The sequence below is a fragment of the Anabas testudineus genome, chromosome 23 (genome assembly GCF_900324465.2).
Source record: "Anabas testudineus chromosome 23, fAnaTes1.2, whole genome shotgun sequence".
Classification (NCBI taxonomy): domain Eukaryota; kingdom Metazoa; phylum Chordata; class Actinopteri; order Anabantiformes; family Anabantidae; genus Anabas; species Anabas testudineus.
Genome location: NC_046631.1, coordinates 270,973 through 382,375, shown reverse-complemented (window position 1 = coordinate 382,375; position 111,403 = coordinate 270,973). Strand labels below are relative to the sequence as shown.

At 38.7% G+C, this 111,403-nt stretch overlaps 1 protein-coding gene across 1 annotated transcript; it reads right to left on the bottom strand.

Annotated features, from left to right (window-relative positions):
* Positions 1-18,651: 18,651 nt before the first annotated feature.
* On the bottom strand, positions 18,652-106,516 carry tmem178b (transmembrane protein 178B). Its single transcript, XM_026363529.1, has 4 exons — positions 105,968-106,516; positions 60,982-61,095; positions 24,870-25,007; positions 18,652-19,830 (listed from the first exon to the last, which is right to left on the bottom strand). Exons 1-4 carry the CDS (start codon positions 106,347-106,349, stop codon positions 19,580-19,582), a joined length of 885 nt encoding a protein of 294 aa, XP_026219314.1. The 5' UTR covers positions 106,350-106,516; the 3' UTR covers positions 18,652-19,579.
* Between the last annotated feature and the right edge of the window lie 4,887 nt (positions 106,517-111,403).

The following is a 111,403-nucleotide window of genomic DNA, read 5'->3' as shown; positions in this document are numbered from 1 at the left end:
AGCATTACATATAAGATCAACAACCCCCCTGTCCTATCCTCATTTTTTACCACTTTGTTTATGTTAGAAACATACTAGATCGTACCGGATCATTGCGGCTTATCTGTCTTTGCTAGATAACATGCCTTGTGATGTGCCTTGCTTTCTTCCCTTCCAACATTTTCAGCTACCCCCTGCTAGTTGGATCTGTGTTTTGTGACTTCACTCACTTACAGACACCCCCTGTGGATGTGCAAATTTTTCCCCTGTGCAATTACACAGACAGAGAGAAAAAGAGAGAGAGGTTAAATATATTTATATAGTTAAATTAAACTTTGCAAAGCTATTATATCTGCCGATCAGAGTAGAAAACGTTTCACATGACTTATTGAAATGAGTAAACAAATAGTTACAGGTGCATTTCTGCGACTTTGTACTTGATTAATAGCTTTGAATTAGAAGACTCAGACGTTACACACAGCATTAGCAGAATGTAGTGCTGACTTTGAATTTCTTGGTTTGGAAAGGGACTTTTAATAGTCCAAGTAAAGAAACAACTTGTACACAATATCAACACACAGACATAACTTAAAGTAATATAAATTACAATGTTTAACCTACTGAAGTCTGAACGTACAGTCCTGTTTTCTAGGATGTTCAAATGCTGAGTGGAGAAGTAAAGCTTAATGTGTGTGATTGTTTTTTTTACAATGGCAGAAATAATTACAATTCCAATATATTTGAGGTCATTCACCTTTTCCTTCAAATTTTCATTTTGACGATCAAGAAAGTCAAGCAGTTGGAGATCTCTTAGTACCAAATCTTTAAAGTTGGTCAAACCTGTTAAAAGGAAAACATACATAACACAAACACACTTAGCATTTCAGATGTACAGTCCATCATAATCTTGGATGCCACACTTGGGATACTTTAATCATATACATGTATTCTGATTATAGATAATGTGCTGGATGCATTATCATTCTCTGCTATAACTGATTAAAAGCTTCAAGATGTCCTGGCAGTGTTTAGATGTTTGACAGTGCACTGTCTGTCTCTAACCCACATTTATAAAAATAGGCCAGGACGGGATGTGATGTTTTTTGAAAAATGGCGCCAAACTGCTGATGGAAATGACGTGACCTTAGGGACGTGGATTAGTGATGCCAATAGGGGGGAAATTAGCTAATTGAGGTCAAAGGTCAAAGTCATCAATCACTTTCTGACAGAAGCAGTTTCCTTATTCTCTCTCTCAGCTCCAACACCATTCATGTTTTCAAGATCTCACTGTTAGCTCAGCTCAGTCTCCATATAGATCAGAACGTTATCACATCCATATCCATGGAGGTCTTGGCAGGATTTCCTAGTTCAGACTGTGTTGATATTGTTGTTGAGTGACTAAAGGATAAATGGAAAGAACAAGTTTTCTAGGCCAGTCTTAAATCCACACGCCATATGGCAAACCAGTCTGTGATTCTAATTCTAAAGAAAGTGGCTTTGGCCATTTCAGATACAGTACCTCTGCTTACAGACCAAGTTTGACATCACAAAGGATACAGTTGGTTCTTATTTAAAGACAATATCCACTTGATTATATGTATGTTGAATGTTTTTGTCACTGTACCCACTTGTTCCTCCTTCCTTCACAGATGATTTCTACTGTTTGTCCACTTAATCTGAATTAGAAACACAGGATGCTGTGCATTCTGTTCTGTTTTATTGTTATTCTGTTTCCAAAGTGACTTCTGCAGAACTTGTACTCCTCAAGAACTTGTAGCCTCAAGAAAGAGCAAGAAGATGACATCATTTTAAAACATTGCATTGTGGGTAAACATGTTCATTCCTCAACCACTTGGTGGCAGCACATCATTTACTCTCAAACAACGGTGACACAGCAGACAGGTTTTGCTCCATTACTTTAAACTGCTACTACTATTACTACTACTACTAATAATAATAGTAATAATAACTTAATCGATTTCTCAGCATCACACCACCAAACACAGGCCTACTCTCTTGTCTACTAGTTTGTAGAAAAAAACAACACATATTACATGTTTGTGTGATTTCAAACTCATTGACAGGTCTTGAAGTATTTTAGCTAAGTACATATCAAAGGAGGAGAGGCAGAGCTTCACCGCTACAGGGAGTAGACTGACAGATCAGGCAATGAGACTCATTTGGGCTTTCAACGAAATGTGAAATTCTGCTTTAGGCAAGCTCAACAATGAGCTCAATTTAGAGATACATATACAGATGTTTGATGTATATGTAATATAATGATCACAGTTAACTTAGCTGCCCTGATATTTATTTGTGGTCTAAAAAAAGTCAAGTCAAGTCACTTTTACAGTGTTTCTCATTCACTCATTCGCACACAAGCACACACTCACACACCAGTGGCACAGCTAGATTCATTCAAGCTATTTATGCTTTTAGACTACATCAGCATATTCCATCTACCAGTGGAGACTGTGATTTGCAATTTAGAGACTGGAAACAATGAAGAATAATAAAAAGATTCCAAGCAGCTATTTATAAGCGTTGTAATGTGGAAAACATAACTTCAGTTTATAAAAACCAGCCATAAAACTTTAAAAAAACTGGATAAAACTTTAACTTGTGGTCATAATCACTGTAATCGCTTGTGTGAGTGCCTTACTCATGTGAGTCGAGAATCTTCTTTACCTGCACATTTTAATCCATGGCATCCTAAACTTTCCCATATCTCTGAAATAAATCTGATTATATCTACAAATGAAAAACAAAGTAACATTCATTTTCTTATGTGTTGGGCCCCCATGGGCCACTGGCCACCAGGATTGCTTCAATCCGACTTGCTTCTAGTGCATATAACTTCACTGGAGGGACGGGAAATCATTCCTCCATTATGCTTTGTTTTGATGATCGTTGTGAAGAGGACTGTCTAACACACTAGTTCAAATTCTGCCAAGCAAAATGCAAATTCCTACTTTAGGCTCAACCTCAGAGATACTGTACAGAGTTCTGACATCTGGAGGGAACTCAGAGTTAAAGCCGTTGCTTCCTCTTGTTGAAATGAACCAGTTAAGATGGTTAGGCCATATTATTAAGATATCTCTTGTGCACCTCCTAAGAGGTACCTGAATGTCAAGGAGATGCTGCATCATACTGTTATGACATCATCTTTAACGTGATACCCCCCAGTAAATAATGGAGGATACCAATGGATTATTCTTGATAACATACAGTATGTGGACAGAGGGAATATAATGTGTAGATCTGACAATTCATAGACCCGATGAACGTAATCCCATGTTAGGTGGGGAAAAAATCACTTTGGTTAGGATTACAATAAGATCATGTTTTTGTTAAAAATTTAAGACAGATATTATGTGTGAAGTGACAGTTGTTTTGTTCTCCGATAAGCTAGTCCACAATCACCCTGACCTTAACCCAATGTCTAAACCCAACAACAAAAAATGGTACCTAATATTCTAACCAATAAGAGAGGGTTATGATTATTGCTGTTTTATTGGCGTGTTTTTCTTGTTTGGTATGTTTTTACAACTTAGCTTCCAGAACAGAACTTCCAGAATTTATTCTGCACAGTGAATGTGATGCACTAGTCCTGTTGAGGGTATTTTATATAATGTGTAACCTCACATACAGTGTAAAACTAATGGTAAGGTTTGCTACTGTAGCTACTAAGCTGGCTAGCCAGATGTCTGCAGTATGTGCACAGGGGTGACAAACCATGTAGCATCTTCTTAGGTTGTAACTATCTGTCATTTCTAAGCTTATGTTGTCGCAACCATGTGATAATCAATGATGAATGTGGCAGACAATTTCTTTTAATAGCAGTAAAAACCTGAGACAGTTGACCAGGGACTCATCACGTACAAGACTGGAACACGATAACTTGGCTAAAACTGATTTTGAAAGCAAATCTCATGAATTACACATGCCGACACTTGTTTATCTGGAGATGCCAATAGAAACGAAGGTGATGATTTTAATGCCAGCCATGCCTCGCTGCCTGACAGACTGAATAAAAGTGGAAGATGGAAGATGCTAGGATCACAGGGTGATACTGTGGGAGGACTATTTTTTAATCACTCGCATCAAGGTTAGTGTTGACTGTTTGTTGGTATTTAATCAAAAAGCTTAATATATTTAATAGAATCTCCCTTAATCCTCAGATGGTAAGATGATAAAAAAAAAAGACACATGATTAAAAGGCAACAACTAATACTTTGTTTCATTTCTAGTCTCTTCTGTCTGGCATCTTATAGGAGACACATAGCTGTGGGGGTTATTCAGTAAGTCAGCTAACAATCATCCTGTCAATTAGTATTTATTATTTATTGAGTCATAGAAGCTGAAAAGGCTGTCCTACTTGCCTAGGCACATCTGCAGTGTCCAATTAGATGGCGTTCTAAATGATTTCAGCTTCCAAGCACAGCACAGCCATACTGCTTTTGAGCTGCAGGAGATAAATAATTAGGCCACTGCTACAGCCGCTCCAGTCTCAGAGCTTAAATCCAAACTGAGGTCAAACTGATGTGGATCCATTTTTGATAGCAAGCATAAAAAACAAAACAAAACAAAAATATTAAATGGTGAAAATCACATTATATTGTCTTACAACAATTTATGATGTTAAATAATTAAATTAATGTGATTTTTGATTTAGAGTTTATTAGTGCTTTTGTCACATCGCTTCTCATCAAAATAATCTTTACAACTACAAACAATGTCTTTTAGAAAGCCTATCCTAGTCTGCATTTAGACAATTACAGAACTTCCTCTTAATAGACATGGTTATTTCACCATAACTTAACATTTCCATTTAGTATGTTTTAAAAATGCTTGTTTACAGTGCCTATAAAAAGTATTCACCCCCTTGCATGTTTTATCCTTTTATTGACCTTATAAATCATTCATGGTCAAATTTTATAATAAACGGACATTCTTCTGTGCAAACTGCTCAAGCTCTGTCAGGTCGCGTGGGGATCGGGTGTGAACAGCCCTTTTCAAGTCCAACCACAAATTCTCTATTGGATTGAGGTCTGGGATTTGACTTGGCCACCTTGTTGTTGGTAAACCATTTCTATGTAGCTTTCGCTGTATGTTTAGGGTTATTGTCTTGCTGGAAATCAAATCTTCTCCCAAGCCGCAGTTGTCTTGCAGACTGAATGAGATTGTCCTCCAGGATTGTCCTATATTTTTCCGCATTCATCATACCCTCTACCTTAACAAGCCTTCTAGGGCCGGCTGCCGAGAAGCATCCCCACAGCATGATGCTGCCACCACTGTGTTTCACAGTGGGCATGGTGTGTTTGTGTGCAGTGTTTAGTGTGCGTCAAACATGGCATCTTGTCTGATGGACAAAAAGCACCATTTAGGTCTCATTAGACCAAAGAACCCTTTTCCACAGGACCATAGAGTATGTCACATGCCTATTTGCGAACTAAATTCGCGATTTAACATTAGTTTTCTTCAACAGTGGCTTTCTCCTTGCCACTCCTCCATAAAGCTCTGACTGGTGAACAACCTGGACAACAGTTGTTGTATATAAAGTCTCTCCTATCTCAGTTGCTGAAGCCTGTAACTCCCTCAGAGTAGTCATCAGTGTGTTAATGGCCTTTCTCACTAGTCTTCTTCTTGCATGGTCACTGAGTTTGTGTCCTGGGCCTGTTCTAGGCAGATTCAGACATGTGACAAGAAATAATGCAAACACTGATTTGACCTTACATTTTTTATTTAATTGACATTACTTATAGAAACCTGTTTTCACTTTGACATTAATAAGATATGTCGGTAGGTTTTGTCATATCTAAAAACTTTTATTGACCATGACTGATTTTTGATGTCAATAAAAAGATATAACATCCAAGGGGGTGAATACTTTTTATAGGTACTGTACATGTCTTTAGCCTTGTGCAAAAGGGCTTTTTACTGATTGTAAGTGCCTCTGTATTGTGTTTATGGTGTTATAAGTTTATGGTATGGTGCAGATTGTTTGCTTTCATTTCAAATGGTTACATGATAATGGAATTATTTTTAAATATACATATCACAATACGTAATTTGTAATTTTAATACTAATGTACACTAAACTCATGCTCTGATGTGGTTAAGACACATTTGGATATAAAGTGATGTGTCTCGCGAGACTCTAGAGATTTAGCAGGAGCAAGCTAAAGAAGATCACACTCCTTCGAGATTCTTCTTTATACCTACCTATAACCTACTAATGCTATAAACATAGCTTTAAATTCTTTTACACAACGTCTCTAGGACATCGTCTGTCTATTTAGCCCAAAATTTGTAGGAGAGAAGCTAACATTAGCTGTTTAGCATTTCTGTGCCTACAGTTAAATGGTAAATTGTCTTCACTTATATAGCGCTTTTCTACCTAACTGGTACTCAAAGTGCTTTTGCACTGCATCTCATTCACCCATTCGCCACAGCCACCCCGGCTGGCTGTGGCCAGACAAAACAAAATACTTTAAAATGTTGTTTAAATGTTGTTTAAAAAGTATTACAGACCCAGGGTTAGGTAGCAGTCACAATGAGTCCATCTGTTCAGCCACAGTTGGAACTTTACATACATGTACAGATACCGGACCGCACCATCAAATACAAATCCACAGTTTGTTCAGATCCTGAGATGATGGAGGAAGAGGAGATATTTCTGTTTGTCTATATCCAAAAGGTGAGCCGTATCCTGCTGCAATTTTGGTATGTGTCTACATGCACCCTACAGTCATATGAATGAGATGGCAATAGAAAGAAACCTTGAGACTCAACAGGGAACCCATCCTCATTTGGGTGATAGGAATTGAGCATTCACACTGTGTGTAAGACAGCGGGCAGTCCAGTATAACAGTTGATGTCTTTAAGTTAAAATGGAGTCCAGCTAGTTATTGGAGGCGCTTGTTGGAAATTCCAGTCCTGAGCTATGGAGCGACTACTGTAAGTCAAGACCTCAGAGAAACAGCTGTCAACAACAGCCGAGGCCAGAATATACAAATAAAATTGAATTGAATTGAATTGAATAGACATATTACAGATAATGACTGTGTTTTGGGTCTGATCAACCATAATATTCAGGGTTGCAAAAGTCTGCTGTCACAAGTGTTCTGACCTCTCTTTGTGGTTTGTGTTTGCATTAGGTATGACAGACACACTCTTATTTCTATCCAGGATTAATTCCAGAACTATGAAATTGGGGAAGTCAAGGCAGTGTGTGTTTACTGGTGAACAACAGTGGGTGCAACAGTGTAAGCTCTTTACTTCTCACACACTCCATCCTCCCCTACCTGAAGTTACTGACCATTAATGTCAACTTTTTTATTTTCCTCCAGAGTTAACATTGGTCATAGTCAGCACTGTTTAAATTCCACCTCAGGCGGACACAGACACAGCCTTATGCAAACTTCATGAGGCTCTCAAAGAGCACCAAACACAATACTGAGAAGCTGTGCAAGTTTGGTGCCAACCTCAAACTTGAACTTTTATCAACACATTATATACCCCACCAGGGGCGTAAGGACCATGGACATTGGAAGATGGATACAAGGCCACCTATTTGGAAAGTCTAACCATGCCGCCATCAGAACCTTTTTTAATCAGACGTTGTGCATGGATAAAACCATCTGCAATGCTCTCATTGCAGAACTTACCTTGGGTGATATGGACTTGTACAAGGCTGAGTCATACAATGTCTGCACAAGGGCTGAAGGAGTTGAAGCAGCGCTGTGGGAGGAAATAAAGTTACAGCTCGATGTTCACATCACGCAAGACCTGTCATGGTCCTATCACATCAGCACTGTTGTGAAAAAGTCCCGGCAGCGTTTCCACCACCTCAGATACTTGAGAGACTTAAGACTGGCCTCCAAGGTGCTTGGAGTTTTTACTCCTGCACCATAGAAAGCATCCTGATGGGAAACATCACAGCCTGGTTTGGTAACAGCATCATGCAGGGAAGATAAACTCTACTGAGGGTGGTGCGATCTGCTGAGCAACTCATTCGTACCAAGCTCCCTGGCATGCACTTCAGCCAGCATTGCTGGACTAAGGCCAGTGAATGAGTCAGCCACACCAACAATGGAAAGTTCTCTCTGTTGCGGTCAGGAAAGTGCTTCCCCTCCCTGAAGGCAACACAGAGAAAGTGAGGAGATGTTTATTCTGACAGGCTATTCAGGCCCTCAACCAGTTCACCACAATGACCTAAACAATCCAAACTGTCTCTCCCTACAGTCCTGCTAACACATCAAAGCCAGGATATGGCACATTAGTTATCAAGGTGCACTTGTGCTGCTTGTTGTACACTTCCTGGTTTCCTGTTTGCACATTGCTCATTTTCCACACAGATGAAGACTAACTGGACTCAGCTGTCATTTAACTTATACTGTTTAATTTATATATACCCACCACCTCATGCACTTCTATTTTTAACTATATTCTATGGCAACTATGTACATATTGTAAAGTTTTTAGCTTAGACTTCTTATATTGTAATTTTTCTTCTTATTCTTATTTTTAATGTATACTTCACTTTTTGAATAATCTTTTTTTTTTCTTAATTCTTTTTTTTTATGTAGCCTACTTGTCCACTATAACTTTTTTTTTCTCACCGAGCCCCCTCATCTTCAGGATACACATTTGTAAAGCATTTCACTGCATATCATAATGTGTATGGCTTTGTATATGATAAATAAAATAAGAATTTGATATAAATACATACATTTACTTTGTATTACTTTTCACTTTAAATAGGAGAGCTTGTCCCACAGTCCCACATTTAATCTATCATAAACTGCTCAGTGTTTTAATTGTGTTTTATGCTCTTAATACAACATTCAAACCAAAGTTTAGGTTAATTTTCATTGTTGCTGACAACATGTCATCATAAAAACTTGATAAATATCAATGATATTTAATATTTAATGGTAAATAAAAAAATAAGCATTTAACAACATACACAGCCTATGGGTCAACTACTGAGGGGGCTGACCGTGTGAAGGTTATAGATGGAGTCCATCATGTAGATATGGAAGGTCTGTTTAAGACAATAGCGACGGCTGCAGGTTTAGAGGTGTGGAATAGTCCACAGTGCTAAGTTTGGGGAATGTTGGAGAATATTTTTCCCATCAACTAGCCTTTCAAAACCCTTTAGTGGCAACTAGCTGTCACTAAAGGGTTTTGAAAGTTGTCAGAGCCATTTCGTTAGTCATTGAACGTACTATGTTCATCACCATATACAGTGCATAGAAAAATCAGCTACCTTTTTTCAGATGTATCTATAAAACACTTTTAATGATCTCTGTGGAAATGTGAAAAACATGATTTCATCCCAACAACAAAACCAAATAACGCTGTCGAAAACTGTTTTCATTTTCATTTCCACAGTTGTTATTAAAGTGGTTACATGAGTTTGTCTTTGTCACTGACATTTTTGACACTCACTGTTCTGTAGCCATGTGATATCTGCTTGGTCAGATGAGAAATACAGTATCTTATGCTACATTCAGTGCACGTCGGAGGTTGGAGATTATTGTCATCATATTTGAATCAGTAGAATGGAATGGTTGGAACTTCAACAGGGAACCGTGGGACAGCTTTGTCCAGCATGACTTCACAAAGAAGGAGATCCTCTGATGTCACTCAGTAGAGAAGAATACACAGGACTAGTTTTAGTGAGAAAAAGTCTCGAAACAGTTTACTTGACAAATGACATATAAGATTTTTATAGCATGTATACTAAGTTGACTAAGTTGATGTAAATATTATTACCAATATGAGTGGCTGTCCTGTTCCTTCACTGTGTTTTTGTGTACTTAAGTAACCAGGTTACTCAGAGAAAACAGGTTTAGAAGACAAAGGGGGCACTTCAAAGTGTTAGATTTTGTGCATACTCTTGTGAAAAGCTGACAGGGAAAGCCAGTTATACATATACATTGCAGAATAATCAGAGGTCCCAAGGAGAAATCTATGGGGAAAACAGGTTTCTCTAATCCCCTACCTTGATTATGGAGGGTTTCCTGTTTACATGACAGCTGAAAAAGTTGATTGAAGCTGATTACTTATCCTTCTGCATTAATGATGTATATATGAGCTCTGCTGATGTTACAAAAACTCAGATGCTGTCTGCCTTACATCCTACATGTACCACACTGTATACATTAGTTGCATGAGTCATGCTGGACTTTGTGCCTAAATTAGAATAAAACTTAAAGTAAAACTAGTGACATTTTTCACATTGTACTTTCATACTGTGTTTTCAGAAGATCAGTTCATCATTGAGGAAGTGTGTAGGATGTAGTAGAGCTTCAGCAACGCAAACCTTCAGTAACATGAGGTTTACATTACATTATATTATAACCCTAAAGCTATGACTTTGGCTCTATATTGTATCTTTCAATCAAGAGCAAGATGGTAGACGGGTAAGTGTTTACAGTGTGCAAATGATCACATTTTTTAAGTTGAATTTGTAGAAGAACACTGGACAGTAAGGAGGCCCTGCTGGCTGCAGTGACCACTCTTTAATTCATGTTGCATTGTATAAGTGGTGAAGTGGAAAAGAACACCAACAAGATGCTTCTCTCTGACAAAAATGCTGTGCCCTCCCTCCCCTACAGAGGAACCATTGCAAAAGCTACTGCTTGCTGCACCTGTAACTGGAGAAGACACCAAGGGGGACTTTTTTGCATTTGACACAGAGGACAGCCACAGAGTCGCTAGAAACTGAAATCACATCATTAGTTGTTGTCCAGATGGATGTATTGAACAAATTACTTTCTTAAAACTTAATACTCTAATACCATCCAGTGTGTCTGTGGAGAGGCTTTTAGTCTGGAAAGTCTCATGCTTACCCCCAAGAGGACCAACTGTGAGTTTAAAAAGCATCTATGCAGCAAGTGAACATTTTGTCCTCTAAGTTGATGTATTAGAAGATAAGATAAGTAAACCTTTATTTGTCCCACAATGAGGAAAATGCAATGTTGCAACAGCAAAATACAAGTACACAGCAGAGTGCCAAAAAGTAGCAAAGACGTAGGATAAATAAGGAATTAAAGTGGTATAAAGCTACAAGAACTAACGTACAATATGTTCCAGTGGGTATGTACAGTATATGGAAATTGATGGATAAATAAATAAATGCAGTAGCGACTACGGTATATTGCACTGGTGGTGATTCACAATTTCCAATACAATATACAGCAGATGGATGCCAAATGTACAGTGTTAGTACTGTTCGTTGTAGAGCCTGACTGCAGTCGGAAGAAAAGACCAGCAGAATCTTTCCCTTACACAGCGAGGGTGGATCAGTCTGTCACTGAAGTTGCTCCCCAGGGCAGACATGGTGTCCTGCAGGGGGTGTGACTCATGGTCCAGCAGCTACTAGCTACTAGTTTAGCCAGGACCCTTATATCCCCCAGCTCCCTCACTGAGTCCAGAGGACAGCCCAGGACAGAGCTGGACTCCTTGATGACCCTGTCCAGCTTCTTCCTCTCCCTCTGTGTGATGCTGCTCCTCCTGCAGACCACCCCATACAGGATGGCTAATGCCACCACCACTGAAAAAATGGGTAACATAAGCATTTGAGTGAGTTTGACAAGGGCGAATTTGTGACGACTACTGATCCAGAGCATCTCCAAAACTGCAGCTCTGCAGGTCTGCAGTGGTCAGTATCTATCAAAGAAGGCTGGCCTGTCAGGTCCAATACAACAGACTAGCTATTGTAGCTCAAATTGCTTAAGAAATTAATGTTGGTTCTAAAAGAAAAGCATTGTCAAAGAGCCCAGAAAAATGGACATCAGCACCATGGAATAAGCGCTAAGCGGAGATGGAGGATAGTTCGAAAATGAATTATGAAATGATAATCAAGATATGTAAAAGTAAGGTTAATCAGCAAGAAACATAATTATGGTTTTGTGATTTTCATTGTATTTGATTACATGACATAATGTGATTACAGTATATATAAATCTGTTTTATAAAAGGAAATCAATGTGAAATGTATGTAAGAAGTCAATCTGGGATAAAGTTAAAATAAGTATTGTGTGCACAAGTCATGACAGGGGCAGGATGATCTAAAGTATCATGTGTACTGTAGCGATAAGCCGCGCACGGATCATGCCATCTTGTTCTGCCAAGTCTGCATGGTAACTGACAAACTCACATCATGGGAGTCCATTTTTGGTTAATAAAAACTATTAGGCATTACCTAATGCAGGGAAAAGAGTATATAAACCCTAGGTTTTTGCTAGATATGCTAGTAGAGGCGAAACTGCCCTGGGCAGTTAGTCCATGGGGACTGCAAGCCCCCTGGCAAGCCCTAGCTGCATTCAGCAGCTAGGTCATTAGGCCTTGAGATGAGACTTCATCAAGGAGAAGAGAACTAGTTGGTTGAATCCAGCTCCAACCAGAGACTTTCAACAATCTATTTGTTTATGCTCTTCTAACAGCTTTATTAAATCACTGCCAAGGAGTTGTGAGTGAATGATCGTTATGACAAGGAAAGAATAGACCTTATGATTGTTTCGCACAGTGTCCATAGCATCTCCTCATTGATGTAAAAGAAACAGATTGTGTTTGACAGGTCAATTGATGACGGCTCTAGTGACTTAGTCAATTGACCCTGAAATTATTATCTCCTAAGCAGAAGTATATTTGCAACTTAAGATTTTTCAAGCAACCACAACAACTGTTACTATTAGAAGAGAGCTGTCATTAACAAGTATGGCTCCATCAGTATCTGTAGTTTCAGGCTTATGCAGGTGCTAGTGGAGATATAGTGGGGGAAACAAGGATGAAGGTAGTGAATAGCTGAATGAATCTCTTCGCCTCAGCCTAACATAGAAACCTGTACTGTTCAACCTCAGTCAGACTATTATAGACCATTTTAATGTTAGTCATAATTCACTCCTGTACTGGAGTGCCAGGGTAACAGCATCAGAATACACAGTGCATCACAGTTTGTTGGTCATGGGGTTGTATAGCTGCAAACCAGTTAGATTGCCCATGCTGACCTCTGACAGTCTGTTGAATCACGTTTTCTTTTACATCACGTGGATGGTACCAGGATGCACTATGGGAATAACATATGCCTGCTTTGGACAATGTCTTGCTGGGAAGCCTTGGGACCAGCCATCCATGTGAATGTTACTTTGACATGTACCACATATCTAAGTATTGTTGCAGACCATGTCCAGAAACCAAAGAGTGAGAATCACACTCATGATAACGTAGGCACCAGAGCCAAACACAGCAGGCCCAGGTTGGAAGTGGGGTTCAGGTCATGAGTTCAGAATATCAGGTAAGTAGAGACAAAGGCTGGAGAATTGATTTAGAGCTCAGACAATGTTGGGCTGTGAGAGAGGTACTGCTTAAAAAGGGAGAGAGTGACAGGTAAAACCAATTGACACTGATTACTGTAAAGCAACATAGAGTGCAAAAAGAGCAGGGCAGGATATGGAATGACAAAATATAAGTCAGGAATCCGAAGTCAAGCTGGGGATTGCGACAATTAGTCATAAAATAGCAAAAAAAAAAAGTATTTTGTTCAGCACACTACGACTAGGATAGACATATCATTTAAGTCAGTGGTCCCCAACCATGCTCCTCAAGGCACACTGTTCTGGTAGTTTTCCAGTCAGCTTCTGATTGGTTGAAAACACCTGATCCAGGTAATCTGCAGTTGGTGAGACAGGGGAAGTACGAAAACAAGCAGGACAGTGGGCCTTGAGGACCAGGGTTGGGGATCACTGATCTTAGTTTTGCAAACCTGCAATAAAAAATCACAAAGCTTGGTATCTGAACCACTTTACTTGAACACATATCCTAATCAGCCACAGTCTAGTACAGCCTAGTACTGGTGCCCACTCAATTCTTACCCATTACAAATGATTAAAACCTGGAAAGTTCATATAAAAGCATCATTAAAGGTAACCTAAGACTATAACACTTATTAAAACATGTCTAAAATTAAATCTTTTTAAAACTTTTATTGACCATGACTGATTTAGAATGTGAATAAAAGGATAAAACATCCACAGGAGTGAATACTTTTTTTTAGACACTGTAGCATTACAAAGCATCACCCCAACAGTGAAGTGTGGTGGATGGAGCTTTTTGATTTGGGGCTTGCTTGTCTCTGGACCTAGACCTATTGCCATTATTGAGGCAAAAAAAAAATTCCCGTTTGTCAAGGCATCCTACATTATTATAGCAGGGTGGCTGTCCACAAGCTGAAGCTTAGTAGAAGCTGGGTAATGCAGCAGGACAATGACCCTAAACATCGAACAACCAAATAATGGCTTCATAGACACAACATCTGTGTTCGAAATGGTACAGTCAAAGCCTGGATCTAAAAGATATGCTGTGGAATGACATGAAGAGAGCCGTCCACACCAGATGTCCTAGGAATATGTCTAAGCTGAAGCAGTTCTGTGAGGAAGAATGGTCCACAATTCCTTCTGGATGTTGTATAATCCAAATCTGTAGGAAGGTCATACTTGAGATTATTGTTGAGGGTCAGACAGCTATTAAAATATTTGTTTTGTTTTTACAATGCAAAAGTGTTTTCTAATGATGACTTATCCTTATAAATTAATAAACCTGCATATAACATAACATATGTTATGTTACCAATGTTTGCTGAGGAATGTTAGTTATAATAGCTGTAATAAATTGAGTTTAGACATTGCTGATATTGTTATCAGCAATGTCTAAACTCAGTTTGAAGTTAGAACATTAATTATAATGTTATTATTAACATTATTATGCTTTGACACAAACAATACCACAGAGAGTACTGGGACAAAGGAGCAACAAGTCTGAGTAGCTGATAGCACTTTCTTCAGCTCTGTTATGAACATTTCTGAATAAAAAGTATAATGCTATATGTTAGTAGCTCATTGACTCACTGAAAAGGAATACTAGCTAGCTTTGTTAATAATTTAGCTACAGATGAATGTGTTGTGAATTTTGGAATCACAGTGTTTTTTATTTAAATCAGCTGATGAAATCGCAGCTGTTTTGGTTCCATTCCATTCACCAACTTACACAACAACCAACAGCAGTAGTAAATACACCAATGAGATTTATTTAGTTGGGATTTTACATTCCACAATTTAACATTTGCTTTTTTTCTCCTATTTTATGGTTACTCAACAGACACATTACTGATGTTAATGGTTGGTAGATCAGTTCCAGTCTTTGTTTCTTCATCTGTTAGCTCAAAATCAGCTGTCTTGAAGCTGTTGTTATATACAGGAGCTGGAAGATAATCCTGCTGTTTGGGTGAGTCATGGTTCTGTTAGCCAGCGCTATTTCTGGAATGCCCATAGTCCGACATACTGTTATCACATGCCTGTCTCTATCAGACTTTTTTAAAGTTAGTAAAGCTTACTACTAACTTCCCATCTAGCTTTGGTTAGTTCTGATTTTAGATTTGGTTAAATGTGTGACAGGAAACTGTAATATGTCTATGCAGAAAATTCATCCAGTGATTGCAAAATTGTTTAAAAATGTAAAAAAAAAAAAGTTTTGCTGCCTACCTGACTTCACCTTACAGAATTTACAGACAGTTCTGGGGCTTGTGTCAGCGTTATGTGGTTCATATCAAACATGATTTCTCAAGCACATTTTTCTGTTTCTCTCTTTAACAGTGCTATTCATCTGCCTCTTATTGTGTCATGGATGCAGATATAAAGTAGACAGTGTTAAATGTGGGCGGGTAAAGGGAGTGTAGTCTATCCATTCCATTAGCCCAGAAAGCTAACCTATATACCCCCTCATTGTTATTTATTTAATAGTTATCACCATGAAAAGCAACTTCATATGTCATTTCACACTAAAAGAGTTTTGTAGGGCTTCAACTTTAATTTAACTTTTTTTTAACAATAATAATAAATTCTTTTCAGTGGTAATGTCACTGTCTTCTCACCTTTCAGCCATGACTTCTGCCTACCTAACTACAACCATTTGCCTGAAAACACCCTGTTCTCATCTCTTTACCCTGAATCAATAATGTTTTTAGAGCCCACAAAGATGAGACTGTATGGTACTCTAACCTCAGTTTGGATACAAAACTACTTTATTTTTTTAATTCTATAACATAACTGAGTCAATCTACAGCCACACAATAACTACATTTGCCTCTGAAATATTTATGCATTATTTGCATGCAGCCAAATTCTTTAGTGAAACACCACTTTAGAATGAGATGTTGATTGATATGTATATGATATAACTGAAACTCATCAAGGGCACCACAATATGTTGTATGATAGCTTAAAAGATCTGTGAGTGTCTGGTGTTAAATTGGGTACAATTAAAAAAATATAATTTAGTTCTTATTTTTGTAGTTTCAGCCAATGTGATGAAAACATGAAATTGAGAGTTAATATATGGAATCTGGCAACTATGTGATATCAATACAACAAAGTTCAACAAGTCATGGAACAAGTCAGATGCAGCATCAGATGATCTGACGCAGCACTTGCTAGAAAGATGTGATTTGATTCAAACAGAATGTTGGGGGGTTAGATTAGAGTGTAAATTCGACAGGTGGATTGGTGCATGGGCAGCAGCAATGTGGTCAATGTATAATTCTGTTGTAGTAAAGAAGGAGCTTAGCCAAAAGGCTATCAATCTACATTCCTACTCTCACCTATGGTCACGAGCTCTGGGTCAAAACCAAAAGAACCAGTTCCTAGATAGATACGGCCAAAATGAGTTTCCTTGGCATCATGGGCATCTCTACTTAGATTGCTGCCCCTGCGACCTGACCCTGAATAATTGAAAGACGAGGGAGGGATAGATGAGTGGATGGGCTGGTAATAAATAATGACATTTTATTAATTTGATTGAACTGACTTATTTTGAACTTCATGAAAATGTAATTCTTGTTTTCCAGCCTCTATAATGTGTGATGCACTTTTAATTCATTAGTAAAGCTCAGGTAATGATTGCAAAGCTGATTTTAACAAACCAGTATGAAAATAATGCCAAAAAACAAAACATGATGAAGAAATGTGGGATAACACTAAACATTCTCATGGAAAGTAATCAAAATGTTACAAATGTGCTTAGTTTACATGAAAACTGAAATGGTACATGTTGGTACATGGTACGAATTCAAACCTGTCTTACTCTACTTCACTTCTGGGTAACAACTGCATGAAGTAGATGTGAATGATGGATTGTTCATTTTGCAAAGTTACATGGTAACATGGAAATGGTTAATCACAGACTGTCTTACTTCAACTCTAGAAGGGTGAAGGAGACATGAGTTTTGGTGTGAGCTATGTTTAACCATCTGACATGGTTCTGATGAGCACACTGGCAAATTAAATCTTCACTGGACCTAGTCTTGGCGGGAAATCATTTGATTTGTATCAATTCCAAAAACAAGCAGTGTCTGACAGTACATACTAAACACATCAAACAAAGGTTCATAACATCTTCCACTGCCACATCTCACTGCTGCTGACTTGTGGATCTAAACCATAATTACAGTATTCCATTATCAGAGTATTCCAGGTAAAACATCTAGATATGTATAAACTGGGATAAACTATTTCCTAAACCAGGGTATGATTTTTACATCCACAATACCTAGAAACCATATTTCAGAAACCAAATCTGGAAAGTTAACATAAATGTAACTATACTCAGAGTGTCAGTGCTACTGAGCTAAAACAAAGTAATATCCCAGCTATCCCAGGTATTAAGTGAAATTAATGATATGCCAGTTCAGGTTTTGCTTTTGGATTGGCTCTACAGTGGTTGTCAATTAATGGCTTTAATAAAGGATCACACTGACTGTAGTCTCACTTCTCTAGCTCTTTCAGTATCTGTGTTTTTGTTGTTGGTGTTCAAGGCTCATCTCTTGATGTGTGCATCTGTCAAGGTTTGCACAGGTAGCTGCTGTATTTGGTCCTAGTTCAAAATTAAATGGTTAGTTGAAATATGATCATCCTGCCTAATGTGTTTAGAAAAAAGATTTGTTTTAGACAAATGTTTGTTTTGGCTTTAAATATAATTCTGTTTACAGTTGTATTTTGTAAGGTTTTAAATCTTCAACACTGTAAAGTGACTTGAGATTACTTTTGTAAATCTCAAGGCACTTTTACTTTCATCCTCTAAAGGGAGTTATTCCCCTCCACTGTCGTCTAGTGCTTGCTCAAGTGGGGTTGTTGGGTTTTCTATAAAATTATTTATACAGTTAATAGAGTAGAAAGATAATTTGTAAGGTCTTAAGCTTTACACTGTAAAGTGCCTTGAAATTACTTCTATTGTTATTTGGCGGTAAATAAAATTGAATTGATTTGAATTTAATCTTTTGACAATGTTGAACTGTTTAATCTCCTCAGATTGAACAAGAACCAAGAACAGAGGGAAGGAAACCCATGCTTTCTCAGGAATAGTGGAGATTCAGATATCCTGAGAATAAACATTAGAGTGTGTTGTCATCAGATGCAAAAACTTAAGCCTTCCATAGCCTCTCAGGGCATCAGAGTCTCTCTCTAAAATTAATATCTGTCATTGTTCTTTGGAAATCTCCAGAAAAATAAGACAAGGCAGAAGTCAGTTGGATTTAACAGGATACTGCGTCTGGCTATTGTGTCTTTTTGTTTATCAACAGCTCTGTCTTTCCCCATTGCTAAGGCAGCACTATGCTTTGTCATTACGATCAGATTCTTTACAATTTTTTTTAACTAAAGACTCGCTCCCCATACACACGCATGTTTAGCTCTATGGCTAGAATGGAAAAAAATCAAACAAATACCACATTTGCTCTGAACTTATGCTCAGTCAAGAGTTCATTCACAACATAAAAGGTTCAGTAAAAAGGAAAATACACTGTGAATATAGGAGGAATGCATGTATAAAATGCTAAATGGCTAATGGGATCATCACACGGAATGGAATGCATCTACACATTAAGGAAAATAGTCTGACATGACAATTCCTGGTTGTCACCTTTCTGCAATATTCTGTACAATAATGTATACAGGAGGTCCTGGATGTTCCCTTACCAAGTGAATGGGGGGAACCTCAGAAGTTGGAATTCTGAATGTTAACAACATGGTCACTAAACATGATCCCATGGTTTCATGTCTGGTTCATTCCTTCACAAATCACCCCACAGGAAACTTCCAGAGGACTTGATCTGACCAATTCCTCCAGGACTGCTGATTCACTCACTTTTTCACAATCACAGTAGACCAGGTACTGTAAGCTGTAAGCAGCTCCCAGGTTGAATGCCATTGTCCGTCAACTTTAGAAGTTTAGAGCCAGTCTTTTGCTACAGTTACTCACTATCCAAAATGTAGTCTTTCAGTGTCTCGTTTGCAATCATTCTTCCATTTCGGTGTCTGCTTCACAAAACAAACAAGCACAACTTCAACGTTTTGATAAGATTTCTTTAGTTCTTCCATTTTTTTTCTGTTATTTTCGAGATAGCAGATCATCAAGACACCCATAAAACACACATACATAAAAAATTCTTGAACCAGGAGACTGGAGATGAGTGGACTCATGAATACATGGAATAGTTTTTCTGTTGTTGATCAGTTGGTCTTCTTACAGCTGCCAGCTTTTAGCAGACGGTGCCATTCTCCTGTCGAGACTTGGGGCAGGTAGATCGGGGTATTGGCTGGATGGAGGGAGCCAGGGTGCAGAAGAAGCCGGCAATGAGGGTGAGGCCGAGGCCTCCCCAGGCACAGAACATGGACCAACCATAGCCATGGCCGATGTCATCAGGCAGTCCATAGAGATACCTTGGGTAGCGGGATAGCTCAAAATTGATGCCAGCAACACAGGTACAGAGGGAGATAATGCAGAAGGTTCCTGCAATGACAGAATAAGGTGTTGAAGGAATAGGAAGTGCAACCATAGTTTTTCAGCAAACTATGTTCATATAATTTAATTTACAAATTATGTTTGCTGTATGCATTGTTTCCTGGATTATGTTCAATTGCAATTTTTATAAATCTCCTCAGCCACAATGACTGATAATTGTTGGGTTTAGACCACTAAAAACATAGGTATGGTTAGAGAAATAACAAGCTTAAAACTAGTTAAGGGCATGAGGCATTATTTCTTTTTTGAATTCACATGAAGAAGGCTGGTTTTATATGATATGAACTGGCCAGAATGCCAGAATAAGAGCAAAGACACCAAGAGCAATGGTGTAATGAGTGTCCAAGCTCACTTGGGTTTCAGCAAAGGGATCTGTATCTATGATGATCAAACTCTGCTTACTGTACTTTTTTTTACCTCCACCCAAACCACGTGTAGTGTGTTATTGTAACATTGTCAAAATTTTACAGTTTGCACTTTTTGTTGGTAAAAATGTAACACTGGTGTATATTTGTCACCTAAAAGATCTCTGCAGAATATTCTCAACTTGTTGTCTTCCAGCTTATTTGATTGTCAACTGATGAACATGTTCCAGTAGACCATCACCCACTGGCTGCCTGATGTCCAGTAATCCAACCTACTTCATAATCACACCGTATGCAGTGCACGCATACACTGTATGCACTGTACGCTGTTGTTGGAACTCTGCTTATTTTATTTTTGGTCTTTCTGTAAAGCTATTTGTAAGAAATTATTTCAAAGACCAAGAGTATATCCCACAAAAAAACAATCTTGCTTTAATTAATTTTCTTCACTTTATTCATCTCAACAAATAACACTTTGGACAGTTTGAGATGGAGACATTTTTGGTCCTCTGTGACCCTCTGTACTGCTTTGCTGTGATTTGCCTGCTGCAGACTGACCCAACCTATTTCTTGTGCCTCTATTACCAAGCAACATAACTGACTTTTTAATTGCCTGTTCATTATACAGCTTTAGGGCACAGCACTAATCCAAAGCCTATCATAATTGAGTGTGCAGTCGCCTCCTGCCAAGCCCGTGCTGTGGAACACACATAGTGCATGTGCTGTGGGTTGTCTGTGTGTGTTGCTAATGACTGTCCACTGCCAGAAAGTTGGGCACACAGGGTTGTGTGTGCCTGTGTGTTGGCTGATGCATATGCTGGATAGGCACTCTCATAAACTATACTCAAAAACCATTTTTATACATTAAAATCACCAGCATCAATGATATAAAAAACAATATAATAAACAATACATTTACATCTACTTTTAGTCATTTGACAGACGCTTTTATCCAAAGCAACTTACAAGTGGGAAACAAGGTAAGCAAAACAAAATCGAAGTCAAGGAGAAAAACATCAAAGCAAAGTGCTATCAAAAAAGTGTTTCTGTTTCATGAGATGTAAGTACAAGAGAGAAGAAAAGTATTTTTTTTTTAAGTGCAAAGGAAGATGTGGCCGAGTTTTTTTTTCAGCATTTTTTTTAATATTGAAAGTGAGGTGGCTGAGCTTGCAGAGTTTGGCAGCTCATTCCACCATCAGGGGATCACTGAGCTGAAGAGTTTTCCTTAGTGTTTACTGTGTGGTGCTGGTACCGCCAGACGTCATTCACTGGCCGAGCGCAGTGGACGGGAGAGGATGTAGACCTGAATGATTGAACTGAGATAAGATGGAGCTGTAGATTTGACTACCACTCTGTAGGCAAGAGACAGAGCTTTGAACTTGATCCTTGCAGCCACAGGAAGCCAATTTAAAGATCTGAAGTTCTTTACCATTCCTGTTAACACAGTTTTCTATCTAACTGGTGGAAAACATGTCTGTGTGTTAAGTGTAGATTTTAAGTCAGAATGTGTTGCATAATGACTCTTTACACAGCATTTAAAGAAGTAGAAAATGCTTAGGGCTTATTTATGGATACTATTATCACTACAGACATTGCTTTGTAATTATGCAGATTACTGTATGAATGAAAATATGAAGTTCTACAAAATATCTATAAGATTAAATGTTTCTTGAATATTCTTAAGTAATTTCCTCCTGTAACTATGATGTTTGATAAGATACCAAAGGCCCTGTTTACTGTAACCAAATTAAGTCCAAATCGTTTGGGTTATAGGTGTGTCCAGTGATCTTTTTGTAATTTTTGTGACAACTGGTATTTGGTGTAAGAGAGTGAAAACAGAAAATGAGGAAGTAGTAGCAGAGCCAGAAATCATAGTGTAGGTGGGCTACAGAAAATAAGCTGGGCCTCTTACATATATTCTGTTATGAGCCATAATTACAATATTATAGCCATATGTCCTTGAAGACGTCGTCCAGGTCATGGTTATCCCAAAATTGATGTTCAGTATAAACTGGGATATTATTATATTATTATATTACAACAGTGGAAAGGAAAAGGCCCTTTAACGGTAGAAACCTCCAGCAGAACCAGGTACAGGGTGGGCGGCCATCTGCCTTGACCGGTTGAGGTGATTGGAAAGAGGAGAGATAAAAGAACAGCAGGCAACAAACAACAACAACAACAACAACAAGCAGCAAAAACACTGGGCAGGATAGGACCAGTAAGTGCACTCTGGAGATATAAGCAGTAAGGCAGATGATACCTGTAGAGAAGTACAGAGAGAGGGAGACAGAGAGAAAGCACAACTTCGGGAGAGAATATAGAGAGAAGTCTGTTGTTTGACGCTAAGAGAAGATCATTAGTGACCTTTACCAGTGCAGTTTCTGTACTATGATGTACTCGAAATCCTGACTTCTCTTCATATCTTAATAATCTTCATACAGGTTATTCCTGCGCAGGTGGTCACATAAATGCTTTGAATCTTTTGGAAGATTTTAGAGATAAAGGGCACATTTGATATTGGTCTACAGTATAATTGGCTAAGACTCCTGAGTCCGGAGTAGGCTTTTGTAGTAGAGGTTTGACTACATCAACCTTAAAGGCCTGTTGTGCGTAGCCTGTTGGTACAAGCTGCATCTGACAGCATCTGAATCTGCATATTTGGTACAACAACCAGTGCCAGAAGCAGCAAAGCAACCCCAAACATCTCTGAACTTATGCCACGTTTAACTCTAGGAACTGTTTTTTTTTTTGTTGAAGACCTCATTTCTTTTTATGTAAACAGTTCCATGATGTCCTTTATCAAAACGCTTCACTTTTGTCTCATCTGTCCACGTTAGGTTTTCCCAGGATTGTGGTTTTGTCACATAAGTTGTGGTCAATACCAGTCTTGCTTTTTTATGCCTTTGTTTCAGCAGTGGTGTCCTCCTGAGTCTCCTACCATAGCATCCCTTTTCATTCAGATGGCGATGGATAGTGTGAGCTGACACTGTTGTACCCTGCGTATGCAGATCAGCTTGAATTTGTTTGGAAGTTAACTGGGGTTCTGTATACACCATTTGAACAATCCTTTGTTGTAATTTTTTATTGATTTTGCTCTTCCGCCCCCGTCCAGGGAGGTTAGCTACAGTGCCATGGGCTGTAAACCTCTTGATGATATATATAGGAACATCAAAATATCTGGAGATAGACTTGTAGCCTTGAGATTGTCCACGTTTTTCCACATTTCTTTCTCTCAAATTCACAGAAAACACTTTACACCTCTTTCTTTTCTCTATGCTGAGTGTGAGTGTGTCACACAATACAAAGGTTGAGTCAACTCTTCTCAATTTTAACTTGTTAACTCGCAACTGTGATTATTAGATTGGCCACACCAGTTTCTTGTCACAGGTGTGTCTAAATACAAATTACAAGAGCATCACATGCCTAAAAAGCAATTATTTCTTAAAATTCTGACAAGGTGCCAATAATTTTGTCCAGTCCATTTTTTAGTTCTGTGTGAAGTTTGAATTTTCTTGTCTGTTCTTTTGTGTTATTCCAGTGCAAACAAAAACAATTAGCATGTGAATACTAAAACACTTGCAATTGGAATAATTTTCTCACAGAATTACAAGAGTGCCAATATTTTTGGCCATGACTATTATTATTCAGAGGAATGTTTTATGAGCACGTGGAGTTGGGGTGGGAGTCACTTCTTCTCATCCCTTATAAAATAAATATAAATAAAAAAGGAGGGAAACTGAGATCTTGGAGATAGAAAGTTAATCTCTATAAAGGACCGAGACACATTTAAAATATGCACTACTCATAAATATGCGGTTCCAGACAAATTAATTTACATCCATTTTCTGCTCTCTGTATGTTCTAATGTCTTTCTCGTATATTTAAAATTCATATTATGCAAAATTAACCTTTTAGTCATTCTTGTACATATATATGATTCTCTTGTGCACGTAGTTGATGAAGTATTAGATTTGCCCTCCCTGAAGACTGAAGCCCTAGGCTAATTACACAGCAGGACAGTCAGGATGTCCTAGAGACATTGTGTGAAACTTTTAACTATTTTTATGGCAGTAGTGGTTTGGATGGTGGTAAAGTAGCATGTTTATCTTACACCAGTTTAACTTGATGCAGCTCAGCTGTGTCTGGTGATACCACAGATTCTCCATGATCCTCCTGCTGTGTCTCTGTTACTTGTAGCATGTTTATTTATTTTTTTATTTTAACTTCATTTATGGTTCACAAATTTCCCAGACATGTATGTGAAGAGGGGGGTAGGCCGAAGCGCCAACTCTTCACCAGCCAGAGGGTCTGTTCAAACACATTTTCAAACTGCCAATAACTATAATATAGTGACTATAATATATATATATATATATATATATATATATATTAGCATGAAAATGTACAGGTGAATTTTGGGGACATCACCGACCTCTTTTAAGCCTTAAAAGGAATATAATATGACTTCTAACTAACAGATGTGCTAAATAAAGATGTGTAAAGTAAGCAGAATTTTGGAGAGGAATCATAAGTTGATTTGACAGGAAGAAAAAGAAAAATAAGAAAATTGCATTTGGATAAATGCTAGCATTGTACTTGGAAAATAGAGCCCTAAATCTGCATTCAGTGTGTGGGTGGATGTGGACTGGTGTGGCTCACCTCCCATGAGGAAGAGGAGACCAGCCACATACTGCATGAGGCCTCGATCCCAGCAGCAACCGAGCACGCCAATGATCCAACCAAACAGGATGATGGCCACAGCCATGCCCATGAAACCTGCTGTCATTCTCCGCAAGTCTGAGGAAACAAAAGAAAGGGTTAAACCTTACTAGATTAACACTGACCTGAGCATGCATTTCCAACAGACCAGGTGTGTCAGTACTAGATTGGGTATCTGGTCAAGTTATTGTTGTTGTTGCCAGTAATTAAATTAATTATAAACTTTTATTAAATAAATGTATCCACACTTTTCCAGTCATCCTCACTTACTAAATATTGACATAATCGCCAATTACAAAAATACAAATGGCTACACAGATTAGTGTTTTAAGATTTTAATGAGTTAAAGGGGTCTCTCTAAAGGGACATAGCTCAGTCTAACTGGAAATAGTTGTGAGCAAAGGTCTGTGGTTAACATTAGATAGTATTATCATTGAGCCATTCATACAGTATGTTTGGAGGTATATTAGCATTGTTGTGAGCAGCGTGTTCCTGAAAATGGGAACTCTGCTCATTGGCAAAAGTGTTGTGCTAAGGGGTGCGCTAAAGATTGAAGATTTTATACCAGGACTATTATTGTACTGCACTTGATCAATGACCTAATACCCCGTTCCCTTACTTCTCTCATGACCTCTCTATCTCGCCTACCACCTCTCACGATTTTCACACTTGAGTATAGTGTTCAGCAGTCAGCAGTGCGATATTCTCAGAATAAGTACAACTGAATGACAAGGGACGCTCCTTTAAAGACAGCCATGCCCACATTCTGGCCAGATAATACTAATGATTTAAAAGAGGACTAAAGGAGGCCATCTACATCCAAATGGATCTACACAACATATCATCATATTGGTGGTTCGGGTCCCTTGTGGGTCTTATGTGTCTCATGTGGGTAAAGACCGGAGAGCTCAGTGACTCAAGTTACAAAGTATAAATGCCTGGGACTAACAGGATGTCGACTTTAAGCAAGCACGGTTGCCACCAAATTTAATTTCTTCTATTTCCATGACCTTGGTGGCTCAGACCTCAATGACTGAGAATCTCCACAGATATGTAATGTTTAACTTTGCTTTCTGTGGTAGTACTATGTAACTTTACCAAATAAATTTAAGGATGAATACGTTTAACATGAGAAAGCCTATACTGATGAACAATTAGGCCAATATGTATATACAATACAACACAGAGATAGCAGCTATTGGAATCAGCAGCTCCTGGAATCGCCCTTCTTCCTCAGGCAACATTATGACCACTGACAGGTAAAGTGAATAACACTGCTTATCTCTTCATCATGGCACCTTGTCCTCAAGGGTGATGTGTTAGAAGCAGGAAAAATGGGCAAGCATAAGGATTTGAGCAAGTTTGACAAGGGACAAACTAGCTTTCTTAGGATGTTCCCGGACTGCAGTGGTCAGTATCTATCAGAAGTGGTCCAAGTCATGATGATGCACAAGGGGAGCGATGGCTAGTCTGTGTCCAATCCAACACACAGTTGGAAACACAGTGCACTGAAGTTTGTTGCATATGGGATGCAGACCAGTCAAGGTTTCCATGATGACCCCTGTCCACTGCCAAAAGAGCCAACAATGGGCATTTGAGCAACAGAACAGGACCTTGAAGCAATGGAAGACAGTGGCCTGGTGTGATGAATCACATTTTCTTTCACATCACGTGGATGGCCATGTGCGCATACATAACTTACTCACTTACTTCTTACTAGTTACAAAGCAAAAAACCTTTAAATTTAGAATTATATTATCATATACCAGGTGCACATCAACATACAAATAATCTGATCACAGCAACATATAGAATGGTGTTTTTAAGATGATCTAGATAATCATAAATCTGGATGAAAGCCTTGTCCCTTAGAAAACCAGCCACTGGTTTAAAAAGTCAGTTGTCAGGCCTCAGGTTGAAACAGACAACTGCACACTGATGTAGGGCCATAAATGTCAGAGACTACCTAAATGTGTCTTTACCATCTTGTTAAATATTAAATCTAAGTGCAGCTTTTTAAATGTGGTCTGTTTTGCAAAACTGGTGAGGGCAAAGCGGAAAGAACACACAGACAGCGTGGATAAGGTCAGTCTCCACAACCTGGACAGAAGTGAGCCCTGCAGGAGGGTAATGACAGTGACTTTAAGTGACTGCAATAGCAGCTCAAATATACTGAGGAAGAGCCTTAAGCAAAATCCTGACTCCTATTTCACACAGAGATTAGAATTCTACAGGTGAGAAGCTCTGTGAGGAGAGGGTGGGAGGGATGGTGGGGGCTGGCACAGGGCTCGGGTAGAGGACGCAATGTGTTGGGATGCAAAAGGTCAAAACACTTGGCCTGAGAACATAGATGAGAGCTATGACTACTACTACTACTACTACAGGGCAGAGCTTGGCAGACAGGCAAGCTTGGCACATAAACTAATATACAGTACCTATATGTAAAAATATTCACCCCCTTGGATGTCCAAAAGATACTATGTGGCAGTTACTAATGGTGCTTGCTTAATGAAAAGGTAAGATCTATTAATCCCGTCATTCTGAAGGTATGATCGCTGCCCTCTCTATGCTTATCTGCATTTTAACCTGTCTTCTATGTTACATATAGTGATAGGGTACTGTATGTTCAGACATGGAACCAAACTCAGACTGAATATTAACTGTTGACATGACACAATGAGAAAGAACTCATGTTGAAATCCCCATCAGGAGGCTTGTCAGTCAGATACTATAGCCATAGTGACTCTTGATCTTTGAGTCATAAGTATGAATGGATGGAAGCTGTGTGACAGTTCTCTCTCTTTTTCATATACAATGCAGTTCACTATTCAATTTTCTTCCAATTCACGTGCTTCTTATTATATAGTATATTTATTCTACAGGCTACCCCTGCACTTTTCCTCAATACACAATCATGTTCCAGACTTCAGGCTTTATATTGTACATGCATGACCCCTATCATATAGGCTAGAATAATAGAAAGCTTACTGTGGATATTTATGTTCCCCAAGATAAAGCCTAATAATCATTTTGAATTTTTCTTTTCAGGCCAAATTTTTAGCATCATAATCTAACTTGCTAAATTTGCTAAAGCTTCTATTTTTTCATTCATTTAACCTTTACAGGGAGGAGTAGGAGTTGAGGATAAATTAAACATCTTTTTGATTCTATATGTTTTTACAAGATCTTAAAGACTAAAGCTGGTGGAGATGGAGGTCAGGTTAAGCTGTTACTCTACTTTAAGTGATATTTTCTCCTCACTCTGCCCTTTGACGTTCCTCCTGTCAGTTCAGATCAGCACTCAGCATGCACATGATGCTGTACATCAGTGTGGAACTCATGTTTATGCATTAAAGAGGGCAAATTTGAAGCAAAATTCCTTGTGGAACCCTATAAAATCAGTGTCCTAAGGATTACTGCCTCTTCGCTGCATGAATTCAAACCAGCCCACATGATTTCCTATCCTGTCTACAGCTAAGTAGACACATGTAAACAAATACAAGTGAGCAGGAAAACAGGAAAATAGGTGTTAATACAGTGCATCCAATATTCACAGAGCTTTACTAATTCCTTATTTTCCTTATTATTTAAAAAGTTAACTGCTGTAACTACTTTCTGGATGCACTGTAAATATATATAGCAACCTGGTACAACCTCTCACAATGATAAACTTCAGTCAATAAAAAGTTCTTATTTATTAAAAAAAAAAAAAAAAAATTATATATATATACACATATATATATAGTACTGGCCAAATTTCCACCTCTTCATGGTGCCCGAAGAAAGTCGGATGATCACTAAAATGATTACAAATCATGATGATGTGGGTAGTTCATCGTTAGTTATTGAGGCAGTGTTAGAGGAAAAATAATGGGAGGACAAGTTGGATTCACAAAATGCAAGTGATTGGCCCTAATGAAGTGGTTTACATTAATCAATACAAAAAACAATTGAAAACAAAAACTATCAACTAAAAATAATAAAACACAAGGGTAAAAGTGGGTAACTACCGGATGTAATCAAGATTTTGTGTATATATAGTGTATCTTCTAAAATACTTAACATGCTTGTACATTCCAGCAAAATACTACAAACAAGACTTTAAATGTGCTGCTCCAGGTGTTAAGGATGCTTACAGCTGGAAGTCTAAAGCCTGGCAAAGGAAGTCTTCACATCATGGTATTCTGGCAGGATGATACAAAGCTAAGAGGATATGGTTGGAAGGAGGGAGTTTTTTGATGCTGTACTGTAGTTCAGAACATGATTGACATACTGCAGTGACTGACTGCAGGTACAGACAGAATTAAAAGGAGGGCTGTTTGGGCTGAAGCTTTCTGTGGACTGACGTCAACACTGCTCTGACATGCTGTAAAACTCAAGCAGGATAGACAGAATGACAGGTGCACCAACTGAGCTCTCAGTCAGTGGCTGGGACAAATGCCAACAGAGGAATATAATTGAATGCACCTTTTCTGGGAAGATTGTGTTCTGACATCCAATTATTCTAATCATATAATCACAGTATTGACATGGGCTGTAATATAATTTTTATACAAGTACATTTGATACATTGGACAACTAGGCTTACAAAACATTTCACATAATAAGAAAATACTTGGTGAAAGTATTAAGTAGTAAGAATAATATTATTTATGCACAAATCAATATATATCAGTCAGGATCAAAACAAACAGGTCTTCTACTTCCATTTAGAGATTCTGTATTCAAGCTCGATATTTTTGGTGTCATGACGAACATGGTATTTTGTTCCTCTTTTGATTTAAGTCTGCAACAGTGATCATCATGTCTCTTCAGACACATGAAATCCAGCAACTGCAGTACATGGCACAGTCCAATTTGCATGCCACCCCAACAGATCCACAGAGGATGCAATCTCCAGCTCAGATTATATTATGTACTGTAGCAGCAACTCTCTGGAGTCTGTGATGCAGATATAATGTGAACTTACACCCATGCTGCTGCTTTTGAGATTCACACATGCTGCTGCAATTATAATTAAATATTTTATCCTTTAAACTACTTACTAATGATTTTATTTATACAACATGCACACCATCCATTCCCATTACTATTGTATACTATTATTACTACAGTATATCTATACTCTGTCACTCTACACTACATCACTACTACATACGTCTCAAATTGTTTCTTGTTTGTTTATGTCTTTTGTAAGTATTAAAATGTAATGTAAAGTTTAAAGTTAAATATTAATGCCACTGAAGGGAGATGACAGTGAAGGTCCTTGTACTGTTGTATGTGAGAGTTTGTTGCTTCTTTTATTTAAATATGCTTGACTGAATGTGCTAGCTAATCGAAGAAACTAGTAATTTTAAGAAATCACCTTGGACCCTGGGAAGCTGTCATGGACATTTGGGACTATAATCTTTATATTTATTTATAGTTTGTACCAGACTGTGAAGTGACACATATCCTAAAGCTGTGGTAGGAGCATTTGGAGTTTAAGTATGTCTTCAATTAGAGAACCAGCCAAGCACTGAATTCACAGTGTGGTAAAACAATTCAATTCAATTTTATTTATACAAATCATACAAAAGTCTTTTCATTTGTATCAGGCACAGGGCCAGGCAATCTAGGCAAAGCTCAGTACCTTCAGCATCAGTGAATATTATTTGGTATATGTTGCTATGAGTTATTGGATTGGACTCATGTTATCTGGTCTGTGAGATCATTCTTTGTCACAGTGATGGTAAATGCTTACATCAACAGTTCTGACATATTGTTATTTAGCAAGTATAAGGTTCTAGGTTCCCCATCTGAATTTACAAATAATAGCATGCTAACACTGTGGTAAAGGTGAAACTGATGTTTATTTTTTAATCTTTATTAGGCACAGTATGTGAAATAGGACATCCTTGATATTATCCTAACTCATCAATACATTCAGAAATGTTTACTGCAGAAATGTTTGAGGATGAAGCAACATCCTCTATCTATTGACAAAGCCAAGAGCAATTTGGAAACTACTTTGTAAAAAAAAACATTCCATTAGTCTCATCCATGCAACGGCTCCCTCTACAACATCAGAAAGTTAAGAGCCTACCTTACTGAATATTCTATCCAGCTCCTTGTGCAGGCACCCATCAAAACTTCTCCTGCAAGTCTGATTTTTTTAACCAGGCATAAATGACTGAGATAATGAACAATAAACATCCTAACTGTACAAATGGAAAAAGAATGATTTGAGAATTAGAGGCAAAGATAATCGTAACAACCACTGTCTTTAAAGATATGCACAAAAGCTTGTGTCAAGTCCTTCTAATTGCTGATCCTGTGAATAAGCGTGGGTAATAACTATGCTCATTTGTTTACTGTATCATCATATGTCAGGCTGCTGTGTCTTTGCTTTTCTTTACTACATAATAGGTTCCATTGTTCAGCTCTGTGCAGCAATTTCCTTTTTAATTACCTTTTGCTCCAGAACCAATGGCGCAATAAAACATTGTAAAAGTATATATATGGTGCCTATAAGAAGTATTTACCACCTTAACTGTTTTATCCTTTTATTGACATTATAAATCTGTCATGGTCAATATAAGTTGGCAACTTTTACAAAAAAATTTCAGAAAAATACCTCATCAATCTCATAGTGAAAACAGGTTTCTACAAAGTAATATCAATAAATAAAAATATGTAAGGTGAAATCAGTGTTTGCATTAATATTCACCCCCTTTAAAATGACTGACCTAATCCAAGAGAGGTCAAGATATTTGGTGCTAGTAGTTCCACAATTACTAAACTGGGGATCACCTGAGTGTAGTGAATGCATCTCAAGTGATTGCAAGATAAAGAGACTCTCTGAAAGGTCCAGTCACTGGTTATTCAATATACTGACTAACATGTACTGTCTGCAATCTTTCCAAGGGGATCAATAAAGTATTATTATTATTATTATTATTATTCCTGGCTACCATTACGAGACTCTTATGTTGGGCGCACACCAAACACTGCACATCACCACAAACACACTATCCCTACCGTGAAACACGGTGGTGGCAGCATCATGCTGTGGGGATGCTTCTTGGCAGTGGACCCAGGAAGGCTTGTTAAAGTTGAAGGTAAGATGAATGTGGTAAAATATAGGACAATCCTGGAGAACAATCTTATTCAGTTGGTACGACAACTACAGCTTGGGAGAAGATTTGTTTTCCAGCAAGAAAATGAGCTGAAGCATACAGTGAAAACTACAAAGAAATGGTTTACCAACAACAAGGTGAATGTTCTGGAGTGGCGTCAAAGCCCAGACCTTAATCCAATAGAGAATTTTTTGGATGAACTTGAAAAGGGAACCTGAGAGAGCTTGAGCAGTTCTGCAAAGAGAAATGGCATAAAATTCCAGTGTCCAGATGTCTAATTGAGACCTATACACACAGACTCCATGCTGTGATTGTAGCCAAAGGTGCATCTACTAAATACTAACCTGAAGCGGGTGAATATTAATGCAAACACTGATTTCACCTTACATATTTTTATTTAATTGACATTACTTTGTAGAAACCTGTTTTCACTTTGACATTAATGAGGTATTTTTCAAAAATTTTTGTCAAACTTGCCAACTTTTATTGACAATGATTGATTTATAATATAAAATTATAATATAAATGTATATTAGTATAAAAGGATAAAACATCCAAGGGGGTGAATACTTCTTATAGGCACTGTATATAAATTTTTCTTAACTAGCACAATGTTATCACATCTAGTTATGCATTATTCCATACCTGAGAATGTAACTGACTGGCGCAACATTGGTTATTTTTGTGCTAAATTGTACATGTTTATTTGCAACTGGTGTTTCGCACATGGGCTGACTCGGACAGTATCATCAGACACATAATTTAGCAAAGTCCTATTTAAACGGCTACAGAAAACAAAAACAACAAAAACAATCTGAAAACCTACTTGATTTGAAGATTTGGATTCAAAAATCAATGCCAAACATTTACTAACTGACACATACGCCGTGTGGGAGAACTCTGCAATGTCAGACTGCTTTACTACAGACACACATACAGACAAAAGTTGGGACAGTGTTATTTAGAGGTAACTGGACTTATATACAGTATATACAGTGAGGGAAAAAATTATTTGAACCCCAGCTGATTTTGTAAGTTTGCCCACTAACAAAGAAATGATCAGTCTATAATTTCAATGGTAGGTGTATTTGAACAGTGAGACACAACAATGACAAAAAAAAATCCAGAAAAATGCGTTTCAAAAAGAGTTATAAATTAATTTGCATTTCCACGAAGGAAAGAAGTATTTGATCCCTTCGAAAAACGTGCTTTAGTACTTGGTGGCAAAACCTTTGTTGGCAATCACAGAGGTCAGCCGTTTCTTGTAGTTGGCCACAAGGTTTGCACACATCTCAGGGGGGATTTTGGCCCACTCCTCTTTGCAGATCCTCTCCAATGTTTGGCAACTCGAACCTTCAGCTCCCTCCACAGATTTTCTATGGGATTAAGGTCTGGAGACTGACTAGGCCACTCCATGACCTTAATATGCTTCTTCTTGAGCCAGTGATTTGTTGCCTTAACCGTGTCTTTTGGATCATTGTCATGCTGGAGTACCCAACCACGACCCTTTTCAATGCCCTGACTGAGGGAAGGAGGTTCTCACCCAACATTTGACGGTACATGGCCCCATCCATCCTCCCTTTGATGCGGTGCAATTGTCCTGTCCCCTTGGCAGAAAAACACCCCCAAAGCATAATGTTTCCACCTCCATATTTGACAGTGGGGATGGTGTTTTTGGAGTCATAGGCAGCCTTCCTCCTCCTCCAAACACAGCGAGTTGAGTTGATGCCAAAGAGCTCGATTTTGGTCTTATCTGACCACAACACTTTCACCCAGTCTTCCTCTGAATCAGTCAGATGTTCAGTGGCAAACTTCAAACGGGCCTGTAGATGGGCTTTCTTGAGCAGGTGGACCTTGCGGGCACAGCAGGATTTCAGTCCTTCACGGCGTAGTGTGTTACCAACTGTTTTTTTGGTGACTATGGTCCCAGCTGCCTTGAGATCATTGACAAGTTCCTCCCGAGTGGTTCTTGGCTGATTCCTCACCGTTCTCATTATCATTGAAACTCCACGAGGTGAGATCTTGCATGGAGCTCCAGACCAAGGGAGATTGGCAGTTAATTTATGTTTCTTCCATTTGCGAATAATTGCACCAACTGTTGTCACCTTCTCACCCAGCTGCTTGGCGATGGTCTTGTAGCCCATTCCAGCCTTGTGTAGGTCCACAATCTTGTCCCTGACATCCTTGGAAAGCTCTTTGGTCTTGGCCATGGTGAAGAGTTTGGAATCTGGATTGATTGATTGCTTCTGTGGACAGGTCTCTTTTATACAGGTAACGAGCTGAGAGGGCTGCCAATGTCAGCTCGTTACCTGTATAAGATCCACCTGGGAGCTAGAGATCTTGCTGACGGATAGGGGATCAAATACTTATTTCCTTCATGGAAATGCAAATTAATTTATTATATATATATATATATATATATATATATATATATATACTACTATACCAAATCCTATATATAACCTTTGGGTAATCATTTAATCTTTGACAGTCAACAAAGTTAACATCAGTCATTCTCCCAATTCAATTCAATTCAATTCAATTTTATTGGTATCAGATAACATAAGTCATCTCAAGGTACTTAAGCGAGTCTAAAGTTTACAATGGGAGTTACAGTCAGCTGTATTTCGTACAAAATTGTAGATTTCCTTGAGCTGCCTTCTGCATGATCACTCTTACACTTGTCATCTTAACTGTGGGTGAAAATGTCTCTTCACGGTCAGTTCCTGGTTTTTGACTGTATCCTTTTGCTACTAACCTTGCCTTGTATCAGTCAATGTCTGTTTTTTGTGCATAGACCCATCTGCCCCCCACCTGCCTCATCTTCTTTTATATTTTCATCTTATTTGTCCTAGTTTTTAATCACAGGATTCAAAATTCAAGATTCAAAAAACAAGAAATTGTTTTGTCTCATTACAGTTGTTCTCAACACAGACAGAAAGAAAGGGAACCACAACCAGGAAAGATCCACACCAACACAAATACACAACAATATCACTACAGAAAACTCAATATATGTACAGAATATGATCTCCACCTCCTCCCCCTGTATAAAGAGAGGGATGACAGGACTCCATGATTTCCTGAAGTTCATCACCAGCTCCTTTGTTTTATTGATGTTGAGTGTTGACTGGTGTGGACTCAATGGTTGAGTCCCCAACAGTCAACAAAACTGTCCACTGTCACTCTGTGACATCTCCGAATGAATACATCCTATAACTGCAGAGTCATCAGAGAACTTCTGAAGATGGCAGGACTCTGAGATGTACCTGAAGTCTGAGGTGCACAGGGTGAAGAGGAATGGAGACAGAACTGTCCCCTGTGGAGCACCTGTGCTACAGACCACAGTGTCAGACATACAGTTCTGCAGTCAGACGTACTGTGGGCGGTGGGTGAGGTAGTCCATGATCGAGGAAATCAGGGGAGTGTTAACCTGCATTTTATTTAATTTCTCTCCCAGCAGTGCAGGCTGGATGGCATTGAATGCACTGGAGAAATCAAAAAACATGATCCTCACTAAGCCCCCAGGCTTGTCCAGGTGGGTGTAGGTGCGGTGGAGCAGATGCATGACGGCGTCATCCACTCCAAGTTGGGGTTGATAGGCAAACTGGAGGGGGTCAAGTGAGGGTTTGACCAGAGGTCAGAGGCACTCCAGGATCAGCCTCTCAAAAGCCTTCATAATGTGTGATGTCAGAGCCACTGGTCATTCAGGATGGCCTTGATGTCTTGGGTGACCCAGGGCTTATGGTTTGGGAAGCAGCAAAAAGTTTTTGTGAGTACGTGGTTTTGTGGGCAGTTCACAAACTGGGTAAAGGTGGGAAGTGGTGAGGGTGGAGTGATTAAAGTCTCCAGAGATCATAAAGAAGGTGTCAGGGCGTCTGGTCTGCAGGCTGGAGGTTAACGTCTAAATGACATCACACGCAGCAGCGGATGGAGGAATATCAATATCAGGGCTGCATACACGCTCTTTCACAGTGACCAGAATGGCAGCACCTGTTGTTAATGAGAACGGCAAGCCCCCCTTCTCTCCTCTTACCGCTCTCCTCTCGCCTCCTCCACACAGTGCTAAAACCGTCTATATTAACACTGGAGTCAGGATTACCATCATGCAGCCATGTCTCTGTGAAACACATCAAACTACACTCTGCAAAGATGTTGTCCATCCTCACCAGAGCTGTCAGTTCGTCCATCTTATTGTCCAGTGATCTCACATTGCCCATAATGATGCGGCTTGAATCTTCTCACCTTCTCTCTGCGCATCGCTCTTCTCCGTTCCTTATTTTCTCCTTGCTGTTTTTGAAAACTCTCTCGAATAACATGATCTGAGAAGGTATAACTTAATTTCAAAACTAGTTACTTATCTACACAAAAGTAATAAAAATAATAAGATAAAAATACAGAAAAGACATCACAAGATGAGAACAAGCAGCACGGCTCGCGCCTGCGCACTCATGGATACATATTATCATACTCAGTTGTCTTAGTTGTGAACTTCACCAGCCTGTGATTGTGAATCCTTTCTGTATCTGGGTAGTACAATACGTAAGCTGGGCTGTTCCTATCATAGCTAATAAAAGAGTCTAATTTGCCAATGCCTTGTTTGTGAGCAAAACGTGTAGACCCAAATTTTTGCATTTTGGATAGGTTTGGTTTCCTGCCCGTGAATAACTCATATGCAGTTTTCTTTGTGAGTCTACTTTAGCATCTGTTTCTCACATAAGTCAATGTTTCCATAGCGTAGTTCCACAACTTATTACCCGCTCTCCATCAGTAAGCATCTACTCATCTCATAGAGGGTTCTCCAACTCCTCTCGGCAGTATCATTTTGGTGACACACAATGACAGGATGAGATCCCGGCTTGAATGAATTGAATGAATAGTCCCATCCCATATCATCAGTGATATAGGATGGGATACGACCACGATGCCTTTTAGACTTTTTGTGCCTGCTGGTCATTCTCTTTTTGTGTGTTTAGCCTTGAAGAGGTGGTCGTATTGGTTCTATGCAATCTTTCTAAAGCAATTTTGTTCTCCCTTATTCTTGCAAATGTGTGTTGCTCCTACAATTATTACACCACACTTTTCTACAACGCTTTCTTGCCTTGTGTCCTTTTATTCTACACTTGTAACAGGTTACATTGATATCTTTGTCTTTCCTGTTGTGTGATCTTATGTTAACTCTTCCATGTTGTGTTTTCATCACATTGTCAGTTGTCTCTGTCATTTTCATTTTTTTCACAGACTTCAGTTCACTTTTCCAGTAGTCTTCTCTTGAAGTCTACAAAGATGATGTTGTCTTCATTTTGTGTGACATGGACAGCTAGCAGCTTGAAGGATTCTGGTAGCCTGCCTAGTATCATGGCTACGATTAGTCCGTCACTTAAAGACTCACCAGCACTCAGGGCTGTAATAGTTTTCTTCACTCTTATAATGTAGTCTGTGACACCCTCATTTTCCGGCATCTTGTATTATATTACCTCGGTCGGCTCTGTCCGTCCGACACTGTGAGCCATAACACAAAATACATCACTTGGCTTCTCTCTCTCAGAGCATCATTGGACTTAATGTAATTGCACATGAATGATTTCTTTACCTGTGTAATACAGGTAGAAAATCAACAATGTTGCTATTGCCGCAATGTGATGACTAGGGGACAGTCTATAATTAGCTAAACCCACAAGTAATTAAATTAACTTGGCCATATTTCTAGATAGTAGAGACATACCATCTAAATTGGGATGGATACTAGGCGCTACTAGGACCTGACTAGCTGTTTTTTTCCCATGGTACGGAGCCGAGTTTGCTAATTTTGCTACAAATAAGTTACACTAATTACAGATCCCCTTATCACTAAAGGAGGCCAAGGAGAAACTAAACATAAGACACACTGAGCAGGTCAGAGGAGGAGAAGCAGAGGGTGAAGGAGAAGCCATAGCTAACTGAAGAGCTTATACCTGCTACAAGTCCTGGACTTTCATTGTCATGCAAGTAATAACAATCATACACTTGGATATGGAACCACTGTCGTTGATGTCAAGCACAAAAACATCATCATCACCAACCCCTGTTCACTACTTCTTCAACGCATTCATGTCTGGCCACCAATTCTGCTCCAACAGGACAACCACACACCTAAGCAGCTTTTCCCCTAGGGCAATCGCTCTCAACAACCCATTCCACAGAATAGAGTTTGATTTCATCAGCTCATGTAAACTGTCACTGGAAAGAAAAGAATGTTGGAAAATCTAATTATGCAAGTAGGACGGAGGGGGACAGTGGGTGTGATGGAGATGAGTTGGCAGTAGCAAGAGCAGAGTTGATGTCTTTAAACATATGTGCTCTTTGCTGAGGAAACCCACACAATGTGCCCTGTGGCTTTTGTGGGACTGTAGTGAAGTACTACCCTTTCCTCCAGGGAGGGGGCCATATGGGTAATTCCATTGTGTGTGAGTCAGCAGCAGTGTAAGCACCCCTGCAAGTCATGTGTGGAGCCTGAGGGAGTCAGCTGTCGACATATAGAGGTAGGGGAAGATGGTGGATGGACGGGGAATTATCACTGACAGTGCAATGCTGAAATACTGCTAGTCAAGATGACACTTTAGATGTGCAGCGACAACCAGGGGCCCAGGGAGGGGCCAGCTGCTGTCAATCATGTCTTTCTGGGAGATGTGTGCTGACCATAGCTGGAACATGGGAGTGTTACTTAAATAACATGTTGAGACCTTAGAATGATATCTAATATTTTAAACTAAACTGAGGTACATAGATAATTGGCACAGTGCTCTGGTGATTCCCTCTCAAAATTTTGTCATGAAAACAAGAAAAAAAAAATCTTTTGCATGGGCCTAATTACACCCACATGAAAACTATAAAATATAAACATTTTATATTGCTGGATTTAAATTACCTACCACAATGTATGTTGAGTCCTAGATGTTTTCAGGTGCAATGCCATGGTCACATCAAAATTTGCTTCCCGATACACATTGCAATTGCAAATTTGAACTTTATTGACTTTTGGCGATAGGCCACTTGCCTTGCAAGTTCTTTTTACCCTTGGGGTTTTCTGTCCACCATTTTTGGCCACCACATGCAAGCAAATTTTTGTGTGGCTGCACCTAAACACTGTATTTACATTACTAAAGACTAATGGACTCTGAGGATGCTGTGCTTCTGGGAGAGATTTATTGTTTCTGCCACCACCCAACAAACAAGACACACCAACAATGTTGGAGATTTGTTCTTACAAGTCATCAGTTTCGCTGCCAGGAGGACCACATGCTCAACCTTTTCTCTGTTTTGTTTAAAATTCCCACATGTCAGGTAGCAAACTGGCTCTGCTGAAATCCAGATGATCTTGAATGACTATCACCCACCTGTACCAGCATTTTTGCAAAAATAATACCTTTTCTCATCTTTCCTCCATCATGTTGCTGGGGCACTTTTGTCTCTGTTTTACACAGCAGGGTGTACTGAGCAGCTACACTGCACTACACAAGTTTTTTTATAACAATGAATCGCAGCTGAGCCAGTTATTTGTCATTAGTAGTGTGCTGGTGTGGCAGCATTATATGTCACACCTCAACTAAAAAGGTGAGTAAAGGCATGGTTGCAGCACAACACTGCATTACATTGCTGAAGCTGATGGACTGGAGGCTGGCCTGAATTTAATGCCATAGCTACAGTTACATCATAACTGTGAGGTTGACTAGAATGGTCATCAGGTATGTTTCTATTTGTTTGTTTGTTTGTTTTGCTTTTACACGTGCTTGGCGGATAACCAATCATTATCTTACATCTTAACAAGGCCATGCATCTGTATACTAGAGATACTGTATGAGATACCATATCGTCTTCTAATGCCACGTTACCAGAAAATCAAAAAGTACTAAAATAAACACAGCAGGTCTTCAAGTTGCTCAAATAAAAGCCTGCCTAGCAACCATAGTAAAGTTCTTTTAACTCAATCTGCTTTTCCCATGTACACACAAAAATGCTTCGTTTGGTAGATACAGTAGAATCCAGAGAAGTTAAAAAACACAAATATGATGTCCATTTGAATGTATTTTCCTTGAAATCCAAGTGATGATATTCAAGGTTAGTCACTAAGCAGATCCCCAGTATAATAATAATAATTATAATACACTTTATCATAGTTAACAGGTTTAGAAGTAAATCCTTATTAGAGTTATCTGGTTGACTTTTATCAGCTTCAATGGGGGACAAAAAAGAGTACCAATTTCTATTAATTAAGGTCAGGAACTACTGCATGATGGGATAAAAATCTGCACCCTCTGCTAAATGAATTCATATCTCAAATATTTGATGATCATAAAAGAGAAAAAAAAAATTGCTGGCAAAGTGCAAAAGACAATGGTCCAACCTGGTGCTTCAGGAAGTGTTTTTCTTACCCTGTATGACACATTCTGCTACTTCTGTACAACATGATTGTCATTCAAATAGGCTGTGAAGCACAGAGAGCACTGTATGGCGCAGATGGAGGAGAAACACTGACAGCCAATCATTGCACAGCATCATTAAAGCAGTGGCTTTGCATGGCGCCGTCTTAATAGCTGTTGTGCATCCTTTTGATGAGCCACTCTACTGCCCTGGCACTGCCGATAAAACCAAACTTGTGTGAATCAGCATTTTTTGAGAGAAGATTTTCTTAATCTTTCTAGGACTGATGCCAAGTTGTTAAGCAAGTGACACTCCAGGCCGGAGCCTGAAAGCTGCTTGAATGATTCAAAGGGAGAACAGGAAGCAGGAGTCAGAGGAGGGAGAGAAAACAGTCAGGCAGCTGGAGAAGAGTGAGAAAGACACTTAAAGCTCTCTGCCATTAATATCTGCAGTTCTAGATACTCTAAGCATGTAAATGAGAGTCTCGTTCATTTCTTAGAGCTGTGATATGAATAAAAAGATGAAATAACACAATGTTTCTGGCGAACTCACATTCATTCATTGTGGCCTCTAACCTACTATCTTCAGAGTGACCCTGTCAGACTGTTACTATCTTCTCTTAGCATCAGACAATGGAGTTCTCTATACTTGTTTTGTTAGACTTTAGTGCTGCATTCGACACTACAGATCACAACATTTATCTATTATACAGATTCCAGTTTGTGCATGTTAATGATGAGTCTTCTATGTACACAAAAGTAAGTTATGGAGTTCCACAGGGTTCTGTGCTTGGACCAATTATTTTTACTCTCTATATATATCCCCCTTATATTCCTAGAAAACACTCTATCATCAATGGGTATCATCACACAGATGATACCCAGCTACATTTCACTATGAAACCAGAAGAAACTAATCATTTAATCAAAGCATGCTTAAAAGACAGGCCTGGATGTCCCCCAATTCGCTACTCCTAAATTCAGACAAGACAGATGTTATTTTGTTTCTTTTGTCTATTTTGTTTCATTCTTCCCTAGATGACTTATCATTGGCAGTATCACTGTGAGAAATATTGGAGTTATCTAGAACTGCCTTTTTCCACTTAAAAAATATTGCTATAGTATTAATATTATAATAATAATAATAATATTTTCACACAGCCATGGTGCAGCACTAGGTTGTGGATATAAAATATGTCACAAATATAACAAGCTTACTTTTCTTGTTTTCTGCCACCAGTTGATCGATGGCCAGCATTACATTTTTCTAATGTTGATCCCAATCCACACACAACCATGTTATTGTTATTGTATTGGTGCTGATTGGTGTGGTTCATCCAGGTTTTAGACTGTTTATTGGCTTGTCCCATTTAGATGTGTAAAATACTCATGCAGTTTCACTTGCTAATGCGATACAGAATACAAAAAACTACCCAAAAGTAACATGTTCTGTTTCTATCAATCAGCTGCATCCTAAAATTATGTGGTGAAATTGTAAATGGTCTGCACTTAAATAGCGCTTTTCTACCTACCTGGTACTCAAAGCGCTTTACACTGCGCCTCATTCACCCATTCACAAGCACAAGCACACTGATGGCAAAGCTGCTATGCAGCTGACCTGACTCACCAGGGGCAACTAGGGGTTCAGTATCTTGCCCAAGGACACTTCAGCATGTGACGTGGCAGCCAGGAATTGAACTACCAATCCTGTGATTGGCGGTCAACTGCTCTGCCTATTGAGCCACAGCCAAAGCCACCGATGTGTGCTGGTTAGCTTCTGTTTTTATCCTTTTCTTTCTTTCAACTGCTACCCACAAGCATTTATTTACTGCACTTGTATTTGCACATGCAATTTAATTACATTTTTATATAAATTATTTCAGTGAGTTTCCCACCAGGTACACACAGGTGCTTGGCCCAGTGCAGGACTTCGACTCAAGTGTCTTAATTTCTTTTGCTTATCCTGTCTGTCACCTATATACGTCTGGAATAATCTGTGATTTTATCTTAATTAGTGGCTGGCTGGAGCTGAGAGGCAGGATGATAGTGGTTGCGGAAATGATAAAGTAATTACTTTATAGATTAAAGAGGGTTAGGGGCTAAGAAATATGTTTTACCTCTCAGCTACAGTAGAGATGAATGATGTGACATCCATACTACACTAAATTATGTTGCTATTGTACAAACAGTAATTTTTAATCAATTTTGAACAGAAAAGTATATTTACGATTATATAACTACTCCTTTTTTTAATGATTGCCTTGGGAAAAAGTCATTTTATTTTTGTTTTTTAGGTGAGTCTAAATCACCTGATCTGGCAATACTGACTGTAAACACCAAGATTAAATTAATTTACAGCAGAGCCATCGACCCCAAGGCTGGTTTACAAGCATAAAAAAGTTTTTATTCAGTAAAAACATATATAACAATTGTATAATATGACATATGTCAGTCTGAATGTGAGCAAAAGTTAAAAGAGTTAATGGCAGGAGCAAATTTTATGACCTAAATACTGACAATAAACTCAATCTACAATCTACTTGTGAAGATCATTTCATATGTTCAAAAGAGTATAGCATGCATAACTTTATAGACCTTGAGATGCATATCTTTGTCATCATGGAAACTACAGTTTGGTTATGTTTAACCCTGTACAGCAACCTTTTGGTTTGTTTTATTAAAACATTGAGGCTTGGGTTCAATAAGTACTTCCTTAAAATTACAGGGCCTTTGTCATCATTGTTATATTAGTGAAAACCTGTTAAACATGAAATAGTCATAGATAAAAAAAAAATTGCTCTGGAATTGATTGTTGGTCTCCTCTCAGAAAGCTGGTGACATAATTTAACATCACTTTATAAGTATGTTTCCAAATTCCTTTTCTGCTTGTATCATAATTGCTATGGCCTCTTCAGTTTACATTAACTGCAACATATTGCTGCTGGTTGAAACAACCTGCTGGCACAAACAGCACACAGACAGATCAGGCTTGTTTTTCACTGGTGATGAGTCTTACAATACAGACACTACTGAGCAGTCTTTTACAACTGTATTGTCACTACATCTCAGTCTGTCATTAAATATGATTCTCAAGTATTTGTAGCTCCGAAAGATTTCAGGCATGCTGGGTTCTCTCCAGGACTTAATGTGTGGGAATTTTTGAAACTCTAGCTCTGCCATAACTGCTTTTTATACAGTATCTCTAAAGTGGAAGGTGTCTCCTTCCAAAGGCAGAGAGACAGAAGCAGAGAGGGTGAGAGCCAGAGTAAAACTGTAGGAGGAGAAGCCAGACAGAGAGCGCTGATATGAGTGGGATGGAGCTGAACAGAGTAAGAAGAAAATTCTGCTTCTGATGGAGAGATTCCCACCCATTTGCCAGTTCCTGTTTGAAGCTATTTCAACAGGCGTACTGAGAAGTAATTCTTCTCCTCAATTCTAATTTATTTATAGTGCACATTTAAAAGCAACAAGTTGACCTAAGTGCTTTACAGAGAAAAGTTAAGTTAAAGAATAACAGATAGAAGATATAAATGGTTTAATTAAAAAAAATACATAGCTTAAAGCAGAGATCATGTAAGCTGGAAAAGAGGTGACGTTCCACTAACTTAAATTAATCTTGCCTAGCCTGGAAAGATAGCTTAATAATTTATAACAAAACCATCCATAAAGCTAGAACCACATAACTCCTCATTAATAGAGGCAAATAAGAACAACCCCAGGTTTCTTTTCAGCACTGTAGCCATGTTGACAAAGAGTCATAGGTCTGTCGAGCCTAGTATCCCCTTAACTCATAGCAGCAATGATTTCATGAATTTCTTTACAATAACTTTTTTTAGAGAAAGAAATGATCAGATCCTCCCTGCATATGGCATGGGTGGTCTTGTATGTACATTAGGTCTAGATCCACTTGTAAGACCACACTCGTACTTAGACTGCTTCCTCCCGTAGATCATTCTGAATTAGTTTCAGTAATTAATTAATTAGTTAATTAATTACATCTTAATTCATCTAAACCATCAACATGTCTCTTAGACCTAATCCCGACTAGACTGCTGAAAGATGTCTTACCTTTTATCAGCACGTCCATATTAGATCAGATCAATCTATCTTTACAAATAGGCTACGTACCACAGGTTTTTTAAAGTTGCTGTAGTCAAACCCCTACTCAAAAAGTCTACTCTAGACTCAGGGGTTTTAGTAAATTATAGATCAATATCCAATCTGCCCCTTTATCTCTAAAATTCTTGAAAAGGTAGTTTCTAAGCAATTATGTAACCACCTGAGCAGCAATAACTTGTATGAAGATTTCCAGTCAGGATTTCGAGTACATCATAGTACAAAAATCTCAGAGACACTATGTCTAATCACATTCTTACCTTAGATGACTTAGCATTGGCCTCATGTAACACTGATCTCAGAGTTATCTTTGATCAGGATATCTCCTTTACTTCATACATAAAAGAAATCTCTAGAAATGCCTTTTTCCGCCTCAGAAACATTGTTAAACTTAGGAGCATCCTTTCCCAAAGTGATGCAGAAAAACTAATCTATGCATTTGTTACTTCCATACTGGACTATTGTAATTCATTATTAATAGGATGTCCCAATAACTCATTAAAAAGCCTCCAGTTAATCCAAAATACTGCAGCCAGAGTTCTGACTGGAATTAGCAAGAGAGATTATATTTCTCCTACGTTAGCTCTCTCCATTGGCTCCCTGTAAAATCCAGAATTGAATTTAAAATTCTTTTCTTCACATATAAAGCACTTAATAATCAAGTTCCATCTTATCTTGAAGACCTCATAGTTCCGTATTTTCCCAGCAGAACTCTCAATTCTCAGAGTACAGGTTTACTACTTTTCAGCAGATATCCTCTACCTGGAGCTGTGTTCTTCAGAATCCAGTTGACCTGCCCAATGTTTTTGCTGCTTGTTGTTGTTTTTGTTATTCCTCTCCACTGTTGCCTAAAGCTTGCTCAAATTGTTGGGATTGTTGGGTTTTCTATATCTTGAGCCTTGTGCCTTGATATGACTGTTGTGATTTGTCGCTATACAAAAGAAATTGAATTGAATTGAATCTTTGTCCTACATCCAACTGTAAAATTACTGAAATAGGTGAAAAGACCAAGCTTTAAAATGTGGCATACTTAGGTAATTATGCCTAAAGTCAATATAATAATATTCAGAATATTAACATGTCCATCTGTTAATAAAACCATACTCTTGTTCAACCAGACTCTCAAGGGCTTAAACCAACAGGTAGCAACAAATAAAGTAGTGGATTATGTGAGGATAGCAGTAGTGGTCTCTGGGCCTACTCTACACTTGATCAAGTGTTACATAAGGTGCTGATGTAGGTAAAGCCGATAAATTATTGAATGATGATTTCATTGTGCATACACAGGAAGGCTTTACAGAGAGGTATATTGTGAGGAACAGTGCCATATGTGAACATGGAATTAATAATGAGGATATCAAGCAGGAATTCAGGAATACAAAAAATGAAATCAGTGTTCTGTCTCTATAAATCAACATGTGGGGTGTTGACATGTCTGAGAACAGACTTTTTTTCTCTTAGCATCCAGCTTCTTATCCTTTTTAAGCACCTGGTTCAGTATCCGAGGACCACTATGTTTCTATTCTTGCGAGCCAGAGAGAGATGGTGGGGATGACCTTGGTTTCTCACTCTGTTGAGTGTGAAGCTCTGCTGTCCACATCCACTGAAGAGATAAGTAGCTGTGCTGAGAAACCAACTTTACAAACCCTGACATGTCACAGCTCTAAAGCTGGACACAGTCTTTTCACAGCACAGAGATATGACTATAAATAGTTTTGCCTTTTTTTACAGTTGTTCTCAACACAGAAAGAAAGGGAACCACAACCAGAAAAGATTCACACCAACACAAAGACAGAATAACATCAATACAGAGAACTCAGTATATATACAGAATTTGTATGATGGATGAAAATAGATGAATGAAATGTGTCAATAATTATAGTACAGGGTGAAAAGACAACAGATAAATTATAAACACGTCTTTTTGTTTCTTTTTGTTTCACTTAGTGCTAAACTGTCAGTTAATAATTGACACCCACTCATAGGTCATCTAAATATGAAATTGAACTGTTGTCTTTGGTATCCCTTTATTGCTGTTCAATGGTGGCTGGACTTTCTAGTAGTTCTTGAAGAATGCGCTGACTTGTACATATGAGAAACAAAGCTGTCACTTTACAAACATATGACAAAATATAGGAGAGCCAGCTCCTCAGGGAAACACTCAGCAATCCATCTTCATCTGAAAGACAAAGGGACTTTCCTTTGGATCAACAGTGTTTAAAAAATGTTTAAAAAACTGCAATACTCAAATGCTGTGATATATAACAGACTTCTGGCACAGTGCATCTTCTGGCCATTATGACATTGGGTAATGTCACTGATAGTAGTAAAGCACTGTGTATATTTTCCTCTATTTAATACAAAGGTACTGTAAACTGGAAACTCTGTTTCTATGAAGAGAAGACAATGACCACTCTGCAACACAGATCCATCCATCCATCCATTCCTAGGCGTATTAAAACACTATTGAAATCACCATCTGCTGTATGTAACTGTATATATGTGTATGTAACTATTGCACTGTAGTTACACCAGTGTAAGGAATTTCAGCATTTCTACCAATGACAGGCTTGTCATTGATGGGTATGTCCTTAGGAAGATATAGTCCTGATAAAGACTGTTGACTAGCTGGTATGGAGTTTATTGTGATGTTTCATATTCCTGATTTCTTTACCCCCTGCAATGTCAACAAGGAGCTAATCCTGGAAAGAAACAAGTTAACAAAACAGTGACTTTTACAAAGTAAATGCATCTGTTCAGCACATTCTGTATCATATGATGGAGGGAGAGAAGATAGCAGGTCTTTTGGTGGCTAACTTTGAGCTAATTACAGTAACTTCAGTAAACAAGGAGGATAACAGTGTGCTGTGAAATCTCATGTGGCAGTCGGTTGAAGTAAGCTAAGCTCTTGCTCTTCTTTTTCTTCCTTCTTCAGTCAGAGTAAATGACGTGAGGATTTCTGAGCTGGTGGATACAGAAGCTCTGTGATGTGACTAACCGGATTAACTGCTAGCTAGGACTTCATGGGAGGAAAAGGCAGTGTGGACTCATCATCCTCTGCCGCAAAAGCAACACATAACACATTTAAAAGTATACAAGATACATTCACACACCCACTTCAATTTCATACAAAACTTTACTGTGTGCAAATTAAGAAAATGCATGTACAGTATCATCAAGTCTAACAGGAAATTACCACTGAGATACAAATTATGTTAATGCAACCCAGATAAAATTACTACATGCAAAACATATCTGTCTCTTGATATGACAAATTATAGAAACAGACATAATGCTGCAGATCTCCAGTTACTCCTAGAAGAAATTTGTGGTATTGCACTTAAAGTAGTGTGAAGAATAAAAAAAAAGAGCACCTCAAATGGACTTTTCATTAAAATGAGTTTGATCAAATAAACACAGTGCTGTTTCTGTCTTGCCAGTAGCATTGTAAATAACTGCAAAGCAAAGACATGTTCAATGGAGAATTAATGGAAGCAAGAATTCTGACTTCCATGAGAAAATTTGTATTTATTTTCCCCACCCAGATGGGTGAACATATTACTGTCTTACTGAATTAAAGATTCCTCCTATTAAACAAGTCTTAGACAATAAACTGTGCTTATAAAAATTATGTGTGCAGTAAATGTTTATACATGCTTTCTTCCAAACAAACCATGTGTATTATGTTATGCAGCTAGTGTCATGCTTTAGTTTTGGCTTCTGCAGGCTGACTGATTCTTGTTCTACAGACTCACCAACACGCCCACACAAATGGTCCTAACAAAAAAGATGGGATAGATGCTGTGACCAATACAATATTTAGCCTATCTTGATAATAAACATGCTGCTTTGTACCATACAGTCAGTGGGCATGGTGAAGGATGTTTTCTGTGCCAGACGAGCTGCTGAGCAGAGACAGGGAGGAGGGGTGTCTGTGTGAGGGGATTTGGTGAGGTGTAGCTGGGAACTGCTTTGAGGTCCGTGAAATGCTGTGGCAGACAACCATGAGATGGGACTTTCAGTTTCCAATTACTCACTGCTCTGTGCAAATATGAGGAAACTAAATTCACTCAACTGGCAAGTTAAATCAGCCCTATGCTGCAAACAAGAAGCTGTCTGTCAATTTTCTTTGCATGCTATACAGCATGTTACATAACATATGGCATATGTTTTATTTTCATGTGCTTTGTGACTCAAATGTCTACAGTAAATGCTTTTCACTGGCATTTCTGCCATGACAGGCATAAAATCTAGTGATGTGTTACCATTCATCAATGCTAGACATCTGCCTCTGGCAGCAAGATGGGACCCTATAAGAAGGAAATCATGTAATGCATGTTTTTGTTATCTTTTGCTGCATGAAAAAATGTTAAAAAGCAAAGCTACTGGCATTGTCCCTGATCGTGCCCTGTCTGTTGCTTTATCCTCTTGTCTCTCTACTGTCCACTCCACCCCGACCGGTCAAGGCAGATGGCTGCCCAACCCTAAGCCTGGTTCTGCTGGCGTTTTTTTCTGTTAAATGGAGTTTTTCCTCTCCACTGCCACCTAGTGCTTGCTCAAGGGGGATTGTTAGGCTCTCTCTAAGAGTTTATAAAGTTGATTTTGTTATTTTGTAAAGCGTTTATCACACTGAGTTGTACACATGACTCATACACACCCATATTGCTCAAAGGATTTGTCCATCCTCGTATGATGCATCACATATTAACTGCCAAGTTTTTCTAGTTTACGATTGAGAGAATACAAATATTATACCATGATCAAATTAATATCACATGGAAGAACTGAATTTTCCATCCTGTATCAGAGTGATAGAGTGGTAGCAACATATAGCATGTAAAATACCTGAAGGCGGACACTACAGTAGACCACAGTGAACACGGGTTGATACCAGATCAGAGTTGTGAATACACTGTGTATCTAATAGTAATACAGTACAAGGCTGGATATGGTCCAGTCCTCATATACTACTGCTGATGTCAACACATATGTCCACCACATTGTACTGTATTATATATTAGACAGTATAAAGACATTATACTGTATTATAATTACACAGTGGCCTATAGGCTGTAAGATTAGAGACGTGCTGTAACCTAAATTGTCGCAAATAAGCATTTGATACTTTTACATTTGTATGTACAGATACAGAACAGGACACACTTTGCTAGTGGTGGAAGAATTCAAATCTATTCAAGTACTAATACCACAGTCAAGTGAAAGCATTTGTGGTTAAGAATTAGTAATTAATTAATTAATATGTTTGAGCAGCCTTGCTACTCCACCAGATACTCACAGTACTTGGCTAAGTATGATGAAAGAATTTTGTCTGGTTAATAGTTTATGTATAAGTTACGAAATAGAGTTAACTTCAGACTTGTCTTTACTTACTTTTAAATAAAACCACAATCTTTCTCTAACCTTACCAAAGCATGTTTGTTAAACCCAACCACAAACTGGGCTTTAAAATGTAATCACATTTAAATGTAAATATAGCTATCAGAAAGGTGAGAAGGTTGCTAAAAGAAGACACAGTGAACTAGTTCAACACATAACCACAGTAAGTAGTGTCTTGTTCTGTGATCATATGTGAAGTGAACAAAACCTACAGTACACTGTGGTCTGTTTGTGAGGGCTATCTGATCACCAAAAACATGCCTCTCAGACCTGCTTTCTGTCTGTGATGGCCCCCAGTGCAGTGATAAGGACCACACTCAACCTTGTGTCCGAACTAAAAATAACACTAAGCTGCAGCATGCATCATCGTGAGTCTGCAAGAAAGCTTTTGTCTTTAAAACCCTACAGCACCAACATTTTGCTTTTGACTATGTGTAATCAGTTTAATTAGCTACAGGTAGACTCAAGTTCTAATCTCAAGAGGAGAAGAAATAGAGAAGAAAAGCTTCTGGATGCACCTGACTAAAATCTTGTTTGTAAGGTCTTAACCCTTATACTGTAAGGGATTGAGATTGCTTTAGTTGTGATCTGGAACAATATAAATAAAACTCACATAAAAATTTTAATAAATCTGGAGCCACGACATAGGTTGTGAATACTTTTAAAAGAGAGATTTCAGTTTTAGATCTATAATAAATTTGCAATGATTTGGGGAATGCACATGATTGCCTGTTGTCCTTCTCTCTCTCCTCTTTTTACTCACTCCAACCCCTTATCATTCTATTTCTACAGCCTATCTACCGACAGATAATTGTCCACTATCACATTACCATGACCTGGTAATGTTAATGCTAGTGCAATGACCAGTTTAGAAGAAGAAAAAAAGAAGAAATCTTTATTGTCATTGCACAACAGAACTGTGTACTATGGTTTAGCAAAAAGCTCCCCAATCTCAGTGCACATACCATGCATACCTACACTAAAACTAAACCAATCATATACAATACAATGAAATGTGTTGAAAAAAGTAAAAAAAGGTCAAAAGTACTTTTGATGAGCATTATATCCGGTCGAGGCAGAGGGCCGCCCACTATGAGCCTGGTTCTGCTGGAGGTTTCCATTGTTGCCTAAAGCTTGCTCAAATGGGATTGTTGGGTTTTCTATATAATTTTTGTATAATTATACTCTGTAAGGTCTTAAACCTTGCACTGTAAAGTGCCTTGAGATGACTTCTGTTGTGAATTGGCGCTATACAAATAAAACTGAAATTGAATTTTAGCATTTGTTAATGGAGAATGGCAAACACACTGAATTTAACCTGCACCTGCAATCTTGAAATATTTGGTGTGTTGTGGGAAATAAATAAAATGTAAAACTTCTCAATCTCTATATACCAAATTATGAGAGGCATCTGTATTAGGAAAAAAGTAGCTAAAACACCAAATAACCTATTAATGGTCACAGGGAATCTTTGTTTAACTTTGGAAACAGATGTTTGAGGTCCCATAGCCATGCTCCAGAGACACAGCCTGCTTGTTTTAATATTGCTTCTCTCATTGACTGATCAAACTAAAGATGAAAAAATAAAAACAAAACAAACAAAGAAACAAAAAAAATGTTTTCTGTGACTAGGTGAGGTCATCACAGAATAGGAGTGTCTTTCATAGACAAATTCTTTGAAACCCAAAGCTCTGCCAAATTCATCCATGGGCTACAGTGACTCACACACTTGACTGTGTGTTGCAAATAAGACTTAATTTCTTTAGTATTTAAATATAAGTTGTAAAAAAGGAGATGCAATTGCTATTTTCAGCAGTTCAAGCTAAATCTCACATGCAAAAAGGATTATATAGAGCAGCAGAGAGTTGATTAACATATTCTAGATGCAACATCTAAAATACAGCAAGAATTCAAAACCCATGATTTTTATTCAGCTCATTTAATATTATCATTCAGGTGTCCTTATATACCATTTATGCTCATAAGAAAGTGATCTTCTCGTAAATTGATGTAATTGAACAGATCAAGCAAGTTAATGTGAATATTTGAAAATAACTCTAAGCAGGCATAGGAAGCTTCATGATTATCAGATGTATTTGACATGCAGTTAGCATGTACAGTCACATGCTGTATATTGTTTTGTTTGATTATTATTCACTTGTTTGTTCATGCATTGCAACTGCTGTCTGGATTATGTTGACTGCCAAAATGGTTTTGGTGTCCTTTTTCAATACTTAACCATGAGCTTTTCTTTACTCATATTATGTTTTACTTCACAAGGGGGAATAATGACAATAGTAAAATATTTCATTTAAAATTTTCTCTCAATATTTGAAAAATAACTATAATTTGTACAGCACACATTATTTACATGTGACAGTGTTACTTAAATCAACTTAGCAGATGACAATGGCCTTCTACTACCCTTTTTCTCCTGTGACAGGTCAGACCACAGCTTACCTCCCTTATCACATCATCAAGGTCCAATGTTGGACATCCCTCCGCCAGAGGCCTGGCCAGAGGTGGAGGAAGTTGTAGACTGTCAGTGCTGTGCATACAGACTTTAACTGCATACCACTTAAATTTCTCATCATTCTGATCATAGCACTGTACTTGGTCTCAGGATAGTTGTAGATTTTTTCAAGTCACAGGCCAGTTTTTTTCACATTTTCACAAATATTAACAAGCCATAACTTAGTGTGCTATATCATGCTGTGATAGTGTGGTGGCATTAATATGGCAATAAATATAAAATAAATAAATGATGATTGAAAAAATGTATTGCTATCATTTGGTCACCATATCATAACAAAGTCTACGAAGCTAGTAGTTAATCAAAGAAGTTCACGTTAGTCATGGTTCTGGGTATAGTGGAAATCAGTTTCGATAAGCATAGATTTGCTATAATTGCTACTAATTGATGCATGCCATTAGTTTTGTCTTTTGTCTCTCACATAGTTGTGCTTCCTCCTCCCTGTCTCCCTCTCTTATAGTATTCCTCTGCAGGTTTTCTCGGCCCCGGACCTGCATATTTCCAGATTACAGTTCCTGGCCCTAAAAACCTGCCCAGTGTTTTTGCTGTTTGTTGTTATTGTTTTTTGTTGCCTGCTGTTGTTTTCTCTCTCCTCTTTCCACTCACCGCCGCCCACCTTGTGCATGTTTCTGCTGGAGGTTCTTCTTCTAAAGGGAATTTTTCCTCTCCACTGTCACCTAGTACTTACTCTAGTGGAGTTGTTGGGTTTTCGAAATAATTCTGTTTACAGTTATATTTTGTAAGGTCTTAAACCTTACACTGTGAAGTGCCTTGAGTTGACTACTGTTGTGATTTGCACTTAAATTGAATTGAACTGAATTTGCAAACTACATATTACACTTCCACTTCAAAGTAGAACAAGTTGAACTACAGCGGGGTTATAGGGAAAAATCTAGTTAGGGTAAATAAAGCTACTACTTTGCAAAAAAAGATTACGATGAATTCACACCTAATATATTCCAATTGAAAACACTGTAGCTAAATGTTTTTTTTTCACACAGCTAGCTATAAACTTATCTCAAAGGCAAGAAGACCAGAAGATTTCTGTATTTGGAGCCACACACAGTTCCATTGAGGTAACATCTGTCTTAATTCTATCAGACCTTTGACACTGTGAGCCATCAGATCCTTATGACTGCACTCTCTGACTTGGGCATCTCTGAATCAGCTCTAGCCTGGCTTCAGTCTTACTTGTCTGGACGAACCTTCAATGTATCCTGGCAGGGGCGTGATTCTGACTCTCATAACCTCTCCACCGGTATACCACAGGGCTCGGGGCTCTATACTTCTTCTCAAGGCTCTATCATCCATTCACATGGCTTTTCCCATCACTGCTATGCGGACGACACACATCTCTTCCTGTCCTTTCCGCCGGATGACTCTACTGTCTCGTCAAGCAAAACAAACAAACAGACAAACAAACCCACTTTTCTGCTCTCTTGCACTTGCATCTCATAACACAAAAACACTTCTTTAATAGCACTTTGCTTTGATGTTTTTCTCCTTGACTTAGATTTTTTCCTTGCCCAGAGTCCACAAAGTACCAGACGCAGCAGGTTTTTGTTCATCAGATCTCAGATAAAATGTAAATATTTCTGTAATTTACTGTGATCTTTTAGAAGAAGGTTATTCTCCTTACTGTATATGCGAGAAAAAGACTCTACATATATAACACTTGCTGGTTGCTGTTATAATTGTGCAACTCAAAGAATTTACATATTTTCAATGTATATTATATTTCAGTTAAAAAGCCTGAAATTGTAGGAAGAATGTGCCCAAACTTGTGTAGCATGTATCAAAAATTGGACAACAAAAATGTTGGCAAGTTTGATTTGTAGTAAGGAGCTATGTGTTTCTACAGTGTTTCCGCTCTGTTAAATATGCCTAATTGTACTTCCCATCAATCATTCACAACAAGAGGGAATGAAGCCATTGCAATGCTTGGTGATTTTTATCCTTATAGCTCCAGATTGACTCCTTGTTTTTGAGTTAGAGATGGTGAGAGTATGTGAGACATTGAGTAATGCTCATCATGCCAATCAGCAGCCCCTTCATCACATCTAAATATGGAAACAAATTGATTCCTCTGCTAATTATTATCACCATAATTGCCTGCTTAGCATTTCTTTAATATGGCATCAGACAAGAGCATAACATGCAGCAAACATTCTGAAGCTTTAGCACTCCTCCTGTGAATGACATAGATTATTAGTAGATGACTTAAAGCTGGTCCAAAGGGGAAATTCAAGTGTTCTGTGGATCTGGTTCAATTTTTTTAACCAATGTGATGTCATCCTGCACTGGCCAATCACATGTATGCAAGCACACATTCCTGGAGGATTACTTCTAGGATGCCATCCATCGACTCATTAGACGCAAGCCACAATGTTGTCAGGCATGCACACAAGCATGTGGAGGCCACTAACTACTGAGAAACATTTTGAGTTTTGAGTTGAGTTTTTCGCTGCAATACAATTTGTTAGATTCAATAAAATTTTATTTGTATAGCGCCAAATAACAACAGAAGTCATCTCAAGACACTTTACAGTGTAAGGTTTAAGATCTTACAAAGTATAATTGTATACATAATTATATCGAAAAACCAACAATGCCATTTGAGCAAGCTTTAGGCAACAGTGGAGAGGAAGAACTCCCTTTAGAGGAAGAAATCTCCAGCAGAAACAGGCTCAGTGTGAGCGGCCATCTGCCTTCACCGGTTGGGGTGAGTGGAAATCTCTTGTCCAGTGTGGATGTACCAGAGGTCAGTGAGCTGTTTACCTTATCATAAGTCAATATCTGGAAACACTGGAAACTAGCCTCAGTCATGCCTCAACAGCTCTATATTTGTTTATATTGTGCAAATACTAATAATCATTCGATCTGCCTTACTTCAAAGTTGTACCTTCAGGCAAGACATTTGACTTTTACTAAAACTTCCTGTGAAAATTAGGTCCCTATCTCCACTTCAAACACACAAGGACACTTAAGCCATAACAAATTCACTAACTCCTTACCCTAACCTCAGCAAAACTCAAATTGATTTTCACAATGTCTAGCAAGCACACAGACACACACACACACACACACACACTGGATATAATAAGAGTGATTTTGGACCAGAGATAGCACAAATTACCATGAGTAGCAGTCTTTAGTATTAAATAAGTGAATGCACACTGTAAATACGTGACAATCTAAAACTGCGATGTAAACTGCAACTACTGTGATTGTTCCACTTGGTACTGTAGCATCACTATACAACCCTCTCTCTTTTCTGTTTTGCAGTAATATCAGTAAGGGTATAAACAATGCAGCCACATCACTTCAATACAGAAGCATGTGTGTGGTTAAAGCTACTGAGCTATTCCACTGAAAGGCACAATTTTTCAAACCACAAGGATTACTATAAATCCTAAAAACGAACTTAGTAGTAGTGGGGTTTTTTGGGCATTAAAAGTGAACTGTGTTACCACTCACTGGGTGCTCTTTGAGTTAGTATTGTATACACTCTAGGTATGGTAATTGCCCAAGCCATGCCTCAAATTTGTGATACAGGCTTCTTAAATCTCCAAGGCCAAGCTGAGATGGTCTGTAGACTATGTAGGACTAACCATGATGACTGAACTGACCTTTATTTGGAAGTTGTTTGTTCTAAATCTCTATTAATTTCAAACTAGGAATGAAAACTTGACTGGAGATTACAGATGTCAAATGTAAAAGTCCATCAAATCCCCACTCTTACTTTCTGACTGTAACTTAACTGCTTCAAGCATAACCATATATATATATATATATATATATATATATATATATATATATATATATATATATATATATATATATATATATATATGCTATTCAGATACGGCAATCATCATTCCTGAGCTCTGGCTGCTTATTCCCTCCTTATAGCTTTATATTTTTTGTTTGCTGTTGACCTCCCAGTAGTGAAGTTTACCTCCCTGCTGTACAGCCGAATTGCTAAGGGACTCAGCCTCTTTAAAAACAAACTGCGATAGACAGGCCAACTGACAGATCACACTCTGTTTGTGCTGTTTGTTTGAGTGGGAGAGATGGTAATGAGGCAGAGGGTGGAGGTTCTATCTCATCAGTTTAACAGGATGAAAACGGCGACCCCAAAGGCTTTTAAACAGCAGTGAATCAATGCTTCTCAATGAGTTAAATCCCTGTCATCTTAATGCAGGCCTGCTCACTGCATAATCTACCAACCACACATCAGTGTGACGAGATCGAGTGGGTGTGGCTGCCTGCTGAACAATTAGCCTCAGCCACAACCTTTAGCTTCTACCTTGGATTATACACTGTCACTCACTGACAGCTTTTCCCAGCCCACAATTTATGGTTCCTTTTGAAGTATCAAAATCCCTAAGCTTTAGTATGAAAAAATCTCCTTCCATCCTGTTCTTTCTAAAAGGCAGCGTCAAAAAATGTATGCACCCTTGCTGCTGTCTGCATCTGATGACAGACGTGGGGGGTGGAGGATATTGTGCACTCAATGCTATGGTTTTTCTATTACTGCTGCAGCAGTAATAGAAAAGAGGGTTTGGGTTCCCAGCTGCGCTGGTACTGCTGCAAGTTGCTGCGGCTTTTTTGACTGACAGAAACAAATGAATATCATGTTCATTTCTGAGTCTTTGAAAGGGTGTCAATGTCACACCACTGTTTCCTCAAATCCATGGAATGGTAGTGGGAGAAATTGTCAAGCCTGCACAAGCTCAATTTCACACACTTTATGAAAGTCAAGACTAGGTTGTCAATCTTACTTAATCCATACAAGGCCTGAGGCAGAGTGGGTGGATTTAGTTCAGGACATCTCTGAAGTTGAACAGCAAACTATTAAACTGTGCCTGCTGACCAAACAGTCAAAAACGGCTGAGATGGAGAGGGTTTATCCATCTGTAAAAAACTGTAGTTGGTTTTCTACTTTCAGGAAGTGAAGATATGATGGCTTAAATACTTAAATAGTTAAAGTAGTGTAGTCAGTCTATCTAACTGTAGACTCTTTTGTAGCTATCCCCTAAAACTCTGGAGTTGATGCCTAATTGTAATTTCTTATTAGTAGGCTGTAATTCAGTCTGGCACTTCTTAGCCTGTTATTGATTTGGTAGGAAGTGCAGATGTTCAGTTGGTAAACAGCATTTTGTTTATTACCTTTTTGCTACTTCTGTTTTTTGTTTTCATACCCACAGTGACAGGCCATCGGTTTGAGGATGATATAGTTATCTGCCACTGAGATGCTGTGTTTATAGGCCTGGTAATAAGGGCATTAAACAATTCAGTCTGCAGTGAGGTGACCTTCCTGTCATAAGTATGACCTACAGTGCCTATAAAAAGTATTCACCCCCTTTGGTGTTTCATCATGTTGATGACTTTAACAAAAAATTTAAGAAAAATACTGCATTAATGCCAAAGTGAAAACAGGTTTCTACAAAGTAATGTCAAAGTCTGTTCTAGGCAGATTTAGACATGTGCCATATTCCTATCATTTCTTGATGATGGATTTCACTGAACGTCAAGGGATGTTCAGTGAGTTTGTGAGTTTTTTTGTAACCATCCCCTGACTTATGCTTTTCAGTGACCTGTTCTCCGAGTTGCTGGGAGTGTTCTTTTGTCTTCAGGGTTTAATGGTAGCCAGGAATACTGAATAACCAGAGTCTGGACCTTCCAGACACAAGTGTCTTTGTACTGCAATCACTTGAAATGCATTCACTGAACTCAGGTGATCCCAATTTCACTAATTGTGGGACTACTAGCACCAAATATCTGGACCTCTCTTGGATTAGGTAAGACATTTTAAAGGGGGTGAATATTAATGCAAACACTGATTTCACCTTACATATTTTTATTTAATTGACATCACTTTATAGAAACCAGTTTTCACTTTGACATTAATGAGGTATTTTTCAATTTTTTTTTGTTCAAAGTCTGCAACTTTTATTGACCATGACTGATTTAGTAGTAACTCAGTAGTAACTGAGTCAAACATTTTCAGAGCATTTCCATACACAGCAGCGGTTTCTTTTTTAGCCTGATAAATGCAATGACCTTGGCTGGAACTAAAAGCATATCCAAAGGAGATTATTTAGAGTTGATGATCTCCTGGTGGGAACTGGTGTACAGCCATAAACCATTAAACAGAGAGACTCAAATCTCAAATTTACTAAAATTAGACTCAGAGAAAAAACATGTTTAAAATATTACACTTCTTCTCAAGATCCATCAGATTGGATGGTAACTGTCTCACGTGTTCTGTGGGGTTAAAGTTGGGCTTTGTTTGGGTCACTAAAGGACAGTTGAGTCCTTGAGTGACTGAAGCCACTCCAGCATCACCAAGTTTTTTTTGTTTAGATTGTTGTCATGCTAAAAGATTTACCATCATCCCAATCACAGGTATTATACACACTATTATACACAAAGTAGGTTTTTAAATTCATTATTTGCCCTCTTTCCCAAGAATAGGGAAAGTGTGAACATTTCCTATAAAACATATCAAAGTGTCTCTGGACAAGACACTGAACCCTGAACATTGGCACCTAAAATGTAGCTGCCTGTCACCAAAGTCACGAATATCAGCACACACACTATCTTTTAGCTCACAAAACACAATCATGATCTTTTATGTCTATGTTGAGCACACCTATTAAACATTCTTGGGAAGTTTGGTGTGAACTACTCTCTTTATATTCCACAGCATCTCTATTGGGTTGAGGTCTGGGATCTGACTGGACCACTCCAACAGGTGGATTATTTTTGTGTTCTAAGTTAGTTTTATGTTTATAGGGTCATTTTGCTGTTGCATCACCAAGCTTCTACTGCGTTTTGATTGATAAAACTAAAGTTGAATTAGTCGCAGCAGTGGTTAAGATCAGATCACATTTCATAACCAACTTATGCAGAAAAGCAATCAAAAAGGCAGTGAGGTACTAAATTAATTCCCTAGAGTTTTCTTTATTTATGCCCTTAGTCCAATAGCTATAGTGATGGGTACCATTTCCTCAAATAACATATAAAACATAAAATATAAAGTCATTGAACTTGACATGAGAGAATACACATTCTGTATCATCCTCCTACTTAAACTTACTATTACATTTAGAAGTTGTTGTTGAAGTTGCTCCTCTAATGTTTTGTAAGACAGAGCCATGTGGTGGAAAGAATACAGAAAAACACAGACAGCAAAGCAGCCCTCTGTGGTTTGGAGGAGAGTGGAGCTTTCCCCAAGCTTGTTACTTGACAGCCAAGGACTAGTCAGTCTGAGACAGTGACAGTTTCAGGTCAGAGCATCTTTCCACTTGACTCAGTGACCATGTGACTGGAGAGCTACAACATGCCTACAGGAATGGCTCAAGAATGGCAGGTATCCTAAAAGTAGATTCCCCCTAGATCTGATATGTTCTTACCAACCTTGAGCTTCCAAGGTTATTCCACCTACTGTAGGTCCTGGAAAGGACAAATAGAACCCAACAAAATGTTAGTGTGGCTCATACTGGTTGACAAAAGTCCTCCAGTTTGTCCACTGCTCAAATAAGAGCAATGAACAGAACAAACAATCCTTCTGCTAATTAAAAGATACTGATAAATAGAAGAAGCACTCCAGCCATTCTACTGTACACTAACAGCTCCTTTCAATAAATAAAAACAATGTGAAATTTATCCTCATACCCAGAATATAATATCCAATAAAATACACTTTATCATTTCATGTCTCATCCCGACACTAAAGGTATCCCTTTATGTCTCTTACAGATGCAAAGAAGATGTCAATTGACTACAGTACTGAATGAGCAATCTCAATACATTGAATCTTCCACAGGAGACAGACAAGTCTATTGTGAGACATTGTGTGAGATGTGACAGTAGTTATTTAATTGTGTGTATTCTGTGTATATTTGATCTTTTCACTAAACCTTTAATTCTTTTGTACCTGTAAGCATAACCCAGTTGTCCTTGTGCCTAAAGCACAGGTCTAACCAAGCATTTGTGATAGTAGATAGCTTCCATCATTACCATAGCATCGAACAGTAATGTTCCTGGAGCAATAAATATTGACTCCAAAGGGTAATGTGCCATTATCTGACACTATGGGATGAGAACTTAATGAGTATCCATCCAGTGACTACATTTCCTATAAAACGTAGTTGAGGCAGCTCTTTGGTTGTACATGTCAATATTGTTTTAAGATAGAGGGTTGATCCTGGAAATATTGTTACTGGAAATATAATAAAAAACAAAAAACAAAAAAAACATGCAAAGTCTATTCTGATGGGGAAGCTAAAGGGGAAACATCCAAAACGCTAACGACCGTGAATGAATTCAGCAAATGCCATGGCAATTGCTAAACAGTAGATATATTATGAGACATTATGACTTAACATTTACTCACACAAAAGCAGCTATATACGAAGCTACTGTATATAAAAATATAGTGGTAATTTTTCAAGACAGAGAAGCAACTGTAGCAGACTTACGGAGGGAGTGCCACTCGTCCTGCCTTATTGTCTTGGTGATGTTGTATGAGAGGTTTTTGGGTATTGTAGCCGAGGAATAATGATACTTGATATAGGAGCACCTTGTGATGGAACCTGCAAAAAAATTAAAACAATTTTTTAGTATAGAAACAACACCAAGTCATGGGTCATTACATAGAATCCACATTGATGACACATAGAACAAGGTAACATTAAGATAAATTTGTTCCACGGATGGATGATTCAGCTGTCATTAGTTAAATGCGCAGACACTGGAAAATCGCTCATCTTCACTAAAACAATAGCAGTACACTTGTTGTGTGAGACCCTATTGTTGAAAAATGAACATTATCAACATATATTTCTATTAACTACACACAATGGTTGTCACTGGAATGATTTGTTCTTTGAAAGCTATTGACTAATCAGTCAAGGGAGCCTTTCAGCGTAATTATAAATGTCTGTGAGAGTCCCCTGGCCTGGTGATGTGTGTGGGATGAAACATTTGCAGAAGATGATGGCATAATGATGTCATTAGAAGTACTATGTCAAAAGAATGAAATCCTTGTGGAAACCATGATGGTAAAATGACAAGCATTCATTTGAAGAAGGTTACAGCCTCTGTGTTGCTGGATTCATCTGATGCAAATGTCTGATATAGGTGTAAATGTTGACAAACACCAACTGTTTCAGCTCTGTCTTCTCTAGTTTCCTGTTGTTTTTTTAAAAGACTCATTCGGCACAGAGGTGCATACCAGTCTCTGACAGAGCCAGCACTGTGCCTGTTTCCACATGATGTGAGAATGGTGGCTGTTTGTTCATACCAAGACTATAATTTTCTGGTTGGTGGAGAAAGAGCACTGCTTTCTTTTGACACCATAACTGCATGTCCGCTCTAATTATCTCTGCCAAGGCTGCATGGCTTACTGAAAATTGCATTATTGGAGTCCTGGGAGATTTGAACTCCACAAAGGGAAACAACTAGGATAATACCCTCTGCCTCTGCTCTGTCCTGCAGCCATGCACACATACACATAGACACATACACACACATACACACAACAACAGCACAACCACTCTGGCATAAACAAGCACCACAAAAGCTGACAATGATGATTACACATTCATGACTATCTCTTTATACTCCTTGTAGTCACAACATCACTCTCAAAGATACTACATACAATATATCTAATGGAACAACAGTGCGTACATCCCAAAATACTAAATATACAAGTAATAATATTTTTCTGTTTTATTCTCAGTATGCTAACATAAAAATGAGCAGAAATGCTGTCAGAGACTTGCCTTTTAGCCAATCAGTGGAGCCAAAATTTTAAGATGGGAGTTAACAGTTTCCAAGAAATATGAGCACCTCTGGTCTCATACTTATTACACTTCAGTAGGTGAAGGCCTGGGCAGTGTGTGAAGTAGTTGGAAGATGGAGGGATGAGAGAAGCAGAATGGTTTGTATTTCAGTATTTTCAGATTTCTTGCCTATATACAGATTATGTGTAAATAATATGAAAACTATCTGATTAGTCTATCAGATAGTTTTCTATCTATCTAGTCTTATCTGCATTGGTTTCTAAACCCAAGCTTGGACAAAACAGAATAAAACTAGTGTGGTCGTGTCATTTCTTTCATGTTCAGGAAGATGCTTCGGTTCAGGAATAAAATTCATCAAATGTTCCAACCTTAGCCTTGTCCCTAGTGCCTGGCATCATAATGCAACATTGATTAATCAGTTATCATGAGTGATTCATATGTGTGAAGACGTGCCTCAATGCTCCCACAACACAACTCCTCTTGCCTCGGAGCTGCTTCCCTAGTGTTTGAAGCAGATCTTAACTCCTGATCCTGCTGGTTTCACAACACTGACTTCTTCTGATGTTACAGCGTGAACAGGAAGGTGGCTGGCAGTGATCTGTCTTGTGCAGATTTTCTTTATGTCTGAATAAGCCTCTGAGGTTGGGGACGTTTCAAATACACCAGTAAATGTGTGGATCCCGGCAACTACTAACCAACCAGCTCTTGCTTTAATATAGCTCACCATTGTTCCCCTCACTACTGATTGCTCGCATCCATGTACCACAGTAAGAAAGCCACTAGAGAACAATCATCATTAGAGTTAATGTACACTGATATTGTGGGCTGTTAAAATGCTTTCCACTGCTGAAGTGAAGGAAGATAAATACAACACTGACCATCAAGAATTGGGTGTATGTAACTTGTGTTCACTGACAGAAGAATTTACCATTCAGGTAGTCAATATTAGTCTGCAGTCTGTTATGCTGGAACAACACTTGATATCTTGTTGAAGACGAAGTTGGACTTAGGAGAATAGAATATTATAGAGAATTAGTATCTTGTCCTTACAGGTTGGAGTCTATTAAGACAAGAGATTTAGAGTAGATGGGAGAACAACACAACCATTCTGTGTGGTACAAGAAGTGTTCTCTTGTACCATGTGTCTTCCATGCTCCAAAGTAGAGAAAAAGGTGTTTTCACTCATGCAGGGGACCAAAGCCATTCTAGCTAATAAGGCTCTACAGTGCAAGCAATACCCAATTGCAGTGCGCTCTACAGACAATTTTCATTATGAAAATCGTGTCACTGTTCCAATACTATTGACCTAACTGTACATACTGTGCCCTACCTTCCACTGACATTAATTAAGCAGTAGATTTTTTTATGGCTTAGATCTGTGCTATGAACAATGCAATGAACCAACAAGTTCTAATACCCAAACGCTTCATGTACCAATGCATGTGTCAACACAGATGCTGTTCTTGGTGTGAGAATTATGGCCTCCTTGGCTTACAATACCAACTTCATTCCTTCTGATCTCTCATCTTTATGGTCTATGTCCAATTAAGTTAACTACAACTTCTTAAAACACAGGCTCACATTTTGTCAAACAAGTCTTATCCAAGTCTTATAACAATACTCAGGTGGCCATTTGAAATCAGAGTTAGGTTTTTTTATGATGTAATCATTCCTACTTGCCATGCTTCAGGCTCATGGTATGAGTGGTACCGTTTTTAAAAAACCCTGTCCAAACTCTGCCTGGTCACATGCTCACAGTTACAATGTGACAGTAACATCACAGATACACACAACATGTCCTGTAAGTGTAAGTTATTTATTGTGAGTGAGCATAAACAATGTTTGCTGCCCATTTTAGTTCTTAGAAGTATAGAAAATTAACCCTAACCCTAACCCTAATCAGCCAAAATTGTAATCAGCAGATCCGACTATTAAAAAAATCCTAATTCTGAATCTGCAAAGAAAATTGCAATTGGCACATGTTTATTAATAAGAAATAAGCATAAACTATAATTGCTATAACAACTTGGTGTGGAACAGAAACAGCAGCTGGTTATGGTGAATCTTTAACCACTTTATGCACTCACAACTCCTTCATCCCTAATATCACATCAGCATTTACTAGCCAATGGTATTTTAATTAAGAACCTACAGCTACAAAAAGTAACTAGTAACTAGAGGTTCTTTAGGTACAGTATTATTCTATGAATTGTTGTAGAGTAAAAGTAACATAAAAAAAATTATCCAGTAAGGTACAAGTACCTCAAAATTGTAGTATAGTACTTGATTAAATGTACTTAGTTGCTTACCAACTCTGCAATAGAAGCATCTCTTGGAAGGATCTCATAATGGCCAGTATAGACAGAAAAACTGACTAGAGTTAAGGTTTCACACAAACAGAGGTTGTTTAAAATGTGTGAACACACAGTTACCTTAATTTTAGGGTGGGGATATTCTCATTCACATTGCCCAAAAAACAAAACATCTGTCACCTCTGTAGTGGCTGTTTATTTTAATCCATTCTACTTGGGGTTCAGTATCTTGCCCAAGGACACTTTGCCATGTTACAGGACACTCATCTTCATTACGTTACTGGCAAGTAACTGACACATTTACTATGATCAATTGTGAGAGTAGATTATATTATAATATACTTTCCAGTACATTTCACTCCAATCTACAATTGCATTTAGGAATTTAAAAAGCACAACGCTATACTATATTACCTATAACTATATTGCTTCATAGTTTATAAAACCAGTAATTCTCAAAAATATGTCTGCACTCTGATGTGAGGTCACCTTCATGTATCTAGCTGCTGTGCTATACTGATGGATGAGTAAGCATAAAGCTTGATAGTGGACTCAAGAATCCTCACAAGGGCATCATCCTCATCTTTTTGCCTAGGATTTTACTGCAACACCTCTCTGAGCTATCCACTGTAACTCAGCCTGGGTTCAAAATAAACGCAGCATATGTTGCACTTCCACAAGCAGAGCCCATATTACAGTGTCACCCTGGGAAAGTGATGGTAGTGCATTCTCACAGAAATAAGCCAGTAGGTATGTGCCTGAAGTGACTGGTTACCTTAGTGACAGTTTTTAATACAACAAGCTGGACTCACTACACAACCAGCTGAGTGGAACACCCTGCTGTATACTACAGTCAGCGTTCTCTGGGGGGGAGTGAACTAATGCCAGGGCTTATCCTTGTCGAAGCCCTCTCACAGATAATACTGGGTTCAGGTTTCAGATGTCAGGGAAACATATGTATCTATCTTGTCTAACAAGAGACAATACGAGTAGCCATCTGGTGAGTGATTTCAATGATTACTGTGTGTAGGTCAGTATAGAATGGTAGAGATCTAAGACAAAGCCGGCCTATCTTTGGTTAAATCACAATTTTGCAAACTACCAATTACTTCATACCGAAAGATAAACCATAGCACCGATACTCTAGGGAGAAATATAGTTTGATAAACTAAAGCCAAAGCCACTGCAGAAAGTAGTGTGAAACTGATCAAGCTTGCCCATTTCTGTACAAATAAGGTGGCAGTCATCAGCTCCTTGTTCTCTCCACTAGATGGAGACACTCTGCTAACGCCATGAACAGTGTATGACTCGCCTCATTCTCCAACCTGTCAAGTCAGCCTGCCAACTGCCTCTGGACCCCATCCTCCTGTCTGCACTCTGCATTCTCTGAAGCAGGTCTAAGAAGACTCAGGTGCTGTTTATATGGGTGAACAATCAATGGGGCAAGTATGGCCTCTCTACAGGCGTGGTACAGGGCTCTGTTTTCAGCCCTCTTCTCTTCTTCATCTATACCACATTGTCATTAACTGACAACATCTCCTTCATCTCTCGGGTATGCAGACATTCCCTCTACACCATCAAAAAGATCAGACCCTACCTCTACCTGGCTACTCAGCTCCCAGCGCAAGAGCTTGTGATCTCTCATTTTGACTAGGGCAATAGGAATAAGGGCTTTTACATTACAAACAAACAAGACAGAACTCCTGCTATGCACTCAAATCAAAAACCAAACAACGAACACAAAACTGAAACAGTTCTTTCTCATGGCACTTTGCTTTGAATGTCTTCTCCCCTGACTTGACAATTTACAAATGTAAATATATGTAAATCACATAAAAGTCCATGTTAAAAGTCCATCAGGCACCTGCCTTTATGCTTGGGGCAGTGTACTGTACTGTACCCAGTTAACCAGGTAACTAAGCTATGCAATGGTAGCTAAGATATGCAAATACAGTTGTTTTTATTGAGTTTAAGTGATATTTTATTGAGTGCCTGCTTACAGGTGAACAGCAGTTTACTGACAATTACCACCTATGACATCTACTGAGCTCAAAATAAGTCACAAATGGCATAACATACATGACAACTACTAACTGGATATGTGTTGCCAAGCAACCCTTCCTACCCTAACATAACGTAGGCTGGAGAGTGAGAACAAAAGTACCTTCTGTGAATCCACTGAGTCTCCTTCTACAGTTCTATTCCTCAAATGTATTCATGCCTGAGGTAATCCAGACTTCCAATTTAAATATTTATAAAGGGATAAGACACCTAACAATGCTCTTTAAAAAACTAAAATGTGTCAAATGCAACGATCAGCAGCCCAGTCTCGACCATTTCCAAATATTTACCTGTGGAAGAGCAATTATGTATTCATTTCCAAAACAAAGTCATTTTGTCTGGGTCACTAAAAATGTGAGTCAACAGCTTTTTGTAGCAAAGAACAGCCATTCCTACAGCAGCAAATGTGTGACTCAGTGCCTGGCATGTTGTGGGCGAAGGAAACATTGCAAAGGCAACGTAAAGAAAAGTGTCTTTTCTAATACAAGAACATTTCTGTGTAGCCCCACTGAATATGTGTAAACCCTTTATGATTTGTCCATGATGCTATGAAAAGGTGTAAACTTTTTCAAAGTCATGGGTTCTTCAACAAGACAAATAATTCAATTAAATAAATACACACTATGAAATAATTCTGGGCAAACCTTTCTGAATCTTTGTTTTACTAAACATTTTACATTTAGTTTCACTAATAAAGCTTTGAGCCTCAATCCTGAAGTTACATCTCTGACCCGGCACCATAAGACAATAGCATTAACTGAATATCACATGGAATGTGTAAAGCAAGCCGAGATCAAGACTAAAATCTAGTTTTAGTACAGATGTGTCTCTTTTAATTCACCTCCTTATATCGGACAATGTATTAAAAAAAGAGAGAAAAAGGTTTCTGTAGAGATGAGGGGAGCTGCAGAGCCAATACTGGAATAATCAAACAATCATAGTATGTCCCGCTCATTGTGACTCGTTGGTCATTAGTTTCATAGATACTTAAGAACAAGTATTAACTGCTGGTACATTAAAATAGTCTCAGTTTGTTCTCTTTGCAACTCTTCATTATTATTTAAAGTTGTACTCGCTGCTGAGACATTCAGAAACTACACACTAGTGATTATTTAATTCTCTGGTCATTTCTGATTCATTCTTCAATGGTTTTTCATGAGTACTTTTGTAAGTAATTGTGTGTAGAAATGTATCATATTGTAAAGTGTTACTCCTTAAGGATGCAACTGTGTGTGAATTTACTCCAATCTGTTTTCATAAGCTTGTTGGATATATTCTGCATTAATTGCCATTACACCATTCTGTCTATCCAACCATCCATTCATTCATTAATCCATTCATCCATCCATCTACATATTAAGAGGCTATGAGTAAAAAATATTTGAATTTCCACCTTCTATATTAAAGCTATTAATGAAATGAAAATAGCAGCTTCTTGAATAGGTTACTCTGCAATCCAGAGTGGATCTAGTGTTAATGCATAGACACAAGACAAGCAACATTCTATGTTCCACCATACTATTAGTCCTACTCATTGGAAGCTTAATTCTGCAATGATGTTTATTTTTCTGCATGCGTCCAGCTCACCTTTTTCTATTATTTTACATTCATTTTGTCAAAGTTGTCAGATGACAACAGACCAAAACGCAAAACTTTGTTAATCCCAGAGGGAAATTGTTTTGCCTCATTACAGTTGTTCCCAACACAGACAGAAAGAAAGGGAACCACAACTAGGAAAGATCCACACCAACACAAATACAAAATAACGTTAATACAGAGAACTCAATATATATACAGAATATGTGAGATGAATGAAAATTACACAATTTTACCACTATTGTTAACTCCCTGAAACCAAATTTACTATGGTTTAAATGGAGTGCACTCTAGTCAGAAGACAGCCATTATAGACTTTTCCAGAACTCACAGATGGAAAGTCCACTGTTCTCCGTTGGTATGAAACTGCCCTGCCATTGGATTTTCTGATTTTCGTTCCATGAAAAAAACCCTCTACTACTTGTGAAACTTAAAGATCCCAAATGTTTGTTACTTTTTCTGCACCAAAAGACACGTTACGTTATGTGACATAACGTGTCACATAACTCCACTATACCTCATCGTTGAGAAGCGCTTCTTGCAGTTTTCAGGTATTAAGCATATTACTTCCTCTATCACAAAAGGATTTCTAACTCACTTCAATTTAGACAAATTGTCCTTTTAAAAACATCTTTGATCAAACAAGAGTCAGACACTATTGCCTCTCTGTTAGTGATTGCACTGCAAAGGATTGGAGCTGTTCGTCGAGCGATGTGTTTTGTATGCATACATTCTAGTACAAGTGTATTGGACTTTTACTGTGTGCATGCAAAGACAATCCCCAGTCTATGCTGTGTGTGATGTGATGTTATGTTAGTAGACTATTGGAACTATCTATTCAACTGAACTGCAACTATGATTAAGTGTTTGTAGTATAATCACAATCATTATTTATGTCAAATCTATGTCATTACTCTTCACTGCACTACATTTCACCCTGAAATATTTTTGACTTATTTCAACCATCTCTAGTTTTTCCTTTTTCTTATTGAGTTTTTTTTTTAAATTATCATTATTCATGGTACTTTGTTTTTGCGTTGTTCTGTATGTTTTCTGATTAGGGATCTTTTAATTATTTTTGAACTGAAAGCAGCTGTAACAAGGCAAAACAATTTCTCTTTAGTAGTAATTAATTAATTATTGTTTGAATCTTGAATCTTGAGTTCACTAGTCAAAAAGTTAATGTTGAACTGTAAGATCGGATTCCTTTTTAGATTACTTTTTCTGTGATTTGGCACTATATTAATAAAACTGAATTGAGTAGAATAAAATGCAATTAGGTTACAATTACATTCCCCACAGAAACATATTTGTGATTGCAGTTTAGTTGTAGAGAAACATAATTTTTTAGGAGACTAGGTTCACACACTGAGGTTAATCATTTGGTTGTGTTTATTCTAGCTAATACAGGCTTTAAACAAACCTGGATCAGCCAAGATCTTTACACTTAACCTGGGACATCTCTCTGTTATGACATGTAGGTGGAAAACAATCAATGTGCAGGTGAGTTAATGGATGCTGCAATTTACCAGGAATCCAATTTTTGTAATAGCCATGAATGTTCCCTAACCTTAAGGGAACATTCATACTTCAGTTGCTGTGCACAGATACTGGATAATTTTCAATCATTTTAAAACATTGCCACTGAATGCTAAAAAAATGTTGACACAATGTAATCTGGAGTTTTGTAGAACAAATACAGCATTCTGTCTTCAGTGAAACAGTGTGCCACTTGTACTGTGACACTACCTCCCTCCTGAGAATATAAAAAAAGATTTTTCTCTGATCTTCTCAATTGACTCTAGCAAACCAGAGGCTCTCCAAAAATGTTGTTGTTGTTTTAAACCTCTTACAACTTTAAGCCAACAGCAAACTGCCAGACTACCAAACTACTACTGCTATCTTGTGGCTGAGTAATAGATAAAAGTCATTGCAGTGCAAGTAAAAAACAGCAGGATTTTGAACAGTTTTCAAAGTCAGATTCTCTTGTTCACAACTTGTTCACTTCTTTCTTGTTATATAACTCATAAATTAATACTGCTCTCCAGCCAATGTTCATATCTCATATTTCAGGACCTACCACCAGCACACGATGGCAAGCAAGAAGTCAAGACAATTTGCAAATTAAAATATATTTACTGTGGTCATATCACTGTGACTAAAGGAAAGAAAATAACTTATTTTAAGCTGACAGGATTAAGGAAAAACACAAACATTTGTGTAAAATCATCATTTTAACTTGAGTGAATACGATATTGAGACAGGAGAAGATCCCCAGGGGAAACCTGAGCCAGCTGCCTTGGCCTGTTTCATTTGTGCCCATGGCAGATACTGTAGGTTGGACAGCTCTCTGCCAGATGGGAGGTCTTGCTACAGTTCAAGCCCTGCATGGCCTAATTTTTGCGTGACCCACTTCATGCCTCCCTCTGTCCCTCCTGCCTGCTCCCACACCCAGACTCATGGGATTAGAATGAAGAGCAGGCAGGGAGGCTGCACAGCCATCCTGATAGTGCATCCGCCTGGCTTGGGGGATGCACAGGGGCAGATGGGGGCCAGAGGTTTTAGCAGGTTGAAAGGAGGGCGTCAAAATACAGCCTGTCCACCCTGTACTTATGAACACCAGCTGTCAGTTAAAAGGTTAAAATATTTTTGAATATTTGCTGCTCTGATCACACACCACTGCTCAAAAGTTTGGGATCACTTGTTAATCACTTATTACTTACAAATGTTATTGTTTTTTGAGGAAACACACACAAAATTAGTCTGAATAGGAAATATAGCCTTTCTGACATTGTCAGAATTAGAAATAATGATTTTAATGGAAATGACGAATGTGTTCTTTAAACTTTGCCTTAATAAAAAAAAAAAAAAAAAAAAAACTTTTGCAGCAATTGCAGTCTGGCAGACTTTAGGTATTTTAGCTGTCAATTTTTTTAAGATAATCTAATGAGATTTCATCCCATGATTCCTTGAACATCTCCCACAAGATGGATTGGCTTAATGGAGTCAAGCTACTCCCGCAATCTTGTGATAGCTTTCCTTTCAGAAGGTCCCTTCCATTCTCTACAAATCAAACTTGGACTCATCTTTTCATAACACCTTCTTCCAGTCTTCCAGTGACCAATGTATTTTGCCCATCACAGTCTATTGTTTTTATTGGCAATTCTGCCATGAAGTCAAGCATCCTGTACTCTCCTCTTCACTGTTGATGCTGACACTGGTGTTTCACTATTTTTATTACTATTTAGTGCAGCTGCCAGTTGAGGACCTGTTAATCATTTTTGTCTTAAACTACACACTCTCAGATATTTGCCTGAGAGCACGCTTGAGTAGATTGATGCAGAGGACTGATAATGGCTAATAATAGGCCTGCAAAAATTCTTAAAAACTAATTTGATTGATTTGAATTGTTTGAGAAATGGATACATTTTTTGTGAATTGCACGAAAATGTGTTTTTCTTTGGAAAACTTGCAAGTGAACCCAAACGTTTGAGTGGTAGTACAGGTACTGTGAGGGGGACATCAGCTGTGTGTGCATGCGTGTGTGTGTGCGTGCGTGTGTGAGTAATATTCAGTAATTATAAATCCCATCAAGTTAATACAATTGATTATTGCTATTGCTATGCTGCACCATCATATCAATATATTCTCATGTTCATTCAATATTTTGGCTGACAAACATGGATTCACAATGTATATGTGTCATTTCCCCAACACATGTTGCAATCATGCAACCTTACACTCCACTCCACCTCCACGTTTAACAATCCGCACTAAGTAGTCACTATGTTAGTCCTGGCCAGGTCCACAACACACATGCTGGACTCCATCTGATCAAGTCAAATTTATTTTGGTTTCATCTTTCAGCCAAAGAACATGCTGCCAATATTCTTTAGGCTTTGCTTAATTTTCTTTGGCAAGGTTCAATCTGCCAGTTTTGTTCCATTTTTTTAAGAAATGGTTTCCCTCTTGAACACTGACAATGACTTCACATTGATCAGTCACGGAATTATTTTACAAATAATCCATGTGCCAAGTCAGAAGTACTTACCCATCTGTTTTCCAATGCAAGACTGCATAAATAGCCAACTGTGTGCTGTATTTTGTGAACAGCCACCGTGCCTTCTGTTATTGGTAGTATGGCTCTATACCGCCTAACCACTGCTCTAGTTATCTTCCAACTTATCTTCAGTAGCTACTGACGCTTTTGTCTTGGCTCCTGTTTTTATGAAGTCTCACAATCACAGCTCTAATTTTTCAGAAAGTTCCACACGATGTGAACCCTTATTGCAATAAATATAAAAAATTTTGCAAGCTGTTATTTCACTCGTTCTATTACAGCACATCAACTGTGTTTTCAGTTTAAATAATTTCCAAATTGTGCAAAACAAGCAAAGGTACACCTGTGGACGAAATTATTTGCACCCTTTTCTTAAAAAAAGAAAAATCCACAAAAGTCAATGAAATAACTTGAAACTGACAAAAGTAATAATAAATAAAAGTTTACTAAAAATTAACTAATGAAAATCAGACATTGCTTTTGAGTTGTGACCAGACTGCATGTTTCAGCTCTCTTTACAGATGTTAGATGTGATTTAGATCAGGACTCACTGAAGGCCACTTCAGAATAGTCTAATGATTTGTTCTTAGCTATTTGGGTGGGTGTTTTTAGCTAATTAGCTGGGTGTTTTATTTTTTTATACTGTTGGAGGAGAATAATCTGTGATAAAGACCAGGCTTTCTGGTCTTCTCCAGCATGTTCTGCTCCAGAATGTCTTGATAGTCTTGAGATTACATTGTATGTGTGTCTCACTTGTCAGGACACAGGACATTCTTCCAGAAGTTTTGTGGTTTGTCCATATGCTTTTTAAATGTTTTTAGCAATGCCCAGCCTCCTCGGTTGTCTGACTAATGATGCGATCTCATGTTGATGTACCTTGGCTTGGATTTTACTGTGAATGTCTTTCGAAGTTGTTCTAGGCTCTTTGATTATCATTTGTACATTCTGTCTCTTCAATTTGCATGTTATATGTTACATTGAACATCATGCCATTAAAGCCAGGGTCCCAGTTATAAGTGTAAAAGACACTTATACAAGGACACTTTGACTGGAGCCCCTTTTCAGTGGCGTTTTCAAATGCAGTGTAAATAGGCAAATGCTTCTTAAAAAGAGGCACCTCACTATCTCTCCAATACAGTGGTGTGTTCTGTATAAAAGTATAAAAAATACTTACAAATATGTAAGAAATGTTTTGCATATACTGTAGCAACCACTCACAGTGTGTATGTGTATGCTGTGACACTATGCTCTGCATGTCTCGTACCACTACATACCACTGCAAGTCTCATACAGATTAATGCATTAAAATAACAATTCTCTCATTAGAAAAAAAACATAAAACTTATTTTGGGAGTTTCTAGAGTTCTCATACATGGTTAGCTTGAAATGAAGTGAAGGTAGATGAGTCAATCGCAGCATGGTTTTGTCAACATTTAGCTGACCTAATTCTGCCTCACGCAGGGCTGTCAGACCCAATTCTTCAGTAATAACCAATTATGAAAGTGAGCAGTAGAGTGAGCTCACTGGGGTTTCATCAGATCCTTTTCCAGCACCATTCTAAAGTTTCTGAACATGCCTACACCACAACCACACCACAGCCAGGGTGTTTCTAGTTGTACTTGTTTGTGCATTAGGCTCTATGGGAGATAAGAATAGGAAGGAAGGAAGTGCAGAAGGATGTACGATTATCACCAGAAGCATTAAGCTGTCCCAAAAAAAGGAATAATTCACTACAGCACTCATGGCAACTGGATCAAAGCTATTGGCTATTTGCCTAAAACCAGCAAGTCCTTCAGCCTCTGTTCATGCTTATAGTTTATAGTCTGAAGATAATCTTCCTCATCCTGGTTTATGTTTTTTGTTTACTACTATCACTTGACACTTGAAAAACTCAGTTCCATTTCTAAAAAGAAAGAAGTAGTTTTTAAAATCAAACAGTAACCACTCATCTAAGTTGCTCAGTCTGAAGAACACCACACTTCTTTCTCACTTCATTTACAAAGATCTTCTTATCTCACAGCAGATAAAGTTTCTAACACTGGTGCTTTGCTTGTCCTTTGCTATTGTATTTTTGTTTCTGAACATAGTGTCTTAACTTGAACTATGAAGAGGTGACAGCAAGAAATGAAGATTTTGTATTCAGCCACAAACAAAAGAATTTGTATTATATACTGCAAAAAAAAAAAAAAAAAAAACTTTTCTCACCTTTCGTTCTCACATCTCTTGAAACAGAAACACTTTTTTGATAGCACTTTGCTTTGATGTTGTATCTTCTTGACTTAGATTTTGTTTGCTTGCCTTGTTCCTCACTTGTAAGTCGCTTTGAATAAAAACGTCTGCTAAATGACTAAATGTACTGCTGAAGCAGGTCCACTAAAGCAGTAGGCTGCTTGTTCATATATATATATATATATATATATATATATATATATATATATATATATATATATATATATATATATATATATAAAATCAAAAAAGCTGATGTCATTCATGCAACCTCTAGAGCCAGTTTTCTGAAGGTACATGTAGTGCAGAGAAGTGATCCAACTGTGAGGCACATTCTTCTCTATAAACTCGCCCCATGAAGCTCCCTAGAGTTAACAGGTTCTGAAATGACAGAGCTGTGGCTGGTGACGATATCATTGCTGATCATACTGTGAGAATGATTTGAACACCTCACGCCCACACATCCTGCTGTCATTTCATCTGATGGGCTAGGGGCTACATTTCAGTTTGCATGGCAGCCCCTCCCCCCATATCACATGACAAGAAGAGGCTCCCAAATCTCTCCTGAGGATTTGGTAAAGGACACTGATGATGGATTGATTGCACCATTGCAATTCTCCTCTCTTTCATTCATGTATTTCTCTTGTGACCCTGACATTGATAAAAATCCCTCACCTTTTAGATGGCAAAGTATGAGTTACAGTGGGTGTGATAGGAAGTGTTTCGGTGTAGCCCACACATTTTTCCCAGTGGGGGGAGAGTAATTACGGTAAAATGGCAGATTGCCATGATGATAGTCAGTGGGTTATCTGTCATTCTGTCAAATTAGACTGGGATAAGGTACTAATCAACAATTCTACCAATCTACCATTAGGTTAAATCTTTCTTAAACAAGCAACTATGTGTAGGTCAGATTACTGTATCTTGAAATTCACCATCCTGCCTTTGGATTAATTAGCTGTACATAATATCGATTAAAAATTCTGAATATACATTTTAATAACTAAAGTCTAAACTAAAATAAGGAAAATCTTCTACTGTAGCGCATGGGGCAGAAAGGATGTTTGATTCTGTTTTGCCAACATCGGTTAAAAAATTATTGTCCAAAGAAATTATGGAAGGAAATTTTAGCTGATTTATATACGCTACAGCAGTAGCACTTGACACTGAACTTACTTTTGCAAAGTTTAAACTTTTGAAGTTGAGAGAAAATATAAATGTTTACATTGACTAAGGCCAACAAAACTTGTTTTGTTATTGATATAGGCAAGATCATTCTTGGTCTTTAGACTATTTGGAAATAACATAATTCAAGTATGTTTTTCACTTTGCCTTGTAGGCTCATCTATAATCTCATGACTTCTAAAAGTCCTAAGTGTGTCTGGCTTTAATTACAATGGTTCAAACCAGTAAGTAATGTTAACACATACAGCCTGAAATAGTAAATATTTAATTATAACATTTTGGAAGCACTTGCTTGGAATAAAACAGAAGTATTCAAACATGCCAGTACAAGACTCAGACCTCAGATCTGTGTATCTAAGATTCATCCCCACACGTTTCCATGGCCGGTCTGCACACTGAGACAGTTAGAGCCAAGCTAAGACAGCTTTGAGCAGTGCACTAACCCAGGACTGCATCACAGAGCTGACCCACATGCAGACTGCCTACGGTTCATCTGACACGCCACACTTGAGATAGAAGAGATGTTATCTTCACACATGTACTGGCTGTGGCTAGTCATCCATAGATCTGGCTGTGTTAACATAGATTGTCAAACATGTTCACTTTGAGTTCAACCTGTTTCGTTGAACTTGAGCTGTATTTTTGGATGATATTAAAATGTGCACATAATGATAAGTTGACATACAGTGTTGTTTGGTCCTATGTGAACACAGCTACAGCAACTAGTCATAGTCTCACTTGTAAAGACTAACAGGGAACACTAGTGTATGTAAGTGAGCAATGGACTTCTTACTAGGCTGAGTTTCATGTGTTTGTAGCAGCACAGACCAGCACCACAGGGGTCTTTAGTCAATAGTCTCATGAAGAGCAATGTTTGATCTGGATTTACTTTTTGCAACGTGTCATCATTCTGCAAGATGACCACTGACCAAGACACATTCCTGATGGATTACTTAACATTTACCTTGAGATCATCTTGATGGTACCAGCCACTCTTCCTGTCAGCATTACAAACCACTGTACTGTGTCTGGACACCTAATAAGCTTTTTAAACACACACTCTGCTCTTACAATTGGATTTTTCTAGACATTCAGTCTTACAGTCATATCAAATGACACACCACACCAACCTCTGGCCTACGGCTTCATGTCTTGTTTGAATGTAGCTTGCAGTCCTACAACATGGATAAAAACACCAGGAGTTAGGATAACACGACTACTTTAAAGCCAGTTCTGTGATAATGTATCTAGAAACAGTTCTTTGAGCTACATTAACATGGTGCCACAACATGATGGTACCTGCATATGATCAGCAGGTAACATGTTTTCCATGTTTACCATTTACCAGTTAGGTTACCTTGCGTATAAAGATGACATTCTATGGTCTGGACAGGTCTGGATCAATCCAAAGTGATATCTTATTCTTAGACATGCTGTGAGGTGTAGTTATGACATCAATATTGAGGGGGTCTTGCTTACTCGATGTATAACATCATTGTGGAGATTTAAGTATGTCTCCTAGCATTCAGAGAGTGATTGTGTATAAAACTGTTGAAGTTAAGTGTTTTTGCCCCCTTTTAACAGTTGTCCCCATGTCCTACGCTCCACCTGAGGCTACCTCTCCACCTTTCTCTGTGTGTGATGTCCTTTTCCCTCTTGACTCCTCTGTGTGGAGCGTTTTATTTTACTAGATCTATCTGTTTAGATCTCCTCTCATTGAGAGTGTTTTTTGTTTCTCTAGTCTGTTTTCTCCTGTGTGGGCTGAGTTTTTCTTTTGATTGTTTTTTGTTAAATATTCTGGACTTGTACTCTGTGAGTGTTGCTCTCCTCTGCTCTTGGGTTTTGCTTGTCAGTGGTTTTTGTAACAAAACCATAGAGAGTTGCCAGGCTTTTTTTTTTTTTTTGGCGTTGAGAATCAACACTGCATGAGAAGGGAAAAATGGGAATCTGAAGTAAAAGTGAACTCATCAGCGAGAAAGGTTTTGGCCCGCTCTGTGTCATTGGCTCTGTTTTGATTGGCCTCATTTCATTCTCTCTTGATGTTTTTCACTCATTGCTTTCCCTCATATTGTTCCTGCCTTGATCCAAAATCCCATTTCCAGCAAAATGTGAAATCAGTTGTACGTATGACATTTGCATCACATTTCCACAATACTTCGCTCTCCTCTCTGCTCCTCTCTCTTTCTGTCAAGTTGCCTTGTTTCTCTTGTCTGATCTGTTTAATCTGTCTCTTCTTCTTGTGAGTAACCTAGTCAGTAATTTCAGGTATTTTTGTTTGTAGAGAATTTGTTAGATCCTGCCTTGTGCACCGTTTTCTGTTCTTGGACTTTTTCCAAATTATAGCTTTGTTACTCAGCGTTTGTTTTTGTGCTCCAGCTCATTAGTCGTTTTTTTCTCTTGACTCAGTTCAGCAATTTTCTGTTGTTGTTGTTAGTTAGATTTTTCTCCAACTGACAAACTACCAATAAATGTAGAAAAAAGAAAACGATTTTGTTTTCTTTTTTCTACATTTATTGGTAGTTTGTCAGTTCAGTGATTTTCTGTTTTGTTGTTAGTTAGTTAGTTTCGTCCTGCTGTGCAGTGATCTTTTCTTTCTGTTTTTACAGTTTCTGTTTAGTTTATCTTGTTTCTTATCTTTTTGCAGTGTTGTATTTCACAAGTGTCTATTGTTAAATACATTATTGATCAAACTGCTGTTTGTCCTTGCATTGTGTGTTTGGGTCTTCATGAGAGTTTGTTTGTAACATCTTCTCTTTGTCTCCCTATTATTTGACTTGTAAAATGAGTGTTGGGTCTGGACCAACCATGAGTCTCTGCCTGGCACTAAAATATGTCCTGTAATCCCAGCATGCAGTGCTCCAAATGCAGACGGAGGTGGAGAAGCAGAGATGCTATCACAGAGCTAAAAGTGCTTTCAACATTTGAGTGAGCAAACATGCTCACATTTGTGCTGCCATGATATGTTTGTATTCTCTGTTGACTGAAACCATCAGTTTGTAATTACAAATGTGGACACCATGCACACTTTCTTAGAAGATCATAAACTTGACTCACGCAGATGATAACCTGTTGGATGACCTCATGATAACATGTTTTCAGATGTAGTGTTTTTATTTCTTTTGGTATAACTGAGTCATACCAAAACACAAGATGAGTAATACAGTTTATGTGGTCCAGTGCAGTGAAGAATGCTCTGAGATGTACACTGGAGAAACCAAACAGCTGCTACACAGGAGGACGGCAAAGAACAGGAGGAGTAACACCTCAGGACCTGAATCAGCTGTGTACCTTCATTTTAAGGACACTTTTTTGAGGACAGTGATGTTCACATATTGAACAAGATTAGCAGTGCTAAGAGAGCAATGTTTTGGGCTAATCTTTGGACGCATGAGGAAATCTTGCCTAAGGACTCCTACTATTAACCTCTATAATGATAGCACAATTGTTTGCTTTCTCAGAATTAAATAGGAGTTTAAAGCTCTGATAGTAAAAGCCTAAATTCTGACCACATTCCGTGTTCAATCAATTACAGGGAACTCTAGTCTAAACAAATATATTAATAGTTAAGTGCAATTTATCCCAGTAACCACATTTGGACTGGAGAAGAGCTGCAAAAATTATTTTATATGAAATGTTTGTTTTAAGAATTGAGAAACATGCAACAAACTGAGGAAGTCTTAAGGTACAGTAATATCTGTTGTCTCATTTGTCTGTAGTGACTGGAAAAATGTAGAAGGAAAAATACTTAAACATGTGTGCAATCTTCAATTATGATATTTCATTTCGTTTCCTGGGGCCACAGAGAGAGACACTTCTGTGACATTTACAGTTAGTCATTTGACGCTTTTATCCAAAGCAACTTACAAGGGTAGGCAGGGTAAGTGTAAGGTTGTCTAAGAATGCCTGCTGAAGGTAGGCCACAGCTGGGATTTGAACCCCAGTATCCTGGAAGGCCTCAGAGCACAGAATATATCAGAATTGGGATAAAAGTTCCAGAATCTTTCTAGAGTACGTGCACATACTGTGTAAGGAGAAGTGTTTTAACACCTAGTGACACCAAAAAACACTCTCTTCACTCAGCTAAAAAGACCAAGGTTAGAATGTGCCAGCTGAATCTCTGTGCAGTTTGCATGTTCTCCCCTGTGCTCCATACAATAAAACATTTTGAGATGCTTGATAAATACTAGCCCCGAATTCACCACAGCCTAAAGACAAAACTATGTGTTTCTTTGAATTGTCAGGTAAATAAATCAATAAGTAACCTGACAACAATTAAGTCTTTATGAATACAAAGTATGCCATTGTAGTTGACCTGTACAAAACACAACAGAACAACGTTCTGGAAGCTGACAATTAAGATCTAAAGAAGATCCAAGTGAGTATGATAATCACAGAAAGAATGATCTGTTCTGAAGATTGACCACTTACATTGTGGGTCAGTATTGAGGTGTGAAGAATTTTGGAAGATGGCGGAAACCAGGAGGACTCAGCAAACTGGAGTCTGAGATAGCAAGACGGTGGATGCCAGTTTGGTGCTCTCCATGTGGTTGATGGATGCTGTCAAAGAGGAAGTGACAGGCAGAGCAAGAAGAATACAAAGTAACAACCAAAAGACCAAAAAGGGCAAGCTCGAAACAAAAGTGGAAAGAAAAGCGTGATAGAAAAAAAAACTCACAGGGGGTAAAGGTACAGGGGTCCGTAGTACAAGGTGAGGTTTGGCAAGAGACGCTGTAGGATGGCCTTGACATTGTTGACATGCTTGGTCTCAGAATGGGAGAAGATTAGAATCTCATCAAAATAAACAAAGATCAATTTATTCAGTATATCCCCCAAAACATTCATTCAAATCATTGACCAAGTTCTGAAATACTGCTAAAGCATTGGTCAAGCAGAAGGACATGACAAGATATTCATTATGCCCTGACGGAACATTGAAGGCTGCCATCCATTCATTGACCTCCTTTATTTGCACCAGATAATAGGCATTCCTCAGATCAAGTTTGTTAAAATCTTTGCTTCCTGTAAAAGTTTAAAAGCATTTGTTTGTTCTTTATGGTATTGTTGTTAAGTACACAATAATCAATGCAAGGGCGAGGGGTCCCATCTTTTTGCCCCACAAAAACAGAAACCAGTCACAGCCTGAGAGGACGAAGGGTGAATGAGACCCACTTTTAGTGCCTATGTGGAGACAATGAGAGGAGCCTCCATCTTGGTGGTGTAGAGCCAGGCATGAGGTCAATAGAACAGTTATATGGATGGTGTGCAGCAGTGAGGTGAGGTCCAGGATCAAAAGCAAGCTCAAGCAACATAGATATAGGGCAAGGAAAAACATGGCTGCAAAGCAGAGCAAGGTCCAGTCTCACAAAGGAAGAAAAACTGGAGAGAGCTTATAAAGGGACAAGGAGCTTCAGGTGAAAGTAATCAGGGATACTGAAATTAAGTTTCCCAACATTACATTTTCTGAAACTATTTTGCCAACACCTTGATTTTTAATACATTTGATCAGGTTCTTAAGACACATACAGCAGCTAGATGAAATTAGCAATTGACTGAGTCAATCAGGTTAGTCAATTGATGTGTTGGTCAGGAGGTACAAACAAAAAACAATTTACACAGGCATCCATTATCAATACTTCTTTTAACTAATGTCTCCCAAGTTCTAGCTAAAAAGAGTCATTTAATTAGCACAACTACCAATGCTGTTCTTGCGCTTTCATCTGTACAGCTCCTCTGGGGTGTAGAGGTGGAATGCTTCTGTGTTTTGTTAACTAATATAGTTTCTTACAATTTTCTGGAGCATACAGCTTTCATTAATCAGATGACTGTGGCCTCAATTTGAGCCTTTGTCTGCATCAGCCCTGGGCTTTAGAAAAAAGAAAAAGAGACATTGGGCTGCTGGCATTAGAGTGATGATCCAAGCCCACAGCGGCAGCCATACATCTCTTGCCAGGCACTGTGATGCCAGCTGCAGCAGTACAGGAAGGGCACCTAAAATGGCAGATCACGGCAAACCACAGAGGACTGCCTAGCACTGTGGACCAGACAAAACCACAAATGGGTATCAGAATTCAATACCTTTAAACTTGTGATGACAGTATCACTCTAAATGTCCCTGAACCTGTCCACTATTGCTGTAATTGAACCTTAAAAAATAAGGTATTTTTTGTTAGAGTTAACAAACAAGCAACAATAAGTTGGATCAACTAACTATAAGGTCTGCGACTCCAAAACCCACATCACAATGAGTGTTTCTTCATTATGAAAATTATAGGCAGGGTAGTATAGCAATACAGATGACTAGTAGTGCAGCTGTGCTCAGCAATGCTGAGGATAATATAGATGCTACAATAAAAGGGACAATACAGTATGCAGTTAGCTGACATGACAGGGTAATGTGAAATGTCACAATCACAGACCATAACAGCCTGGAGATGTGAATTGGAGGTTGGTTTAAAGCAATAATGTGCACTGATGCTGGTCCTCTAAATGCTGTCCACTTTTTCTTTAAAATATCTTATGGAACCAATCAATCCCACACATACTGTCTATAAAATGCATTCAATCAGAAAACATCAATTTTTTTTATCTTATATTTCTTTTTTGCACTGTTTGAGTTTAATATTAGGAATATCAACACAAAACATGATTCACCTTCATAGTCCTTCCTGAATCAGTAGAACCTCACTAAAACACCTGCAGTATGATATTTAGCTGACTATCCTTGCTCTGTAGGAGGTACAAATATCAGATAGGATAGATGTAGATACATATTAGAATCCTGCTTAGACTTACCCACAGGCCTGAACCAGACTAGACGGTGTTATTGATCTGTATTTTTAAATCTTAGGCCCATGCACCTGGATAGGCTCAGCATGACGTCAATGAACTGCAGCTGCTCTTATGTGTCTGCTTCTTTACTCCTGTTTGATATTCCCATCCATGCCTGTTCCAGAGAGCAGCTGACAAAGAGATCTGCATACTGAGGCGATATGGAGCACCACTGCATATTGTCCGCACTATGATTACCTTGTAGCTCTGTGCAACTTTAGAATAACAAATTGGTAATCAGTTGAGTGTTTGTAAAGGGTCAGAAAGAATCAGATGAAAAACAACAAGAAGAACCATCAAACAGAAAGATGGGAAGATTCACAATACATTTCCAGTCTGATCCCAAAGAGGCTGCTGCAGTCCTGGCTCACTGAATTAGAGAGGAAATGTTCTTTCTGGCTCAGCCATGCCCCAGGGAGAGAGCTGCAAACAGACCTTAAGCAACTTCATTTTCCAACACATAAAGTTCTACAATTTCTGATTAAATCATTTTTTGCAGTATGGTATAATTTTAGTGTTTCACAATGATTCAGGAAGGCTAAGTTATGATATAGAGAGGGTGGAGCAAGCATTAGACTAGTAGCCTGGAAATATTTAATACTGAGCAGATATCAGCCTGCAGTGGTGTGGATGTGAGAATCCATTATAAATATGACTGGTAGTGCTTTATGTACGGTGGTGCAAATCTGTTTTCATTAGGGCATGACTGTATATATTTAGATCAAATTTAATGACCTGTAGCTGAGGAGGTCATTTGCTTGGGTCAGAAAAAAGGGCCTTGGTTTATTTTATTCTAATTTTTTAAATGTTCCAGAGGAAACAATAGTTAGGATTAGGCTAATATGGAGAAGCCTTCAGTCATTAAGTGCTATATTTATACTTAGATAATTCTTTCTAAATGCTTCCTTGCTGCTGGACCCCATTTGCGCTCCTCATGCCATATTAACACATGCCTCTCATGCCTATTGCCAGGAAGTGGATTCAATTAGCTCAATAGCATGGTGAAGCTGGCCTTAGCAAATGGCACCCTAAGCAGCAGTTCAGGTGAGCTGGATTAATGAGGAGAAGAGGGTATTGGAAGTGGAGTCTTGGACTTTCAGAAAACCAAACTGGAATCATAAAGCAAAGCACAAGTCCGGGGGCATTTAGCCAAGACGTGAGCAAGTCAATCTATAAATATAAATAGTACATCTGAAGGAAAGCCATTTAGTTGCTTAGATTAGTGAAACAGAACATGTAACTGCTAAGATTTTATGTGGATGGGTTCTTTTCCTTTCTTCATTAATCTCACTAGGATCTGATCGTTCAGTTTTCATTACTGCTCCCCAAAATAATAATAATACATTTGTAGCAACTACTCAGGATAGGATACTCAGAATACTTTTTTTTGTGTTAATAGATTGGAAGATTGTTAAAAATAAGTATAATTATACAGGAGTTTGTGTGTATTTTGGTAGTTGGAAACCTTTACAGGCTTCCCACTCACAAACCGTGCTGTTATGTTCGAGTGAGATAGTGAGAGTACTGTAGTTCCCTTCTGTAAGGCCACTGCACATACTTAGACAAGCAGCTCTGTTTACAATGCCACCTTATGCATTTTTTATCACAAGTTCCTGACTTTAGACTAAAGTACTTTGACTTAATCTATTTATGGGTCAAAGTCTGACAAACAAGAAGAGGCTGTCATATGTCATGTATTCATAGAAGTTGCTTATGTGAGCTGGGCTGTTCAGTAGAGAGAATACAACTAATGTGCTGTGAGTGAACAACTGAGCGTCACAGCAGACACCAATGTGCCATCAATTGGTTGTGAGGCAGAGAGGCACTCATACAGAACTACAGAGAACTAGTGGTGCAGCTGTGGTCCGTGCTCACACCCTGATTACACCTGGTTTTAAATGTGTCTCTGGAGCAAGTCCAGTCCAGTCCACTGGTAGGCAGGATGCAGCTAACCCTCAAAGATGTAATTGGATGCAGCAGTAAGGATATCTGAACACAAGCAGCTTGTTGGACAACTTGGAGATGCACCTACTGTATGGACAGGTGTGAAGGGTGATCACACACTTGTTATCCAGTGTGTAACCTGAGATGCATGTAAAAATTAAGTGTAAACAGGGTCAATGTCTCCATTTCAGCAATTATTATGATGCAAGTTAGCTCAATTGAACATACTGCACTATTTAATTAAACTGAATTGAATCTTTAATCTGTTGAAAGAGATGTAGGGCTAGCTGTCTTGTGTCTACTTTAAATTCCAGACTGCACCTGTGTTCTGTCCCCTCAGTCTCAGCTAAACTCTGGCTTCAGGTTCCTTATTGATTTGGTTACATTGTTGGCTGTACTACACAGTGTTGCAGGGGGCTCACTGTGTGTTCCCATCTGTCTCATGTTGTTGTCACAGCAGTGGGAGATGTGAATATGGTGAGGAAGGCGGCCTGAACCCTGCAGGGCAGCAAGGTGTGTGTAACAAGATCCATGAGCTGACCTGACACCGAGACACTGACACCACTTGACACAAGTCTAATTCCCACCGCACTCACACTGCAGTCCACTACACATATCAGTGCTGAGTGTTTGTGTCAGCTTCTTCACCATCATAATTAATCTGCCTAAGCAGTTCCTCCTGTCTCGATGAAGGTGAAATGAGCTCCAGCAATGTTTAGATTAGAAATTCTTGCTGGTACTATTGCCTGCATTTATTTGTGCAGTCTTCCATGGCCAAGAATGGACTTAAGATAAAGTCTCATCAGGCAAACAGCTTTTAAAAGCACTTCACCAAGTCATGATCTCCAGTGACGCATTTGACCTCTTGTTGATTTTCCACCAAGGCCAACATGAGTAATGAAGAGCTTCCTATACCGCTAGGAAGACGTTTGGAGATTAAGTGATTCTGACCTTAACCTGTCTACTTCACTATATGTAGGTGCCAGGAGGAAAGTACAGTTTGTGTCCTTTCATGGGACAAATAGAGCAGCAAAAGTCCTGAGAAGACACAGAGAAAGCAGTTCAATAGCAAGTGAAACTGCAAAGGTAGTACACTACGAGTACAGTAATGCAACACATCACATCAGCTGATGTAATATTCTTGTGGTGGCCAGGGTAAAATAGACTAGAGATTATGTTTACTACAGCAAAGGTTGATCCAGTAGAAGTCCAATGAAAACTGACCACTGATATATTTAATTAAATTAAAAGAGGAAGGGAGTGTCACCTGACACATCCGACTGTTGCTGTGTGCCACAGACATCTGCAGTGATAAAAAGATTATAAAAGGCAGAGTAGTCAAAGTGAGACGGCCAAATTTCCTCACCATCTTGATGATATTGCTTTTTTTGATCTATTCTGATAAAGATGCTGCATTAGGAGATGAGTTTGCTGAGGGAGACAAATGAGGGGCAAACAGATTATTGTAACGCTCAAATAAGTTTGCCCTAATGTCCACAGCTCTAAGACCCAACAGTGTTATTAAACTCTTTCTCAGCAGTTTGCATTTAACATGGCAAAAGCTACCTGATGGAAACAATTTCCCTCTGGGATTATTAAAGTTTTTTGAATCTTGAATCTTGAATCTTGGTTTTCTCAGTTTGATGTGGAACAACTTGAACAGTTGAACAGTCCCATCCAGCACTTTTGGGATGAGCTGTAACTGTAAGCTATGCCATCACTCAACATTAGTTTTGGGCGTCTTCATTGGTCTAGTGTCTAAATGGAATTCCAATATGTGTTGGAAAGACAAAAGTCAATGGAGAGTGTTAAAGAAACACATATGCTAAAAATGCATGTCTAAGTTCCCTAAGGCCTCAGCAGTCTTAAAAACTTTGAGATTTCTGCAATCTTACCAGTTTATTGCAGCCAGTGCAACATCGTTCCAATAAACTTGGGTACAACATGAGCTTTGATGTATGTAAACTGTACACTTACTAAATAATAGAAGAATACAACAATTGAAAAAACTGTGAACTTAACAAATAAGCCTTGTGTTGTGTTGACCAGTGTGTCATTTCATGTTGTATTCCAATCAATTGGTTAGTAGTAGGTCATAGCCGCAGTGATGTCATCATTCCAACTTTCTGACACCAAGATATTAGTGTTAATAGTAAACCAGTCATAAACCAGAGCAGCACGATGGAAGGTGATGTTATCCCAAACAACGACAAAGTTAGGCTCCTCTGGCTGTGCTGGTTTCCTGTGGTCCAGCTAAAACCTATGCTCTTCCAGACCATCAAAGAAAGCAAGGAAGGGCATAGTGTTAAAAGGTGCCAGAATGGCGGTGGAGTACCCCCCGTTAGCTGATGGCTGCACACATAGAGACCATTATTTTTCAAATAATTAGGCCACCATGGCCTTCTAAATCTACTGAATGCATTTTTGTATAGACTGTAATAAGCATTGGCATGTGAGTTTTTAAAGGGATATTTCACAGATTTTCAACCTGGTTTATGGAATACAAATAAATTAATCTTATTAAACTTCCTTCTCATTTTTAAGTAACCATCTGAAACAGATATTTTCATTCAGATGACATCATCTAGAAGAAATCTGATAGTGTTGTGAAGCGCATGAAAATTTCAGCACACATTTTATTTATTGTGAATTATTGTGTATCATTGCAAATTGATGCACATCTCCACACCAAGATAGACCACTACTCTAGTTTCTCACCACTAATGTCTGTCAAAGCAGCTTTCGCTCTCTGCATTGAAATGGTCTAGCCACCATACCTTCACTACTTCTCTTAGTTAAGAGATCTGTTTTTGTAGTTTTACCTTGGTTATAATGTGAAAATTTAAAGATGCAGACATTCCTGATGCACTACAAAGCTAAACATTAAGATAGTATGTGCATTACTTCACAAGATCATTTACATTACATTCTGACTGATCTGGGGATATGTGCCAGGGACAATTAATACTCATAAATAATTAATGAAGTTATTGCTGCTGCAGCATCTGCAAAAATGTGCACAGACACTCACAAGTCTGAGATGTTCATATACTGTACATCCTTTTATTGAGTGACAGGCACGGGTGTTTAATAAACTCACAGGAAGCATATCTACATACAGCTGGAAGCTAAAAACAAAACTATAGGGGACTTAATTTGAGTTGTGGAAAAAGAAGGAAGAGGAAGGAAGAAGAGGAAAGTTTAATACCATCCATTTATATGTACTCCCTGGGATCAAGTTAAAAAAGTTGACCTTTAAGTAAGATATGACCGAATGTCACTCTATGATGTCCTGAGGGTTGTCATCATTGGGACATTCTACTGTGGAACAGCCTGGCAGCCTGTAGACTTTACACCTGATTTCTTTTTGTCATGCCATACTTTGACAAAAAACCAGCCATGACTTGTCAAAAGGAGCTTTCAGAGAATCTACAATCAAGAATTGTTGATTTACATAAAGCTGGAAAGTGTTACAAAGTGATGTCAAAGACTTTAGAAATTTACCAGTTAGGCAAACAATCTACAAACGGCAACTTTGGGACTGTGGCTACATTACCATTAAGTGGGCAGCCAGTCAAAATTGCCTCAAGAGCACAACGAACACTCATCATTGAGTTACAGCCAAAGATTTGAAGGCATCATTCGAACTGTCTAACATCTGTGTTCATAAGTCTACAGTAGGTAAAACATTGAACAAGCAGGGTGTCTATGGCAGGACACCACAAAGGAAGCCACTGCTTACTTAAAAGAACATTGCTGCATGCCTGAAGTTTACCAAAGAGCATATTAACACTCCACAGCAGTATTGGCACAATGTTTTGTAGACAAAACTAAAATTGAACTATTTGAAAAGTACTCTGGCGTGAAAAGGGCACAGCATACCATCATGAAAGCATCATCCCAATCGTAATGTATGGTGGGGGAAATATGACTTAGGTCTGCTTTGCTGACCTTAGGGCTTGGTTAACGTGCAGTGATCGGGGCAAGATATTCCCACGTGTATAAAAAATTCTTTAGCATCATGTGAGAATGTCTGTACGTCAGCTGAAACCCAAAGCAGAGCCCAGGCCTCAACCAAAAAGAGATCCTATCAAACAACTTGAAAAGAGCCACACACAAGACGTCTAAAGAATATGACAGAGCTACAGCAGTTCTGCCCGGAGGATGAAAGTCTGATTCAGAGCTACAGGGAGCGCCTGGTTTATGTGTTATTATTTTAGGCACATTATATTTGGTAATACTCTTGACTTAGATAAAGATCAGATCACATTTACTATGTGACCAATATACAGATCATTAATATACAGGCTGATTTCAGTACAATACTGCTACACAAGTAACAGTGTCAGGGACAGAAGCAAAGCAGAGGAAGCTATACAGTACATACCTCTGGAATAAGCATTTAAATAGTAGTTAGTGTCAAAGAGCCAAATTGAAATGTTTGCTTTAGGCTCATTAAAATGCTGCTTCAGGAGACAAGACAGTTCACTAAAAGACTAGAACCATCAGTCTGACACTATATTGCAGCGGAATGACATGGGAGGTTATTACAAACACCTTCAAACAGTGTTACAAACATGCTAACAAGTGGACCTAGGTGCAGAAACCCAAGGAGAACAGGATGGAAGTTTATTAACAAAAAAATTTATACAAAAACTCACAGAGCAGACCGGAAAATGTGCAAATTGCAAATCCTGACAATACAAGCAAAAATCTCTTGAAAAAAGGAATAATAAACTAAGCATTGCTGCAAAAACAGGCAGACTAAAGAAAGGAATCTAACTAGAACAAGAAAAGAAAGTCACTGTGCAAAGACAGGAAGAAACACTAAAAATCTAGAGAAAAAATAAAAAGCATTGACCAAATACATTGACCAATGACAGAACCAAACCAACACACCCTCAAAATTGGAAAAGAGAGACTGACAGATGACACACTTGCTAAGACAAACTGAAAAAGGACTTAAACTTACAGTTTTTGCTAAATTGCTAAAATACTATAACCATGCTTTTGAACTAAAATTTTAAAATGGCATTAATCAAAAAGCACACCCAATTCCTTAAAGTCTCAACACAACTCCCCTCTTTGCCACAAGTCAGACTTCTAGAGATGTCACTGCAGAACTAAATCCCTTAATTACCTATTGCGTACACCTTGTGGTCATGTTGAAAGCACTAGCATTCAATACTCTTCATTAAAGACAGCACAGCTGGATTTCAAACAGCACGCAAGTCCCCAAGTGAAAACACAGAGTCAAAATTGAACACACACTAATCAGATCATTCAATAGATGGATAAAGGGACCCGAATCAGTTAATTGACTTTGGGAAAAGAGAACTGATGGAGTAATGAGGAAATAGGTTGTGGTCAAGGAAGGAGAGGAGGAAGAGGAAGAGAAAGAGGATGTGGTGGAGGACAAAGGAGAGGAGCAGGTGGAGAAGGAGGACGAGAAGTTTGAATCACTTTAGTTGACCATGTATTTGTCCATGGTATGACTATGAGTTAGGCTGGGCAACAACTACAGCCAAATTTGAGTGACTTCACAGTCATCTCCATCTACAGAACCTTCAGGGAGGCTTTCCTCCCTGAAGGTTCTGATGATGTGTAACCTTTGAGTCTGCTGTGACAACACATACACTGTTGCGCTATGCTACTGTAATAAAGAAATGCATCAAATTGCCTCACATACAGATAGAGTTTCAGTATAGTTCCATCTTTTCCTGTTAAAAAAAAATGTGTGACAGTAACAGTAATGAGTGCGTCTATTTTTGTAGGACAGAGACGACCACCTGGTGGAGGCAGGCTAAGGCTTTGTCAGAGGAGCAAGAGAGGGAGCTTGTAAACTTGGTCACTGCCAATAATGCCTCCTTTGAAACTCTCTGCCTGGGAGAGTTTCAAAGGGGAGTGATTGAGGATAATCATCATTTTCAAGGGATAAATGGCATCAGCCTCTACACAGTTGATTGTGTCCTCCGAAAGCACCGATTCTGGATAAAAAAGGCATACTGCGGCCATTTCAAATGAAATTCTGACAGTAAAAAAGAGCAACAAATATGCTGCTCTGGTTCTTGACTGTTAACCAGAGGTTTTCAAACATCTTTCTGCCTGCATACTCTCCCTTTTTAAACAGAACATTTAGACAGAGAACCTTATATCTGTGTTCACCTCCTCCAGTCCATAAAAGCAGCCTGCCTAGCCATACCTGAAGATGCGTGCCAGGAGTAGATCAGGCATGCAAGAGGATTTTACCCCCGCTGCCTGTCTAGGGCCTGTGATGTGGATGAGATTCTTTGGCTCCACCCAGACCAAAGACGGGATGCTGAGGGGGAATTATTTTGTGTGTGTGTGTGTGTGTGTGTGTGTGTTGTTCTGTAGTATATGAATGAATAGATAGTAAGCCAAGAACCAAGAAAACAAAAAACAAGAAACTTCCAGAGACACTGCCCCAGCTGATCAGAGGTGGGAACTGTAACAACCAGGGGCTTAATTTGCCCCATAATGTCATTCATGAAACTATAGTGTAAAAAAAAGGTACAGTTAAGTTTGGGTTAAATTAAAAATAAGAAAATATTTGATTTAACTGTTTTTTACTCACATCCGTCATCATAACGGACCTTTGGTGTGCAGTTTCCATACAGAAAGTTCTATTGCTTCCAATTGTTTTAAAAACATTATTAAACATTACATCTGCTTTGTTCTAATTTACCTAAACCTCCAAACCAACCAGCTTGAAATTGGCACCTCATTTTCCTGTGTGACAACAGCATTCATGCTACTATTTAATATCGCCTGCATGCCTGAGAATCTTCTTCCAGAGGAAAAATGTAAATATCCTACACATGAAATGTTATCTTTCCTCCTCTCCTGACGAATTACGTTCCTACTGCAAATACATTTATGTGTATCGGAAAGATAATGGTTGTATGGAATGTATTCTACTCAGATGAAACTGATTTTTTATCACATTTAGAGCAACAAGGGGCGGTTGATGTGGATGGTGGCACACTAAGAGCATGACCGTCACACCAAAGACCCAGAATTGACAGAGATATGCTTGTGCTTTGAGTCCTTACAATAAAAACTGTGGTGAAAACAACAACAAAACGTGATGTTGAATTCCATCATTTCTAAAAACAGCAGTAGATCATCTTTAAGAATTCCAGGGCAGAGTAACGGTTTGCTGGAGACTGGTAGCTTTCTTAAAAGGGAATAAAGATTCATCACAGTGTCTTTCTCTAAACCTCTTAAAGCTCGTTTATGTCTACTCTGTTTTGGCTTCATTAGACATCAAGAATGCAGAGATTTAAAGAGACAGATCATGTATCTGTCTGTTATGCATAATTGTCTGAATAGGCAAAGTAGACTTGAGCCAATGAAGGTGATAAAAGAGCAAAAGCAATAAATAATGGAGTGAAGATAAGGAAAACAAAGCAGGTGTTCACTATCTGTTGTGAAACAATTTTATTGAGGCTTGTGTCGGCATGCATTTTCTGTATCTGCTGAGCAGATTCTGGTGAGGAGAGGCAGCTTTCTGGAGCTCGACACCTATCTCAGCCTGTCAGCAGACAGGTCTCAGCCAATTATACAGAGAGAAATGGATGTTGTTCCAATGTCAGAGCCATTCCAGTGGCCTGTTGGGCCTCAGCAACATCAGGACTGTTAATGAAATGCATTTCAGAGGCTGCATGGATCAAGATGTGCTGCATGCTTTGCAGAGTCTGCCCTATGCAGGGATGCAACTGTGTGTTTATATTTTCTCTGTGCATGCTTCACTGTGGGTTGCACAGTCTATAATTAACATATATATATATATATATATATATATATATATATATATATATATATATATATATATACATACACAGTATACACACTGAAAATAATAGTGTTCTGCTATGGATAGATATTTAGCCCTCTGATGAAAACTGGCACCTGGTTCCAGTGTCAAATTAATATAACGGTAATGAAAACAGCAATGCACATCACATGCTAAAAAAAACACCTGGACAAACATTTCACAGCTAATGAGGTTAATTGACAAAAGAACAGTGATTGGGTATAAAAAGAGCATCCCAGAGAGGCTGAGTGGTTCAAAAATAAGGATGGGGCAAAGTGCACCAGTCTGTGTCCACATCTTAAGAATAGACTATCTCAATGTAAAATTACAAAGAATTTGGGGTCATCCAGATTACATCTTTCCAGCAAGACAATGCCACATTCCCCAGTTCCTAACACTAAAAAATTACAAAATCCTCAGTGTTGTGAAGGTGAGGTGATTGAACACAGAAGTAAACATGCCCTGGTCAGACAAAGCTGCCGTCATCAAATGAGAAAGGAGCAGACACTTTTCAAACAACAAAATTCTTAGTTTCAACATTTGAAATGTGTCTTTGTATAATTTTTTTTGATTTTCACCAAATACAATTTTAAAATGATTTGAAAATCATTTAGTTCTGTTTTTATTTACACGTTATAAAGTATCCCAACTTATTGGCAAATCAAGTTTGTACAATTAAATATATATATTTCACGTTTATCTGAAGCTAATATGAGGCTTTATCAGTCACAGAGAAACAACAACAAATGAAGTAAATCTTCAAGAGTTAAAACTTTTTAAGAATTCGCTCTATGTTTTCATGACGAAAGAAACAATGACAGGTGCTGATGAAAATGTTGAGCATGTTAACATTTCAGATTCTTCATCTTTTCAAAATCAGTGTAGCAAGACTGTGTCTATTTTTGTGTCATTTTGAAAACTGTGTCACTTGAGGTCATCCTACAGTCCGCTTCTGTAGCAACTGCAGTAAAATGAGATCTTCCACCTACTACACCTACTCACAGCATCAATAACTTGAACAAATAATCATTCATGCAGTAATTATCCAATGGGTGGCTCCTACTTGTTTGCTTAGTAAAATCCAGGTGGTGACTTGTTTTTTTGACCAGCAAGTAGTTTTGGAAGGCAAACTGTTCAACAGAGGCATAAACACAGTGTGAGAACAACTGAAGTGAGGGAAAGTTGAAGAAAACAATTATATTTTCACTACTATTTTTTTTTACTACTCAAATTATATTGAACTGAATGAATCAAATTGTGGTAATATTGTGATGTTTTAGACACAATTTTGTTATGCACACAGATACCATAGAACAGCTATTTTGTTTTTTTTTTTTTCATGACAACAACAGATATTCCAGGACAATGTTTTATCAACTTTTGGCCAAATTACCACAAGGGCAACTCTCTACAGTCACATTCATAGAAGCTTGCTCGTAATAGTAATTCTTGGTTAAGCACTCTAAGAAAGGAGTGAAGGTATGGCTGGAAATAGTAAAGGGGTCATTTTTGGAGCCTCTCTTTCCCTGACTGTCAGTTGTTAGAGAGCTTATCATGATGATGTTCTCATTCAGTCCCTCCAGTACTACTCACTAGTTGCAAACTGGCAAACTTTCTTAAGGGTGAGACAATGTCATGAGCAAAGACAGCACAAAACTAAGACCTCTAAAGCATTTGACTTCAAACCCAGCCTGGATGCTAAACTTGCACTATAATGATCCTTTTATTGGACATAATTCTTGTGTTTTCTCGCAGGCCTGAGCAGTGAAAAGGCCTTTGTTGTGAAAGAGGCAGCTGTAGCCACAGAGCCCCCTTCATCTGTTCTCCCTCCTCACAGGCAGCCAGTCTTTGAGCAGCCAAAATAAGGATCTGATAGATGTGGGTTCTTCCTAAAGGCCCACAGTGCTCTCTTGACTTGATAAGCCGCTGATTAAACGGCCAGGAAGATGAGGCTGGAGAGGCGCCACAGGAGAGCGGGTTGCCTTCTAAAGAATGAAAATGCCCACTGATGTGAAATGAAAAATGTTTTTTATCCCAAATGCTTCAGGAAGTCTCAGCAGTGTTTCAGACTTGGCTGTCTGTTGGAAGACCTGCATATTTGAACAGTGTGGGACATCACTTTGTCTTGTATCCTATGTGTCTTTTGTACTTGTATTATGTTAATGCATTAGAGTGTTTCCACCAAGCAGAAGGCAGTAACACTTTAGTGACTCCTAACCAAGGTCAGGACTACACATCAAGCTAGAAGACATGTCAAGCCTAGTATCCCCCTAACTCTTCGCAGCAATGATTTTATTAATTTCTTTACAAATAAAATCATAACTATTAGAAAAGAAATTGATCAGATCCTCCCTGCATACGTCATGGATGGTCTTGTATGCACAACAGCTCAAGATTCATTTGACGACCACACTCGTACTTAAATTGCTTCTCCTCATAGATCATTCTGAATTAATTTGGTAATTAATTTGGTAATTAATTCATCTAAACCATCAACATGTCTCTTAGACCCCATCCCTACTAGACTGCTCAAAGATGTCTTACCTTTTATCAGCACGTCCATATTAGATCAGATAAATCTCTCCTTACGAACAGGCTACATACCACAGGCTTTTAAGGTTGCTGCAGTCAAACCCCTACTCAAAAAGCCTACTCTCAGCTCAGGGGTTTTAGTAAATTATAGACCAATATCTAATCTGCCCTTTATCTCTAAAATTCTTCAAATGGTCATTACGAAGCAATTATGTGACTACCTGCGCAGCAATAACTTGTATGAAGATTTCCAGTCAGGATTTACATCATAGTACAGAAACAGCACTGGTAATGGTCACTAACAATCTTCTATTAGCATCAGACAATGGACTACTCTCTCCACTAATCTTTTTAGATCTTAGTGCTGCATTCGACATAATAGATCACAACATTTTATTACACAGACTGGAACACATTATTTGCAAATGTAGAATGGGAGGCAGAGCCTTTAGCTATTAAGTTCCTCTCCTGTAGAACCAGCTCCCAGTTTAGGTTCGGGAGGCAGACACCCTCTCCACATTTAAAACTAGACTTAAAACTTTCCTTTTTTATAAAGCTTATAGTTAGAGATGGATCAGGTGACTCTGAACCATCTCTTACTTATGCTGTTATAGGTTAGTCTGGGGGACCTCTACTGACACACTGAGCTCCTCTCCTCTCTCCTTTCTCCCCCATATCCATTCAAATGCCACCATTGTTTGTCATTAACTTTGTGTCTTCTCTCTCCTGTAGTTGTGTTTCCTCCTCTCTGTCTCCCTCTCTATCAGTACTTTTCTGCAGGTATCCTCGGCCTGGAGCTGTACATGACCTGCCCAATGTTTTTGCTGCTTGTTGTTATTTTTGTTGCCTGCTGTTCTTTTCTCTCTCCTCTTTCCACTCACAGCAACTGGTCAAGGCAGATGGCCGCCCACCATAAGCCTGGTTCTGCTGAAGTTTTCTTCCTCTAAAGGGAGTGTTTCCTCTCCACCGTTGCCTAAAGCTTCCTCAAATGGGATTGGTGGGTTTTCTATATAATTTTTTACATTGTTAAACCTTACACTGTAAAGTGCCTTGAGATAATTTCTGTTGTTAATTGGCGCTATACAAATAAATTAAAATTGAATTGAATTGAATTGAATTGAATTGAATTGAATTGAATTGAATTGAATTGAATTGAATTGAATTGAATTGAATTGAATTGAATTGAATTGAATTGAAGTGAATTGAATATCTAATATGTCACCCATGATGAATGGTACAGTATAAGAGTGCAACAGACTGTTTTTAGTTTTAACTGAAATTTTTATTTATGTAGAAATACATACATACATGTGGGTTGGTGTGACTGCTGCTACCACATTCTTACTGATAAAATGAAGAATGACACTGACCCATACAATATTCAGTTAAGTTACAGTATGTGCCACAGTGAAAATACATAAAGCAGACGTAAAAAAGGCCAGATCAATCAATCTTTATTAACAGGCTACGTACCACAGGCTTTATGGTTGCTGTAGTCAAACCCCTACTTTTTTAGCAAATTATAGACCAATATCCAATCTGCCCTTTATCTCGTAAATTCTTTCTTCAAAGCAAATATGTGACCACTTGTGCAGTAAATTTCAGGATTTAGAGTACATCATAGTACAGAAACTGTCAAAATTCCTGCCTCCTCCCTGCTCAGCTGTTGTTTTTCCCCTCTCTTCCTCTTCCACCGGATTCTACTACCATTACTCTGCACACCAGCCACTTCCTGATACCGATGTTTGGACCACCTCACTCTCCACTCTCCTGTGCCATAATTACTGATCAGTTTCACCCGTGTTCCCTCTTCCTTTAAAGACTGTGCTCTCCTCAATCCTCTGCCTGGTGCCAAATTGTCATGCCATGCCCTGCTTCCAGCCCTCCTCCCAGCCCTCCTCCTTTGCTCTGTTCTCTGACCTTGTGTAGCCTGGACTTTGCCCTCCCTTTATTTAGCCAGTCTATCCTTAGTTTCCTCTTTTTGACTCTTCTTGTTAATAAACCTGTTTTCCATTCACCCCTGCTTCGAGCCAGAAACAGCACTAGAGAGGGCCACTATAGATTACTCTGAAGATTAGCATCAGACAATAGACTGTGTGTTTTTGAGACACACGGTCTCAAAATATATATGTATCTACTCAAGTCTTATACTGTGAAGTGTGACATGTTCTGTATGTGATGATTATGTGTCTCCAGGTTATTTTTGTGGGCCCGTCAGAGTCATGTCCAGCTTTTTTTCCCACTCTGCCCTTGTGGTTTTCTGTTCTGTGACCAGATGTTATCAATAAGGTGTTCTTCAGTAGTAGATGTAAGACTGGTTGGGAGAAGAACAGGTAGCTGGGAGACAAAAGGGAGGGCAGCTGTCCCCTCTTGCCACTCTGTAGATCCACTCCTAAGGCAGAATTGGAACAAAATAATAACCTCACTGTGTATGTTTTTATTACCATCTGAGTTGATGGCAGTAAAATATACCGTAGTTATGTATACATTTCAGATGGATAAACCATGCCTGTTTAAAAAACTACCTTCATACATATAGGTTATGTATAGTGTGTATTAGCATTAGCGTGTGCATGCATCAGCTATAAATGGCTGCACATGCTCTGGGGGGAGCTGTGTGTGTCCATACTGCCATGGCTGGTCTGTGGGAGAGAGCGTGAGGTCATCAATCATTGATGTTGGCTGCATGGCTGTGGCAACAACAAGCCAAATTGTGCTTCTTCTTCTTCTTCTTCTTCACATCTCTCTCTTTCTGACTCTTTCTATCTACTTTGCCTGTGGTTGCAGGAGTCAGACAGATTTCACCATGAGTAAATCTCCCAGCAGAGCTGAGGTGCTCTCGAGGTCTGGCCTTCTCAAGCAGATACACAGGAATTGAATTTATGTACTGCATGTCAGGCCGCTCTTATCAAATTTTCATTTTCATTTAAAGGCACAATCAACACTGTATCTTAAGAATATTTGCATTTCAATTTCAGACTAAAATATAGATATTTTAGTCAACATCACCTGGTTACTCCAAGTGGAGTCATGTGGGCCTCCAATATGGCAGCAACAGCTGTTTAGAAATGACAATGCTCTTGAAAAGAGATACTACCTCATACTAACACTGGTAACATGACTATTAGCAGTGTTAGTAATATAAAATGAGATTATAATATAACACTCATAGAAACTCTGTTTCTATTCAAGTAAATTAAACATTTGAGTTTTCTATTTCCATAATGAGGATATAAATAGAGGAGCCAAAACAGTAGAACCACCTCTTAATATAATGGTAAATGGTCACTTTTTCCTAACTGGTACTCAAAGCACTTTTACACTGCATCTCATTTATCTATTCACACACACACACACACACACACACACTAAAACACCTGCCATGTAGCTCACTTACCGAGGGCAACTTGGGATTCAATGTCTTGGCCAAGGACACTTCGACATGTGACAGGAGGAGCTAAGAATCGAGCCACAGATTGCATGATTGGTAGACAATTGTTCTACCTCCTGAGCTACAGCCGCCCCGAATGCACTTCAGTACAACTCCACCATCAACTATGACCTCAATAATAAACATACATGTTTCTAAAAATACTAAGAACAGAGAAATTAAAACCTTGTGAAAATAGAATTCATGTCCACCCACCATACAGCACATCAAAAAGCTTTGAAAACAACTGTCTAACTTGTGAAATTACAGCAAAGAAATCCTGAATTTTCTTTAGTCCAATTTCACTACACCAGTTCATCAAGATGCAGAACAACATTTTATGAGTTACTGAACAGCAAGGTCAACTTCAAATTCAACTGAGCTATGCTGAAGAAAAGGGACATTTTTGTTAAGATGAAACAAAGCTTCTCCTGATGCTTGAGTAGGATTATAAGACGAACTCTTTGCATCAGATTACTGCTGGGTAAATTTCATTTTGACACACAAGAATTGAGAAATGTATCAAATTGCATTTCATGATTTGAGTGTACTTCCACATAACTCTACCCAAATAACTCCTCATGTATTTTGAAACATGAATTGTATGGAAGGTATTGTTCAACTATGGTCAAAATGGTTGTGATTGTTTAATATGTTTCATAAAGGGCTTAGCGCCAGAAGACTGCAGAAGCACAAATAAGGAAGGAGTGCTAAAACATGCATGTGAATAATTTACCTTTTTCCAGGAAAACAAGAGAACCATGTGTTTACTGCTGTGGGCACAAGAAACTGTGTTACCCAAAATCACCTCTCTAAAGAGAGACTCTAAGAGATGGAGCACCAATTCCACGGTCCTTAACGCTCAAGAAAAGTGAAAATGAGGCTTCTGAGTCAAACAAATAAAGTGGGAAGTTTAACTTTCGGGTTTTATTTGCTGGTGATTTGTCCCAGAGAAAAATAAGTTGTGACTATTAGCAGGTATTTGTTGTTGTTGTCGCCTGTGACTAACCGATGGAGCAGATTGTCTTCCATTTTAACCACCTTGGTCACCTTCTAGTGACTCGATCTTCACTTCACCTTTGGCTTGTATCCTTTTAAGTGTACACTAGGCATTGAAGAACTTGCTATATGACTGTATCCAAAATCTGAAGGGATGTTTTTTCTTTTTTTAAATCTTCTTCATGTGTGCTCAGTGTTTGTGTATTGTGCTCTGAGCACTTCTAACAGGCCAGTGAGCTACAATCTGTGTTGTGTACCTGAAAGGCTCCCGTGTGGAAATAAATGGAGCACTGGAGCTACTACTGCTGCTGCTCTGCCAACATGAACACACTGTCTGTACAGACACTGTGGCAGGCTGATTCAAACCAAGTTTGAATTTATTCAGTGATTCACACCAGACTTGCACAGAGACCCGGATGGAAAAAACACTGGACTCTATTTAGAAATTGTGTCTCAATTGATTCAAGGCAAATTATCAGCTTATAGCTAACTTCATTGAATCATGTAGCAGCAAGTCAAACTAGAAGTAAAAGTAGCTGCCCTACTCACCCTTCACCACTTCGATGTGTCTATTAGATGAGCAGCTTTGCCAGCCGGCTCATTGACAGGGAACCTATGAGCACCTTTAACCTCCTGTAGTGTGAAATTTATCCCTCCCTATGATACAGGTCCCCTGGAGAGTGAGGTAATCTAATCCAGGCCCTCTCCCTGTCCCTGTTCTTTCCCTCATAGAACAACAACAGATGGCACCAAATGGGGAGGCCTCAACCCCCCAACCCCTTTGTCTGTCTATCTATGTAATCCTCTCCTCTTTGACATCTTTGTCTCCAGAAACATCCTTGGCTTTCCAACCTTCTTTTCCTCTTACTTCTTATCATGTGTGTCAAACCACTTTCTCTTGCTGCTGCTTTATTGTCCCTCTTTCTCTTAGAGAATTTCCTTGTGACAGTTAGAATGAAAGAGTAAACATTGTTTACTCTTACAGGTCAACTCAGTTTTTCCTCTGATTCTGTCCTTTCCTGTATTGTCCTCTTCCTCTGAATTGATTTACATGGTACTGGTTAATCAGGACCTCCACTATATTACTCACTATTGCACACATGCTACTGTATATACATGTACTTATATATTACTTACACTTATTTATTGATTTGTTTACTATTAGTGTATTTAATGAAATAGTCAAAAGATATATCATAGAGCAGTACACAGAGAAGTTACACTGCATACAAAGCCTAGAAAAGAACACTTTAAGCAGCACCTCAAAACAGAGCACATACCAGAACATACAAGAAGCTTAAAACTCCTTCAGAGGAGTCGGGGTGTATTGGTGACCCAATGCCATGGCCCATGCCATGCTATTTATATTTCTAAATGATAGATTTTATTGTAATCCAAAACATTTTTCTTACCCTTTACTCCCTGTGGATATATCAAAACAGGTTTTTGTAATTTACCTTAAGCTTATACATTATAGAACTATCTAGGCAGGACATCTAATTATGTCTTGTTAGTTCCAGTATTGAAAGAGTAATATACTATTAAACCACTAATGAATACCAGTGGCACTCTCATCATGAAGAGTACATGTGCATTTGTTTACTAACTGAAACAGTTACCGAACCGGTGTCAAAGTCTGTTCCCAAAGACAGGACTTTGACCTACAGTAACACCACCAGCATCCAAACATTGTCCAGACAAAATTTATGCTTTCCATGTTGGTGCTGATGTTTGTTTTCACTGTCATGTTAAGAAGGGCTGTACATTACAGGATTCCAAAGTTAGGATTCCAGACAATCTAGGCATGCAACAGTAATGGCAGGTCTCACTTTGAGATTGTGATTGCTTCATAAAGTTGTAGGTAGTACAGACATATTGCATTTGTATTGTATTGTAAACCATTCATTATTTTTTTTTTTTATTATTATTATCTTAATCTCAAGCTTTACATATTTCTATTTGATCCAATTTATTTTAAACATACTTTAGTTTATTGGCAGTTATAGTTGACCATGCATACAACACTTAAGCCATTGTATGTGTGATGTTGAATTTCATATTTTATTCATATTTGAATAAAATATGTAAAATATTAATAAAATATATCAAATATTGCTGAGTTGACATTGGTCTAAAAAGAAACCTTTAAAAAGAGTTAGACAGAGTTTCTTCTTCGCTAGGGTGAACAAAAATCTGAGGTCCAGGACTTTAGAGACGTGGTTAACCATAACTGCAGACTGTCACTAAAAAGTGCTGCTGTGCCATTGGAGTTGGGTCTTTCATAGGTCTAAGCCTACAGGTCCTACGATGTCATGGTCTTAACTGTTACTAAATATGTCAGTGGTTCTACATTCCTACTAGAAGATTTGTACTGCGAGAATAAAACCTCATCAAGTTTGTCTTCCCAAAACCCCAATAAAAAGGTGGTGTCTATCCGAATCAGCTAGCAAACTCTGGTCAGTCCTCCTGGTGAGAAAGCAAATGAATCAAAACATTTAAGGGCATCCAATTATATATAGATTTGAATTTGTTTGTGACTACACCCAAAACATGCTGCAGGATGAATTGTGGAGTCGTGAGAAGGTGCTATCATTGTATTCTTGTTCCTACAGCAGACACATCTGCCTAATAAGCAGAGAGGACATTCTTGCAGAGTTTGTGTTAATGGATTTTGGTACACTTGAATTTTTCTGTGTGTGAAAAGTACCAAGGGGGAAATGCTAAAGGTTCACAACCTCATGGAGTGATTCAGATCAGAGGAAAAGTACATTGTAATAATTTTTTGTATTTTTCAAAAAAATCCTATGAAGAAAATGAGTCAACAATGTGTTCATCCATCTCTCAGTGCTTTCTGACTTCACTGTCACTGGATCTTAGTAGCTGACAATGAAACTACACTGGTCATCCTTAACCCACTCTGTACTTGCAAACACGCACATTATGGTCATACTGTAACTGGCAAACTCATTAAAATGGATGATTTAGTATTGTGTTAACCTGTTACCACTACTACTTTTCCTGCATCTTCCATTCCCATAAATCTACATAATGATGCAGCTTGAGGTTATGAAAGATGTCTCTTAGACAAGAAGATAAATGGATATTGTTGGTCTGGACAAACACTAACAGCTGAAGCTTCATTAGTGTTAGAGAGATGGACAAGAATGCACAAATTAGATTTTCAGAATTATAGGAATATAACAGGAAGTAAATAGAAAGTTAATTGTGAAAGTGAATCAGGATTGATCTTTCTACAGAGATACGGTGTGGTAGTTCATTTGTATTATGATCCATTCCTAAAATATAACAACAATTATCATGTTTATTTATGGTAAACCAGTATTGTCTTATTTAAATGTACATGAAATTACTCATCAGGATTTAGATAAGTGGTTAACAATTGCATGAATGGATCCTGTCATTTGACAAACTCAGTCTGTCACTACACATAAAAACTTGAAACAGCAGGGCAACAGGGTTTAAGATGTTTAAACTCTATGGCTGACTTTTTGGAGGTTAAAACTGAATAGAAGATAAATGGCATATAGAGACTTTGCTTTGCTGGTTGATGCTTTGCTTTGACCTTTGACCTCCCAAAGTCCCAGGATTTTTCAGATGATGTCATTCTTTCTATAATGCATGTCAACAACACTATTAGTCTAAGAAAACTAGTGCACTGTAAAAGAGTGATGTTTTACTAAATGCTTAGTTTGAATATAAACCCAGGATCATGACATACTGTAATGAATTGACATCAAACAGGGCCTGCCGATTTGCAAGGCTTAGCGAATATTTTAAAACATTGAGACCCTCAGCCCCCACACTCCTCCACCTACTGAGAAAATCTGACCTGACAAAAAAAAATAATGTCTCTGAAGACTGCAGCTGTTCATGTTTTTCATTAAATAGCAGGAGAGGTAATAGTGGGAGCAGTAAAACTAGCAATAGCAGTTGTAGTACAAGAGAGGAAGTAGGGGAGTTACCAGCCATAGAAGTAGAAGGAGTAGAAATAATAGCAGAGCTATTATAACACTGCTAAATGTTATCTTGATTAAATATTGTATGCTCTGTAAACTATGTCTTAGTGTGGTTGACTTATATTTATTAGTTTATTAAACAAGTTAGGTAGTTGTTTGGAATTAAAAACCTAGTTTCATTTGAAAAATGTATTATGCAAATGTAAATCATTTTATATGTGATATTTATATAATAGTTTTTATGATATTGATAATACTTCCTTGGTTAATTTGAAGTATAACTCTGAGGAAAAACAACCATGGTACTGCAGGTAGCATAAAAAACTGGCTTCGGTTAGAGCCAAACAATATAATTAAGTTGAGCTGCACTCAGTGACTTCAATAAACTAAGTGCACTGGCATAGAGACTGAATTCAACACAAACCTTTATTATGCATCACATAGTGTGAAAAAAAACCTTGATCTAATATATGTATGTATTAAAGACACAAGTTTCTGTAAAGAACTACAAACACAATATTTTGAGAGAATTAACTAAAAAAGTGCATGCTGGGAAGTTTGCTACTTGTCTGTATTTCATCATCTTAATTTAACAAGTTAAGGGGAACTCTAACCTGTTAAACCTGAGAGCCCCTGGTATTGGCAACAAAGACCATTAAAAAACCTTAGCTTTCATATGATATGCAGTTTGTACCAGTAGCTTGGACAATTGCTAGTGCCCATTTTGCAGGCATGTCACATTAGTGTTTCATTGCTTGGTGTTGAAATAGAATTTTTTTTAGGTAGAAATTGTTGTTTTGGGCTTACAGCTGAGCTTCTTAGTTTTACATAGCTAGGCAATATGTCTACGGCTTTTAAATGGTCTTTGTTGTGGGAAGCACAGCTGCCCCCGATACCGGGGGCGATTGGGTTTAACAGGCTAAGAAATTCATTTAATTAACTCATATTTTAAAATTATTAAGCTTTAAGTCACAACAACTAATGTTAATTCACTCTGATGATAAAAACTCAAAATCTGAAGTTGAATTAGCTTGAAATATAAATATTTAGGTTAACTATCAGTTAATACTGATCCATTCCACAAAAATCCTGAATGAGAATTTATAGTGTATGATGTAAGCTGTGAAACAGAGACGAAACATGGTCATCTTCAACCTCTCTCATTATTAAGACACATACCTGCAGAATTACTGTCAGACTCATTATGGTGACTAACCCACACTGTATCTTTCGACACTCATCAGACCCCTGTATGGAGCCATTCATCTGATCACTCCACATCCTGACTGTGGGCTGCTCATTACTGCAGATGGCCAGCTATCAAGGCCATTGAGGCATCCTCAAAGAAAGGCACAGCTGCAACACACACACACACACACACACACACACACACACACACACACACACACACAGACACATTCAGAGGGTACACACATCCTCTCCTCTTCCAGCTTGGACTCAGACCAGTAACCTCCATCAGAAACCTCAGCCTCCTAGTCTTTTGAAACACACAACCTGCCTGTGTATTATTATCAGCTGAAGGGAATGAGAGGAAACTTGTATTTGAGTTTAGTCTAAACCAGGTTTGATGATTTATTTTGATGTTGGTAATAAACCTCTACAACAAATGTGCACCTGTTTCATATACTAAATTTTAATAATATGATAGATGTATAATCCATGTAACAAAACTGATTCAGTCTTTGGTTCCTAAACTGAAGCTGTAAATCTGAAGGGTCTTTTGCTTTTTGCCTTGTGAAATGGCAATGGTTTTCTCTTATCTGCAGTTAAAAAATCAGTGGAGAAAAATTAATTAAAGGTTCTGATTCAAGCTACAATAAGCAATGTTTGGAAAACTAGCCAGCTATAGTACAATACAAAAATTCCAACCAGATCATCAAATACTGAGGCATGGTCAAAAACCACAATGTCCCATAGGCCTACTTACACGTAATATACCTTTTGGTGACAGTATGTGATGAACAGGGTTTGATTATATATATTAAAAGGGAATATTTCTGCAGCATTGCCAGTTCTGTTACAGGCAGTCTACATATCTATATTTAACAAGCTTACATGCTGTAGCTTTAAGCCAAAAATCTGACAATGGCAAAATAATGGGAACCATAGTCTATACAAAAATATGATAATAATCATAGTAATATTTAGTTACTTCTCTTATTTTGTTTGCCATTCCTAACATATGAAGTGATTGACCTAGACATACCTTAACATCAGTAGCCTACTCCCATCAAAAAGCTGTTTAAAGCACCCTAAATAGCATCCAGTGTTTTAACTGTGTACGCAAATTGTCTATACGTGTGTGTGTGTATACATAACCACACAAAAAGAACACGCAGATACCGCTATTTAGTGTTTTAATTAACACGCACTCCTCATCTAGCATGACAACAAGCAGTCTGCAGCCACAGGCCGTGTACCCGCTCGCACACAGCCATCGAGGCTCTGCGTGAATTTGGACATACGTTTGCCTCCATAATAGCCAGGTAAGTGTGCTTGATGCCCTTGTTCGCCCTTTGGTCAAATGAACAATCGCCACAGAGCACCTTAACTGCTATCCTAATGATTCATGGCACGGCGTGCCGCGTTGGTGCTGTTTCAACAGCTGTAGCCCATTTAGCTCTGAGTGCAGGATTTTCTCCTTACCTTTCCTGATGAGATCTTCGATTTCTTGGTCAAAGCCAAGCCGGTGACATTTCCTCCACAGCCCCATGTTGGTCGAGTTGTACTGCCTGCTGCACTCATCCGCGGCGCTCATGGCAAACAGCTGCCGCCGGTTCCGGGCCAGCAGCAGCTTCTTCTCCCAGCGGGGCAGGCTGCTCCGGCTGGCCCGCAGCGGCAGGCTGTTGTTGGGGATGTAGATGAAGCCTGGGTCCTTGCGCCGGCTGGTAAAGCTTCGGCATCGCTCCCTGTACCTCCTGGCGTCTGTCTCATACCAGTGGTCAGAGCACATCGCCACGGCCAGCATGCCCAGGGCGCAAAGAGAAAGAGAGAGCCCGGCGTAGAGCAGTAACTTTCCGGCAGCCATGCTCGTTTGTTACAGCCGCATCAGCACCTCGACAGACGGACAGCTCCTCTGCGGCTTCCCCGCTAGTTCAGCTCACATCACCCCTAGAGAGCAGCGTCGGGACCATCATCGAGGCGAGAACGTGTGCAAATAGAAACAAAGCTTCCCGGCTGTACAGCACAGTCCAATCTTGGTATTCCAGTGTGTTCGGCTACAGATTGCCCACGTCTTCCCTGCCTGCGCGGCGCTGCAGCAGCTCGGCAGAGACAGAACGCTTATCTCAGCACCGGATCCTCAGCATCTACTGTCTGAGCAGGGCGACAGCAACATGCACGAAACACATCAGCACAGCCTTCAGACAATTAGGATATTAGTCAAGCTTAAACTAGACGATAATTTGCATAGAATATACCCTTTCTACAGCACCCACTGAAATAACCGATGGACAAAGAAAGCTGCAGGAAAAGCTTCAGAGAATCCTGCAGCTGCATTTAGCGAGAGCCTGTTTACATTTCTGTGTCATGCTAAACCAGGTGCATTATGCCACTCTAATGACGTGACCTGCATAATTTGAACAGAGTAAATTCCTACCTAATGTATGTTCACAGATCCCATGCAGACCGCAGGCTACTGGCACCGGGAGAGTGAGCGATCAGCCAGCAGAGTCAGCATCCACAGCACGTCTGATGGAATGACGGCAGCTGCTGGAGTGCAGACCCATCCATGGACCAATCAACAGCAGACTGTCTGGAGCAGCAAGATGTTACAGTGCTACAAATAATCAATGATATGTAACATTACGAAGTATAGCAAATAAGCAGGCTTACCAAGAAGATAAAACAGACTTCAGGTTCACCATGTGTACCTTTATTGGTAAATTAGTTGGATTTTTATTTTCTAGCAAACTGCACAATATCAGCTGAAATAAAAAGCTTAAAGCAGTAGCTGTAATATTACATATGCTGTGGCTTTACTTTAATAGGCTATGCAATGTGAAAATATATTTGTTAAGTTAATAAAAACAAATCACTAACTGAATCACCCATAAAATTTCTTTTTTTTCTGTTGCTGTTGTAGTTGTCTTTCTCCTTGCCACTCTCCCATAAAGCTTTGACAGGAGAACCTGGGCAACAGTTGTTGTGTGTACAATCTCCCCTATATCAGTTGATGAAGCTTGTAACTTACTCAGAGTAGTCATCGGTTTGTTCAGTTGATGAAGCTTGTAACTTACTCAGAGTAGTCATCGGTTTGTTAGTGACCTCTCTCACTAGTCTCCACTTGCACAGTCACTCAGTTTGTGTGCGTTTTAATGACCTGTTCTTTGAGTTGCTGGGAGTGTTCTTTTGTCTTCATGGTGTAATGTTTAGTATTACGTATTATGTAGTCAATAATACTGATTAACCAGTGACTTTATACTGCAATCACTTGAGACACTTTCACTGCACTCAGATGATCCTCATTTGACTAATTGTGGGATTACAAGCACCAAATATCTGGACCTCTGTTAGATTAAGTCAGTAATTTTAAAAGGGGGTGAATATTAATGCAAACACTGATTTCACCTTACATAATTTTATTTAATGGACATTACGTTGTAGAAAACAATTTTCACTTTGACATTAATGAGGTATTTTTCTGACATTTTTTTGTCAAAGTCACCACCTTTTATTGACTCATGATTGATTTATAATGTCAATAAAAGGATGAATCTTCCAAGGGGGTAAATATTTTACAGGCACTGTAGAAGTTTGATGCAACACGCATTCTCCCACAGTAAACTCAGACAGCCTCGTCATGAAGCGAGGAAGCTAACTAGCCACCGTTACCATGGGTAGTTACATTTACTAGCAGAGACAGCGTTGGTTGCATTCCTACACCCTCTGACACGGACACCATATCAACCTTCTGGCATACACAGAACAGAGCCCCAACAAGTTTTATACACAAAAACCCAATATTTCTGTTACTATCCGTGACAGAGTTTTACCCAAACATAATCAAGGTTGATGAAACACTGAGAAAGGGTTAACAGTTTCTATAAGCATTCTCTTCATCCACCAATCCACTTATAAAAAGCGCTTCTATATCTCTTAAGAGAGGGCTGTGACAAACCATATGAACGTGTGTTAAAGAAATCCCATACATATTGATCTCTTCTGAGGTTGGGCTCCCTAATAAGTCATATGTCAGTGCGTTTGGGGCCTTTCTCAGTTTTAGTGGTCTTACTGCCTCTTTCAAAGTTGTGGCTTCATTGTCAAGCCGCTCAACAGTTTTGTCAACTATTTGTATGTCGATCTCCATCTCTGCTTCTACTATCTCTCCCCGTGTCTTACCCAGAGTCAGAGCTAAGCATCCACTGCTAAACTACTTGTCATCTCCGGCCAAGCAATGTCCAAATCCAAACTAAATGGTTCAGCTTGCACAATATGGTAAGACCCTGTCCCCTGAGGTTAGTGTACAGAAGTAAACTCTTTGATCTTTTTGTTTACAGCCAGTTGGTAGGCAGCCTGAAAACATGCTTCATATTTTTTGGCATATCTCAATTAAGATAGAAGTTGGTAGTTCCATCACTTGAAACCCCAAAAGTCACGTCGACTGGCCGTAGTGGACAAAATACTGTTCCCAGAGCACCTTGGCAATGGTAGATGCCTTTTGATCTTTAGTGGCAACAGCCTGAGCAAAGTGATAAGTGACCACCACCACATTAAAGATGTTCCTTGAGTCAGGTACAATTGTCAGAAAAACCATACAGACATGATCTGTAGGTCCATCACTATGTAGATGCAACAGTTTAACCTCTCTTAGGCAGCGTTTTCCTTTGAAAACACCTGACACAGTCAATCTATCAATTTTAACTTTTCCCACTCCTTCAGCAGTAGACATACATCGGGGTGTTCTTCTTTGTCAGCAGCATTGCCTTTGTCCTTAATGACTGCACTCCACATTTCTCCAATGCAGGGGTCTCTCTGGTGGGCATGTAAAATCTCTGCTGATGTTATTTTGGAGAGTTGCTGAGTGCTCAAAGAAAACACCCTGTAATAGGTGTTCGACAGAGCACTCTTAGATGAACATGTTAGATCAATAGCTCTGTGGGGCAGACAATGAGATTGGCTGTCCACTGTCATGTGACAGAGGGCTTAGACGGCAACAGCTGATATGCCACCCTCCTCTGCTTGGCAAGCCCCTTTATCTACATGTGGATGCCGTCATTAGGCCTCCGCATCAATATTCTGCTTGCCAGGGTGATGTTTGAGGCTGAAATCTGCATCCAAGTTAGCCATGGTTAGAACACATGTTAACGGTTACAAACTAGGGAGTAATCTTTAATAAACTCTTTATAGTAGCCACAAAAGCCGTGGAACGAAGAGCAGTGATGTTCTCAGGGTGTGGCCAGTGTTTTATGGCTTCAGTCTTTGAAGGGTCAGTAGCAATGTGGGTGCACCACAAATCCCTTGAGGTAGATGAACACTGTTTTCCCTTTGTCTGCAACACTCAGAAGTATCTGGTAGTAGCCACTTCTGAGGTCAAACACACTAAACTATTGGCTACCACTCAGGCAGGAGAGAGCATCTTTTACGCGAGGGACAGTGTATTAATTAGCAATTTGTTCTCCTGTTCAGTGTTCACCCACATGCATATGGTTCCATTACCGTCTTTCACACCACAACTATTGGGGATGCATAGGGGCTTTGGGACTCTGTAATGATCCCTGCCTCTACGATCATTAAGATGCTTTCTCAAATCTGGTAAATATCGAGAGCTCTCCCTGAAGGGTCTGTCATCAGTCACATGAATAGTGTGTTCTGTGCTTCGTGCACAACAATGTCAAACTCTGGGGGAAAAAATGTCTTTCATTTCCATTATCTTTTGATCTTTTGTCTGTTTCCACTCAGGAGGCACAGGAGAATCACCAAAGTTGAACGAAGTGGGGGCCAGTTCAGATGTGAGTGGTTTAGATTTCTCTTTCACAGTAACATTGTTGACAACATCCACTGGAAACAGGAGAGCAATAGCCATCCCCTGTTTTCACATCATGGCTGGACACATTTCTCAGAGTGACTGTGATACGATGACAATAAAATGACATTGACTTCTCTTACCAGGCATTACCAGTAGCTCTTGAGGAAAATCTCCCTCCCCTGGGCGGTCTATAAGAACAGCTTGACTAGAAACATCTCCCATGATCTTTGGGATGTTTATGACAGTTGCAACTCCGCCAGGTGGCAGAGTTCAAGGTTTAGCTCTTGTAAACTAGACCATACCTCCTCTAAATTCAGGACCTGGACCTGGATTGGATACCCCTGCACTAGACCATCTGGCAGGTTAGAACATATCTTCTCCAGGGTGTCAGGCCTTTCTTATACTGGCTGTTTCATTTTAACAAGGCATTGATTCACTTTAATGAGATTGTCCAAGTTTTCACACTCACATTGGAAGTGGCCGTCTTCACCGCAACTATAGCAAAAGACATGAGCGTGATACCTAGAATTGCCACTCCTCTCTCGGCCAGGTGTAGGTGAATTTCCAATATGGTGGTGAGAATATCGGATGTCATAGAGCATCTTCTAAAGCAGCTACTGAGGTGGGAAGTAGTCCTTGCAAATCTTTTCTCAGCCTCTCTATTGCTGGTTCACTTTTAGTTATGGCAACTGCTGGTATGATGTTGGATTAAGCTGCTGTAACCGAGGCAATGGCACACTACGTACTCTTCACTTCCTGAGCTGTGGAGAAAGAGCTCCTCGCGCAACTTGTTCAATACGTGTACAGTTCATGTCAGACACTTCCTCTTTTATGATGGACTTGCTTCTTGTTGATATGGGTTACGAAACTTCACCATGAGATCTGTTGCACTAAAAGCAGTTTCCAGGACTTTTAGATAGTCACTAGCAGTCGCATTGGGATTACTGACTTTTAAGCACAGTACCCAACATATAGGTGGTCTGTTTAGCCCAAGCATCATACTATTCCTCTCCTTGAGGAGTTGGCTTCACACCTGAGAATAGGTGACGTTTACGGTAGCCATGACTCTATGCTGGTAGGCCCTGTCACTTTTGTGGTGAGGAGTCCTGTGATAT

What these genes read in the sequence shown, in the direction of transcription:
- tmem178b (XM_026363529.1), bottom strand. Translation starts at nt 106,349, where the DNA reads ATGGCTGCCGGAAAGTTACTGCTCTACGCCGGGCTCTCTCTTTCTCTT. An exon ending in CGAAGATCTCATCAGGAAAG is followed by an intron (nt 61,096 to 105,967) that starts GTAAGGAGAAAA and finishes ATTTTTTTGCAG; the next exon opens with GTTCCATCACAAGGTGCTCC. An exon ending in GGACGAGTGGCACTCCCTCC is followed by an intron (nt 25,008 to 60,981) that starts GTAAGTCTGCTA and finishes TTGTTTCCTCAG; the next exon opens with ACTTGCGGAGAATGACAGCA.